Here is a 141,691-nt window from a genome sequence, read left to right on the forward strand (position 1 = left end):
CATCGATGGGTCCCAACTAAGGCAGGAACACACTACAGCATCTACAATGCAACTCAGCTGTAGGAGACCCCTTACACACTTTATCATTCTTTTCTACACGTTATCTTATTTAAGATTCTAAATCAACCTACATGGAAAGCATTATTTCCCCCTTTTTACAAGTAAGGAAATTGAGACTCCAAAAGACAATAACGCAAAAAATATTTAATTATCCCCTTATATGTGCAAGGAATGTGCTAGAAGGTAAATTTCATACTAATAGCCAAAGGCCCATGATCTCAGAAACAGATTGTTGGCTTCCTTTACTAGGAGTACTTGAAAAAGCTCATATTTTGAAAAAGAAATTAGAATATGAGTTTGCTCTGGTACAAAGAAAATTTGAAATTCACTCACAGTTTCTTTCACGATACTTATTTTCCATGAAAATGTTGAAGATCCATCCTGCTATTTCAGAGAGGATATGACTTGTTGGAATGGAATGGGATGATGGGAGTAAAAGGGGAATGAAGTTGAAAGCAGGAAAACCAGACAGGGTTAGAGTTGGTGGGTCATGTGGAATGTTCTAGAAGGTGTTCAGGTGAAGGTGGAGGTTGCTTGGAGATTGGAGGAAGGGAGAGGGCTGCAGTGTCATTTCTAGTTTTATGCATCAGATTCTGCTAAGAGCCGCTGAGGTGTCCTTTACCCAGGCAGAGTCCCATGAGGGTAGGATCCCATCGGGTTGAGTCCCATGTCCTTTGCTCCAGACCCAGATTCTGGTACACAAGGAATGCTCACCAAACAGTAAAAGGCCCAACAGAAATTTAGTGAAAAAAACAGTAAAAGGCCCAATACATAAGTTGTAAAAAGCCGGTGGTATTTATGATTCCAGCAAACTCTTTCCCTAAAAGGACAAATCCATCAGACAGTTCTTACAAAAATTTTCTGGAGGACTCCAATTGCAGACAGAGGGTCTATTTCAAGAAAGTATACGCTGAGTTTGTTGTGAGAGAACAGAGACAGGTGTGTACCTAAGACTGGAAACTCTTAGAGATGAATCCAAGGACGACCCTTGTTCCTGGTGGCAGGGGTGAGGGTGGCGTCTCTTGGACAGGAGCATCCAACAGGTGGCTGGGACCATGGCTGAGTTGAATATAGAGTGCCTTCTCCAGCACCTGATGACAGCCAGGGTCCACACTCTTTGCTGGGTTCACAGGTTTCCAAATGCAATCAATGCTAATAAAGTCCAGAGGACCAAGAGCAGGAAGTCCAAGGATTAGCAGAAAGTTTGCCAGGGCTTGGAGTAGGACTCACCTCTGAGAACAAGGCAGTTTTCCTTCTCCGGCCAGCCATGGGAAGGCAGCCTGCTGTGGGCTGTCTTTTATTGCAATTTCTCACCCATGTGGCTCTCTACGATTGGTGCTGAGGTATGATTGCAGTTAGTCTGCCAGGCATCCACAGGGTTTGTTGAGTAGAGGTGAGATAAGTGATTTACCACAAGGGATGGCGAAAGGGCCCTTTGCCCTACCTGTGCCCAACGTAACCCTTGCAGCAATCTCATCTTCATGCAAATACTTCTCTGTATACCACAGCAATACGCACTGAAAACAATGGGCATTGTTGAGTGCTTTGCAGACACTATTCCTCACATATAATCCGCACAATAAACCAATGAAGCCATATTTATTACCAGAAAGCAAACACTAATCAAAAGGAAGCTTAATACTCCAAGAAAAGTGGAGAGAAATTAAACATACACTTGTTTGCACAATGGATTTGCATTGTACCTGTGTTCTTAGCTAATCACCGTTGAGCACTTACACTCTGGATTCATCAACGAGGGGTCCACAAAAGCAGAGATACATAAATGAGGGCCAGAATCTATCCAATTTCAGACACTGAGTGTGGAGGAGCTGGGAATGGCTGCATTGGTGATGGAATGGCAATGTACAAACAAAACTCCTTTCTTCCAAATCTGTTGACAGGAGAGCTACCCTAGAGACTGGAAGATATGGAACCATGAAGAGGATATGGATGCTCTTGGACTTGTACACTCTAGTCTGGGCTTTGCTTTCAAGGCAGACATGATGGAAATCACAGGATCAATAAAAGAGTCAAGACTTCCACAAAACCAGTGGCTACTGCCTCTTCTCGATTGTACAGGATTTCGAGAGAAGCCCCAACCGCTGAAGGCACCAAACACAGGGGCCTTCACATTGGTAACACGTGCTAGTGAATATTCAAAGAAAAAGCATCACAAACCATCTTTCTAGTCCCAATGCTATTGGAGGAAAATTCCAAGAATGTGGAAGTTGGGCAATTGGTGCCACAAAATAGCCCACTGATCCATTCAGTTAGGTCAAAGACTTCTCTGCCTTTGTCTCCAGGGGCCACTCTTTATCCATCCTCTGAACTGGTCTTTGCTCTGGCCCTCACCTGTATTTCCCACCTACGTCATCCTACTCCATCATGCTCAACATATGTCCTGTGTCCAAACCTCAAGAAACGTAAGGAACTTGATCTTGTCCCTGCATTACAAAACATTCACCTCCATCCTCTGCATCTCCCACCCCAACTATTGATGAGATCACTCTCCTCTTTTTTTTTTTGCAAAAATTTATTTATTTTATTGGAAAGACAGATATACAAAGTGGAAGAGAGACAGAGAGGAAGATCTTCTGTCCAATGATTCACTTCCCAAGTGGCAGCAATGGCAAGAGCTGCGTCGATCCGAAGCCAGGAACCAGGAGCTTCTTCCAGGTCTCCCACGCGGGTGCAGGGTCCCATGTCTTTGGGCCATCCTCAACTGCTTTCCAAGGCCACAAGCAGGGAGCTGGATGGGAAATAGGGCTGCTGGGATTAGAACCAGTGCCCATATGCAATCCCGGCACGATTAAGAAGAGGACTTTAGCTGCTAGTCTACCACACCGGGCCCTCATCCTCCTCTTTTTGTTATTTCAAAACATTTTCAATATGCATTTGTTTTTAGTCTTCTAAAAGTTGACAGATAACACTGTATGTTTTATGTTGTGTACAACATGTTTTCAGTGTACATATATTGTGAAAGATTAATTCTAGTTAGTTAACAAATGTGTGATCTCAGAGTTAGTTCATAGTAAAAGCACATATTGGCCATTTTGTTTACCTTTTTCCAAGACTACAAAATATTGATATTAACTGTAGTCACTTTTACATACTCTCTCTCTATATATATATATATAGTTTAAATATATTTATTTAAAAGATTTAATTATTTTAATTGAAAAGTCAGATATACAGAGAGAAGAGACAGAGAGGAAGATCTTCTGTCCACTGATTCACTCCCTACCAGAGCTGAGCTGAGCTGAAGCAGGAGCCAGAAGCTTCTTCCAGGTCTCCCATACAGGTGCAGGGTGTTAAGGCCTTGGACAATCCTCTACTGCTTTCCCAGACTACAGGCAGGGAACTGGATGGAAAGTGGGGCCACCGGGCTATGAACCGGCACCCATATGGAATCCCAGCATGTGCAAAGCAAGGCCTTTAGCCACTAGGCTACTGTGCTAGGCCCAATAGATACATTAAAATGTATTGCTCTTATTAACTGCAATTATGCATTTTTTTTTATCACCAGTGGACTGTTAGCTCCTTAAAATGGCCACAATCAAAAAATTTACAAAGTGTTGATGAGGATGCAGAGAAAAGGAAACACTGCCACACGATTGGTAGGAGTAGAAAATAGCAGTACTTTGGAAGAATCTGAGTTAGTGCAGCTCTTGATCAACAATGAGGTATGACTCACCTCAATTAGCATGTCTACTCTAAATATTTTGGGGGGATATGGATAAAAAGTGAAACCCTTGCACGCTAAGGAAAATACAAATTAGTATGGTTAATATGGAAAATGGGATGAATGCTCCTCAAAGCAAATACAGATAAAAATGTATACATATATATATATACATAGAAATATTGTTCTAGATCTCTGTCCAAAGAAAATGACATCGCCATGTTGAAGAGATACCCATGCTCCTGGGTTTATTGCAGCATTAGTCACGATAACCTGGATGTGGATTCAGCCTGGATGTCCCTCCATGGAGGGCTGGATAAAGAGGGATATCAATACACAATGGAATTTTTATTTTACTTCCAAAGGAAGAAACCCCTGTCCTTTTAGAGAGCACAGCTGAACCTGGGAGACTAGTTAGGTGAAAAAAAAAAAAACAGGGAAAGAAAACAAATACCACATTATCTTAATCATATGTAGATTCCAAAAGCATTGAGTTCATAGGAACAGAAAGTAGAGTGGGACTTTCCAGGGGCCAGGATAGAATGGGGAAGGAGATATGAAGATGCTAGTCAAAGCTTCCTCCTTTTCAGAGCCAGCTCCTTCGGCCCCTTCCGACCATTTGCATGTAAACCTCGTGGCCCAAATGTTCCAGCCAGGGTCATCTCATGGCAAAGTCAACTGGGCATATTCTCCTGCCCTATTCTCCGGGTACCCTCCTTTTCTTAGCTCCCTGTAATAATATCTGGTACCTATTTGGATCCACCTGTTGTGTTACAAGATCCTCTTCCTTCTGCAGTTTCTAAGAAGGGTCAAGGATCCCATTTTTCATGTCACTCCACATACAACTCACCTGTTGGTTTCAAGGACCATCCCCAGCCCCAGCTCAGATTCTCCACCTGCACTTCAGACCTCTCTCCCCTATTGCCTCCTGCAAGGTAACAGGTGGCAAATCTGAAACCATCCATTCCCTGAGGCTTCTCTTCACTGTATGGCCATCCATTACCAAGGTGAACACTTGGTGCCTGCATTTCTGAAGTCTTCCTTTTCCCCTTAACCCTCACTGCATTAATGATCACCAAATCTTGCCTTTCAACTTTCAGCTATTTCCCGTCTCTACCCTCCTTCACCAATCCTAATTCAGGCCTCTAACAGCTGTTTATAGGTCTCCTTGCTTCCATTCTTTGGTGAAAAATATTTATTTATTGGGTCTGGCATGTCAGCTCAATGACTGAATCCTTACCTTGCAAGAGTCGAGATCCCATATGGCCACCGGCTTGTGTCCAGGCTGCTCAACTTCCCATCCCCCTCTCTGCTTATGGCCCGGGAAAGCGATAGAGAATCTTGTACCCATGTGAAGGCCCCCCCAAAAAGCTTCTGGTTCCTGGCTTCAGATCGGCTCAGCTCTAGCTGTTGAGCCACTTGGGGAGTGAACCAGCAAATGGAAGATCTTTCTCTATATATCTCCTTCTCTCTATAAAATCTGATCTGCCTTTTCAATAAAAATCAATAACTCTTTTTTAAAAAAAGATTACTTATTAATTTATTTGAGATAAAGCTCTTCCATCTACTCTCCCAAATACCTATACAGCCAGGGTTAGGCTGGGATTGCAGTTGACAGCCAGAAATGCAATCCAGGTTCCCCATGTGGGCAGCAAGAGCAGTCACTGCTGCCCTAAAGGGTTTACATTAGCAGGAAGCTGGTGCCAGGAATTAGAGCTGGGAATCAAACTAGATACCCTGGTGTGGGTCACAGGCCTCCTCACTGCTAGGCTCAATGTCATCCCACTTACTGCCTTCTTTGTGTCCTCTACCCTGTGCTCAGATGCCACAGTGCCATCTCCCAGTGTTACCCCATCACCCTCAGGCTAAGCTCCCAGGTCCCTGGCCCCTGAGAAGTTTCCACCTTGACTGAGATTTCTCCAGGACACACTCCATGCTGCAGACCATCTATGCTGTCTGAACTCTTAATCTCATCCAAACCTGAGCGTACACTCTTGTCTCTGCCTAGATCATTGCACGTGTGGTCTCTTCCTGCTCTTCACCTTTCACAGGACTCCCTTCTCAATGCTGTCAACTGCCTTGTGTTTCACATCTCAACTCCCGGGTCTCCGGGGGCTGATCCAAATCCCCTTCAGTTACCCACTCAGTTCTTGGCTGCCCTCTGAGTGCTGTAAGGTGCTTGTGCACAGAGCTCTCATCCCTGCAGTGCTAACCAGCATCTGGTGACTACTTGTTGGGGGAAACAATCAGACAGGATCACCATAAGCATGCTCCAGACCCTACCCTGAGAGTCAGGCCTTAAGCCTTATAGCAAAACGCAAGATTGCACTCAGAGCCTTTGTACTATCGCTCTGTCTGCTTGTACTGTTCTTCATATAGCCCTCTTTATTTCTCAGTCTTTGTTTACCAGAGACCATACCTCATCATCCTACCAAAAATAGCATTCTCTGCTCTATTCCTTTTCTTGTGTTATTTTTTTCTCCATTGAACTTGCCACCATCCACCATCGTTGACATTGCTATTATTGTTTAACCATTTCCTCCTTTCCCATGTACTTCCCTCATGAGCCAGGGCCCTGTTTTGCTTACTTGCTATTTGCTTGCTTTCCAGACAAGTGCCCGGTTTTGAATTTGTGGCCAAAATATCTGTTGAGTGTATGGAAGTGAACAAGGAACTGGCAGACAGCAAGAAAGGAATGGACAAAGCAAAGAATGCAGCAAAACCAAGGCCTTGTTCTGATGCCATTTCTCTCTCCTCCTCCTCCCCAGCTCTTGTCTTTGGCCTTGGTTTTATTTTTATTGGCCCAGACTTTACCTTAATGTTTTGTTGTACCTGAGTTGAAGAACAGACAAGGTCAGCCGAGCCCCCTTGAATACGGACTGATCAAAGACCTGGCTGGGAGCAGCCTACTACGTCAGGCTGTAATGCACAAGTAAGAGGTGATTGTATCCAGTGCGGTCTGCGGGTGATAAGATGTCCTTTGCCAACAGCTACCTTGTCCTCACGCCCCCTGTTTGCTGATAGACACTTGTGATTTTCCCTGGGATCATATGGCCCTAATAGCATGAGGCCTTGGCCTCCCCTGCAGGAAAGTCGCAGCTGCAACTCCCGAAGGCAGCTGGCAGTCAGGCAGAGAGTTCCCATCAGCACTGGCGTCCTCTGACTCACTTGGCAAAGCAGTCCAACAGGCTTGCGGAAGCCTGGGATCCGGTGTCCAGCAATCCCTGGTGGACTGTGTGCACCAACCCCCACCCCCGACTGGCAAGCCTGGTGAACCTTCTATAACCATGGCGAGAGTCTGCTCCCCACTGTTGGTGTGGTCTTTAGGACTGAGAGAGAAACGTTCAGCCAGTGAAGGGCGTATCAGGGTATACCTGGGACCTGCCATTGCCTGGCTTAGTCCTCATTAATCTAGGGACACATGGAGTCATGCTTATCATACCCACTGGGGTTGCCCCACAACCTAGCATAGCACCTGCTGCACAGAATGCTTGTGAAAAGCAGAATGACATTCATGGAGGCCTCATGGTCACATCCACGACACAGATGCGGCAGATGTCCATCTAACAGCACCTACATCCAAAGCACCTGACCTGCTTGGAAGCCGTCTGCATACATTCTCTCATTGACCAGGCCCAGGCAGGTGAGACTGTGTCCAACTTTTCACCTGCTCCCTGCCCTGTTCCTAGCATCTCACACTCAGTAGTGCTTAGCCATTATTTCTGAGGAAGAATGAATGCATGAATGGATGGAGGGTATGAAGCACAGAAATTTTGTGTATCTTGTCCAAGTTCACACAGCAGAACCTGGGCTGAACCCAGTCTCAGAGCAGACTGTGAACTCCTTGAAGATATGGGTAGGGTCTGAACTCCTTTGAAGACACGGGTGGGGTCTGCTTTCTCCCATCACAGGATCCCTCGTGCACAGACAGTGCCTGCAGCTAGTAGGCGCTCAGTCAGTACTTGTTGAATGAATACATGAATGACTTCCAACACCGACCTTTTCAAATGTTTATTTTGCCACACTTGATGGGGGTCTCATGAGCAGATTTGTCACAAGTTCCACTTGGCGAGCAGGCAGTGCTAACAGACTTGGACAAGTTGCAAGAGCAGGGACTGAAGGGTAGGATCTAGGAGTTGGCTGGCTGAAGCATGAGCTCCGTTCCTGTGGCTGGAGCAGCAGCCAGAATCGCCCTCCTGGCCAGCAGAAGGGGGTCCTGGTAGCGCAGCACACAGGCTTTCTTGCCATTTCCTCATCACTGAACTGCCAGGGTCAAGATGGACGTGAGAAGAAGAGGCAGCCAGACTTTGAAGAGCCCTGAAAGAGAAAGCCATCACGGCCTCACTGCCAGCACTTGGTGTTTGCGTGCAAATGAATGGACATTACCGCTGAGGCACCAATGGGAAAGGGACACCCTCTCCAGACCGTCGCTCAGAACAAAAAGGAAGCCTCTGCGGCTGGCGTGTGGTGCAGCCGATTAAACCTCTGCTTCCAATTCAGACATCTCACCCCAATTTGAGAACTGGCTGCTCTGTGCTTTTGCTCCAGCTCCCTGCTAACGTGCCTGGGTAGGCAGCAGAAGATGGCCCAAGTGTTGGGGCCCAGTCACCCACATGGAGACCCAGGCGCGTTCCTGGCTTTGGCCTGGCCTGTCTCTGAAAATGGGAAACAAACCTGTAGATGGAAAATCTCTTACTCCCTCTGTCTCTCCCCTTCTCTCTGTCCCCCTGCCTTTCAAATAAATCAGCTTTAAAGAAAGATTTTTCTTTCTCTAATCAGAAAAGAGTGCTCACCATCCATGGAAAAAGAAATAAACAGGTGCCCTCCCAGATAGATGAATTTCATCTTTCTTCTAATTAAAGCTTAAGACCCTCCACAACAGGACACTCTAGGGCAGTGCTGGTCCTATCCAACCATCCCTAGAGACCACGGCAGGCTGGGCATTCACAGGAACACCTGACTCTCCCATCCTGAGCCCAAGACCCAGACTGAGCTAGCTCAGGTTGCACACCAGCTGATGTAATACCACCACGCGTCCAGGTGCCGGGAGGCAAGAAGGGCAACTATTGCCTGAGCGGACTTCTCATTTTTGATTTTCAGACAGTTCAGCCACCGTAGAAAACCTAGAGCCATAGAAACACCCCCCGCTCCAGCTCCTGGCCTTCCTGTTCAGTGGGGGGGGGCAAAGAAACAAACAAATGGAGGCTCTTGATTTTTCCGTTGTGTTCAGCCCAGCGTTACGTGTGGGTCTTGGCACACAGTAGCACTCAACACTTCTTAGTCACCTGCTAGTGAACTCTAAAATGGGGGCTGGAGATGGCATTGTGGCACCCCCAAAAATGCCCAGATGCAGATGAGAGGATGTGACTTCCTTTTGGGGTACAGGCTCATAGGGTGTGTGTGTGTGTGTGTGTGTGTGTGTGTGAGTGCAGGCATGCAGGCAACCACATCTGCGTGCGCAGAGAAGAGCAAACACACGTGACCTCCCATATGTGCCCAAATGTGCCTGACTCACAGTCTCGTGAACCCGTGTCCCTATGCAACAGGAGCCACTGTAAGACGCCCCAGGCCCAAATGTCTCCATAGACATGGTCGCCTCTGTAGAGCTCAAGCCAAGCACACCCTGGGACTCACAGAGAGAAGCTCTGTGGCATTCTGGAGCAGAGCCCTGGGCAGAGAGCAGCTATACTTACCCATGCTGCTGGAAGCAGCCCCCGAGACTACAGCCTGGAGATCTTTGGGAAGGAAACAGAAGGCATCATTAGAACAAGAAGGCAGGCAGGTGAGGAGGAGCGAGGGGAGGCCCCCGGAACCTGCTCATCTACTTGAAGCCAAAGTGTGCTTTCTGAACCCTGAATCTGGTTTAGTGAACGCCTCTGTTCCACTTTCTTCAGTGTCTCCCCACTGCTTTCCAGAGAAAGACACAAAACTTCAGTCAGAATGATAATGTTCTACCTTCATCTCAAGCTTTGCCTGCACCTGATCATCCCTCATCAATTTCAGGCTTCCAGGCCTCCTTGCAGTTCCTCCAGCAGCTGGGCCCCTCTTCCCCCAGGACCTTGGCCCATGCTGCACCCCTACCTGGGAGTCACTGCCTCTATCTACTCTCCTCTTCCCCTCTTGGCTCACTCCATCATAGTTTCTAAATGTCAGCCTCATTCTTCCCAATCCCCTAGATGGAATCTGCTTCCCTCTATTGTAAAAGCTCTTTTCCCTCATTTCCCTGAAGGTTATGGCTTTGAATAAATCCAACCGAGTTTGAACAAAATTTCTTGCAAGGATCCACCTGCTCCACATGAGTAATGCTACATCTGTTTCTGCTCACAAGATCCCCAACCTCTCACCCCGGGGCCTGGCATACAGTGAACTAATGAATGCATTATTCATGGGAACTGAATATTCATCAAAGAGAGACAGTTTATGTTCCAAGTGCCCCCCACCCCCAAGGATCCACTAGCTCCCCACCAGTCCTTTAGATCCCAGGAAGATCCCAAGGGGAACCAGGTTTTGGGTGCACACACTCTCTCCCCCAACTGCAATCATTCCCACCCAGTCAGAAACCGTTCTTACTTTGCCGTGTGATGGGACCCAAGTTCAGGACCCGGGACTGGTCAATGGAACCCCCACTTCGAACTCTGGTTCCAGTACAGGTCTGCAGGGAAGAGAGTGACCAAGAAAATCTGTCATGAGAGAGACCACACATGACCCTGGCAGGTGACATGAGTTGAGGTAGGAGAGGCAAGATCAGGACACATGGGGACACATGGAGGATAGAGGTAATGTCACTTAGCTCTACAATTTATCATGACCTTGGGCCATTACTTAAGCTCTCTGAGCCTCTCTTGGCCTAGAAAATGAGGCAAGTACTACCTACCTTGAAGAGCTGCTGCAGAGCCTTAGAAAGCTCAGATAGAACCCAAGCCCAAAGCTTTCTCACCCAACTTTCCAGGAGCTCAGGTTTCCCCTGTAGCCACACTCATCCCATCTCCCTTGTCCTCCTCTCCCAGTTTTAACAGGGGAGTGCTGGGATGCAGCTGTAGCTGGTTGCCTTGGCTATGGGGGCTGGGGGAGGGAGAGGGTGAGTTCTGCAGGCCGAGGGCACAGAGGGCACTCACAGGCGTGCACTCCTCCTCGATGATGTCGCAGAGATACACCTCACAGTGCAGGTAGACCAGGTCGAAGTTTCCTGCAAACCGGAACATCTGCACGGAAAATCGGGCCTGCGGAGACATCCCGTTCTCCACCACTTGGATGGTTGAGTCCCTAGAGTGTGGGCATCTGGGCGATGGAGGATAGAGTGATGTCACATACTGTCCAAAGCAAGATAGTGCTCGACCACCTGTATTAGCCCTGTTACTGCGGCAACTTTCTTCATCTCCCTATGCTCCAATTTTCCCACCTACACATAAAGAATGCAGGGGTGGTTATCACTGCCCACATCCTAAGATGGTTTTAGGGATTAAATCAGCTAAATTTTCACAGAGCTTATAACAGAAGGGGATGCACGGCAAGCACTGACCATTTGACACGAAAGCAAGAATGTCATAAGCGTATGTGGTGTTAAAACCATCCACACATCAGCAGTTTCTGATTTCTCAGGAAATGGCATTAAAGCCTCATCAATTACAAGTTTACACTGATAGGCCTGGACTAATTCTAACAAGGGAACAGGGGCTAGTGACCACGTGGCGGCAGGTGCACCCATCTTCAGACGCACACGACCGTACCCAACCAAACATGCTAAGAGAAAGACAAAATGAAAAAGCCACAGCCCAAGGACTTGCACATGGCTGCCAGGGTGAGAAACCCGGAGTTTCGGGGCTAGCCAGTTGGGTGCCCTCTCTGCTGTTTCCTGTTCAACATTGATTCAGGAGAAAGGTTGAATGCTGACTCTGAGAACCGAGAAGGGAACTTTTCAGGGCGCATTTCCCCTCCATTGTGTGCTCCCCATGATTCAGAGCTGATCACCCAAGTGCAAACTCCACTTGGCAGAGTAAAAACATTGAGGTAAAGTGGACCCACCTGTCAAGAAGCAGACAGGGTGGCGTCTGGCCGGACCACAGGCAGCCCCGTGCATCAACCCAAGCCAGACATCCAAGGGTCCCCTCATCCAACTTCAGCATTCTCCCGACTCGTCCCCTTCTTGTTTGCATCTTGTAATGTTCTTGGCTTCTCTCCAAGACCATGATACTCAACCCAGCCCCTCTTGCACGCACAAACCCACAGCCGGACCAAAACACACAGACACACCCCAGTGTTCTTCCTTCTTCTTTCTCAAAATTTCCCAAGCTTTCTACAATGTACCTGCTGTACTTTTATCTGAAGAAAAACAAACTTTAAAAACCCCAGGAATTTTTCAAGAGGTATTACTTATCCCCATTTTGCAGGTTGGAAAAAGACAAATATCCTAAGAGATGAGCTAACTTGCATCTCAGAACTAAGAATGCCAAAGCCAGGATTTGAACTCAAATCTCCAGGAAACCTCCAGCAGGGCCATGCCTGTGTTTTCCAAATTACCACTATGTTTGGTCGTATCCAGATGCCATCTTCCTGATTTTTCTCCTGCATATCCCAACATCTGTGTTGCTATTATTACCTGAACTCCTTCAAGTTCATTTACAACTTTCATTGAAATAGTTATTTTCTAGAAGTACTTCAAGGTTGTAATGATACATAGCAAATTGGTTATCACGCAGCATAAGTAAAACAGCCATTCTATAAGCACAAGGTAAACTGAAGAGTGTTAGTAAATCTTGGGCACTATTACTTGTCAATGGCCCTAAACCACACTTCCACTTTGTTTTTATTGCAGAGGGAGATTCCAGCTAACAGAAAGGCAAGTGCTTCAGACTCAACTGCAACTGCCCCTTGATCCCAGGAGGTCTGGCGAGGACTCCTCTCCTGCCTCCCCTTCATTTATTCTATAGCCTCCTTGTCATTCACATCCTGTATATTCCTTTAGTGTTTCATTGCTAGGGAGGACAGGGGTTCACCTCCCTAACTCCCTGTGGCATCCCTAGAGCCTGATTCCCAACAAACTCCCTAAGCACCTGTTCAGCTGCTGGGTGGGAACACAAGCTCCTTCTTCCCTAATATGGTATTCAGGCACCTGTGTCCTCTCAGTTTCACCTGGCCTCTGGCTAACCATGCTCATCCCTCTCCCAACTAGGTGCCAGGCAACCTGGTGCCCTTACGATCTTCTGAGTCATGGACCCCTCTGCCCTCTGGTGAGCACTGTCTGTTCTTCCTCCTCAACAACAATATTTTAGGAGGAAGGCATTGGGTTGCTGTGCGATAAGCTGCTATTTTGGGTGCCTACATGTCACACCACAGTACCCAGTTCCAATTTTGGCTGCTCCATTTCTGATCCAGCTCCCTACTAAGGTGCCTGGGAAGGAAGCAGATGATGGTTTAAGTGTTTTGATCCCCTGCCACAGCTGTGGATGGAGTTACTGGCTCCTGGCTTCAGCCCAGCCTGGCCCCAGCTACTGCAGCCATTTGGCAATAAACTAGTTGATGGATGAATGGATAAATGAAGGGTCTCTTTCTCTCTCTCACTCCTTCAAATACATAAGTTTTTCCAAAAAATAACACTTTCAGTACATAAAATATGCAAAGGATTTTAAAGGAAAGTGACTAAAATTGAAGAACACTTCTCAAATGGTTAAACATTTGATATATCCATATGTGTATGCAAATACTCACACTTATATGTTCTACATAAATTCATGTTTACAAATACATATATATGCATATACATGCATTAGATAATAAGGACTGATGCAAATCCTCACACATGGCCACTAGAAAGTACCAGTGAACGTTTCCACGTATTAACACTTACATTGTTGACACCTATATTCACAGTGGACAGCAGTGTCAGTTAAAAAAAACAGTAAGAACATACTTTTCCCTGCTTCAGACCCAAAGACCTCCACTGAAGGGCTGGAATCTTTGCCTCACCTGTCCTGGATGATGAAGTACTTTATGGGGTCTGTGGCATTGCTGCTGGGTGTAGCATAGCAGTTAGTCATCACGAGTGCAAAGCGCGACACATCACCCCCATCCAGGATGGTGCCCACGTAGAGAAAGGCTTCTGTGGACAGGGTCACCGAGGAGCCTTGGTAGGGCTGCGTGTAGGTAGCATCCTGGAAGAGCGCCATCTGCACGGTGAACATGCCTGTCCCTCCCATGCTGATGTTCAAGGAACTGCAGGGGAAGAGGAGTTGGTGGAGAAGTGGCAGGGGACATTCAGATCGGGGCCACCCTTTCTTGTCAGCGTTCTTGGGCAGTGCCTTACCATTATGTGCATTTGGGTGCAAAAAACAGGAGTGGGTCCCACCAACCACCACTTGGCACACTGCAGTGTGCACACTTGGGTCACCTCAGGATTTGGTGGAAATGCAGGCTCTGGCTCAGCGGGCTTGGGATGGGGCCAAAGCACTAAATTTCCAACAAGCTCCTTGGTGATAATGCTAGCAACCTTCCCTGGGTGGTCATCACTACCCATGTAACCTTCAAGATGGAGCAAACAGCTCCTTGAAAAAATTACGCAATCTCCTTCTTTACGCTCAACCTGGAACAGGTGAAGAGGAATGAGCAGTTATGAACCTCCCAGGTCTGTGTCCTGGCTGTCTCATGAGAGATTGGGCTCATAAAGGGTCATCTCTAACACCACTAAACACAGCCACACCAATATGGATTTCACCAGATGAACTCACACAGGACATTGTCCAACTGACACTGCACAAAATAGGGTCCAGCCAGATGGCTATTAGCTTACAGGTGAGGCTGGATTTTGCTGGGACAAAATCTCCAAGTCAATCTAGATCTAGTGTTGTACCCATGAGTTGCCCCTAGAGCATAGCCCCTAGTGATGCTCCAGCCAAGGCCTACACTGAGCAAGCTTCTTCACCCCAACCCCAGCCAGCCTGGTGCTACACTGCCCTTCCCTGAGTCTGATGGGTGCAGAGAACATAAAAACACAGGCAAGTTTCAAATGGAAGGCCATGGTAGGCTCAAGGACTGGTTGTGAATCCTAGCTCTGCTCCCATCTTGGGACAGCCTTCTCTTAGCTTCAGTGCCACACCAGAACTGCAGGAATTCCACCACCAATCATGCCTGCACTTCCCAGGGTTGCTGCAAGATTGTAGTAAATGTGCTGTGGGGAGTACCAGGCTTAAGGCTGACATACAGCAGCACTCAGCAAATGCCATGGATTATGGCAATTAGGTTTTTTTTTTTTCCAGCCATGGCTTCTGATTCATCATCCTGAAAGACAACTTTATTTACCAAAGAGGGTATTCTTTAAGAAAGAGAGAAAGATATCAAGCCTCCCACACTTGCTGTGGGTGGAACCTCTCTTCTTCATCCCCCAAGTCTGCGCCTAACAAGGCACCTCAAAAGAACAGGATTTGCAAACACCTCTTTAATCAAGCTGCTTCAATCGACAGAGAAAGAGGAACCTGAGGTCCACACATGAGGTTGCAAATTATCCAAAACCCCTTAGCAGGTGGAACTGAGAGCTAACTGCTTCCCTCCCCTCTGAAAAGCCAGAGACACTACAATCTGATTTGTATCTATAGATGGCTTCTTGTTATCCTAGGAAAAGTAGAATTGAGAATCAATAAACCCATTTCACAAATGAAAGGACTGACAGCCAGAACAAAAAGAACTTTTCAGAGCCATCTGGTTAGCACATGACCCAGCCTGCACCAGGCTCTAGGAGGGGCAGCTGGGCTCCTACACTGGGCAACCCTGACACCAAGCCCTGACCACCAGCATCCTAAGGGCGGCAGTTGTCAGGGTTGTGAAAGACCTCATTGGTAAGGGAGTATTGAACAGAGCCATCCAGGGGCCCTGGGAACTCTGTCCTGCCACACCTGACCACAGGATGTAAGGTTGTCTTTAGGCTGACTTTCATGTCCAGGGGGTAGGAGCAGGTAAAGTTGATTTTGATGTTGTAGTCACGGATGATGATCTCATCGGACAAGTAGAGTATGTTGCTGTAGGTGGCATGGGTGGCATTCCTCTGTGCAGAAGGAACAGGGGTAGGAGAGAAGTGTGTGAGAACTGGAGTCGGATTGCTAAGACAAGCAGTCTGTCTCTCTCACCTGTCAGCTGCCCTCCCAGTCTTGGTGATAAAAAAAATGACAACAGTGACCACATGGGAACACATATCCCACTTTAAATTCTGAACTTGATGTTCCTTCTGCAGCAAGGCTTGGACCCTTTGAGGACCCTGAGAAGCCAAGTCACCTCACTCCTACATCATGGGGCATCTCATGCGCCTGGGCTCTTTCCATTGCTGCATGCTTCCTCTCTCCAGGACTGAAGAGCCTGATTGTCACGGATGGAACTGCAAACACCATCCTCAGCAGGTGCAGATGAGTCATTTCTGTCTTCCTCCCTTTGTTTTCCCTCTTTTTTCTTGCAAGGCATTTAAGATGCAAGAGGAAACAGCCCTTCACTCATGCAAACCTTTAAAAAGGTCCATGGACGAGAGGACCTGGTTCTCCAAATGCTAATGACAACAGATCCTGCCTCCCCTGACCACCAAAAACACGCAGACCTGCTTCTGAACCTGGCATTGATACGTACTTGCTGGGAACCACACTGCCATCCAAGCTTGACTTTCCCCATCTGTAAAATGGGTGCCTACCACCACAGCTTGCTCTCTCTGTCCTTTTCTGAGACCTCTGCCCCAGTTCTGTCCTGATCACCGTAAACACAGGAACCCATGTGATTTTCTCAACACCCTTACAGTGTAGGTCTTACTAGTTTCCCTTTATATAGTTGAGAAAATTGAGATGCAGTCAAGCTAAATGACTCCCCCAGCTCCTACCACCCTAAGAGGAGGAGCTGGGATTCGAACCAGGCTGTGTACCCCCTGGTCTGGACATACCGTCATCACAGTCCCGCAGGGGCCTTCCTGGGTTGGAGTCACGATGGACATCCAGTCCCGGACGCCTCTCTCCTCGAAGCCAGAGCACTTGCTGTCACGTAGGTACATGAAGATCTTCTGGAACCCCAGGCTCCTCAGCTGGCACTTGCTCAGTGACACCTTGATGTTACTGACTCCACACTCCACCTTGTGCTCCAGCTGTCTAAGATCTGGAATAGTCAGGGAGCATGGTTGAGGGATTGGTGGGGGGAAGCTGTGGCTGGAGCTCAAGGGTCTAGCCCACACTCCCAGGAGCCTGGCAGAGCTGGCTGGGCTGGCGGGCCAGCTGGGGTGCTCTAAGCATCTTGGCTTGCAGGTATCAAGACAAAAGACTGAACTCTGAGCATGTCTGGGTGAGACCAACCAGCCAGCCCCAACTTCCCTATGCACCGTACCAGTGTCACAGAATGCTGAATCTCAGCTTTTTCCATAAAAAGGAAAAGTCCCATCACTCCTTGCTTGTTGTGAATTCTTTTATGCCACTTACTGGTTGATTTTCCTTTTAGATAGTAAACCTCAGATTCAGAGTGTGGGAGAGACTACAACATCCAACTAAAATTGTTTAAGGTATCTTTAAATGGAAGTCTTTCATCTTCAATATTTATTTTTAATCATTTTATTAAGGTATTGTACTGCTGCTAGAAAGGATAATTCTGCTTTCTTATCCTACTTATTTTATACTTTTTCCTGCTTTCTAAAAACGTATTTTATTTATATACACTGAACAATTCCATGTATTTCACCACACATAGCAGAGTGATGCTTTACTTTTTAGCTAACCTCCCATCTAGCACCATAGAGAGCATTTTAAACTTACTTTGAAGAAGAAAAGATTCCATTTGAAGACAGCCAAGTGTACACCCCACATCACCGTGCAGATAGGTGGGGCTTGGACAGTGCACAGTTGTAAAGGTGGCGTTTGCACCTGGCCAAAATGGGGACTGCCACGTGGGAAATATTAGTCACCTTCAACAATCAGACATGTGAGGGAACTGAGACAGGGTGCCAAGTGGCCAGCGGTCCCGTGTTATGGTGCTGTGGGAATGTGACTCGGGCAGCGTCCCAGGCTCCCCTGGTTCCCTGCTGGCGTTGCCAGCTGTCCGTTGCCAGCCAGACTTGTGGCGGTGCGTGCAAGCATAGAGACTCAGTGAATTGGAGACCTACCCCCTAGGCCTCACCCTCGCGACCCCCATCTCACACACACATTGTGGTTTCGCCCAGTCGGACTGCGCCCTTCCTCCCCACCCCAACACAATGGCCTCACTTGTGATGTTGTCCTGTTTGCACTGGCAGTGCCACCTGCCGTTGTCAGACTTGCAGTCCTCGTCAATACCGCATTCCTCACACGTTCCCTCCACGGAGGTGGGGTCTGCGGGGTCACAGGGACAGACGGGCAATCAGCAAGGGTGCGCCCAGCCCCCACGCCATGCCCATGTGGGGTGAGGAGGGGTGGGGAGGGGTAGGGGATGGTGGGGAACCGCCTGATTCACCTGTGCAGTATGCCAGGTGGCACTCAGGGGCTGGTGTCAGGTTGTAGACGTAGTAGCCGCCAGTACAGGCCTTCACCTGGATCTGGGTGTGCCACAGACAGCAGTTGCCACTCCAGTGCGCGCAGGCCAAGCGGGTCACAATGCCCTCGTTGCTGGACGGGTGAGAGCCGTTGAGCCACATGGGTGCAGCTGTATTGCAGCGCAGCGAGGGCACGCAGGTCTCTGCCAGGCGCACGCCACCGTGGCCCACAAAGCGGTACCAGCCATTCAGATCGGTGTCGCAAGAATAACCGGTCCCGTAATGGGAGCTGCGCCAGTACTGATCCAGGGTGCTGTACGCCTGGCATGGATCAACGCAAACATGCTGGGTGCCCTGGAGCAAGCATTCCAGCCCATGGCCGCAGGAGCCTGGCGAGCATTCACAGTTGAATCCGTCCCCAAGGTAGCCCTCTGGACACACGCAGGAGTAGTTGCCCTCGCTGTTGACACAGGTGGCCAAGGCGTGGCAGCGGTTAAGACCTGGCTCCTTACACTCATCTATATCTGTGCAGCCTTGCCCGGGCGTCTCGCGGAAGCCGTCGAGGCAGACACATGTGTAGGAGCCCTGCGTGTTGACGCAGCTGCTGTTGGCGGAGCAGTTGTGTGCTCCTGGGCTGGCGCATTCATCCAGATCCGAGCACTGGAGGCCATTGCCGGTGAAGCCCGCCAAGCAGGTGCAGGTGGTGACCACCCCGTCCTCCAGGCAGGTGGCATTGCTGTGACATTCAAAGCATTCTCCTGGGGACAGAAGAGATGGCAGGCTCAGAGCTCTGGCAGCCAGTAGCTACCCAGAGAGTCCTGCCTCGCTCACCACCCCCCCCCCCCAGGAACTCACACTCTAAAAATTGTAAAGTTTGGGGCCCAGTGGTAGCCTAGTGGCTAAACCCTAGCCTTGCATATGCCAGATCCCATATGGGTGCTGGTTTGTGTCCCAGTTGCTCCACTTCCCATCCAGCACCCTGCTCATGGCCTGGGAAAGCAGTGGAAGATGGCCCAAAGCCATGGGTCCCTGCATCCACATGGGAGACCAGGAAGAAGCTCCTGGTTCCTGGTTTCAGTTCAGCTCTGGCTAATGCAACCCCTTGAGGAGTGAGTCAGCAAATAGAAGATCTTTCTCTCTGCTTCTCCTCTCTGTAAATCTGACTTTCCAATAAAAATAAATAAATCTTTTTTTAATTGTAAAGTTTGTTTTCATTCTGTTTCAAAGTTAGTAAAAGGCAGAGAAATTTCTATACCACTGGTTTAATCCCTAAAAGGCCCACAACCTCCATAAAACCAAGAGCCAAGTATATAATTTGGGTGTCCCTGCCACACATACTGCAGGTGACAGGACCCAGCCATTTGAGTGCTCACCAGCTGCTTCCCCGCCAGATGCACTTTACCAAGCAACAGGTTGGGAAGCAGAGGAACCAGGAGACAAACAAGGCACTTGGACACAGAATGCACATGTCCCAAGCCATGTTTGAACTATCGTTCCATTGTCTGTCTTCGTGCTCTTTAAAATTTATTTCTGGGACCAGTGCCATGGTGTAGTGGATTCAGCCTCCACCTCCAGTGCTGGCATCCCATGCAGGAGCCAGTTCGATCCTGGCTGCTCTGCTTCCAATTCAGTTCCCTGATAATGTGCCTGGGTGGGCAGTGAAAAATGGCCCAAGTCCTTGGGCCCCTACACCCACGTGGAACACCCAGAGGAGGCTCTAGACTCTTGACTTAAAATACACCTCAGCTCCAGCTACTGTGTAGCCATTTGGGGGAAATGAGCCAACAGATGGAAAGTCCCTCTCCCTCTGTCTCTTGTTCTCTTCCTGTAAATCTGCCTTTCAAATAAAAATAATCTTTTTAAAAGACTTCTTAGCTGATTCTCTTGATAACAAATAACTCTCCCCACTTCACCCCACCTGATGATGTCCACACTCCTGGCATTCATTCCTTAGTGCTAAATGCTATTTTCAAGTTGAATCTTGTAAAACAGCCACAGTCCCACATGCACAGGGAAAAAGCACAGGATTCCTGCACTTGGGCAGGATCGATGGTGAGCTTGCTGCCCTTTCCAGCTGCAACATTGTGCTGGTGTCTGCTCAGCTCCCTTCTTTGGGGGGGATTTAGGAAGCTGCTGGCCTTTGGGTGAAGAGCCAGCAAGCCCGAGATGTGATCCAACCCCTTTGTCTCCCTCATTAGGGAGCCCCGAGACCTCAACATCTGCATCCCCTGGAAGCTGGTCAGAAATGTAGGGTCAGGCCCCACGCTGAGCCTCTACTGAACCAGAATCCACATTCTGGCAGCATTTCCAGGTGAGTCCTGCACACAGTACTAAGTCTGAGAAGTAGACTTGGAACCAAGGCTATGCAAATCACAAATGAGACAGGAGAGGAGCTGGGGCTATTTTTGCAGAGGGCAGCAGTGTTTGCTGTATGTTTACACACACACACACACACACACACACACACACACACACACACACACACTTACTTGCTTCCGAGCTGTCCGCCATAGCAGTAATGAACCAAGAAACCACCATCACCATCTTCGGTATCCGGGACAGGGTAAGCAGCCGCCCCATCCTTTCTGGTTTTTTTTTTTTTTTGTTTTTTTGTTTGTTTGTTTGTTTGTTTGTTTGTTTTTTGCAGCTACTTCTTTCTGGAATGGCTTTGCCCAGTCTCTGACTCCTGGAGCCCTGGAATCAGAGATGGATGGCACCCATGCATGAGTAAGCTCTCCTCCCACAGTTGGGAGGGACTCTCCATTTTGAGACCACCCACCCCAAGATGCCAGTTTTGTGGATCACAGAAACTGTGCAGTAATGCAGCTTTGATGGGGCATCCCACGCTGTAGCCCCTCCTTACTTTCAACCATCACCTGGCATGGCTTCCCAATTCTTAGCACATTGAGATTTTGAAGTGTGGAGTCAGTTGAAGCAAGAATAGCAAAATAAGGGTAACATTATTCAAGGGAGCCTGCTTGAATTTTAACAGTCAGCTCTTAATGTCCTACCTGGAAGAGCTCAACTACCTCAATTCTCTTGTCTACCCAACACTCACTTGCTGATAAGCTACTGTTTTTAAAACAAGGGGCTGGGCCACAAAGTTCCAGCTTTCATGTAATTCACATACTGTAAAACATTGGCTTGCAATGAGCAACTACAGAAGTAATTCACTTCCACAGTGTATGTTGGTTCTAATGGTATTTTACCCCACTAGCAATCCTAAGTAAATGTTAGTTTTGCCCCAATTTTTATAGCAGCAAAAATAAATTCATATAGTGGATGAAAGTGTAGGAACTGGAGTCTATAACAAGGATTCTAATTTCCATTTTCCTAATCATTAACAGTGTGACATTTGGCAAGATAGTGTAGTTCTGAATTATGGCTCAGTTTTCCCATCTATGAATTAGAGACCAACTCAAAGAGACTTCTGGGCTAAAGAACTTGTGTTCTAGAGCGCTATTTTCAAGATCTTTGTAACCACAATGAACCAGAAGGAAAATATTTGGTGTCATGATCCAGTGCTATCTCTCTGGCACATGTGCTCATGCGCACATACATGTGAAATACAAGTCTTCTAAAATAATACATCCTTAGTGTGAACTTGCTTGTTGCCCCACAGTCTATTCCATTAAAAGCAAAATTCTAAATATAACCCACAAATGGAATGACTTCCTGAACCACCATTGAGGTGTGATGATAGTTTTTAAAATCATAGTAGTAACTGAATATATATTGTTGTCCCTAGATTCACTAAAACAATATCTGTGACAAAAGGCCTAGCACATTCCAAGTACTTCACCAGGCCCTGTACCTGCTACATACTAGGTCCTTCATAATGTTCATTGACTGCATAGAAAATAGTAATCATTGCGATTAGGAAAGTTTAGGCTCACTGACAGGGAGGAAGGCTGACCTACCAAAGACCATAAAGACAATGACCAGCAAAGTAATGACCTAGTGCAGTCCCGACTCCAATCTGTAAACTCTTAATTTCCTCTCTCCCTCCCCCTTCTCAAATAGAGTGGAAACCAACAAAAGATTAGAGGGAGAAGCAGCTAGGCTAGGAGAAGACAGCTACAGGCACTTACCTGGAGCCAGGAGGATCGAAGTGGCCTATTCACAAGTGCAGGTCTGTTATATATACGTACCTGTGCCCTTGGTGAGCATTTTTTCCTCCCGTGATTCTCCAGTTCTGTTTCTTGAGACTATTTCCTTGGGGGTGGGATATTTGTTTGCCTTTGGCATAATGTTTGCCTTTTTAGACTAAGGTTGTTGTTCTTTCTCCTAATAGCTAAAGACCCCAGATGATTGACATGATGAGGGGGGGTCACACCTGTGCCTGGAATTTCAAGACCTTTGTTTTGCCCCCTTTGGCAGCAAGAGATTCCATAGTTAGAAATTAACTGGCGAAGCAGTGCCAAGGTGTTGGGCTTTTTCTTGGTCACTGACAAGGGCAGGGTAGGCCCAAGGAGATTTGGGGTCTGAAGCACTGGAATGAAAGAGGTACTCATTGCGTCTGTTGAGTTGTGCACACACTGCCTCCCTTCTTAAGGGCCCAGGCATGAATGAGAGAGGATCTGAGAATGGCTCAACATCGAAGCCAGATCATTCAGACACCATTAGACTTGATACACTTTGTGAGATAAGAGATCTGAGTTCCATCAAGGAACTAAACACATCGTTACTTAGTCTGAATCCTGGAGACTCCTGTATTGTGTGACAAAAGGTTTATTTCTTAGTCTCCTGAAGTCATTTTCCTCATCTGTAAGTTGAGACTACCCAGCTCCCAAAGTTCTCATGGTTAACAGGAGCTGATGTAAGTAAAGACAAACAGTGATGAGTCTATGGGTTGACGCCTTTCAAATGCTGCCTTGCTGATGAATAGTCACTTGGGCAAATGGTGACAATGTTTGATTAAGGTCCACATGGGCGGCAATCAAAATTCAATGCAAGAGTGGATGTCATCCTGCTTACAAAAAAAATCAAGTGTGTTGCACTTGGGCTAAGTAGTAATTAGAGTCGTGACCATGGCCTTGACATTTTCAGGACTTCAACTGCCTCATCTACTGCTGGGATAACCGCCGGCACTAGTGCAAGTGATTTTACCCCAGAAGGATTTTTCCTTAAATCAGATCACACTCCCACCTACAGCACTCACCAACCCTGAGCATTGTTTATCTTTGCCAAGCTCTGTCTCTTCCTGCCAAATTCTCTTTGTCTGCTCAGACTTACTTTCTTTTCCAGAAGCATATGTCAGAACCCCCTTGCTCACTTTTGCAGTTGTTGAAAACGACATAATCGTACCCTTGTTTGTGAAGGATGCATTCTTCTTTTCTGAGCCAGATGTTTAGATACCTTTATGGGTAACAGGGCCTGTTAAAACCCAGGCTGGACATCCCTAAAGGATGGCAAGGTGGGGCCTCCAAAGGGTTTCTGAAATTCCTTGCCAAGGAAAAAGGAAGTTAGAGCTTGTTCACAAGTAGATTAATTATGCTTTCTAGTTTCTGCACTTAATGCTTTCACATCTTTCACCTCATTGACCCTGGAGAGAATGCCCCTTTTAGAGCTCACTATTCCTTGCAGATGACCTACAATTTACTTGCAATTATGCAAAGCAACCAATGGGAGCCCACCAACCAACTGCCCAGTGAGGATTATGAAACTTTCTCTCTCTAAGCCACTACTGCTCTAATCACCTCTCTGGGTCAGCACCATGACCTAAAGCCCACAAAATTGGAACTGCCCTATCCTAACCCCACCTCTCCCAGCCCTCCACTGCAAAACACAATGGCCTTCACTCCCTTTTCTCTCCATGCCGAGTGCCTTTTCAACCTCTATGGTACAAGTGGCATGCTCCATTCTCTCAGGATTTGTGAGTATAGCAACTATCTTTTCCCTGGTGTTGTCTCCTCTCTTGCTCTTGCTGTCATACTTACATAGCAATAAAATCTACCTTTTCAAACAATAAGCACAGAGGTGGGGTTGTGCCGCAGTGGATTCAGTTGAGCCCCAGTTTGAGTCCTACCTACTCTGCTTCAATCCAGTTTCTTGATAATGTTCCTGGGCAGGCAATAAAAGACAGCCCGGGTGCTTGGGTCCCTGCCACCTTTGTGGGAGATCAGCATGGAGTACCAAGCTCCTGATTTCAGCCCAACCCATCCTGGGCTGTTGTGGCCACTTGGGAAATTAACCAGCAGAAGGAAGATCTCTCTCATTCTCCTCTACCTCCTCCTTTTCCTCTCTTCTCCCTTGGTCATTCTGCCTCCTAAAACAACACCTTTTAAAATAAGTAATCAAACACCACATTCCTTCAGCATAGCTGGATCACCCTGTGACATTTCTCTAGTTGGCCACTTCCTCTTTTTCTTTTCTGACTTCCCCAACCCTCTGGCCGGCCCCACATACTGAATCCTCATGGTGCATTTCCCTGGTGCCACTAAGTAATGCCTCTCTCCTATTCTTGGTCGGCCTGCATCTAGAGGCATCTTCCACATGCCCTCTTTCTTTGGGGTGGGGCAGAGTCCTTTCCCTGTGTGCTCTGGTGACATTTCCTTCTCACCTTCACTCTTTCCTTAGCCCTGGCTATTCTCTTCCATCAATCATTCTACAGAGACCCTTGTTGATCTGCCCCACTGTTTCGTTTTCTCTTTTCATAGCCAAATATCTCAAGAGTTGTGCACACTACAACTCATGCCAGTATGCTGCCTGCATTGCTTATCAAGACCACCAAGGAAGGAGTCTCCATGCCAAGTTTAATCAACTGTGCTCTAACATACTTCCAGAGCAGTAAATATGTGCTTTTAAACAAATCCGACTCAATCTCTCCACAGCTTCTGCATTCTTGATTTAAAGTTTGGAGATTTGGCCCTAATAATCTTGGCAGTTGGGCCCAGGATGATAGCATAGCGGTTAAGGGCCTCGTCTTGAATGCCCCAGGATCCCATATGGATGCCGATTCTAATCCCGGCATCCCTGCTTCCCATCCAGCTCCCTGCCTGTGGCCTGGGAAAGCAGTTGAGGACAGCCCAAGACTTTGGGACCCTGCACCTGTGTGGGAAACCTAGAGGAGGCTCCTGGCTTCAGATTGGCTCAGCTCCAGCTGTTGTGCTCACTTGGGGAATGAACCATCAGGTGGAAGATCTTCCTCTCTGTCTCACCTCTCTGTCTCTCCTCTCTGTATATCCACCTTTCCAATAAAAAATCTTTTTTAAAAAAATAATCTTGACAGTTATTTTTGAGCATCCCTGTTGTATCAGACACCTCTCAGTGCTTTAACATTGTCTCCAGCAATGAAACCCATAGTACAGTGAAGAAAAATTTAGAGATGTTGAAAAACTTCCACGAGATTACACAGCTAGCCAGAGTAACTTCAAACTAAAATCCAATTATTATTCCTGTTTACCTCTATAATATCCTGCTTTCCTATGGAGGCAAAGAACATTCCATGTTGAACCATGAGAAGCATTCAGCGTGACATGTGGTTTTATGTCTTTTTCCAAAGAGGGAAGCAAAAGGATGCAGAATTTTGGAAAATCCATTGATGTATACACCAACAATCAAAATAAGAGCTTGGGTTGTGGTGGGAACGGACAGGAAATGAGCACAGAGAGAAGATGCTCCCCATACAGGGGTATTGCCAGGTCTACCTACCCACCTGGACTACTCTCCCCTATGTAAGCCCCAACTTTCCCGAGGCTCCTGTTCAAGAAGGGGACCTGCAGGAGACACACATGTCCTCTGACTCATAGGCAGCCTGTTGGGGGCTCTGTTTCATGTGATTTAGTCTCAACAGCACCTCTGGACCTCTCCTTCAACTGGCAACCACGTGGCCTGAACAGGTGAGGCTTGCACCGTGTCCTGAATACTAACACCTGCTCCTGTTGGGGCATTTGGCTCTGGCAAGTTCCAGGGCCCCAGGCTGTTCCTTGCTTCATCTGGCTGTGGACAGTCCAAGTTGGGGGTGGGGGTGGGAAAGGGCATGGTGCGTGGGAGCTGGCTCCAGAGATTTGAAGACAGCACAAACACCTTTGTTGAACATGACGAGTGGGAAATGGAAAGGCCAAGTTGGTTTGTGAGACCCCTATGCCTGCTCTCAAGTGGCCTTATTGACTGGCTGACAAAGAGCACAAACTGGTGGGGTGAGTGTGGGGCAGGTTGAACAAAGTCCTATGAGGATCTCTACATCCAAGTTCCTAGAACCTGTGAATGTTTCCTTCCACAGCAAAGGGGACTCTGGAAGTCTTGTCCAGATGAGGAGATGGAGAGGTAGCCTGGGCAAGATGGGTGCATTCACCAGGGTGCTTCTAGGAGAGCTTCTGGAGTACGCACAGCCACAGGAAGTGGGAAACGAGAGGATGAGACCAAAGGAGTGACTCCGTGGCAGAACCTCAAGCCGAGGAGTTCAGGAAGCCCCTGGAGACCAGTTTTTCCAGATGGGAGCAAACCTGGCAACACCTTGACTTCACCCCCAGTGCAAAGGTCTTCTGATTTCTTCCCTTAAAAACACTAAGAAAATCAGTATATATATATTTTAGTCATTTGTGTTTATTTATCAAAGCAACAACAGGAAATGAACAGAAAATCCTGTGTGTGTCAGGGGACGTTATCTGCACTCCCCCATTTTGGAATGACTGTGAAATCATGAATCTTGGAGGGCTAGAGTGCTGCCTGGTATGAAACAGTCTACTTGATCCACTTACATTAACTGAGCATCCAATATGTACAAAGAAGTAGGTTATATATTGGGAATTCAGCAAGAAATAAAAGATAAATGATTATCCTTGTGGGCTCCCATCTGTGGGAATGTAAGCAACATATCATAGCACAGTGAAATAGTAAGATCCTTCCAGACACTACTATCCAGAAACTGTTTCCAAGATAAGCTGGGATTTAAACAATGCAAAGCACACAGCTTCATGGAGATCTCAGGGAGGTATTTGGATGTAGGGGAAAAACAAGGGATTGGGGAAAAAGTTGATTGTTCAAACAGAAGACAAGAATGGGGAGGCTGGAGTCCAGGCAGCGATGGTGAGAGAAGAAAACGATATCCTCAGGGCTGGACTTCTCCATACCTTGAAGGCATGGTAAGCTGACTGGATTTTATTCTGAAAACAGGAAAAGGCCATTACAGGATCAAAGCAAGGTAGCCCTCGCAGGTACAGTTTTATAAGATCATCTTAGCAGTTTTGCCAATAGAATATGGGGGTGGAGGGAGTATAGAGAGGTAGCAAAGACCAATTACGAGATGTGTTCTGAGCTGAGGAATGGCAGGTCATTCAGTAAAGATGGCATAGAATGGCTGGAGTCATCTGAAGTGAAGTGGGTGGAGTCCCATGGACAGGTCAGTTGTCTCCATGGTAGTAAAAAAGAAAGGAAGAGGAGTCATTTCTCAGATGTGCCTGGAAATGGGTGTGGGTGGATATATTTTGTGTGTGTGTGCCAAAATTCAGCATCAGCAAGTCAACCTGCCTTACCGCAAAGGTTTAGCCAAACTGTCATCCCCACTCTGGTGATAGCACAATGGTTAAGAGCACAGATTCTGGGGATAGAGTGTTCCTGGGATCTATGCAGTGGGGAATCTACACAAGGGGCTCCAGCAACACAGTGAGATGCATGCCCAGCATGCTGTGGACAAGAGTATTTGTTGCTATTGTGATTTCCCATAGGAACATACAACTCTCCTAAGGCACCACCAATTATGGTGACTCAACAAGGTCCAAAGACATTTAAGGGTTTTTATTATCCAGCCCCCTCCCATCCCACCACAATGACAAATACTTTTCGCTGGAGTCGATCCACTCTGGGCACCTGCCCTCATAGCTTTGGAGATATTAAAGTTCTTCCTTGATTGATGGTTTCTTCTCCTGGCTTGGTGGTTCCTCAGGCATGGCCACTTCCTTCTCTGCCTCACTTGTTTCCTTCTGTCCAGCTGGCTCTTCCAATGTGATCATATTCTGCAGTTCAAGTTGCTCAGGTAACTCTGTCTCCACCAAAGGTACCTCCACATCCTCGACCAACACCTCATCTTCTATCACTCTATTTTGATCAACTGACAAGATCTATCACGGAGAATGTGGAAAGAGGAGGAGAGGGGCAGAAATAATAAATTCCACTATATAATCATAAAGGAGGTCAAATATGTGACAACTGTAACCATCAAGACTCCTTGATGTGCCTAGAGAAAATGTCTTTGTCCTGGAAAGTTCTTGTAGATACAAACAAAGCTCTGACTTTCTTTCAAATAAGTCAACATTCTAAAATCCCACCCAGCATGAGCAGTAAAGTGCTGAAGGGTGATTTGACCTTCTAAGAGAAAGAAGCTACCCTTCTATTCCAAACTGGCACATTTTATCGCTGGTAGTCCTATCTGGGACACAATCATCCAGGGAGCTGCTGCTGGATCTTACCTCCTCTTCCCCTTCTTTCTCCATCCTGATTTTGATGTGGCTTTCCAGGAAGCCAGAGAAGCCTTTCACGGTGTGCTCGCCATCGTACTTAACAGCCTAAGAAAAAAGTGGAGCATGGTCAGGATGGGAGCCCCTCTGGCCAGATACTCAAGAATGGCCACATAGGCAAACCGAGCATCAACTTCCTAGCCATCTGGGTTTGTTGAGCAGATTGCTTAACCTCCCTGAGCCTGTCCTGATATGGCTTTACGTTAAGATACTAAACATTCTTTCTTCGTACAGTTGCAGGGTAGTGAGCCAATGCAAGGACTCTATGGAGTCACATCATCAAGCCCTTATCCTTGGCTGCATGACCTAGTCTTGTGGTCCAGTCGCCTAACTTGCTTGGCATGGTTTCCTCATGTGTGATATGTAGACACCAGCCTCTCACTGTTCTTCAAGGACTGAGTGACTGAATAAAGGTAAAGCATTTATCTCTGCTTGTGACCTGGGAAAGCAGTGGAAGACAGTCCAAGGCTTTGGGACCCTACACCCACACTCAGCAGTGGGGACTTGGTTCACACTTCTTTGACTGACACCCTTCTTCATGTGGCAAAATGGCATGGAGAGTGTGTTCCATCAACACACATGATGGATTGATGACTTCAGTCCCAGCACATGAAAGATATCCTTTGTCTGTCTTAGACATTCCCCTTCCATCTAAAGTGCCCAACCAACACCGCACATGTGGAGATTCCCCCAGTCATATTCCATAGGGTCCCCACGCTTTATCCCCTTGGGACAGAGCTTAGCACTGCTCCTAGAGTGAACTATGCATCCCAGTCCTAACCAATCAAAACACCCACATGCACTTGGCACACAATTGACATAAGTTATACTCAATAGTGGTGAATCCTGGAACTTTGGTGGATACTGCTGGAAAAATATTCTTTAGACTTGAACATAGAGGTTAAAAGGGGCTAGAGCTGAGAATGAACCCAGTTCATTTGATTGAAGGTGGGTAGAAACTGTTTCCCTGATGATAACACAACAACCCATTCAAGTATGTGTCCCCCATAAGAGCCCCTCACTTGTTCAGAGTCAGTGGGGAAAAGCCTGAAGAAGGGATAGCGGTCCTTGAACACTGGCTCAATGTCATTGGCTGTAATGTCAATCTTGGCAATGGTGATGGTAGAGTGATTTTGATATTTGATGCCCAGCTCCTCCAACAGCGGAAACAGCACCTGGCACTTCTCCGACCAAGGGGCATCTGCAAGAAAAAGACCACTGCTCAGGACCATGCAAATGCACACTGTGAAGGCTGGCACCACCACCACGTGCTACTCACGGTCCTGCTGCTTTACAAGTGGTACTCCATCTTTCTCTTAATCCCACAATAATGATTTTTACTTTTCAGTCATTGTACCTGACCATTATTATTAAGAACTTGTTTAACTTGGCCTGGTTGCCCTTATATATGGATACAAAATCTTTTAGGATAGTAACATTTTCTTCCACTCATTGTGGGTCTCACTCTTTTAACATAATGTTCTACTCTGGTTAAAGAAAACCACTAAAAAAAATGTGTGATAGGTGATTCTTCAGGTTCTGCCAAAAACTGTACATGTGTATGCATGTGTGTTACTCACATGAGTGTTCTGATAGAGGTTAAAGCTACTTGCCCAAGGACACCTAGTAATTAAACAGAGGAAGTATGATTTGCTTTGGGTAGTAACCATTGGACAACTGATATAATAACTTCAAGAAGCTCATGAAAAACAGAACCACAAAACAGATTTGTCCTGGTGTAAAGTGATTGACAGACACACGTCAGACTACTGGGTTTCATGCTTAGCTCTGCTTCATGACTCCAGCTTCTTACTGGGTTGTTGGCTCCTGCCATCCACATGAGCTGCCTGGATTGAGTTCCCAGCTCCTACTTCAACACCCAACGCCACTGTGAGCATTTGGGGTATTGGCCAGCAGATGGAGCTCGCTCACCCTCTCTCTCTGCTATTTCTCCCTCTCTCAAATAAACACTTTTTTTTTAATGTTTAAGTTCATTTTGATGATAAAGAATTTTTGAAATCCATGCAAATGAGAGTTCTTTAAAAATGTTATGAAAAAAATGCATCTTATGAAAAACCATATCAACTTCAGGAGGGTTTGTATCAAAATAGTTATCTTTTAATGCTGTGAACTTTGAAGTTCCATCATACAATATACTATGACATAATATTAATAGAATATAACTTCAATGCAGTGGAGGAGAACATGCCCAAAAGAGAACAAGCAAGCTCAAGAAATGTGACAAGTTCAAGCACCCCTGAAAAGGGGATGCCTGACTTTCTTGCAGATATTTCGTTCTCATTTGAATCTGTCCCAGGCTCCTGGCCCTCTGGAGAGAAGTCAGAGACAAACTTCAAATCAAATTTTGCTGGCTCATCCTCGCGCTAAGGCTCAGAGCTTCACATTTCCACCTCTGCGGGAGGAGTGACCCTCAGCACTCTGCCTTTTGATGATCATGCCCCACTTACAGACCAAGGGCCTCCATGGCCCTACCTCCTGCTGGCAGCACCCTTGGCAGCCCTCTAAGGGCCTCACAGACCTGGATAAGAACAGGAGGGGGTCTGATGGCAGCAGCCCCAGGGGGCCAGTCTGACAGCCCTGCTTCCAAGAAAATGAGGCTGCATTTGCCTTTCATCAGAACCTAATGGGCCTTCTGAGAACTCTGGGTGTCAGAGCAGTACAGAAAGGCCACCCCAGCCTGTCATTTAGAGTCAGCAGATGGCAATGATTCAGCCAAACCAACTTGAAATACCTTGTTCTGTGGACAAAAGTTCATCCATGTAGGATTTTCAAAGAGCTTCATGATGTAATGCAGTGATAGCACAGAGTTCGCCTTAAACTTTTTGCCTTGCATATGCTGTGTGACCCAGGGTGAAGCAACAGACTTCTGTGAGGCTGAGTTATCTCATACGTATCCAGGGAAATGCCAGCACACCTTCCTCACAGGCTTGTTGCACAACTCCTGTCAGCAGGTACATCAACAGCAAATTCCTGACTGGCTCCTTTAAAGCACTCAAGAAAGGGTAGCCATGCCTGATCAATACAGGAGGTATCTAAAGCCACTTTAGTGAGAATGTCTTTGACTTTGGGAAATCTGATGATAACTATAATGTAAGTAATAATAACTGCAATAAGAAGTGTCATTTATCAAGTGCTTCCAATATACAAGACGTTGTGCTAAGTCCTGGACATGAAGACTATGGGCTATGAGTAAGTCACAAAAGCCAGAAGAATGGCAATGCTATGCAGTAGGTACAACTGATGGAGGTACAGAGTCACACTGCCTAAGTCCAAACCCAAGTTCAGGAACCTAAGAGCTGTATGATCCTGGGACAGTTTATTCAACTCCTTTAGACTCCATTTACTTACTGATAAAGTGGGAACAAGGATAGTAAATACTTCCAAAAGAATGCTGTGACAATTAAGTAAAATATACAGCGGCTCAATGGGAGGCCTAACATGATGCAGCATCCACTTAAACAATATTAGTCATTAGCACAATTATTGTTAGAAATAGACACAAGCCCTTGTTGTAAGGAAAGGTACTCGATACAGCTCAAGAATTCAGTTTTTAGAGCTACAGTTCAAGGTAGCTAAGAGCATCTCAATCCAATCTTTTTGGGGGTGTGAAGATCGGTTTTGTGCCTCCACAAGATACTTACAGAACATCACAAATACGTCCCTTTCTTTGTCAAAGACAACTAAGTTGAAGTTCTTCCCCACCAGTTGCTTAACCGGCCCTTGGTCCCAGTATTTTGGAATCTCTTCACTGGGTTGATGCCTCTATGGAGAAAATTAGATTCTTAGTGGGGCTCATGACATTAGCATCTGTTAAAAAAAAAATGCTTCCCCCAATTACTCTGGGAATCAAGACCAAGGTTATTCCTATGTCCTATAAAATCCCCATCACATGCTGGTTCCTGACAGCCTCCCCATATTCATCACTATCCTTCGTTTTACTTTCTTTAGGCACTTACAGTCTTCAGTTTATCCAAAGAGCTGATATCCCTCTCACCTTGGAGCTTTGTTTATGCAGTCCTCTCTGCCTGGCACGCCTCCTCAGTCCTGATTCCTACTCTCCCTTCCTTGTCTAGTGTCCTTCACTAGAGAGAGAGAAAGCTAGAGTCTGCAGAGGCTGCCAGGGATAGATACCATGTCCCTGGGAAAGGGCACCCGGCAATGGAGGCACGTGGAGATAAGGTGATCCCAGGCTGTAGCTTGCCTGGAGAGTCTCTATCTACTTCCGTTCTCTGGGAATATTTTTAAAGAATGTACCCTTTCCCCTCCAAAGTGTCTTAGTTCAGAAGATAAATACTATGGTCAACTTACTCATCTGGCTAATTGAGACTATAGCAGGTGCTGCACAGTGTGTGATGTGCTGGGTATGGTTCTTTCTTGAGCCTCTCCTCCTCAGGAACCCCATTTGACCAGAAGTTCCCAAAGCCTTTGAGGCTGAATCCTGTTTGTGCCCTACCATTCCTCCTCCCTGATCCAAGTGTTTATCTACCCTTGAACCAATAGATAAACACATTATAGAGGTGTCAAAGATTCTCCTTTACAAGAATAAATTAGCTCTTCTAAGAGCCTGCATTTTAATTGGAAATTCTTGCAAATAAGTACTTACATTTTTAACTGAAAAATTAATGGTGAATTAATGTGTCACAAATTGGATTGATTCAAGGTGAGGAGATGGAGAGACTCTCCCAACTCATTCTGCCTCCCCATTCAGGTGACCAGAGCCAAGAATTCCAAGAAAGAGTGACTTTCAGGTATAGATCCAATCTCATCCAAGAACAAACTCACCTTGGCATTTTTGCTCAGGAAGTTGCGTCCAAATTTCTTGAGGTTTTGGTAGGTTATATCATCTGAAGGCATTTTGTATCTAACATCTGAGGTTAAGTTGAGGATTTGCACACACGGGAGGTGGCCTTCTAAGACTTGGAAGTAGTCTAGTACACGTCTGTTTCTAGGTTCATCAGAATCCACAAGGATGAACAGGATCTGCCAGATCAAACAAAACATTCATGGCTCTGGATTATTTACCAAACTGGAGAAACTGGTGGAAAAGTGTGGACTGACAGAAGGCAAAGGATGAATCTATAGAGCACTTCTGAAAGAAAATGGAGCAAGGCTTCCCTTCCTTCAGGCAGGCGTGCACCAGTTCCCAAATGCACAACCAGGCTCTAGCCATCAGTCAGGTTTGTGCATCTTTGTGACATGCACCATTGGTACAACTTCAGGACCTCAGGACCCCAATTTCCTTACCTGTAAAAGAGTGATTATAATAGTACTACCTACTATACCTTGTGGGATTGCTGTGAGAATTAACTAAGACAGGGCATATGAGGGCTTAGAGTTCCATTTCTGACTGGCAGGAATCATTCAATACCTGCTAACTCTTACTAGGCTCCACACACAACACTACTCATTCAGCCAACAACTATCCATGGAGTACTTACAACATGCTGGGCATGTTGTGTTACTAAGCACTGGCGATACCACACTGCCCAGAGCAAACAAAAACCCATGCCACATAGTGGAAAGGACAGGCAACAAACACGTAAACAAATTAATCAATGTATGTATCAATGGGTGCCTGTTAAACAATAAAATGAGGCAATGTAACAGAGAAGGTGAGGGAGGAGGAGGAGAGGGGCTCCATGAGAGAGAGATCAGGAGGAGAACATGAGGAGGTGACCTTTTACTGGGATGTAGGTAATGAGTCATAAGTCCAACAACAGTGATTCTGGAAGTAAAACTCATCTATCCAAAAGGCCTAGGGAGGAAACAAACAAAAATGAGCCCAGAATGTCCTAGGAATCAAGGCCAGAGGAATGGGAGCCTAGAGACCTCCACACGGAGGTCAGAAGTCCAGCAAGAAGCTCGGGATTGGTGGGAAATCACTGGGAAGAAAGCGAGTCAAAGAAGCAGCTGATGCTGACTTTGAAAAGGTCAATGTGATGGCAACGAGAGCAGAGGCAGAAAGAGCGGGTAGGGATTGCTGAAGACACCTGGTCTGACACTTGCCGGTCATTCTTCCATCGGAAGTTACAGGGCCCCACAGGTGCTTGCAGGTGCTAAGGAGACTGTGAAAAGCAAAGCAGTCCTATTAAACCATCTTTGTATGATTTTGAGAAACATCAGCTACTTCTCACCTGTTGGGACCTGGAGTATAGAATGAACATGAAAGGTATGGGGCACGTCCTACTGGAACATTAGTGCAGCTGTTTATCTTTGGCTCTAACATGGATTACAATCAACAAAGGGCCTCTGAGAAGCTCACACCTTAGGAGCAACAGAATTTTGAACCTCACCTCTCAATCATTGACAGAATAAACTCCAGCTAGAGTAAAGCATTAAAAAGAAACACCTGGAAGAAAATGTGGTTTGCATTGACCATAGTAATAGGAGGGATGGAGGGATGGCAGCCAGATTGCCATCAATATAATTACATCCAAAATCTGAAAGTGCATATTTGGAAAAAAGAAAAAAAGGACAGTATATTTACAAGAGGTATTTCTGTGGTTGGAATCATCCTTCTTGGAAAATAATGTGATTGGAATGAAGTACAGACATGAAGTAGATTCATTCTTGAGTGGCTTCACTCTGTGTTGATTTGGGGGCTCAAGATTTTTAACTTTTAATTTCAGAATAATTTTCTTCAAAAAAATCCCTGCCATTATTATATTCCTTTAAAAAGAGAGATAAAAATAGCTATGTAGTTCCTATGGCCCAGTTGGTGGCAATCACATTAAAGATAAGGAGAAAGCTTAAGAGAAACTGGTTTGTTTCTAATGATAGCAATGACTTCAATAAGCAGCAGCCCAGTTAACTGCATTTTGCCAACAGTGTAGACTCTCTCTTTCTGCAACTTTGTTTCATACATGAAGAGATGTGATTAGAGATTAATAAGTTCGCCAAGATAACATGTTTAAGTGGAACAGAATTCAAACTCATGTCTCTGCAATAGTAAAACCTAGACCTAGGGCAGGTGTCTGGCACAGCGGTTAAGAAGCCTGCTTGTCTTCCACATTGGAACACCTCGGTCCCCAGGCTCAGCCCTGACTCATGACTCCATATTCCTATTGATGCACATCCTGAGATAGCTCACATTGACTAGGTTCTTGCTACCCACGAGGGAGATTCAGAATCAGTTCCTAGTTCCTACCTTTGACCCCAGCCTATCTCCAGCTGTCCCAGGCATTCGAGGAGTTCATCAACAGGTGGGAGTGCTCTCCCTATCTCTCTCTTCCTCCCATATCCCCTGTCTCTAATACCGCTTCTTAAAACTTAACTTTCTCCAAAAAGCCAACATTTCATCAACTGCTTACCAGGCCATCTGTGTTGCTTCATGCTTTGAGGTTCCTCCCTGACCTCAGGCTAAGGTGATCTTTCTCCACTCACCCTCCAAGCCAAGGTGAAGACCACACTGCATTTACTCACTGTTGAGTGGAGCAAGAGCCATGAGAAAAAGCAGCCAAACTATCAAGATCCAACAGTAGACATAAATAAGAAGATGAGAAAGGAAGGATCACGGGTGTGGGAGTAGGGGAGAAAGAGCCACTGTTCAGAAAGAATAGAGGAGGCTGGTTTAAAATTAAACAGTCAATTGCTCCCAAAGAGCAATGGCACATTCTGCAAACCTTGTTCTGGAATTCCTTCGACGTATGCCTATAATGCTGCATTATGACACCAAATGACTCAGAGCTTCTGGAGGCAAACAGCAACATGTGATTCAAGACATGCAGCTCGTAGATCAAGTCCTTATTCTGAAATGGCAAGGAAAATTTGTCACTTTAGGAACACACAGCTGTCCTGGCTACCCATCTTCAAGGGGGTTCCTTTGCTCACTGACCTCGGTATTATATTCAATGACCAGATCTGTAATTTGCTGCTTAATGACTTGATTGAGGTCAAATTTGTTGGTATTGTCATTAATAAGCTCTTGGCGTTTCACAATTTTCCCCTTGGACACAAGAAGAAAAACATTGGAAGGAGCTACTGTCCATCGTAAAGGCTCTTACCATATATACATAGCACCATTTTTCCTTAAATAAAAGAAACACACTGAGGAATGGTGACAGGTATAACCCAGCTACTTAATACAGACATCTGGACAGAGGAGCCTGTGGGCAGGATGCAGGTATGAGACTCTAGGTCTACAATGACATGGAGTACAAGTGCCTGACAACCTGAGCTATGGTGCTCCAAAATTCTTCAAACTATCTGTGCCAAGGCTGAGATGTCAATGGCTGAGGGCAGTATGAAGGGAAACCCACACTTTCCAGAACTTCACTGCCATCAAAGCCGCTTCCACTAAACCTACCTTCCTTCTACAGAGTCTGATCTTCGCTAGGCTGTGTAGGCTCTCTGGGTCTCCCCTAGATTTCTGCTTTCCTTCTGAGGCATTTTTCTTAATAACTTGCATTTCTAATGTTGCTTACGGCCTCTCAAGAGGAACTGAACTAATACAAGGAATGATATAATTCTCTATAACTCAGGATCAAAGTCTGTGGGTGGAGGAAAAAGGAGGTAACCGTCTTCTGTTTTCCATCTCCTCTTCATTTTCACCAATCCCACCCTGACACAACATGTACTCCCGAAGGAGCCTTCTGCCAGTCTTCAGCTTCTTCCCTTGCTTTCTTCTGACCTACTGTATCACTTCAGAGTGACAGTGTCAGAACACAAATATGGCTATGTTTTTATAATCTTGCTTAAACACTTCATAGCCTCAGCTGTTTTCTGGATAATGTCGACCCATTAATGATCCAGTGAGCTTTTTAGTTCTTGAGTCTTAGTTCTAGGCAGGTCATATGGACTAGTTCATTTATTCCTCATCATATTTCAATAAACTATATACTATTACTTGCTCCATTTTGAAGATGAATAAACTTATATGTAAGAAATTTATCTTAGAAAAGGGAAGTAATGTGCTCAAGATTCTGAGTGACTGAAGAGATTTAAGCCAGGATTGCCATCCAGGCAACCTGACTCTAGCACTACCACTGAAATACAAAAATCTCAAAAATGATTTTTTTCCCAATATTATATCTAGCTTTTGATTTTTCCATGGTGTTTATTCAGTAGACTGGCTAAAGCTTCACATGGAATTTAATTTGGTATAAGGAAAGATAAATGGAGCTGGTAACAAAACAAGCTATTTGCTCAATAACAACATATTTTCCCTACTCATCCACACTGCCGCCTTCCTCATCTACTAAATTTCCATTTATGTTTGAATGTGCTTCTGCACTCAATGCTGTTCCACTTTAAAGCACAAATCAGATCATTTCATTGCTTAAGACCTTTCAATGGTCTCTGTGGGTCCAAGAAAAACAAAAAAGTGGCTCAGAACCTTTGTTGAAAGTCGGGCACACCGTAGGGTCATTCCACCTGCCTCACATGTGGCCATGGCCGAGCAGCCTCACCTCTCGGTGGTCTCTGTAAGTAGCACAGCTATGAGAAATACTCAGCTTTGTGTGGGGAAGAAAGAACGCATGTTCTACGAGCCAGACCATTGTATCCCAAGTAGCAGTCATCAATAGAATATTCTGAGATAGGAAATACTCTACAAATCTGTGATTTCCAATAGAATAGTCCTTAGCTATGTGTGGCTATGGAGCAGTTGACGTATGTCTAGTCAATTGTGTTTAAATCGTCACATGTGACTAGTGAGTACCACCTTGAACAGCTCAGGTCTGGATCCCAGAGAGGGAAAGGAAGAAGGGACTTCATAAACTGAGACACAAATGGCTCTGTGAACCTCTCTAAGGAGTTGAGTGTTTAGGAAGACTTTGGAGAGATTTGGAGGGTTACATAAGAGTTTCAGGGAGGCTTGTTTTGCTTTGTTTTGTTGTTGTTGTTGTTGTTGCTTGTTTGCTTGTTTGCTTGTTTGTAGAGGACTAGATCAGGCCATTGGGATCACCATCGGAGATGACCCAGAATGTAGCAAGCAGATATAAGAAGTAGATACATCTATACAATACTTTGAATATAAAATCAGTTAGAGTGGTATGACTGGTTGTTTATGACAGATATAGAAGAATTAGACGTTAGATTGTTGCCTGAGGTTTTTTTGCTTATCTAATTAGATAATTAGAGACAGAGAAAACACAGAAGGAGACTTGGGAAGGAGATTATGACCTTGGCCCCAGGTACGCTGAGGCACTGCAAGGTCTGGAGAATGGAGATGCCTGCTGGAGGTGGGCATCTGTCAGTCATGGTGCAGAGATTTCTGGTGGTGGGTAGGATGAGGAAGCATGGGCCAAAGCAGAAGTAGCACCTGGGGCTGAGTGACATTTACTGGTCAAGGGTAAGAGAAGGAACTTAAAATGAAGACCAGAGAAGCACCAAGAGGCTGTGACTTCATGGACGCCAACCAGTTCAGGCCACTGAGTTCACAGAACTTGAATTCGCCACCCCTCCCGGAAGTCCTACATTTCCTGCTACATTGAACCAGTTACCACCTAGACTCAAAATCTTACCTTTTTGGTGGAGGAATCCATCATGAGGGGAGGGCACAGGGAGGGGATGGAGGAATCCCAGAGTCTATGAAACTGTGTCACATAATGCAACATCATAATTTTTTAAAAAAAATCCTACCTTTTTGAATACCAAGACACTGTCCAGGACGACATGGAAGCGGCCCATGGTGTTTTTGATTGTTATCACACCAAATGTTATCTCTGGGTAGTTTTTGATCACGTCATAGAACAGATCTGCCACTTCCTCTTCCAAATCCTGTTTGGAAAAAGACCAAAAAAATGCTGACTTATTTAAAAGAAAGATGGAAATAGTGACCAGTTGGTTACTTTACTTTCCCAAGTTTGGAGGATGTGCAAAGTAAACTAAGTAAACTAAATCTCCTCTCATGGAAATGTCACACCCAAAACACTTCTCTGACTAGAACTAAAGCCATAATAGCAATGCAGAAAGTTGATAAGCTTAACTTTTTCTAATGATCAGAATATAGGCTATTCTAACTTGGAGATGGAAAGCTTTTAGTATTTATTCCTTACCTGTCTTGAAAAGAAGTGATTGATTTGATCACATGAAACACTGAATGTGAACTTTATATATATTAAGATACAGCTATAGCGCCTGGCATGGTAGCCTAGAGACTGAAGTCCTTGCCTTGCACATGCTGGGATCCCATATGGGTGCCAGTTCGTATTCCAGTGGCCCCGTTTCCCACCGAGCTCCCTGCTTGTGCCTTGGGAAAGCAACTGAGGATGACCCAAAGAAGCTCCTGGCTCCAGCCTCATATAAGCTCAGCTCCAGCCATTGCAGCCACTTGGGAAGTGAATCAGCGGATGGAAGATCTTCCCTCCTCTCTCTCCTCCTCTCTGTATATCTGACTTTCCAATAAAAATAAATGAATCTTAAAAAAAACAGATATGTAAGAAATTTTCTAAAAGCCAGAAACAATCACAAAGAGACAAAAGGGAATCAATAAAAAGTTATCATGACACATTTTATAAATTATTTATATCCTTCTCCAAGCATATTGCCTTGTTGGTATATTCTCAAATGAGTACATGTTTATCAAGGTTTATTGGTGGAATGCTCAAGAAGACATTAGGACAAGAATCTGGCCTGGCCAAAGTGTGGCTGGCTGTTGTCAGAATCATACAAAGCAGTGACAATGACTCTTGAAACAAAAGAAAGACATAATTTATTCTGTGATGTCCTAAACTGACCCTCAAAAAGACTAGTCATACTATTAAAATCAATTAAATGAATACATCAATCACCTTTGTCTTCACTTTTTACTTATTTGAAAGACAGGAGAAGGAGAAAGAGACTTGAGAGAGAGAGGTGGAGAGAGAAACAGAGAGAGAGAATGAAGCTTTCATCCATTGATTCATTCCCCTACAACAACTAGAGCTGGAACAAACCACAGCTAGGAGTGTAGCACCCAGTGTGTTTCTCCCCTGAGTCTGAAAGAGACCCAAGTACTTGAGGCACTATCCCTTCTGTCTCCAAGGCATGATTTAGCAGGGATTGGCCAGAACTCAAACCCAGACGGTCTGAGACAAAACAGAGGAGTTCTAAGACATCTTAACAGTTAAGACATCTTAACTGCCACCCCAAACATCCTACATCTTTCTCTATTTCTGTCCATCTTCCTAGACACTTTTTCTATTCTCTTCACTTTCCACTGAAACCGTGGAGCTCTCTAAGATAACCAGATTATTGAGTGGAGAAAACTTGGTATGAGACAACCTAGATGGATAAGTCTCTTTCCCACCACCTCCTCCTAACCCCAGCACTTCTCACCAGCCAAAAAGCCTCCTCCCACCTCTTGACCCCAGTACCTGAAAGAAGCCAATGATGACCAAAGGTCTGGAAGTCACAAATTCTGCCACCTGTTGGCTGTTGTTGAACAGAAATGCTTTCTGACTAATCTGTCTTCTCAACCAAACGACCAAGGCAGTAGATTCAACCACTCCTGGAAACAAAGACAGTGAAAAGAACCCCAAAGAGGTTTCTTGTTGATCAGTAACCAAGTCTGTGTTGCCCAAGTTTCATGAGCAGAAGTGTAAAAGCAGCTTGTCTTGGGTTCCTACTGCTCGAAGGTCAAGTTCAGTTCTTCCATTTCCCTCAAGTTCAAGGCCTGAATGTTAACAGCAGCTGACAGAGTTTAACAAAAGCCAGATTATTTGCTGAGTGTTTTGGGTGTGTTGAAATCTTCACAACAACTCTGTAGGACAAAGACTTCTCCTCTCCCCATTTTGCAGCTAAGGAAATCAAAATTGAACTTACAGTCAACTAGTCAACCTAGAGGTCAAATCTCATGGATAGTATGCCAGCCTCCTTTTCTTACGCACACACTCCAAGGTGATGGAAAGACCATTTTTAGATACATAAATTCAAGTACTTGAAAGTCTTTACCTCTAAAATGAGGACACATACCCCATGTCTGGAAAGAGATAACACTACACTGCAGTGTACACAGGGCTATAAACACATGAATGTGTGCTTCCTAAGATGGCAGCAAGTCATATGAAATATTGTTTCTGTGAAGCTCTGTTATAGGATAGAATGGAGCATCTCAAGTAAGGTTTTCATAAAAAGTAATGTTTGTTGTAAAGAACCATAGTCTTCATCCATAGACCTTTTCATTCACTCACCCTTTTTCCTTCACTCATTCATTGGACAAATCCTGAGTACCATATGCCCATGGTGTTAGCTACATATTGTCTTGGGGTTATGGTGGTGAAGGGAATCAAATGCACGCCTACTGTTTTGAAGCTCTGCAGGACAGACTCAACCAATAACTGCACACACCAGTCTGTAATCCCACCCAGAAGAGAAGTGTTCAAAGGCAAGCTTTAAAAGCCTATAGCAGAAACATCTGACCTAGACTGTGAAGTCAGAGAGATCTTCCTGGAGGAAATCTTGTGTGATCTGAAAACTTCAGGATGCTTAGAATCAGCCAGGGGCAGAGGAGCAAAATAAGAGGCTCTACAATAGAGTGGGCAGCTTGTGCAAAAGCCCTAGCATGGCACACACTGCCTCCTGGACTTGAGGAATGCACTCTGAAAGGCAAAGCACTTGACTTTCGGTAGCTTCATTTCCACAAGCATTAGGTCTTTTAGAAAAACGTATAACCAAGTACATTTCCATGTGCACATAACAACGAATACTTTGATGATTTTCACTTGTGTATGACTGCACTGAGATCAAGATACAGAATATCAGCAGCCATGGAAGAATCCTTACTGTGCCCCCAATCCCCATTCCTTCACTCTCTACCACATGGCTCATCATGATCCTAGCTTTAGATCATGTGCATGAGTCTGCCTGTGCATGAATTTCATGCAAATGGAATCACATAGTGTGTGTTGTCAGGACCGGCCTTGCTATTTTTCAGTTTTCATCCCCATTGCCCATATACCTGCAGTCTCATCTCCACTCCTCTGTAGTAACCTATCATGTGTACACCCACAATTCCTCTATCTGTTCTCCAGTGATGGGCATGGCTTTGTCTCCAGTCTGGAGCTACTGTGAATGAACTTCGGTGCATGTCTCCAGGACACATGGCACGTGCTTCTGTCAGGTATAAGTCCAGCTGCCATGCTCAGCTTCAGTAGATACAGATCACGCTATTTAAAGAGTCATAGTTGAGTCAGGTTGATGGAAGCTCCCCATGAGGATGATGCATTTACTCGAAGAGACAGGGGAATGGGGGGCTTGATGCTTCCCTCAGCTATTTGGAAGCACCCCACTATTGTCACCCTCTACTAAGATTTCAGCCCCTGAGTTGAGCTTCTATTCTCACAGTGTTCCTGAGTCATCTTTCAGGAAAATGGGTACACATTGGAGGGGCAGGAAAGCCTCCAAAGGAAATTCTCTGGTTAAAATTATAAGTACTCTATAAAGAATCAATTTGAAAATTCTGAAAAGACAAAAAAAAAAAAAAGATGAGCAAACAGCCTCCAAAGGAGTTTAAATCTCAGATCATCTGAGCCTCATTTTGGCCTCACTCCCCAGCCCCTCTTGGGTCACCAGCCAGCATATCAGGCTTTGGCACAGACTGGCCCCTCCACATGGCTTTCTTTTGCCTTAGCTCTCCAAGTGCCATGCCTCATCCACATCTCGGGGTGGGCTCCACAGCCCCCACCCCCTGCAACAGCCCAACCATTCTTGGTCTTGTGACATGTTCTGCTTTCTTTCCTACATTCATTACTTTCTGAGATTGCTGATGCATGCCATGTGTGCCCCCAGTATGGCACCTAGGATTCCTGCCACACTCTAGGATGAATGAATGATGTGCATGGCTTGAGGGAATTTGATCTTGGGATATGTGAGCCCCCTTGGTACTCATGCACTCTACTGGACTAAGGGAGTCATGAACTTGGCGAACAGTTTATTCTGGGCACCTGCAGTTCAGGTACTGCCCTCTTTGGGCACTGTGCCTCTTCTGGCGCTTGGCTGTGAGCCAGAGGACACAGTGACAATTGAGGTGTGAACGCTTTGTCAATGATTGACCGGACCTAGCACTCAGCTGAATATTTCCAGGCACAAGCTGTGAATGCATCATTAATAGAGGGCCTGGAGGCAACATGAGCCTCCTCCCTCCAGGAAAGTGGTCAAGGCCGAGTCTCCCACCATCAATCCTCAGAGATTAGAGGTGAACGGACTGGAGCTGTGACCCAGCAAGGGTAAATCTCACCTGCCTTTCCGTAACAGTCACATCGCAAATGTGACTCCCCCTCTTACTTCAGACTCGTGCTTAGAAAACAGAAAAGTTTATTCAAATTCTCATAGCTAGAGCTCACTGTAGTCCCTGCCCAGTTTCCATTCTGGCATCCCAGCACCTCACTAAGGAAGCAGGAATTGGCTCCTTGGTATGCCTGCCTGCCATACACCCTCACAATTCTATTCCACTTAAACTCCGAAACTAAGAACTTGCTTGTTCCAAGTAGTGGATTAGAGTCGGGGAACAAATGATATGATACTAATGATAAAGACATCTGCCGCTCCCTTAGCATCATGTAGAGCAGAGTTCAACAAACTGTAGCCAGTAGGCCGAATCTGGTGGCCCTAGGACTTTATGAATAAAGTTTTATCAAACACTACCTTGGCCATGTGTTGGCATTCTGTCTGCTTTCACATTGCTTCAACAGAATTGAATGTGACAGACATTTGGCCTTTAGGACAAAATGTTTATCAGCTGTCTGCAGAAAATGCTTACTAACTCTTATTAGCTGGGGACTTTGAGGAAGCCAGTCCAGTTTTCTGTGGTACAGTTTCCGCATCTGTAGAAAAACTGACTACACTGAATTATGAACACATTTTAAAAGTCCAACATGCAGCACCTGGAACAGTCAGTGCTGCAGCTATGGCTCAGGCCCCGCACCTCCCAAACGCCCCTGCATCTTCCTAGCAACCCCAGGAGGTACCTATGCCCACCATTCCCAATCCACAGATGACAAGAGGAAGTATCTGTTCCTTAGGCAGTAACTAAGGATTTGGATCCGGAAAATGTGTTGCCAATTCCCATAGACTCTTCAGGAGGCCCAGGAATGGAAGTGAGGTCAGACCCTGTCCCTGACCTTCAGCCATCTCTGATTTGCTCTTGGGACAGATCTGAGATCTGGCATCAGAGTTGCTCCCTTGAAGACAGGGTCATTGGTGAAATGACTTTGGCATTGTCAGTCTTCGCTTTCCTCCCCAACACCAGCACATCCCAAAGCAAGGGATCATTGATTGGATCCAAAGGGTTCACAGAAAGTAACAGCCTCTGCTCCTTCCCTCTCTGTCCCTGCCCTCCTTCCTCTCTCCCCCTGCACCTTATGCCTTCCAGCAGCCTGCCTGGAGCCACAGCCCTCCTCTGTCTCTTTTGTAACTGCTGATTCTTCCCCCCCCCTCCCCCCAGCATGTCCTTCCACAAGCCTAGCCTGCATCTCCCATGCCCTCTTGTGTCCATTTTGAAAACCACAAGGCATACCCTGTCACTGCTGCTTGTGTGGGCATTCCCCAGCCCACCTGTCCCTACCACATCATCCCATCTGGCTTGTTAGAAGTCAGCTATATGCCAGACCCTACGATCCACAGTCTCAATGTCCTGAAAATCATTCAGCACATATAATGGGAACATTCTCACATAGGAGAGGCTATGCTGCTCCCGTCTGTGTTCATCAGTGTTATCCATCCATCACGATACAGCCAAATACATAAGTTTAAAAAAAAAAAAACAGTACTTTCCATATGTCACACTGAAGTGTATAATTCTCCAAATCTCAATATTTAGACAGGGCTTGACACATTGGGGGGGGGGGGGTTCAATAAATGCGTGTTAACTAAATGATTGATATAAATTCAAGCGTTTGCTAGATGCCCCCACCACAAACCAGCCTTCCTTTTGGCTAGTTGGCACATTTCTACCCTGGGACTCAGTCAAAATCACTATAAAGTAGCAGAGTGCATGAGGGCAGGTGGAATTAGAAGCCCAGTGAACCCAGCCTCCCGTCTCAGCCCCATTCACCAAGATGCAAGATGTGGTAGAAGCAGCGACATAGGCACCCATATGTTCCTAGGGCCACAAAGCAGAATCATGTTGCTCAGCCCTTCTTGTGTTTTGGAGAATCCATGTGACAGAGTTCTGGCCAGTTCAACAGGAACAGAGGTGATAGTCACCACTTCAGGTCTGGTCAGGGTCACGGCTGTCACCTGTGGCAAGCTTCTGCCTTCTTATCCTAGCTACCCAATCAGAGACCAAAAGAAGAGCAAGTTGTTCACAAACTCGTCCTAGAGAAAGAAGGGCGTGGCCACAAGCCAGAAGGAGCCTGAGTCCCTGAGGGGCCATGTGGAGCAGAGCCTCCCACCTTCACCCTCTGGCAACCAAGTGGGCTTTACACGGGCACGGGGTAAACTTGACACACAAGCCCCCTCACCTTTGCAAGTGATGGGCTCTGATCTGTTGCCCTCAAAAAACAGCTTCAGCGACGGCGCCTTCTTCACACCAAACTCCTGCTGAAGCTCCTTCTCCACGGTGATGTCCACTTTGCCAAAGCCAACCCCGTTCTTGCCTTTGCCCATGACATCGACAGCTTTGCCCAGCTCCTCAGCCAAGTTCCTGGACTGCTTTGAGGATGCGTTATCTGAAAGACGTAGCATGGAGAGAGCTCATCAGAGCCTCTCCCTACCACTTGCCACTGCTCACCACCACTCCCCACCACCTGAGGTCACTTCTTTATTTGACCTATTTTGTTCTCAGCCCTTTCTTGGGCCCAGTTGCTACTGGATACATGACATGGAGTGATCCAATGAAAGTTTGTACAAGTGGACAATTTGGGAAAGGTACATAAGAGTTTGTAGGGCTCGCTGATATTGGAAGCCCAAACTGTGATCAATGCTGGACAACATCCTCAGTGTCTCTAAGCTTCATTTTTTTATGGGAAAAATCAAAGCAGCTACTTTATGGAGCTGCCAGAATGAAATGAGAGATTCTAATATTTTTGATTTATTTATTTGAAGGGTGGGAGGGAGAGAGAGAGAGAGAGAGAGAGAGAGAGAGAGAGAGAGAATGCCCCTATCTGTTGATTCACCCTCACTATGGCTCCAACAACCAGGATGGGATCAGGTCAGAGTCAGGAGCTGGGAACTCACGTGGGTGGCAGGGACCCACGTGCTGCTTCCCAGAGAACCAGGAGTAGATCTGGGGCCTGAATCCAGATGCTGAAATATGGAATGTAGGTGTCTCAAGCAGCATCTTAGCTGCTGTACCAAACACCTACCCACAAAATGATATTTACTGAATCATCCATTGCCTAGTGCTTATTAATTTCTAAGAGCTTTATGTGTTTCAAGTCATGCACATCTCCCCATACCCCCACGGAGTAGGTACTATTATTACCATCTCAGTTTTATGGGTGGGTAAATTGAGGCACAACAAGAGTATCTATTTGCCCAGGGCCCTGTGGCAGTGGGTGCTTAGGTTGGGATCTGAACCCGTTCCTTGTGGATGCAGAGTTCCCATCCACTGACCAGCACTGTGCATGTGAAACTCATCAGCCAGTACTTTCACTCCTGGCTACTGGGATGAAATTTGTGTGGACAAGATCTTGGGCGCGAGGGGGGGCGGAGTGAAAGGGAAAGGCAGAGATTGAGAGAGGTTTCATGAGTGCCATCTAGTGGAATGTCCTGGAGCTAGCAGGCCAATGTGGGCCCCTGCAACTGCAGGGGGAGATTCTGGCACATAAAGAAAGCCAGGTGTGAGGAGAGGGCAGGAGGGTGGCTTGATGTTCTCTGATTCCTTCTCAGCATCCACCTTGGAGAAGCAGTCACAAAAAACGATGAGCTACTCTGAGGAAAGAGACCGAATACAGAGCTCTGGCCTCCTAGGTTTTTTCCATGGGTGGTGTGGAAATAGCCTGAAATAACAAACTGGTCTGTGATCTTGGCAGGAATGGGGCCCCTGGGAAGCAGCCCAGTGGGCCTTTCATCGCTCTAAGAACACTCTGAGACTCCAGGCCCAGGCCCAAGGCAGATGGCCCAGCCAGGGAGGCGGGCATTGAGTCTCTGTTACACAGGAACACTCTGTCTTTCTCACACTTCCTGCATCTTGTAAAACACAGCCCAGGGAGCCAGACACTGGGATGGCTGTGCACATGTAAACCCAATGTACCAGCAATCTCTCCTGCTCCTATAACAGAATCCAGGCATAAGCAATCAATGGGTGCCTCCCTCAGAGACAGCAGCTTCTCCACTTCCTACTCCATCGCCATCACTGCCTTGATAACCCCCATCCACCACCACCAGCAGGCTTGGCCTATTGGGTACTGCCCTGGATCCACTGTCCTGTGGGGTCAGCCATGCTGGGCCCATGGTTGCTGGCTGACAATCGCCCATATATGACCCACTTTCATCATTACAGCCAGAAATAATTCGCTGTTGTATAACTAAGGAACCTAATGACAATCATGGGTGGGTGGAGGGCACATCTTCAACTCTCCGTGCACCTGTCACTGTGCTTAGCACATTTTCACATGGTCTCCCCAGTAACCCTAGTTATGAAATAATGTCATTAAATTCTTCAATTTGGCCTAGTGATTCGGATGTTGGTGCAGGTGCCCCACATCTCATGTTGGAGTGCCTGGACTCAATTCCTAGCTGCAGCTCCTGATTCCAGTTCCCACCCAATGCACACCCAGAGACTCCACATCCGGGGTCCCTGCCACCCACATGGAAGGCCTGGACTGAGAACCTAACTCCTCCTGGCTTTGGCCTCCCAGCTACAACAGCTGTTTAAGGAGGAAACAGGAAATTTGTCTCCCTGGCACTCTTCTTTCAGTCTCTCAAATAAATAAGCAAATAAATAAGCAAATAAATATGTTTTTAAATGTTAGGTTTCCCACTTGGCAGCCAAGTAAAGAGGTTCAGAGTGTTCAAGGTCATTTGTTCAAGGTTGCCATGCTGGGAGGTGGTGGAGCAGGGTATTTGAATGGAGGACTACAACACTCCAAGGCCGACCTTCACCTCCTTACACTGCACTGGCCGGACAGAAATAATAGGGTTCTGGAAGGTTGTGTTAGAGGGGGACAAGCCGAGAGGGGACAAAGGTCACCCTGAAGCAGCATCCAAGAGCGGACAGGAAGGAGAATCTGCATGGAGCGGCTGCTTGGAATGCAGGCAGAAACCAAGGAGGAGGAGGGACCCTGCCCTGCCTGGCTGGCTCCTTTAGGTCCCTCCGGTTTTGTCTCAGCTGGCCAGGCCTGGCCCGTCCCAGATGCAAGCCTTGGCCCTTGCCTGGAGCCAGCTGGCCATGCTATATGCTTCTAAATCCATGGCTCACAGCTGCCTTTCGCATTCTCCAGATCCCTCCATGTGGAAAGTGTTACAGCACAGCAGAGATCCACGGTTCTCCACTTGGGCTGTGTGACATTGGGTAATACTCTTTGCCTCTCTGAACATTTTTTCTTAACTGTAGGCAGGTCATGATGCTTACCACACTGGGCTGTGTGGACCCATTGACCTAACTTCACGAAGTGCTCAGAACAGAGCCCAAGGCAGAATGGGGCAGCCCTCCTGCCCAGACCCTAGGGAGTGTTCTCTAGGAAGAAACCTGTCCCCACTCCTGCAAGGTCTATTGGGGCAGCAGAGAACAACAAGTCCCAAGGCATACCTGCCATCACTCAGGACCCTCTGCAAGTTACAGGAACTCATCGCAACTCAGTGTGGTTGCCACGTTCACACCCATTTTTACAGGAGAGAAAACTGATACCTGGAATGTCAATGATACGTGATGGTCAAGCCTGACTCCTAGCCTTGAATGGGACAGAGCAGCCGCACACAAACCCAAGGCCAAAGTAACATCCTGGTCCATGCTGTGATTTGTTTAAGCTCTTTTTCAGCCTCAGCATTCTTAGCTGGAACCTGAGGGCCATCTTATGTGTTCACACAGCTACAAAGCATCAGGCCTCCACCTGACCATCATTCACCACCTGAGAGGGACAAACTCACGGAAGAGCACCATGAGGAAGCGGGTCTCTTTCAACATCTGGTCCAGGCCTGCAGGTGTGAGCACCATCAGATTGCCTTCCTCCACGATGCGCAAGGGCTGGGTTATGTTGATACTGGAAACTTCGTCGTCGTTCTCCAGCAAGCTATGGTCAGCAGAAACGCAAGAAGCCACCAACAGGAGGGGCACCCAGAGCAGCCCCATGGCTGTGCTGCAGGAATAGAACCCTCAGTCAGCACAGGTGGTAGGGCCCATGTCAGCCCTTCCCGGCAATGCCCACAGCTGGGCAGCATAATCAGACATCAGGTCAACCTCAGGCCCAGGCCTGCTAGTCAGAGAGCCCGGAGCTGCAGGACACAGAATCCCACAGGCTGCAGGAGCGCTTCAGAGAGGCAATCTTGCTCCCAAGTCCTAGGGTGAGCCCTGGATTCCAGGGGTGACTAGCCCCCTCCCCGCTCACAGCCTCCCAGGAGTCCCTCTGTCAGCACTGCTATCCCACACACTGTGCTCCGCCAGCTCCTGCAAGAATGCCCCTGAGACGGGAAGCTTACCACCTGGCTGTGTACCTCATTTGATTTTCTTGGGTGTAAATATTCTTTTTTTTATAATTTGTGATGAGGTACACTTGAGAAAAAGTTCCAGGCACCATAATAAAAACACATTCACTTGAAAATTAGAATCTCTGACATGAATCCCACGTGGAGAAAATCACAGTTTGCAATGAAAAAGTTGCACATTTTGAAAATTCTGAGTGCGTACTTTCCAGTGCATGTCCTAAAGCATGAATGATATCCAGATTAGTGCTTGATTCATCCTGAACCGTGGATATGCATGTCCCACCCCTGCCTTAGGGGAATTTTGAGTGAATACCACCAGTCTGTCTCTCCGAGGAGCAGCTAACTTGGAAGGACTCGGATAAAAATATTACAAAGAATTTCTTGAGGAATGTCAAAAAATACTAATTCTCAGGCCAAACCACTAGGTTGTGATTTGTTTGGGGTAGGGGGATGAATCAGGACACTAATTTTTTAAATGTCCCCCCACCATCAAGTCAATTCTATTGGGTAGCCATTTGTACCCAAGTTCATGGTTCAAACCATGGCCCCTGGCAGAGGGAAGACTACCAGGGCAGGGCTAGTAGTCAGATTTTCCACTCTCATAGACACTCATACCTGTGGGAAGCTGGCTCGCTCTTAAGTGAGCTGGGGTTGGGAGGCTGCACAGGACAGTCCTGGCCTGAAGAGTAGGCTCCTGGCTCCCCTTTGTGACTAGAAGGTGGCACACAGGCAGCTGGGTGCTCCAAGGAAACCCAGAGACAGAGGTTAAGTGCCCCTCCTGGGCAGTCTGGCAGCAGTGTTCTGAGTTCTGAGGTTGCAGAGAGACAGGGTCGCCCTGGAGATTGGGCCATTGTTGAGTAAGAGGCAGCCCTGCCCATAACCAGCAGGAGCTGGGCTTGGTTGGGGGGTGGGGTGCAGGAACAAGGCCGACAGAAAGCAGAAGGGTTCTGGGCTCAGTCGCTGCCAACTGTGTGGGCTGGAACATGTCCCTCTCCCCGTTTCAGGTCCAACATCCAGTCCTGTAAGATAGCGTACCCCTCACAGGGGTGCAGGGCATCAACAAGGAGACACATGCAGCATGAGCCCTAGAGTTATTCCCAGAGGGCAGCAGTCCCCTCATCCATCACCACCCCAGCTTCCCCACACCATCTACTCACTGCTCCAACCACAATGGCTCCTTGCTAGTCCCCAGAAACAACTCTGTTCCTGCTTCAGGGGTCTTCTTGCACTTATGTTTTATCTGATGGAGAAGACCACCCTACATGGGGCCACTCAAGGAGCAATCTCTTGTCACCTTCAATTCTTCACTCAAGTGTTATCTTCACAGTTAAGCCTTTACTGACCCCTTGGTTGAAAAACTTAACACTGGGCCCAGCTCAATAGCCTAGTGGCTAAATCCCTGCTAGTATCCACCGGGATCCCATATGAGTGCTGGTTCATGTCCCAACTGCTCCACTTCCCATCCAGCTCCCTGCCTGCGGTCTGGGAAAGCAGTTTAGGATGGCCCAAAGCCTTGGGACCCTGAACCCATATGGAATACCTGAAGGAAATTCCTGGCTCCTGGTTTTGAATCATCTGAACTCTGACCATGAAATCATTTGGGGAGCGAATCAGTGGATGGAAGATCTTTCTCTCTGTATCTCCTTTTTGTATATCTGCCTTTCCAATAAAAATAAATCATGAAACAATAAAACTGTAACACTCATTTTCCCAATGCTGTGACATATATCCTGTACCCCTTATGACTTTTATGGGTTTGTCATAACATCAATCACCTACTAGATTTCAGTTTATTTGACTTAGCAGTAAATTATTGGTGCTTAGCATGTTTTGGATGATACATGGCCACAGACATCAGAACAACAGCCAGGAGCCCCTGGTAGTTCTCAGAGATAGAAGAATTAAAAATTTCTTTCTGGACTCAGGAGAGGAACTTTCTCTGGCCCTTACTTAGTTCCAGCTTTGGCTCCTGATCCTCTCTTGCACTGACCACCAGGGTCGCTCAGGAGCCCCAAAATTAGCTCAGATAGACACAGAGAGACTAATATAGAAAAAGTCAGCTGGCCTATAATTGCTCAGCCTGTACTTCACTGGTCAGGTTCCCGATTTAGCTTTTCCTAGACCTCATTAGGTGGGATGTAGAGTTCAGTTGTTCTTCACTTGCTAATCCCCACTTATTGGGGATTTCTCTGCTCACCTGCCTAAGACTTTTCTACTCTTCAACTGTGAATATATGGCTTGTTAGAGTCATAACACTGTTTTGATTACCCTAAAATGCACGAAGTTCTGCAAAATCTTGCTTGTGTACTATAAACTGCTGAGTTTAAATTTTTAAAAAAATCACGTCGATGGTGACCTGAAATCCCAGGGAACACATCCACCCATACGGAAGCAGCCACTAGCTGCTACAGTGGGAGTCTCCCCTCCCATTGACCGTGGCGAGAAAAACCTGGCAGCGGCCCCTTGCCCTGGTTCAATGTGCTTCAAAACCATTGGCAGCTAACACAGGCTCCAGGTCCGCCCTCTGGCAGTGTCCAGGCCAAAGTTCCTCCCGTGGGAGGTTTTGTCAACTGTTGGCTTTCCCCAGTGGCACAGGCTGCAACAGAACGCGGGTTCCTTCTGCATCGTCTGAGACCCTAGTAAGGTAATTCAACAGGTGTCTCCTGTACCATTCCCCAACCTCCTGCCGGGCTTTGCTGATGACCCATGAAGGAAATGCCTTGGGAACTTGGAAAGGGGGCCTGAGCTCTGTGGAGAGGCCAGAGGAACCTAGTGGTAGGCCAGGAGCACAGTCTGGGGGAGGCAAGGGGGTAGGCAGGGCAATCAGGAGGAGTGGAGGAGGGGGCCTCTGGGGCCACAGCTGCAGGCCTGGCAGTTATAGCAACAACACTCAGGTTTCTCTGGGAGGTGAAATCTGGAACTCACTTTTCCCCCTCTTTAGTGTCAGTGGTAGCTCTGTAAAAATGGAGGAAATAACCCTGTAGGCCTTGGGCCCTTCTTAAGGACTCACAATCACACTGAGGAAGCTTTGCAGCATGCTCAGTCCCCAAAGGTAAGCTTAGCCTGGATTCCTTGCTGTTGTCACAGGTCATTGCTGCTGGGCGGAGTGCTCATCTTCTGGTGTTAGGAGCACCCAGGAGAGCTAGAACAGAAGCAGGAAGTAGCCTAACACAGCCCCAACTTCCACATGCAAGGGGGACACATCTGGGGATGCTGCATAACAGATTCTAAACCACAGGTGACCAGAAGAGGTTGAGGTGGAGCAGTTGAAACTGATGCTCATATGTGGCAGCTGCCGCTGGTGCTGTTGCTGTTCCAAAGACCACACTGGGAAGTAGCAAGATGGCGCCATACAATACAGGACCTTGGGATGCTAGAGCTGTTGGGTGCCTGAAACACAGCTTTGAGGTGCTTGCATATATAAGACACACTGTAGACTTAGAGGACTTTTAGTGTAAGACAGCAATGTAAAGCATTTCATAATTCTCTTTCACTTGGATTCCATGCTGAACCCACACTTTGTTATCTGATTAACTCAGGTGCCTGACTGATTCATTCCACCTATTAACTTTCACTTTTCTTCACAAGCATGCCAGAACATTATAAATGGTTTGTGCAGCTTATGGGCAGTTTAAAAAATTATGGAAAGTGTGTGTTACGGAAAAACCAAATGGATTTTTATATTTTTCGCACCAAAAAAAAAATCTTGTTTTTATTATTTCGTTTGGAACTGCCCTCATGTTTCTGCCAGCTAGGTCTGGGCTACAGCTTTGTCTTGCTTTGCCTGGCCAGGTTGGGACTGGCAGAGGTTGTTGGAAGGATCTCTGGGCGGGCCTGGGCAGTGATCCTGAATGAACTCTGAACTCCTGACCGCAGATTGGCAGACAACCACAGGTCAGGGGAGGGCACCACTGGGGCAAAGAGGGAATCTCAGGTTTCGAAAACAGAAACACACTCGAGTTGAGACTGAAGTCCAAAGTGTGCTCTGCATAGTGTGGGGAGAGTGCAGGCTCCTCCCACAGCTGGGATTCAGCACAATGCTCTCTCTGCTCTTGTAGGTGACAGACAAGAGGCGACCAGCCACAACGAGAACATGGGGCTCTGGCTGAGAGGTGCGGTCCTGCGGGCACTTAGGGGTTCCCGGGGATTTTGCAGATCTCCTGGGCAGCCATCACCTCTCCCTGCTCCCCAGAAGGTGGTGGCCACTTGGGAAGCCATCAATCAGGGACGGCAGCCAGTGCCCGAGTATTTCAACTTTGCCCATGATGTGCTGGACACGTGGAGTCAGATGGAAAAGGTGAGGCCCATCCTGCCCTCTGTCCACTGTGGGTACCCCAGGTTGCCATGGATATCCTTGCCTACTCCAAGTTCCTCAAGATCACAGGCGAGCACAGAGTGGAATACACTAACTTTTTTATACATCTCCTTCTTTATTTTCCCTTCTTTGTGTGCCTGTTGTGTCTCTGTATTTTATGGTTACCTTTTATTTATGCTAATGGCCATCAACTGATAAAACAAAATGTTGGGGTGGCTGTTGTGCTACTACACGTCTAAGTCTCATGTTGGGGTGCCAACAAGTGGCATGCAAATAGTATTTCAATTTTAAAAAGGAGGATTATGTAAAACAGTATGAACTGTATGCTACCTTTTGCATTTTGCATTCAAAAGATGGTATAAGAGATAGACATTTGGCACAGCAATTAAAATTTCTCTAGGGATGCCAGTTTCCCAGACTGGAGTGTCTAGGTTCGACTTGGTTCTGTTCCCACTTTCTATTTCCTGCTAATGAGCACCATATGAGGCAGTAGGGGGTAGCTCAAGTAGTTGGGTCCCTGTCACCAAATATGGGAGACTCAAATTAAGCTCCCCAGCTCCCGGATATGATCTGGCCCTGGCCCTGCTATTGTGGACATTTGGGGAATGAAATGATAGATAGAAGAGCCCTCTCTCTCTCTTGCTCCCACCCTCTCCCCTCATTTTCATATAACAAAATATTGAACAGTAAAATGCTATTCGTTTTCAAAAGGTTTTGTGCTTACATTTACCTAAAAAAATACTGAAAGAATATGTGAGACAGAATAAAATTGATGGCTCATTAAGACAGGTGAAGTGAGAACAAGGTAGTTAGAAAGAATGGAGCAAGTCCCTGAATGAATCTTACTCCACATTGTTTTGATTTTTGAGCACTGTGAATATACTCAATGTAATGTGAGAACTAGTAAAAAAAAAAAATAGTTTTAAATAAAAGCCAAAGTCCTTGGCAACTGGCTTCTGCTTTCTTTCCTGCCTGTGCCACTGTCTAGGTTGGGCATCGGCCCCCAAATCCTGCCTTCTGGTGGGTAGGTGACTCAGGAGAAGAGGTCAAGTGGAGCTTCGAGGAACTGGCCAAACAGTCCAGCAAGGCAGCCAACGTCCTGGAGGATGCGTGTGGCCTGCGGCCTGGGGACAGGGTGATTTTGGTGCTCCCGCGGCTCCCGGAGTGGTGGCTGATCAGCGTGGCTTGCATGCGAACAGGTTCGTAGCCAGGCTAACAACACACCTGAGCCTTGCAGTGGCCACAAGACCTAGGAGGTGTAACAAAATGAGCTCTGTGTGGAGTTTGGTTTACTTTCTCTTTGCCCAGTGATTATAATCTTAATTGTACAAAGGGACCAGATTGTGTTGTCCTTGATCAAAGCAGAACCGCTTAAAGAAGGCCAACGTACAAAAAGTCTCTGTTCTTTTTTGAACACCTGCTATGGACTAGGTACTGTGCTAAGCACTTCGCATGATCAAAACTTCTCTTGGAAGCATTAGGCTTTTTCATAGGATCTAAATTTCCCCAGTACCCCTAGTTCTACAGTTTCCCTAGTTTCCTTCATGTCCAAATCAAATCACTCAAAACCAGCATCCCACATTTTCAAGTCAACTTTGACATTTCTCCAATATTCTAGAAAGTATCCAAGCTGGATGTCCCTGCATCCACTCATCCTCACATTTTCCAGATGCATACATGTCAGTTCTCTTCCAAACTCCATGTGGGAAAGGCCTCCCCTGGAAATAACTAATCCACAGAGATGGGAGAACAACCACAACCACAGGATGTCGGCTCAGGGAGGGTATACGCTGAGGTGCTGCAGTCCCTCAAGAGTTGGAGATAGTAGTGAAGGGCAATGAGAACTTGGAGTCAACCCTATCTGGAAGGTGATGGGATGATGGGTTCTTTGGGGAGCTCCTCCTTCTCCTCTGTGAAGTGAGTGTTGCCCTGCACAGGGTGCTCACAACCTGCATTCATTACAACTCAGTCTCTCAAGTGCTCCGTGAAAACTTGCTCCAATCTGTGCTGACTCATTCCTTCCCTGCCAAGTGAGAAAGGTCAGCTATTTTCAGATAAACTTTGGTTCAAGCTCTGGATCCCTACTCCCTGATCCACCTTCCCATACTCACAAGAGACTCACAACCAACACTAGGATCCATTGTAGCATTGCATTTGAAAAGCTTGTCAACTGACTGGACTGAATCATCTCTAAGTCAATAGAATACCATGGTCAAGATCGTGGTCTCAAGTTGCGCACTGCCTGGCTTCACAATTCCAGCTCAGCAACTTACTTTTCATGTGATCTGGGGCACATTGTTTCATTGATTTAAGGCAAAAGTCTTAGTTGTTGTTAATAATCATACCCACTTCCCTAAGTTGTGAGAAGTGGAACAATGCCAAGTTCTTAGCACATGTGAACACTCCCCAAATACCTTCCAGATTTCATTATCATTGTTACCTCTTCCAGCTCCTTCTTTGCAGTCCCTGTCCCCTCTCTCTGACCTCTACCCAATGGGGCTAGGTCCTCCCCTATGCTCTGTCAACAAGCCCTCTCTGTGTGCTGTCAGGGGTCGTCATGATTCCAGGCATCTGTCAACTCACGGAGAAGGACCTCAAGTACCGGCTGCAGGCGTCCAGGGCCAAGTGCATTATCACCAGCGACTCTCTAGCTGCACGGGTGGATGCCATTAGCGCTGACTGCCCCTCCCTCCAGACCAAGCTGCTCGTGTCAGACAGTAACCGGCCAGGCTGGACAAACTTCAGGGCACACCTCCGGTGAGTTGTGGCTTCCAGGAAGTTAATACTCAAGTGAAGTCAAGGTGCTTCTGTTCTAAGTCACAAGAGTTGGAAGGCATTGCCAACTGCACAGGAAGGGAGTGAATGAGAGACTCATGCTCCCTTTGGAAGCCAGACTGATCATCTTCATAATCAAGTTCACTCACTCGATCAATGCTTGGCTTATTACTAGCTTTAAAAAAAATGTGTATTTTTATTGCAAAGGCAGATTTACAGAGAGATGGAGAGATAGAGAGAAAGATCTTTCATCTTCTGGTTCACACCCCAAGTGGCCACAACAGCCAGAGCCAAGCTGATCCAAAGCCAGGAGCTTCCTCTGAGTCTCCCACACAGGTGCAGAGTCCCAAGACTTTTGCCTTCCCAGGCTGCAAGCAAGGAGCTAGAAGGGAAGTGGAGCATCCAGGTCACTAACTGGTGTCCATATGGGTCCTGGAGGATGCAAGGCGAGCATTAAGCCACTAGGCTATCATGCTAGGCCTTTTCATTAGCTTTTGTCTGTCCACAGAGCTATTAGATCCAGAATATGCAAAATAACCAAAAATGTACAATTTGTGCATAGAGGGTGGCCAAAGGATGATAAAATAACTGTTATGTATCCAGTGCTTTGTGTATACCTGACACTGTGTTAAATAGCCATTTGCATACAATTATTCATGCACCAGAGATTTAATGACCATCTGTTTTGTGGCAAGCATTATGTTTAGTGTTTAGAACATGTATATGACACCAGTTCATTTAATCTCTGAAAAGAACCTTCTAAAGTGTACTGTCTCCATTTCACTGGTAAGGAAATGAAGACTTGCCCAACATGCTAAAAACGAGTCAGAAAAAGTCAAAGCCCCAATTGCCCTGGATAGAGAACTTGCTGGAAGCCCATCTAAGACTCTGAGACAATGTTCTGCTCTAAAGCCAGAAACTAGAAAGGGCCCCTGGGGGATCTGCACACTCAATCCCAAGGGCCCATCTCACAAACCAAGTGCATCTGGCTCGCCTAGCTGCTGCTTCAAATTCCAATCCCGAAACCCTACACCTGACCTGCTTAACCAGCAGCTCTGCAGCAGCTCTGAGCAAGGCTCCAAGAGTCTGGGTTTAATCAACTCCACCCAATGGACTTTGTTAAGCTGCAGATTGTCCTAAGTCAGCAGTATTCCATTTTGAGGTTGTCACTGGAATTACTTGAGCTTAAAATATTTAATTTTCTGATTTAATTTGGCCGAGGGGTAGGGCCTTGCAATGATACTTCTTTTAGAAACTTACCAGGAGGTCTCAAGGTGCCGGTAGGATTCTCAGAACTGTTGTCCAGATCTCAAAGTCCCCAGTTAGGGAACCCTTTAAAAAAGCAGTTCTGAATCCTGGGGAATTGGGGTGGGGCAGGAATACACAGGATTATGGACATTGATTGTGTGTTACCACAGGGTCATCATGTCCTGGTCAGAGAGCATGGGCTCTCCTGTATCAGACAATTAACTGTTTTGAAGCCTTAATTTCCTTACTTGCCAACAAGTTCAAGTTTCTACCTATGGCACGGCTATAGGAGATGCAGACTGAAGCGCTCAGCACTGTCTGTCACACTTGGTATTCACTGAAATATTGGCTAGGCATATTGTTAGTACCATTCACCTCGTCTGCTACTCTGCGTACCATCTGGTGTTTTTACATTGTCCAGAGAGGCTTCAGCCAAGCATGACTGCGTGAAAACCCGGAGTCAAGACTCCTTGGCTATCTATTTCACCAGTGGAACTACCGGAGCCCCCAAGATGGTCGAGCACTCTCAGAGCAGCTACGGACTGGGCTTCGTGACCTGTGGCAGGTACTGGGGATGGCTCATCTGGAAGATCTAAGAACAGAGTGGGCACATGAGTGGGACTAGGCAAGTGACGGGCAACTAGCAGGAGCTGAGAGCAGAGATCAACAAGAAGCAAATCAGATAGGAACTGAAGGCTTTTGGCTTTATTCTGAGTGAGGTGAGAACCCATCAGAGGATTGAACTGTTTGGGAGGAAAAGAGAACATAAACTTCATCTTTTTGTGTGTCATTCTTAAATTTGCAGTCCCATGTTGATCATCATCTCCAGAAACTGTCTTCATTCTTCTCTCATGGAAACTCCACACACCCCTCACCCCTCACACATTAACCCCCATTTTCCTCTCCCTGGTTCCTGGGCACCTCTCTCTTGGTTCCTGTCTCTGTGAATGTGATTATTCTCAGTATCTTGAAAATACAAGTCTTACACAATCTGTCCATTTTCTTGTACTAAGCATAATATCCCCAGGGTTCATCTATCTTGGAGTGTGTGTCAAAAATTCCTTCTATTTTAAGGCAAGAAACACACTAGAGTCTATGTATGCTACTTTTGCTAGGCCATCCACCTGTGGATTGCCACTTGGACTGTTTCCACGTGTAGGTTATAATCAACAGCACTGCTATGAACACTGGTGCACAAATGACTGTTCAAGTCCCTACTCTTAATTCCTCAGGGGTTACAAACAGCAATGAAATTGCAGGACCACATGATGATTCTACGTTTTAGTATGATACTTCAGAATATGTGTGGCAAGGTAGAATTAAGAGATGTGTTCATTTTGATGCTAAATGTCTTCAACAAGTTCATAGGAATGTGTGTTAATGAAAATACCACACCTGAGGATTATGGATGTATTTTGAACATAGGACTGGTAAGTCTAATGAGAGTAGAGTCAAGGATGAGTCCAGATTGCATAGCCTGGATGGGATGGGGAATGGAGGGATACGAAAAGTGCATTTTATACACTGAAAATGCAAATTCTCCACACCCCTACGTAAAAGTGATGATGTCCAATAGGCTCTTGGGTGTGTTTGTTGAGAATTAATGAGAAAAATGCCTGTTGGAATCCTGAGTACAAGGATGGTTTAATAAGAGGAAGACCAAAACAACAGATGGAGTGCCTGAGGCTTTTATACATGGAAGGGGTGACTGGTATGACTCAGCAGAGGCAAGGAAAGACAGACAAGGAGGAGAAGAGAGGGGGAGACCAGGAGACCAAGCGCAGGACACAATTGCTCTTCCATCTTCCCTGCTCACAAGGTTTCTCTTCCTGGAGCACACCTCCTTTTCCCTCCCCTTTGTCTAACCCAAGTACCACCTTCTCTTCAGGAGCACACCCAGCCCCCATCTCCTCCCTTGCTCTAAGAATTCAAGCAGCTCTTCCGTCATTTCACAAGGGTTTGCGTCAAACTCTAGTTGAGCATTTTCTCCAAGGGCTTCCTATATGCTTGTATTTACTAAATGATAAACTTCTATAAGACTAAGCATTCATTTCCATATCCTTAAGACTGAACATCGAATAATATGGCTGAATAAATTGTATTTACGGAGATTAGTTACTCCCTTGTATATCATTCCTGCTAGACCGTGAATTCCTTGAAAACATGAGTTCTGCCTTTTTAATTCTAAGCCTTAGGGCATAGCTACCTTGAAGATCCTCAGTAGGTGCTTATTGAAACAGTGGTTTACTTGATTATTCTTGTACAGTTTTGACAAACACAAGTGAGGATCCACTCTGTACAGGGATCCAAATAAGGTGATAAGCACAGCCATTTTAAAGTAGAAGTATTGTGGAGGGTGCTGACTTTTTCTCATTTTTGACAGGCAGTGGATGGCCTTGACTGAGTCAGACATCTTCTGGAATACAACTGACACTGGCTGGGTGAAGGCAGCCTGGACGCTCTTCTCTGCCTGGGCCAATGGAGCTTGCATTTTTGTGCATGAGCTACCCCGAGTTGATGCCAAGACCATCCTGAATGTGAGAGACAAAAAATGTGTCTCATATGTGTAGAATAACTGAAATGGGTGGTAGAATTTAGCAGACTCAGTTCCATCAGCTCAGGTGTGTTCACAGCTTGGTGGCTTACTTGTACAGCATAGGGTGTGATTGGAAGGGCATCCAAGACAGAAGTGATAGCCTTTGTATAGCCTAATCTCAGAAGTGACATCTGCTACCTCAGTGCTGTGCTGGCCATACAAACCAACCATGGGACAATGTGGAAGGGGATCCTATAAGGGCACAAACCCCAAGTTATGGTCCCTGGGAACCATCCTGGAGTGTGGGTACCGTACATGGCTTTCAACTTTTCTGTTTCAGTAACAAGCTTTGAAAGAGCCAGCTTGCCCACTCCAATTCCAGAGTCTGCCCTTCTGACTCTAAAAAGTTCTATCACCTTCTGTTTGTGTCTAGACTCTCTCCCTGTTCCCGATCACCAACCTCTGCTGTGTTCCAACCCTCTTTCGGCTGCTTGTGCAGGAAGATCTGACCAGGTACAGCACACCTGTTTGGTGCATTGAGGGCCAAACAAGGAGAAAAGAGTGTACAGGAACCCACATGAACACCCCACTCTCATTCCCACATTCTGTCTTACTCTATATATCCATATTTGTTTACTTCTCGCTGGCATGAACACCTGTACCCTTTGCAGGTCCTCCCAGAAACATGTCCAAATTGAACATGGAATGGAATAGAGCTAAGTTGATCTGCAGTTTCAATGTTCAGGGACATGGGCTTTTTCTCACCTGTACCTGTAAGCTGTTCCTTCATTAGAGTATCTGTTGTGTCTGTGAGAATAGAGAAATTATTGGGTAAAAGCCTCTTAAGGGAAGGAATTGGGTGTTAGAACCCTTTGGTATGGGTGATATCCATAGGCCCACCATTGTGGTTGCTGTTTTGTCCAATTCTAGACTTACTTCATTTAGCCGCTCTGGGTACCTGGTATTGGGCACTCACAAGATTCTGTGGCTTGTCCAGTGAGTGCACAGCAACATCTGCTGGCAAGACAGCGCCAATGGCTACACAGAGTGGACAGTTCAAGATGTCTATGTAAGATGTCTTCATCTGGCCAACATGTGTCTGAAAAAAGAGTGTTTTTCCTTAGTTGTCAGGCAAAATCCTCTGTAATGTCAGACTCTCACCCCCTTGGCTGGTCTGCTGCCTATATCTTCATATTAAGATTTTGGCTGAGAAAAACCATCTATTCAAGGATAATTTACTTGATTGTCAAATGCATTAGACCCAAAGGAAACGTTGATTGAAAATACATTCACAAGCCCTGATATTTTAATATTTTAGGTAAGTTGCTGAACCAAGATGTGGTTTAGCAACTGATTTAGTGGCTTTAGGAATTTTGGGCCCATCTGTCAAAATTCTGTGATTTTTTTTAGTTTTGTGATTCTTATGGAGGTGAATTTCTATCTTACCAATTTTTAATTGAGTAATCATCGTCAATTAGATAGTTGTCAGCATTTATTATTAAATAGAGCCTACCGAGTTCTGCCAAAACTACTAGAGGTGATTCTGATTTTATCCCTATCTCAGTTAGCATTGATTATTTATGGCTTGAAATTCAGAGACACAGACACAGGAGCAACAGCTCCCATTCACTGGCTCACTCCCCGGATGCCCGCTGTAACCAGGACTCAGCCTAGCCCATGTCAGGAGCCTGGATCTCAGGTTTCCCACACAGGTAGCCAAGACCCAAACACTTGAGTCTCTGCTATGCCTCCCCCCCAGAGTACACATCAGCAGGAGGCTGGAATGCACAGCAAAGCCAGGACTGAGACCCAGATACTCTGATGTGGGATATGGATAGCCCAAGTGGCAGTTCAACTGCAGCATCAAACACCTACAAATCCAGAGGGTAGAAGCACTTAGAACAGATCACCAATCCAGGGAGTTCAGCCTCTAATGCCTTTGAGGGTCTGGACCCAGACAACATGCCTGAACACTGTATGGGGATGATGTGCCAATCTCTGTGGTCTTCTCCCTTGAACAAGGTACAAGTTTCCGAGCCTGAGGCACTGCTCAACAGGAGGCGAGGCCCTCAACCCTGATGTGAGAGAGAAGTGGAAGCTACACACTGGCTTGGAACTGTTTGAAGGCTATGGACAGTCAGAAACAGTGAGTACTGTGGCCTGACTCCCTGCCCTGGCCTCTCCACCCATCCCCATCTGTGCCCTCAGCCCAGAGGGGAGTCTTCTGCCCTTGCAACTATTCTCTCCTTGACCTGTCTCCCCTTAACCCCCACCGCCTCCCATGGAAGAAGCTGGTGACAAAACTCCATCGGTTTTTATTTCCTTTGGGAGTTAAAGATAAGTTAAAGTAATTTCACAATTACACCATAACCAGCAAGCAAACTCTCGTGGTCAAGGGTGATGTTAACCTCCGCCAGGGCAGCCTACACCTGCTCTATTCAGAGCCCAGGACCTTGAGCCGTGCTTGTACAGCCATTAGGACAAACTGCCCATTAACTCTCATCTGACTTACGATGTGTTCTTTATGTGGGAGTGTTCTTTGGACAGCTCCAGAAATGTTTGTTGACTATGAAAAGCAAGAGAGAGAGAGAGAATAAGAATAAAAATAAGAAGAGGAGTAGTAAAGAGGGAAGGAGGGGAAAGAAAGGGCAAAAGAGAAGGGAAGAGAGAGAAGACAGAGAAAAAGGAGAAAGTGAAGAAGGGAGAAAGCTGAGTGGAAGAAAGGCGAAGTCCAGGAAAGAAGCTAAGGCAATAAAACCAATGAATTTCTTTCTAGGTATTAATTTGTGGCAATCTAAAAGACGCACTCATCAAGTCCGGATCCATGGGCAAAGCAATCCCACCTTATGATACACAGGTAGGATGTGCTACCAACTCACTCTTGTGGCTGGGACATGAACAAGGTGGGTGCACTGGGTTAGCCAGGCCTGTCTGGCTGCTCAGCCTCGTCACATGATCTCTCTGCCAGATTGTGGATGATGAAGGCAACGTTCTGCCTCCAGGAAAAGAGGGGAACATTGGCATCCGTGTCAGACCGAACAGACCCTTCTGTTTCTTCAAACACTATTTGGTAAGTGGCAGAGAATGGCCATTCTCCTACCAACTGCTGTCTGCAAGCATGAAGCCCAACTCTTTTTGTAAAGATCAATTTAATTTTATTGGAAAGTCAGATATACAGAGAGAAGGAGAGACAGAGAGGAAGATCTTCCACCTGATGATTCACACTCCAAGTGGCCACAATGGCTTGAGCTGCATCAAACCGAAGCCAGGAGCCAGAAGCCTCTTCTGAGTCTCCCACGCAGGTGTAGGGTCCCAAGGCTTTGGGTCATCCTTGACTGCTTTCCCAGGCCACAAAAAGGGAGCTGGATGGGAAGCGGGGCTGCCAGGATTAGAACCAGAGCCCATATGGGATCCCGATGTGTACAAGGTGAGAATTTTAGCCGCCAGACTACTGTGCCGTAAGCCCAACTCTTGATACACATCTTGAAATCAATGCATGAAACAGCTCAGCATTGTAAGAAATAAGGTGCTGGGAAGGGTGAGCACACCTGTCATTGGGAAGGAAGCTCAAAGTGGGGAGCCACTCACCCAATGGGCTTTGCAAATTGTGGGATCGAATCATGTGACACAGGGGACAACCCCTTCACTGTCGTGATGAGAAAATCGAGGTTTGGGGAAGGAAAAGCATGAAGCGAAGGTCAAACTTGAATTTTATGTTTGAGCTGAGTTTTCAGGATTCTTTTTTGGGGGGTGCTGGCAGGGTGTGTGCCTAAAATTGGAGATGATCCAATACAATTGTTCAATGCAGAATGACGTGTCAATCAATAAGGGATGACATAGGATTCCATAAAATTAAAATGGAACTGAAACATTCCAAGGGCCTAGTGAGACATCAAGGCTGTGGTGATATCATGACATCATGCAGTATGTTAGCTGTATGTGTGCATGTGTGTAGGTGTGGGTATGGATGTGGGTGTGTTTGTTGGGGTAAACTTGCTGCACTGCCAGGCGCATAAACGTATGGCACACGTGTGGCAGGCATTTGGCACAGCAGTTAAGATGATGCTTGTGACATCTGCATCTCAGATGGAAGGACCTGGGTTTAAGGCGCTATTCCATTTCCTATCCCAGTGTCTTGTCACCCTGGGAGGCAGCAGGTAATGATTCACAGCAGTTGGTTCCCTGCCACCCACACAGGAGACCTGGATTAAATTCCCACCTCCCAACTTCACCCTGCCTCTGCCTTTGCTATGGCAGGCATTTAGGGGATGAACCAGTAGTTATGTGAATTCTGTCTATCTCTTCTCTCTTGAATAAATCGCAAAAGCATTGTACACACAAGTATTCACAATGTGTAAAACTTGGTAAGAAGTGACCATCTTAAGACTTACATGCTTACCGTACTTTTTATCATTATTTCACAACCTGTTCCTTCTACTTATGAAGAAACTTACTGTAAACATTCCATGTGTCACGCAGGCAACAGCCTCTTGCATCTTGTGTTTACTGGTTCTCAAGATGGAGGTGGGGCACATTGGGTGTTTGAGATATTCTGTCATGGTTTGTGTACATCCCCTTTGGACCATGATCATGAGGAGTTTTCCCTCTCCCAACTCTTCTCTGTAAAACCTGGACAGTAGGCTGTGCGTTGGGAGCACCTGGAAAACCTCTGTCACTCCTGCAGCCTGAGCCACACCTTGGGCTCATTCAATCAAAATTGCCAGTGGTCAGTGGAGGTCAGCTCCTACGGGAAGCCAAGATTGAGAACCACGCTTTCCAGCAATTCCATCTCCAGCTCTTAATCAGGCGCAGTATGGCAAGAAGCAGTCACAGGAATCAAGCCTTTTGCTTTGAGAATGTTGTGTTTTAGAAGTTGTCCTGTGATTCTAAGAGCAACAATCTTTACCTGTGTTAATTCAAGAGTCATAGAAACATCTACAAAAAAAGAAGAAGAACTTTGTGATCAGGCCAAGCGACAATCACAATGAAATTCTAATGTGCTTCCTTCTGATCGCTTTTGTAAACAACAGCAAATCCTTGACACTTCTGACGAACAAACTCAGTTGTGATTTATTCATTGCCTGTCCCATGCCCCCAGAGGCAGACAAGGCACTCATGGAGTTCACACACGTTTCCTCTATGGGTCACATCACTTCCCAAAGTACTTTGTAAAATCATTTACTAGAAAAGAGGCTCCCTTTCTCTGACGCTTTATTTCCATTGCCAGTACCAGCAAATACTTCTTTAGAACTTGGAGTACCCGAGTTTGACTTTTTTTCTCTGTCCTTTAGCCTTACCCTCCCCCACTGCCCCCAAGCAGTATGCCTTTTGGCCAGAACCTCTCATCTATATCCAGTGATTTTGGAAAACAAAGAGAATGAATGTGTTTTCTCATCCTTTAAAAAAAAATCAGTTTAGAAAATCAAGGCAATGTCCTGTGCCCACCTTCCTACATTCACCTAAGTTTCCCAGGATCTTTCTCTTTGTGGCACTAGGTGACTGCCCCGAGCCACTTCCTGCCCCCAACCATGTGGAGCTAACCAAGCAGTTGCTGGCCCAGATGATCCCAAATGGACTGTTTGACTTTCAGGAAAATCCTGAGAAGACGGCAGCATCAGAGAAAGGGGACTTCTACATCACGGGGGACCGAGCCCACATGGATGAGGATGGCTACTTCTGGTTCGTCGGGAGGAGTGACGATGTGATCAACTCTTCAAGGTCCCATTGTCCGCTCATTGCCTCCCTCAGATGTATCAAGGCAGGATTGGAGAGAGGCTGTGTGCATGAGCGTTTGCTGTTTTTTTCTCTTTCAGCTACCGGATCGGGCCCGTGGAGGTGGAAAGTGCCCTGGCTGAGCACCCAGCTGTCCTGGAGTCTGCCGTGGTCAGCAGCCCAGACCCCATCAGGGGGGAGGTAATACCTGGGAACATCTCCTCCTGCTTCTGTACCCACGACATCCAATAGAGCCAGCAGGGAACACAGTGCTAGCAGGTGGACACATTGCCCAGTCCACTCCCTATGTTTCAGCATTAACCAGCTACCAGCATGAGACACACATTCCCTCTAGTCTACCATCACCCCGGCCTTCAGAGATATCACTCCTCTCCAGCAGCATGGGGGTGTCTAGCCCTGCCAAGGCAACTTCAGGCAGAAGAACCCATCATTCAATAACTCCACAGTCAGCTGTTTTTGAAGTTGATCATTTTGTCTTGCCTACAGATAATGTTATAAACAACCAAATGATCCTTGGGGGGGGGGGGCGTCGGGAGGGAGTGAAACCCCATCCCTGCTAGAGGGACACGATGGGAAAACACACTGGTGGCAAAAGATAGAGACCTGATCCCAGCGGCAGACTGTGGGACAAATGTTGGTAGCAGGTGCAGCACATCCATTCTACCCAACACAAAATTCTTTTCTGTTTGCAGCTGAGGCTATCACAAACACACTAGACCTGACTGTGATGCATCTGGCCTGGAGGGAGTGCCAGGCACTAGGCTTCTAAGATGCATGGAACAGAAGCAGTGCCTCTTAGTGTTTGCTGGTTGCAAGCGTTCCTACATATATAACTCCTGGAGAAGTGGATGCACTTTCCTCAATCCTGGCCAGTACCCATGCCAGATTAGGGAAATCTGAAAGTCAAGGCCCAGTGGAACCCTGCAGAAGCTCCTTTCTCCAAAGTATTTTTATCTTAAGAGAAGCGACATTGGCACCTGCTGGGGTCAGTTCAGGTTGGGGAGTGAACAAGGCTCTGCAATGCTGACTCCCCCAGCAGCAGGCATGAAAAAGTGAGCAATGGAAAAAATTATCTGGTACGCTGGATAAATCCAAGGAACTGGTAAAACTGTCATGATAGGAGAAAGGGGTCGCTGTACAAAGTGTTACCCTGGGGTCTGCTTTTCCCCTCCAGGTGGTGAAGGCATTTGTCGTCCTTTCCCCAGAGTACTCCTCTCACGACCCAGAGGTGCTGACCCGGGAACTCCAGGAGCATGTGAAGAGAGTGACTGCCCCATACAAATACCCCAGGAAGGTGAATGCTGGGAAGACAAACACGGGATGATCAGGAAATCCCACGGGCACATATACACCCTGGGTTCCTGAAGGTAGAGCTGTGCTCTGGGCCAGGCTCAGTGGTAGCGAGGACTCGTAGAAGTCCAGTCGCTGCCTAAGCAGTGTTCTGCGAGCCCTAGCCAGAGCTCACTGTGTTACTCTAACAAGTGTGTGACTCTGGAAAGGAGGTCTGTCCCATGTTCCAGCACTTGGGTCTGATGCCCAACTCAAGCTTCAGTCTGCAGCCTGTTGCTGACGCACACCCTGAGAGGCAGTGGCGACCACCCCAGCACTTAGATTCGCATCACCCACATGGGAGACCGAGATGGACCCAGCCCTAGCTGCTGCAGGAATGTAGAGCTAGAGGAATTCAGACCAGAGCTAGAAGTTCTCTGTTTTTTCTCCCTCTCTTTCCTCTCTCTTGTGCCACTCGGTGAAAGTGAAAGTCTCCCTGAGCCATGATAATTTCTAAGTTTTTTTTTCTTATTTCCATCACTAGGTGGCTTTTGTTTCTGAACTGCCTAAGACAGTTTCTGGAAAGATCCAAAGGGCCAAACTGAGAAGCCAAGAGTGGGGTAAATGAGGTCTGCACAAATGCCCTGCAGACCTCCAACCTGCCCACAGACACCAGAGATGTTTGGCTTCCACTAGACCCCTCCAGAGTCACCACATGATCTCAGGAGAGCGAAGAGCTCTGATCAGCTCATGGCCAACACCCAGTCCAGCAGGTACTCTAGGACTCCATGGAACCCTCTAGTTGGAAGCATCTTAGCGACCTTCTCACTAGCCTAACTAGGCCACCCTTGGAAAGGCCAGGTCATAGCAGTCACAGGGTACCTGCCATCTCCCTCTCTGCCAGTAGGAGCATGGAAGCTTAGTTTAAGCCTTTGAATGGTACCATTTGATAATAGCAATCAGGGACATGTCCTTTAGCATGGAAATTTCATCTTTGGGACTCACCTAAAAGAAAGGGCTCAAAATGCAGAAATTATTTGTTGCATAAGTGAAAACTGGGGAAAAAAATCAATGTCCAAATGACAGGGAAACGTAGTAAATTAACCCAATAAAATAATTACCTGGCCATTTAAAGATCTAAGGACTGTTTATTGTGTCTTGGGGAAAAGATAAGCCATTTCAATTTTAAAAAGCAGAATAAAATAATGTATGTGTGCTGAAGGATCACAACTCAGAAAGGTAAACAGCAAATTGTAGCTGGGAAGATGAAGCACCGATACACTAAGATGGGAATTTTCCGAGGGATGGAGGAGGGAGAAAAAATGCACGGCTATCATTGTTTTCTTTCCTCTTTATATTGTATCTATAGTTTGCCAAGTTTTCCTAATAGGTAGTATAGCCATTTTAGTAAGATGCCATTTTACAGAAATGACCTCAAAGCCACGATGCTTTATGTCTGGTTCTCCTTCCACATACACATCACTCTGAGATGTTGGTGAGTTATGTGTTATCCAGGAAGGACATGGCAGTCCCTGACATTGACAGGTGTGGCCCTGAATCACAGAGAACAAGCTTGTGGACAGGCAGTTGATGGCTACCCAGCATGCTCCTCATGCCCCATACTTAATACCCTACATTCCCAATCACACAGGAGGGAGTGTTGCTCAGTGCTGGCAGCTGAAAACAGGATAAGCAAGACCAACCCAGTCAGTCAGCATGAGTTTGCTTGGATTGTACAATCAAGTGCCACAGCCTGGAGAACTTAAACCGCAAGGACGTATTTATTTCCTCATGGGCCAAGAGAAGAGGGTCCCAGATCCAAGGGTTGGCAGGTCAGGTCTAACCTAAGGTTTCCTGCAACATGTGTGGGTGGGTCTCTGGGTCTCCAACATGATCTCCACACACATACATATATGCCTATTCTTTTCTTAGAAAGACACTGGCTGTGTCACACTCTCATGAGACCCCACCTCAGCTCAAGCAACTCTTTAAAGACCTTGTCTCTAGATGTTGTCACACAGTGGCACCCTCAAGGTTAACATGGATTTGCAGAAGGAATAAGAGAGCCCAATTACAATACCCTTGTGGAGTTGAGTCTCATGGAGTGGGTGATATTATTCACCACAGAATACTGGACATAAACGCATTTCTCCGATACATACCGCGGAGGAGACACAGATCAGTGAGAGACAGAAGGAACAGGGAGCGGAGAAGATGTTTGCATGAGAAGCTCCTGGTGTTCTGAGACCTAAGAGTGGAAGGTAGCACACAGGGTCAAGCCCAGGTGATCCAGCTCTGGCACACACAAGTTCCTGAATCAAGACAGCTCAGCCCCGGGGATTTTGTCTTTCCATTAACTGAAGGATTACACGGTAATCCTTCTTTGCTCTTCCAAAGCAAGAAAAAACACACGGGCCTCTCCCAACACTCGGGCTAGGGGGTGGAGTCAGAGATATACCTGGGATCCCGACTCTCCAACACCACCACCACCACTCCCTCCCCGCAGTGTCAGGGAGCCAGAACTTTCCCCTCTTTGATTCTTTGACCATTCAGAGGGGCTTGGATGGAAATGACATTTACAGGAAGTGGCCCTGGGCCAGCACTGGACCACTCTAATGACATCACTGAGAGTGTTTGGGCCACAGCCACCTGTTTTTCTCAGATCTGCAGCCAGGAGCCTCGCTTACACCTGAATCGATACAAGCCAGGAAGGGTGAGGCCTAGCTCCAAGTCCTGCAAACTATATTGAGCCACCTGCCTTCCCTGCCTCCCCATGCAGTGACCTCAGCCCAGTTCAACTCCAGAAGGAAAAAGGCCAAGGTCCCAACCATTCTTCCCTGTCAGCTGTGCAGTCCCTGAAGTGACTGATAATAAAAAGCCACAGTGACCCTCAACAGTGAGAACTTACCTAAACCATGCGTTGTCCTCAATGCATGGCTGAAATCCTCCACTTCAATTGTCTCCAGCTTTTGTGGTTTCCACTAAACCTTCCTGATTCTAACTTGCCCCACACTGACTTATAAGAGACAAATCTTTATCCTACACACTATGATGGTTAGAGGAGAACACAGGATAGGGAGGAGTGCCATTCAGTGTTTACTTACACATATCACAATAACTACAAAAGTGAAAAAGAATGCTCACTTAAAAGTCAACTTGCAAAATCCATTTTGGGGAAAACTGTTGAGATCTGGCCCAGTCAAAGCCATAGAAAGCATTTGGGAGGGTTGAAGGAATCAGCAGATGAGCTCATCTCAAAAAAATGTATAATTTCTTTACATTGGGAACATCCCAAGTCCTTTCTTTCGCTATTTTAAAATATGCAATAACTGTGGTTAACTTTAGGCACTAGCTGTACTGTGCAGGACACCAGAACTTGCTCTTCCTGGCTAACCATGATTTCTGTCATGCAGCTGTTAGTTCCTGTGCCCTGGGGACTAGCCGGGGAACAGCCAGTTAGCCAGGTGGCCTTCTGAACAATCTAGAGAAGGCCCTGGGACTGTGGTTTCAGGATAAGGAGACCACCAGGCACTCACACTGGGGGAGACCAGGGTGGGAAAGGGAAGGGAGGGGGTCACTAAATGTGAGCCCCTTCGGTACAGTGCCAGGAATTGGCACTGTCTTTATCCTTTTTTGTCTTTACTCTTGATCGGCACAGTCCTTATTCTTCTCTGCCTGCTGCTTCCCACAGGGCCTCACCTGCAGAGTTTCCAGCACCATGAAAATCAAGCCCAGCTCTTCCTCATTACGATGTGCAGGAGTACCAGGGGCACCGCTGCGATAACACTAACGTTTTAGAATCAATTCACTGCATTGCTCACTGAGTTGAAATTAGAGCATGCAAACAAAGTGATGCTTTTTTAAAGGAAGAATGGAAGAATATAGAGAAAGAAAGAGAAAGGGAAGTAGGGAGAGAGGAAGGTGGAGAGAGAAGGTGGGAGGGAGAGAGAGAGGAAGAAATGAAAGAAGGAAATGGAGAAATAACTTGCATTCTCACCATCCAGAAAGAACCACTCTGAATATACAGCCACAGAGCTGGATATGTAGTTACTCACACAGAGACTTAAAACACCAACAGTAAATCTTTACATTGCATTTTACCATCTGCTTTTATCATGTAATGATCCTGAGCAATCGTTTTCCCAGGTCAGTTAATAGTCACCATGCATGGTTTTTAATGCCTAAATAACAGAAGATAACCTGGTCCTACCACACGCCCTCTATTATCCCAAGGGAGGGCATCTGCATTTTTACTACTAAACACAACACAGTGCGACAATGAATACGTTGCAGCTGAAGTTGTGTTCTTTTGCCTTGACTCCTTGGGCTGAAGAAATTAGAATGTGTGTGGTGAATGCATATAGCTGTATGGATCTAAAATGTAATTATTTACACTAGCATTACATGCCATCACCTGCCAGCGTGCACACTGTGAGAACTATTTACTGAACAGCTTTTGTCCTATTTTATTTGTATCAAACTCTCGCAGTATTAACTGTCAGCTGAGGCTTAGAGCTTAAGTAGCTCGGTCAGCATCCAAAGTGTCACAGCCGTAAGCAAAGCTTGCATCTGTCTGGTTTCCAAGGCCCCTAGGAAGTGAGTCTCAAAGATAGTGGGAGACTCTTGTTTCTCCTGAGCTCCTACAACCAGAAACTCATCATGTACAGTCTTAACAAGAAACCTCACCAAAATTATCCCAAGTCAGAGATACAGGATTAAAACTCATGGCTCCTCTTGGTTTCTGGTTCTTGTCTCCTGTCTCTGCCTGAGTCAAGCTGTTTCTACCAGATGCATCTCTTTCCACAATCTCATATGGAAGAGTTCCTAAATCCGCTTGACAAAAGGCTCCTCCCACTTTCCCCTGCTTCCAGCAGCCACACCTCCTCTACCCTCTTCTTCATAATAAGCAGAATTCCTGCCTTCCAAGCCTTAAACCCAAGTCTTCTCTGTAGCTTCCTCACCCTGTCTCTTCCCCCAGCGCAGGAGCCACTTATTTAAACATTTTAGGCCACAAAGTCTTTGGTGCGACTGTTCGGCTTTGGCCTTGTGAGCCAAAAGCAGCAAGAAATGATACCCCAGTAATTGCCTGAGACTTCAGCCCACACTGATTCCCCGCATGCATAGTCATGCCTCATAGGATATATTCCAAGCACTGTGCTGTTAGGTGATTTCGTCATTGTGCCAACTTCAGGGTGTCCTTAGGCAACTTGAGTGGTTAGATAGTATTGGCCAGTTGCTTGCCATGGTCTCTCAGGGTAATGAAAATGTGTGAGGCTTCTTCACCATCTTAGAGTGAGTACGTCCACTCTCAAATCAGAAGGGCAAATACAGATATCCATAACAGTTATTGATTATCACTAGATCAAATATTGTGCACTGTACATGCATGTGTCATTCTTTTGTTTCAGAGGTAGAGGCAGAAAGAACAAGAAAGAGAAGGAATAGCCCCTACTTCAATGCTCATGACAGCTAGGACTGACCATGACTGAAGCCAGGATGCAGGAGTTCCACCCAGGTCTCTCCTGCCAGTGGCAGGAATGCAGGAGTTCAGCCACATGACAACTCATGTTGGAGGCAGGTGTCTTACTCTTTGGGTCATCATCATTGCCTCTCAGCATCTGCATTAGCAGGAACCTGGAGTCAGGATCCAGAGCCAGCACAGAAGTTAGCATCTACAGCATGGAATGTGGATGTCTTGATGGTTAGGTTCAGTGCCCACCATGTGTGTTGATCTTCTATCTGCTGATAGTGCTAAAGATTTGTCTATGCCAGCATCATCACAAATATATGAATCATGTCTCATGCTGGATTGTATGATAGTTACAGCATCACTAGGTGATGGGAGTTTTTCAACTCTGTTACTCTTCTAGACTCGGGACCACCATCATGTGTGTGATCTATTATTGACCAAAATGTCATTATGTGAGACGTGACTTGCCATGTGTTTTTCCATACATGTGCATCTAGGATTAAGTTTAATTTATAAATTACATGCAGTGATACATTAACAACAATAACATAAATAGGAGAATTGTAACACTACACTGTAGTAAAAGTTTTTTAAACTTAACAAATTATTTCTTTCTGGAATTTTCCACTTAATGTGCTTGGGCCAAGGTTGGCCATTGTCAACTGAAATGATGCACATCAAATCCTAAGCCAATGAAACTGCAGATAAAGAGGGATGAGTTGCCTAAGCACAAGGGTGTCAGTGTGCTTCAGGGAAGCTTCCTGACAAAAACAGGAGGCTGCATTGTGCCCTCAGACTGACCCTTGCTCCAACCTGTATTTGAATAAATTTCTTTCACAACAAAGCCACCTTTGCCTTATGATAGAATTCTTGTGTCAGTTCCTAAGCAGATACGTTATCCTTATCAACATCCCTGTTAATGTTTGAATTAACACCAAGGCCCTCTGATTCCCAAGTCAAGGTCATAGCAAGCTGAGCCATACAAGGAAACCCTGAATAGATCGGATTTATCATCCTTATTCTACGATTAGATTCATTAACTAAGTGATAAGAGCTTTGCTTGCATCATCTCATGTTTAACCTCTCAACAATTCAATCTTCTCCCAGTTTACTCAGTGAGGAAACTAAATCTCAGAAAATGCAAGGGACCTGTACAAAGCCAGGTGGCTCCCGTAGAGGGGCAGACAGAGGGCTAGAGTCACAGGTACACCTGGAGCTCAGGAAAAAATGAGAGAGCTTGGCACCCTATTTTGCCACTGGACAAGACTTCCATAGAGTGGCTTGTGAGAGGATAGTCCTTAGGATCATCTCCAAGTCCCCCAAACTCCAGGGTTATCATGATCAGAGACAGGGAGCCAGCATTAACGGAGCATTTACCAGGTGCTGTGCTCCGTCTTGACCTCTTGTGGCTATGACCCTGCTTCCTCTCTGGATGGCAGCTGCAGATCTGAGATCAGAGCTGTGAGGATGATGAAAGCACCCCAAAGGTGTCAGTTTCCCAGGGCTCGTATTTTTGATGCTGTTTACCCTTTTGAAAAATGATGTAATAAAATCATTTTTAAATCAAGTCTCTAAGTTCAGTCCTTGGGGGAAATATAAAAGCAGAGATAAGGTGAGAAGATGCCTCCAAGAGCTTAGGGGTTGGAGGACCCAGGCAACAGCCTGGGCAGGTGGTGCTGGGCAAGGATAAGCCACAGGATCAGTTTCCCGTGCTGCTGGGGCACCAGATCTAGGAAAGGGGTAAGTGAGGACCCTGGAAGTTTCACCTGCACCCGGAGTTGAGATGAAAGGTGAAGCTTCCTAGCAGATTGGAGTGAACAGGAGAAAGCTAATGCTCCCTGGGGGAGTCTAGGGCTCTTCTTAAGAATACTTAGTGAACCAAACAGTACTAACAGCACAGTCACTCACCAAGCCCTTTCCAAGAGTCAGGGCGGCTGTGCATTGTTTTGTTGTCTTCTGATGAAACAAGTGCCTGATGGGGCTACTCTGTAAAGGATGGAGTTTTCTTACACTCATCATTGCAGGCTGAACTTCTCAAACACCTGGTGACCCCATCTGTTGGACCTCCATCTGTCTGCATCACAACCTAACAGGGAGAGAAAGAGAAATAGTCAGGTGCAGAAGGAACAATGTCGGAGGATGACCATGCTATCTAACAACCCACTGCCATGAGAACTAACACAAGACCAGCATTGTTGCCTTCAGAGGGCGATGCTGTCAAACTTCCAAGGAAGGCACCAAGTCTTAGAGGCTACAGCACCTGTCAACATCGCCACACTGGGACCATACCCGCAGCACATGAACTTTGAGGTACAGACCACAGCCAGATTTTAGCATTGCACCCCAACAGGCTACAGTTTGTCTCACAATGCAAATATAATCATTCCATCCTCAATAGTCCCCTGCTATTAACACATTCAGGAACCCAAATCAACTCTCTCATTTGAATCTCTAATCCTTCTAACTCTGAGCTCCTGTAAAATCAAAACAAATTGTCAACTTCCAAAATGCCACGGTAAGAAAGGAATGGTAGAAACATTCCCATTCCAGAAAGGAGAACCAGAGAATTAGAAAGGAATGACCAGAGTCCAAAAGCCAACAAGGCAGAGTTTGAAATTGCAAGTCTGACATCAGTGCACATTGTGGTGAAGAATGATCCTCCAAAGCTTTGGGCAGCCCAGGTGTCCAGGCTGAGGGGCAGGTGCAGGTTGCTGTGCCCAGCATTCTTTCAAGATTTCCAGGCACGGTGGACCAAGACAGACACAAAAAGCCACCAACCAAGGTTCAGCTGCACGAGGACCATGGCTGCTCTCTCCACCAGGTGGCGCCCAGAGCCTTGCTTGCATTTGTTCAACTAGCCAATGATGACTGCTGGGAGGTAGGTCCCAGCCTTGAGGATGCATCCTAGAAAGAAATGTTCCTCCGGCAAAGACTCCGATGTTAATTGTTGATAGATTGGCCAGGGACTGGGGTGTGGATAGCAGCAGACAACAATTAAGATACATGGGAGATAGACTAGGAGAGGTAGCCATGAATACCCGGTGTGGAGGAAAGAACTTGCAAATGATTGTGAATGCTTTTGAGTGTTTCTCAAAGAAACAGCCACATCCCACCACCATTCCTATCCCCCACCCCTTTGGAACCATTCAGTAGGCCATTGGGGTGTTGTGTTGGGTCACAGTGGAGTACAGAAGTGGACCCTGTTCCTTTTCCTTGCTTTTCCCTTAACTTACAGAAGGGATATTTCCTTTAGGATTCCTCTCTGATTCCTTTATTTTTGCCCAAACCCACTAGTAATCCAGAGGACACCTGGCACTCATGATCACTATTCAACATTACAATTTCTCCTTCTTTTAATTGACCTGTTATTTTTTTTAATATATATATATATATAGCAGGTGTCACCAAGCTTTTACACATCATAGCCACAGAGGGAATGCTGTAAGGGCTGGCCATGATCTTGCTTTCCAAATGGGATTTAATTTTTTCCGTTGAGGTTGGAATTTGACTTGGCCAAGACGGTGGGGAGTCAGTCCCTGAACTGAATCCATCTGTAACTCGGTGAGTTGTGTACTTTCTTTGTTTGGATTCCTCAAAGTGTACTTTTCGACAGGGCAGATGAGATAGTCATGATAGTGACTCAAGAATACTTTGGGAGAAATCATAGAATGCATAGTACTTCTGAACTGGGGAGACACTTCTTGAAAAATGGGCACACATTCATTCGACATGCATGGAGAACTGACTAGGCACCCATCACTCGGCTGCAGGTGGAAGGCCAAGAACAAGAGCCTTAGTGTCTACAGGAGACCCCTGTTATGCCCTACCAGTCTCCTGCACTAGGCCATTTGGTGTGCAGAGCTCAAGGATGCCCAACACATATGACAGCACCCACTTCCCATATTAAAGGACCTGAAGCGTGACAAGTGGCAATACCAGCAAACTCTGGTCCAGCCCCATCATTTAACACATGAGTCATTGTGCGAGTTCTTCACCAGAGCTACAGACAGAGCAGGGATCGGCCCGCTGTCTTCTTACCATCATTCCTTTTTATCCAGGGAGACAGTTCTCACTGAGGGAGTGAACCAATGAAGGACAAAGCTCGCTCTTTCTGCGTGTGTGTGTGTGTGTTCCTCTTTCTTCTTCCCTTTAAAATTATATATATAAACAGCCAGGTGATTTAAGACAGCTGGTTTCTCCATAATCCGGGGTACTGCTCAAGTTGGGAGTGGAAGAAAGTCTGTGCAGGCAATGGTGTGGCTACAGCATGGGATTGCAGGAGGTGAAGAATGGTGAGACAGGAGTTGGGGCTATGGAGACTGTGGGGGAAGCCTAACACAAGAGCCCAGGGCTTAAACTCGCTGGAGGGAGTGACACAAGGACTACAAATGAAGAACTGGCTACCAAACGCAATCAGTAAACTCTATCTGTAGACCTGCAGGTAACACAGCTTAGAAAACAGCCCTCAGGAGAATCTGCTAACCAGAAGTGCAATGACCAAGAGCAAAAGAAGAGATAGAGGCACAATAAATATTACTGAAGACTATACTGCAAAGGAGCAAAATCCCTTGTCAATCTCGGAGTTAACTGAGAAATACATTGAAGAAATGGTGTATAAAGAATTTTTAAAACCTGTTATAAAGCTTCTTAGCAACAACAAGCAGCACATACAGGAGGTTAAAGAATTTAAGGAATGTGTCACACAGGAAATAGCAACACTGAAAAAAATCGAGCTGAAATATTAAAATGAAGGACACAATGGAGCAAGTTAAAAATTCAGTGGAAAAATCTCGATAATAGAATGAGTGAATGCCATGAAGCGTTGCTCCTTGGTTTCTGCAAGTTGTTTTTGTCTCAGGTCTCACCTTTACATCAGTAGTCCGTTTTGAGTTGATGTTGATATTTGGCCTGAGTGGTCTAATTTCATTCTTCTCTTGTGGCTATCAACTTCTTGTATTGTATCAACCTTGTATTGAAGAAATGATCCTTTCCTCCATTGTATGTACTAGACAACTGGGTCAAAAACCAGTTGACTATTCCATTGGTTTATGTGTGTGTGTTATACCACGTTGGCTTTGCTACTTAAGGCATCGCAGTCTAATTTAAAATCAGGTGGTGACATACCTCCAGCTTTGCTCTGCCTGCTCTAGGTTGTTTCAGCTATTCAGGTTCTTTTATGTGGTTGTATATTAATTGCACAATAGTTCTACTACTACCACAAGAAACATCATTGGAATGTTGATAAAGATTTCATTAGGTGCTTTAGGTGATATGGACATTTTAATAATATTAATCTTCCAATCTGTAAAAATGAGATATATCTTTCTATTAGTGTCTTCTTCCACTTCCTTCATCAGTGTTTTAGGGTTTACAGTGTCGCTCGTGTCCATGGCTAATTGTATTCCTAAATGATTATTTTATTTTGTCCTCTTAGTGATGTTAAATGGGATTGTTACCTTTAAATCTTTTCAAGATAATTCCTTGTAAATGTATAAAAATACTATTGGTTTTTTGTATAATGATTTTTGTCATCCTACAACTTTACTCCATGTGTGTATTTATGTGTTCCCCCTCCACCCTCCGTGGAGTCTTTAAGATTTACTACAAATATGATCATGGTATCTGCAAACAAAGCTCGGAGCTAGTTTTACTTCCTCATTCCTAAGTTGCAGGGCTTTTCATTTCTTTTTTGGTTTTTTTTGTTTTGTTTTGTTTTGCTTTTTGCTTTTTTGTTTTGTTTGCTGTTGTTTTGAGGGGTTTTATTTCTTTTTTTCTTGGCTAACTGCTCTGTCAAGGACTTCTGTATCTGAGAAGTGTATCCTCGTCTAGCTCCTGATCTTACAGCCAAAGCTTTCACACATTTTTTTTTTTAATTTCATTTAGTTGCTGATTTTTTTTTTCTCACATTCCATTGAGCATTTTTTTAAGATGATTGTTTTCCATTCTTTCAGGTAATCTGCACAACTCCAAGTCTTTGTGGCTAAGGCTTCGTAAGTCTTGTCCACTAGTGTCCGGTTGGCCTGACTCTGCTGCTCTTGTAGCCTCACGGTGGTATCTGTGCATGTGGAGGAGCAACATTGCTACCAGTCCTTAGGAACCTGTTTTGACCAGATGAATTATTCAGCTAAGATCCCTGGGGAGACTCCAGAACCTGAGTCCAAAGGGCTCATGCCTCGGAACACACAGCCAACAGGCCTATTATCCACTGTGCAGATCGGTGCAGTGTCTCCCTTCTTCCTCCGGGAAGGCTCTTGTTGGCTCAATGAACACGTTCCTGGGCAGGCATCCCTGATCTAGTCTGAGGTTGAGAGGACTGGGACCACAACTCTAGGCGGATTACAGCAGATTCTGAAATGTTCAGGCCTGATGCTGGTGTGCTTGATTCCTGCCAGGACCAAATATGGAGAGAGTCTCAGCCAGGCCCACAGCGTGATGGGGTCATTTCTAGACCAAGTGTCTGCCCACAGTTTTCCTGAGCACCCCTCTAGGAGCCTGAGCTCTCCTGTCAAATGCTAAGTTCCCACAAAGGCACCTTCGTTTGTCAGTGGCTGAGAAATTCTATTGCTGTGGAAGTCTATGGCAGAGGATGGCCCCAACTGCTGTGTTGTTGAGGTCATTCCCCAACTTCCGTTGTGTTCATGGAGATCTGAAACCTCTGTCCTCTCCGAGTGTTGCATCTTCTTCTGTCTGCTTTCACACTCTTTTTTGTTGTTTTGGTTTTGGTTCTTGGTTTTTGATTTTAAGGAGGTTATTCCAAAGTACATTTCTTCTCTAAAGCTTACCAAGACACCGACCATTCACCTTTTTCAGCACTTTCCCCTCTGCTCTTCAGGTGGATAGATCATTTTTTTTACCCAATTTCAAGTTCATTGACTTGCTTTGATCTTCTTCCATCCGCAGGAGAGGTCACTCAGTTAATTTTTAATTTAAGGTCATGGATTTTCTCAGTTAAATAGTCTCAGTTTAAAAATCACTTCTATCTCTCTGTTAAATCTTTTTTTATTTACTTGTTGTGAGCACATTTTCTCTGGCTCCTCAAGCATGATCATCATATCTATGGCATGATTATTAAAATCCTCATCTAAGAATTCTAACATCTGGGTTATTAACCTATTTTTTCTGGAAAATGGGTGCTATTCCTGATTTTACACCGAGCATTGCCTTGATTTGTTGAGAAGAGATTGGATTTTGCTTTGTTTTTTTTTCCAAAGTTGCTGTTTAGTGAATGTTTAACCATACTCAGATTATTCATTCTTGTTACTCTGCAGGATCTACTCACAAAAAACTTGGTTCTGTCTTTTCTGCCCTCAGCTGCATGAATTCTGAATATTTCAGGGATCAATTAGAGATTTATAAATACAACTTAGAGTTTCCCTGATTTGATTGTTTTTCCTGGATTTTCTGCTTTAAAATACAAAACTCACATACTGCCGTTCATTTCCTGTGAGTGTAGACTTCTTCCATTTCTCTCCAGTGCACTCTCATATTGTTTCTAGTGTTTTGCCTGGAGTCCGGAGTTGGTACTGTCAGAAGCTTGGTTCTATGGATGATACACCTCCATTACGTGAAGTAAAAGTTCTGTAATTGTATTTCTGCTCATTGATTTTTATTAATCTCTGCCACCCACCCACACTCACTGTGAACATGCAACATGTAACTCCAGGAAAATTGTGTTGTCTTATCATAAGTTCCCTTAAGTGTTTGCAAGACAGTTGAAGAGGGAATCGCAGGTTGTAATCAATACTCAAGCTTTGGGCTGTGTTCTCTGCCTCAGAACACATGCATCTGCTGGAAAACAACTACAGTGACTCCAGAAATCAACACAGAAGATGTTTTTCAAGAGGTTGTGTCTCCTTTCAGTTGGGAGTTATTCTCCCAATTGACTTGTGCTGGTCATTAAATAGGGTGATTTTTTTTATTATTATTAAGATTTATTTGTATTAAAAAGACAAATTTACACAGAGAAACAAACAGAGAGAAGGATCTTCCATCTGCTGGCTCACTTCCCAAGTGGCCACAACAGCCAAAGCTGAGCCAGGAGCTTCTTCTGGGTCTCCCTTGTGGGTGCTGGCTTTTGGGCCATCCTCAACTACTTTCCCACTGGAAGGGAAGTGGAACAGCCACGACATGAACCAGTGCTCATATGGAATTCAGGCACATGCAAGGCAAGGATTTAGCCACTAGTCTATTGTGCTGCGCCCAAATAAGGTGATTCTTGGAGAATTTAGGACCTAGTGGACATTAGTTCCAAAGTGTTCAAATGTTCTTTCTATCCTTTTCTGACTATGTGGGTTTGGGCTTAAAATAATTTAAATTCTTGGGCATTGATGTTCTCATTGTGAAAGTGGTATAACTAATAGTCTCTTCCAGAAGGGATATATCCAATACATGTGAGTTCAAGTTATGTAGCTTTGTCAGCCTTCTGAGTGCTAATTTCTGCATCTCTAGAGAAGCAAATGCCCATATCTCTCTCCTCATCTCTCTCAGTCTCTCTCTCCCTCTCTCTCTCTCTCTTTTGCTCTACCTTTCAAATATACAAAGGATTTTGAAAAAAGTAATCACTTCTTCTGTCTTTCCATCCTCCTCGCCTAATAAATAATGATCATCTTTACTGTGCATCAGACACTGTTCTAAACAGCCTGTGTGTATTATCTCTTAATTATCACAATGGTCTTGTGAGGTCAGCATGCCATTCCCACTTTCAGGTGAAGAAATAGAAGCAGTGTGCCACAATAATTTGTCAGGATTTGTGTGCCTTGGTAACTGATAGAACAAACAGCCCAGCCTGCCCTGTCCACCTGAGCCTGAAGCCTCTCTTTAGAAACAATACCAGCTGCCATTTGAGAAGCACTTGCTCCGTGAAGTGGCTCCCAAGCTATTTCAAGTAGTTCCACCCCCAGGACACACACTCATGCAACACTGGTTCTGAGACTAGTGGAAAAGCCACGGGTGAACTCTTACGACTTGGCCAAGCCAAGATGAAACCACACTGAGATTGTATAGGGATCTCAGTTACAGACACAAATATTTTTTTTTCTCCTAGAGCCGGAGGAAAAGGTTGACCAGGTAACATAAAAATAGTGAGTTCCTCCCATCTTCTATCCAGTCTATCCAGTTCCTCAGGACCAAAGGGAGCTCATCTAATCAACCCAGGTTTATTCTCTCCATGGAAGAAGCCTCTGTCAAGCTCACTCGCTGACAGAGAGGCAAGGTAAGCAGTACGAAGAAAAAGTGTTAGGAGACTTGATCTGGGAGAACCAGCCTCCTGAAAACCAGGTACCATCCATGTTTCTTTGGCCTCAACAACTTTAGGTATGTTGCAGTATTTTTTCATATGTAAAGCATGATCCTACTGTATATATCATGGCAGAAGCCAAATGCTGAGATTCATTCTTGGGTCTTTCTTTATTCTCCATCAGAACCATTAGTGAGTTCTTCCCATAATAGCTCAAGAATCTATCCTGTGTCTATTCATTTCTCATCTTCCCCAGAGCTACCCCCCTCACCTGAACCACCACCATGGCATAGCTATGACTTCAATAGTGGCCCTCCTAACTGCCCATGTTCATGCATGCTTCATTGAAGGCCTTAGAACAATCAAAGGAAGCTCTCTAACATGCAGACAATAAATCAATAAAATTTATTTATTTATTTTAATGTACTTACTGAGACTTCTACCAGGAATTCCTTCCCCACATCTGGCTTTTTCTTCTTCAGATCTCAATAGTCACCTCTTAAGACAAGGCATCCTTGGCCATGGTTACACCATCTTGTTACCCTGTTTTACTATTTTTATTGACATATGTCACCAGTTGGAATTCTTTAATCTATTTAACTGACTTTTTTTTACTTATCTTCTGCTTAACATGGGCACATGAACTTCCTGAAATCAGTAACCTTGTCTGAAACCTTCAAAGCTGCATCTGTACTTACAAGACGGTTATTGACTATACATTGAATGAATGAATGGATGAATGAATGAATGCAGGTTTGTTATATGATAAGGAGGCTACCAGGTTGAAACAGTGTGGATTAGCAGGAGATGGAGTTCTGCAAAACCATTCAGAGAATGAGACTAAAGTCATGATGAAACACATGATTTCCAGGGATATTGGATGAGAGGAAACAAGTGCATTTAAATAGACTCTTGCAGGCTATTGACCAGAAGGAATTCATGTCACCTTGCCTGCTGTTCACAGTCCAGAAGTGGGGTTTGATGTCTTTACACTAACTATAGGACAGGGTGCGAACTGAAGGAAGAGCTTACCTAGAGTCTACAGCACTCTGATACATATACACTGTATGCCCATGATTAGAAATGAGAAAACTGAGGTATAAAGGGTAAGAACCCCACTTGATATTGCAGACTTGGGGAATGGGAAAAAGCTAGACTGAAAGCCAGAAGTCCTGGCCCAAGAACCTGTCTTCCTAGTCAGGGCTCCGCACGGGAGGGAGATAACCAGAGATCCACAGAGAGCCTCATGAGCTCTTCCCTTTATGCCCCATCCCCAGTCTCCTCTCAAAGCTGATGGGTCCTTGGCTCCAGTAGCAGCATTTGCTTGTACTTTGGTATCTAGAGTGTTTAATGTGTAGCCTACAGTGACAAATCAACCAGCCCTGTCCCCATACCTTCTCTTTAACCATAAAACTAATGCCTATTCTGAGCTGAAATGTTCAACTTTAATTCCTTGGCCAGCAAGGGCAAGATTCACTTCTCATGGGCCAGGTTTGCCCTTCGGCCCAGTAACACTTGGGAGGCAAAAAGCATAGGGAAATCATCCATTCTCCCTGTCAAGAACACCCTCAGAATGACTCCCTTACAAAACCAATGGTACAGACCACTGCCCAGAACCACCTGCTTTATTCAGTGCTTCATCGTTTAATACATGCCATGGCTGGATTGAGGGTTCTCCATCTCTCACGTCATTAAACCCTCTCAAAGATCCCATAAAATAAACATGTTAGCACCTCTCCTGTCCTCTATAGTGAGAAGACCAAGCTTCACTTGGGCCAATAGCTTTCCCAAGGAGCTTTCTTAGAAGCATTTGAGTCACTCTTTACATTTTGAGATTCCAGACTGTTTTCTCTTACAACCCCCAATTTAACCATTTTAAAAAAAAAAGCCAGCATTGATTATATCCAGTCTTGTGCTGTTCATGATTAATTTCATCCAAACCTAACAACCACACAAAAACCCTGGCAGACAGGGCTTACTGGTAACATTTCCATTCACAAAATCCAAGGCAGGATCACACAGGTGTTAAGGAGCAGACCCAGGTCCCCTGCCTCCCTTGCTATTAGGCCCTTCTTCCCCTCAGCTGTCATTTGAATGAAAACATAGGGGCACAGGGCTAGGAAAAGGGAGCAGACTCGCCACCCCATGCAAGTGAAAGTGCTACCTCTGACTTTGTTCTCTTCCCTCCAATCATTTTCTAAGGATTGGGGGGGCGGGGTCACTTTCTAGAATCAGTTTGTTTTTCTGGCTGATTTGTCTCTTCTGGAGGCCAGCAAATTTTTTTCTGCCCTGTTCTATTCCAGATTCTCCTCCCCCTGCAGAATCATCCAATTCCTGATAAGTTCTCTGCTCAAGGTTCCCCTGAGCTATGGCCAGGAGCCAAGTTCTGATGCTTGTACACTCCTGGTCAGACAGAACGGGGCACACAAATCTTTCCTTTTCTATATATATCTGTATATCCAAGACCTAGCCCAGTTGTGTCCTAAGCAGCACCAGGTAAGACAAAAGTTAATGACAGCTTCTTTTCTCTCTCTCTCTCTCTTTCTCTCTCTCTCCCTCTGTGTGTGTGTGTGTGTGTGTGTGTGTGTGTGTGTGTGTGTGTGTGTAGTAAATTAAATGCAGTGTCTAGAACATAAAATTCAATTTCAAGTTCTGACAAGTTGGGCAGTCTTGAGTAGATGGCTTTAACTTCTTGGATGCTTCATTTCCTTCCTGGAAGAGTGAGGGTGTCGAAGCTGGCTGAGAGGAGTACATGAGATTAAGCATATGACACATGGAGCACATCATGGTTGGGATGCAGATAGGCACGGTAGCATGCCAGGCAGCGTAGTTTGTGGTGGCACACGGGAGGAAGGCATGAGAGCTCTGCTAGGCAGAGTCGGTTTGCTCCCTATCAAATGAATGCCTTTCATTTTTTAATTGCTAACAGCAAGGGGATTGGTTTTAGAATTTGCCATCAGGGCATGTCGCATGTATTAAGTCTCGCTGCACATCAGATAGAGTGCCAGCCGCATAGTTCGTGTGAATCATCTCACCAATCCTCACTGGGAAGCCAGAAAATGGCATTATTATCACCAGGATCTCAAGTTCAGAGACAAGTTCAGGACTGCTCAGCTGGGAGGGCTGGAGGACTGGCTCTGTGACCCCAGGGTCTGTGAGCAGTGCTGCACACTGAGTATGTTGCTCAGTAAGTTACCCTTTTTTTTTTTTTCAGTCCAACGGCTTATGAAGCCTGAGTTTGATCTCAGGAGCTCTTCAAGGTGCTGACACCTGAGCATAGAAGGAAAAAGTAGAGCCACCTTGCAGAGCCACTAGACCCAACTGCAACCAGAAGACACTCGAGCACACTTCTAAAGATCGGGCTTTAAAGCGATTCCATAGAATGTTCTTGAACTATAAACTCTGAGAGGGTAGCAGCTTTTTCAGTCTAATATGTGATAGTATCAAAATCATACATGACACAACCACAATAGATAGAAAAATATGACATTCAGACATTTTGTGGGCAATGTTCTTTTTTTTTTTTCATTTTCTTAATTAGACCAAAAAGGAGGAGTTCAACAGGTTGTCCAGTTTACTTATGTATGTCATGGCCTGTGAGAAATAGACATGGGTTTAAAGGTAAATATCAGACGGACATAGTCATGGGAACAGATGTGATTATAGCTACAGAGAGTTCCTGATGGTTCATCCTCTCAACACTGAAAGCAAGTGTTTCCAATTCTGTATAAATCATGGCAAAAGTTGGACCCTGCACTGTTCAAATACAAGAATTCACCCCCATGCCTTGCCTTTGGACTCTTCCTCTGGAGGCCGTTTGTTTTTGTCAAGCTGTATTACCTCATGAGAACCTCCTGAGAAATGTTAACCAACAGGATCTCAGATTTCCAGCATACTTCTGGGTTGGGTCTGAGCTAAGTGTTTTATGTGGTTGGCATTCATTCGTCCGCCATGACTCTGGACAGCAGCTGTTGCCAAATGCCCATGTTTGAGAGAAAGGAGTTAAGTAAATTTCCCAAAGTTGCATAGGTGGTGAGTGAAGGGCTGGAATTTGAACTTTTGCTATTTGATTCCTAAGGCCACACTCTCGATTAAGACAGTCCTGCACTGCTCAGCACTGGGTTTCTTACTGTCATGTGCCAGAGATTAAATTAGAGTTGCAAAGATGTTTAGAAGATCAATTCTTCCTTGCCAAACTAAGGAAGGTATGTTAATTGAGCTAGGGTCTCCATGGCAAATGATCACAGACTGTTCTCTAGTTGGGATCATTTTTTTTTTTTGCAGATGGTAGAATTTCATTCTATTTAATGGCTGAGTAATATTCCATGGAGCAGATGTACCAGTTATCCATTCCTCTTTCAATGAGCGTCTGGGTTGCTTCCATGTCTTGCCATTATAGATTGTGCTGCTGTAAATCCAGGTTTACACAGGTCACTTTCTCACATTCAGATTTCATTTCCTTTAGATATATTCCCAAAAGTGAGATAGCTCAATCATATGGTAGATCAATTTTCAATTCTCTTAGCACTCTCCGTACTGGCTTCGATAGTGACTGTACTAGCCTACACATCCACTAACAGTGAAATAGGGTGACTTTCCCCCCACAGCCATGCCAGCAAGTGTTATTAGTAGAGTTCTGAATGTGGGTCAATCTCACTGATGTTACATGGAACCTCCGTGTGGTGCCACATTTTGTTTATGCATCATCAGTGCATGGAAACTTGGGTTGTTTCTTAGCTATTATGAACACTGCTGCAATTTTAGGTAATTATTTTTCCAAGTATCTTTTCTTTCCTACAATCCCATTTTGGACTACTGGGGGGTTATGGTATGCAAGTTTGAAGAGACACAACTTGTCCCATCATAAAGGGTTCATACGTTTTCTCATCACACTGATTCCCCTTTTTGTGGGAGGAGTCTTCAGCTACTTACTACACGGTTGCTTGCACCACTTTGGGGTCTGCATTTTAAGGTAGACCTTCAGGTCATATACAAACCTGAATAGAGAACAGCAACTGAGTCTAGCATCCTCATTGTAAATCAGTCCAAACCTGTGGAGAGAGGTGTGTGTGTTGAAAAAAAAAAGTTTTTTTTAAAGCAAGGGGATAGGTTTCAAGAACCAACTTTGTTGTTAAACTTGCCATGCTACCTCAAGGAAATCCCTGTCCCTCCTGGGGTTTTGACCTAGGTCAGAAATTTGAAGCTCTAATGTCAATAGAGCCTGGCCGGTTCCAGCGAGTGGAGAAGGAAGCAGGCATGATCAAAACAGGGAGTGGAGAGGTCACATCACATTGGAGAACGTCACACTTAAATGAAGCAACAATTTTTAGCTGCAGCTGGTTGGTGTCAGGTGAAAATAAAGGCCCAGTGTTCTTGGTGATGATCAGTTTGATTGATCTGTTCTATTGGTCAAACAATATTCTACTATTGGTGAGACTGGGGGGAAGGGAAGCTATATGTCAGGGATGTTATAAATGGCTTGAACCTCAAAGTTGTTGGCCAAGTGGCTTTCTTTAGTCAGGCTTTTGTGGATAAAATGAAATAGTTTGACTTAAGAGTTCTCGTGGAACCAACAATCCGGTTATTGTCATCCCTTAAGATACTTTGATTCAGTTTGTAAACTCAAACTTCCAAATGCCTCATCTATCAAGTAAAGGATTATCATCTCACAATGAAAGCGACAAGCAGATTTTCATGGATGTAGAGGTTCTAGCTCACTCCAATTTCCTCAATTGAGCTTCAAGAAAGCCCTTAGCCAAGTGTGGTTGTGCTTCCACGTTGGGGACAGTGGTCAGGAGCTGCATGGGTAGAGAGGTTTTGCTTCCTATGTCAGCTCTGACAGATCAATAGTGACTGCCTGGTGCACTGCCCTTGGCAAGCCCTGGAAACCAGATTTACTCTGAGAGGGAAAGTACCGTGATACAGGCAGTGGCCACCCCAAGAACTTTGAGTGTATGTATCGAAGTGCATGGAGTCTTAAGTAACAGAAACCCAATCTTAAGCAATGACGAAACTGTTGACTTACAAAAATGCGGAAAAGGATATTAACAAGAAGGGGCCGGAGATGTAGCGGGGTCTCAGGAACAATTGGAATCAGACTTAACTGTCCCCCAGGACCCTTGCTGTCCCTCATCTTCCTCTCTGGACATCAAACTCCTGCTTTCATGTAGTAGTGCTCTCTCCAGGGACTATGAATCAAACCACCCACAGTCGCCTGAAGGTGTACTTTGTGACTTCTGCCACAGAGAGAGTCAGCCTTCCCTACTCCTTGCTACAAAACATGCAGGAAAATCCAGAGAGATTCTAATTGGCCTTGCTTAAGTTAAAAACCACAGGGAGTTGTGGGTGAGCGAGTGCCCGGATGGGTCTCTGTCCACCTAGCCTATGCAAAGGGCAGCAGGACTATGGCCTCAGCACACGCCTTAGAGATCCCTCTTATTTCAACACACGCCTAAGAGACTCTCTCCTGTCTTGGAAGCCTAAGCAGTTGGCAGGGGGTCTAGGTCCTCCAGGTACCTCCTTCCCCATCTACCTCTTCTGGTAATTGGATATTTTCTGGTAATTTGGGTACTTTCTAGTAAGTGGGTCACCTCCTCCCCGCACCTGCCCTTACCAAAAAACCCATTTCATTATAAACAACTTCAGGATGTGGTGGGCTACACAGTACCACTCAGTCTTGTACATGACCTTTAAACTGGCTAGGCTGTAATATGTAAAATATGTGTGTGTGTATACCCCCTATAGAAATACTATTACTACCCCAAAACTTGTCTTCCCTGCCTCACCCTATATAAGCTTGCGCTTAATTGCCAATAAACGAGCACACATCCATCTGACCTGTCTTTGGTGATTCGCTACTAAGTGCACCACCACATCGCTGCCTACTCGCTTGGTGATCTACTGGCCAGAGACCCCTGAGACCCGCCCCTACAGAGAGTGAAGGTTCAAGTCAGATCTCGTTGGAAGATGACAACACTTGACATTATCTTTAAGGATATCTGAGTTCTATGCCCAGCTCTTGCATCTGACTCCAGCTTCCTGCTAGTACATTTCCACAGGCAGTGGTAATCGCTCAGGTCATTGGGTTCCTGCCTCTTATTAGGGAAAACTAGAATGAAGTCCCAGTTCCTGCCTCCTGTTCTGACCCAGCCCCAGCCATAGCAGACATGAAAGGAATGAGTCAGAGGCTGGGAGCACTTGTACTCTCCTCTCTCTTTCTCTATCCCCCTTTTAAGTATTTTTTTTTAATTAAGAAGGCAGTTTCTGTGGGAGTCATATGACTGAGTTTAGCAAGAACAGAGACGTCCAGGGTAAGGATCGAATGGGACACAGAAATGGCAAAATGGAGATAGTCACATGGCTGCTGCTTTGGGCTAAAGTCCCAAGATGTGGAACAAGAAGAGGCGTCAGGTACGTGCTGCAACCTCTTGGTTAGCTAGACACCCACCACAGAACATCCTCCCTTGTGGCTCCTTCACTGGGAGGCTGAATCCCTCCCTCAATCAGGAAGTTGTGCCTTCCCAGTTGTTCCACCTGCACAGCCAGCCTATGAATTGTCTCTTCCCCATGCAGGAGGTAACCTGGGATTTCTGAGTCTGGTTCCTGACCGCAGTCCCACCATGCAGTGGCTGATGAGATTGCGGGCTCTCCGGGGAATCCGAAAATCCTTCCGCGGTTTCCAGGCTGCCCCTTGGCATCTGCACTGCCGCCCGGTCACAGGAGTTGGAGTCCCCAAATGGAACGACTTCGATAGGCCCGAGGAATTTAACTTTGCAAGCGATGTGCTCGACTACTGGGCTCAAATGGAGCAGGTGAGGGGTCACCATCAATATGAGGGCCGATTTCTCTTGCTCCTGCTAGGCACAGGGGCTGCGAAGGGCAGCTTCTGCCTTAATTCCAGGACCAGGGAAATGTTCTCCTTTGGTAAATTTAGTTATAGTCAGGGATCAATCAATTAGCTCTTGTATGGAAACAGGCTCCTTGATCATAGCTCACAGTTTGACGTATAGAACTATACAAGTGTCAATCATCTGGCGGGCCTATCAGGCACACATCTATTCTGAATGAATGACAATCTACAAAAGGAATAGCATCCCATGTATGGTTTATATTTTAATTGTTTTCTTTATAAGCCATAACTGACATCTAAAAATGCTTGATCATTGTCAAATTTTTAAAAAGTCATCATCGACTTTCTCCAAAGCCTGACATTTAGGTTCAGTTTGATTCTGAAAATCTTTATCATTCCTCATCCTTTTCTGCCAAATCACTAATTCAACAAGCATTTATTAAATGCATACTATTTACTAAATATTTAAGTATTTACTATAAATATTAAGTATTTACTAAATATGTATCTCAGAACTTCCAGAGAGAATTTAAAGGTTGTCACTATTTTCTGAATAAAACTCAAAGTCTTACCATGTGCTACACATATCAAAAATCTTAGATCTAAAATAAAGAGTTTAAACTATAGGACTATGTTTAACAATGGATTTTAGTTCTTCCATAAAAACAAGATATGAATACTTATGGTTCATCTAGATTTTTTTACAAATTGTTTATTTAAACAATTTTTCATTTCATCCAAATTATTCACAATTGTGTCACTCCTTTTTAATATTCATATTAAGTGCAGCAGTAATTTCTTGGGCTTAGTCAACATTATGTAAATAATAGAAACAGTGTGAATTATGTCATGTCACTAATTACATTGATTTATCACTATTGGGTGGATTTTCCTGTGTGTGTGAATTAAGACTCAACTTCTATTCATCCATTATGCTCAGTCATAATCTTGCAGAAATTATCCAATCTGAATCTCAAATCAAAACTGAAATTGCATTTCCTAATGCCAAGCCAAATTCCTTTCTAGACAATCAACTCTTAGTAATCTTAATAAACTCTTAATAATCGGTTCACTGTCGATTCACCTCAGTAACTGTTAAATGTCCCATCTTCAAAAAAAGGAATATGTTTTATTTAGAGATCAGCCAGAAGTAGTTCCGTGGTTTTTATTTACTTCAATCAATAATATTGAGAGTTACTTCACCTGGAATGAACTGCGCACATTTTTTGGAATATTTCTGCTTCTTTTTAGCCTTTCCCAAGCAGCCCTCATGCACTCTCACCCTGGAGTCATGCCGGCTTGCTGTCCCTCGTAATTAGCCTTCTCTCATCCGGGGTGCATAGAACCAGAATCCCTGTGTGTCAGTGGCTTTTCCTAGGCACGCTGTGAGGTTCATCCATGCCGCTTCGTCTACTGGCTGTTCATTGCTTTTCATAGCTGAGTTAATTACTCGGCATTTTCTCTTTCAAAGCTATTTCCCAAGCTTCCTTGGCTTCAGTCATCACTGTGTAAAACTTCAAATCTTGAACTGAAGTTAAGGGTTATGTTTTATCTTGTTGAAAGCAGCCTTGCCTCCATACCACATCATCAGCTGCTTATCCATAGCACAACGGTTTAAACAACATCTCCTTCAAATCAGAAGAGCTTATCAAAAATACTGTCTGGTTTCTGAGCAACAGCAATCTCCTACCTTCACACACCCATTTTTTTTTCCCATCAGTTTGCAAACTCCCATAGGATGACGGCATATTCTGCTCATCTTATATAAGCAGTACACAGCTGATAATGAATGTCTTTTAACTGTTGGGCAAGAATTTTTCATAACAATTTTATACTTCAGGATACATTTACTATGTATATGAAAAAAGTTTGATCCTATCTCAGATGAGACACAGCTTTGTTCCAATCAGCTGAGGAAAAAGTGCCAGAAGAAAAATATGCCCTGTGATTTATTATCTGAAAGTGTTCACTTTCAGAAAACAAAAATGAGATGAGGGATTTGAAGAAGTTTGTCTGTTTATATCAGCAAAGTTTCTGCGTTGCCTGCATGTTTAGTCTGGATGCATTTTTACTTTGAGGAATGAAAAAAAAAATTGAATCTGGTTTTTATTAAATGTTCATTAGGGAAATTTTAAAGAAAATAAGAAAACAGATTTAAACAACAAAGTGAACATTGGCCTTAAAAAACCATCTGTGTGTGAGCTTGCGGTCATCTTGATCCGTTTAATCTCAGTGACTAAAACGAAGTAGAACTTACTAAATGTGTATTGAACGACTGCATATTACTCTGTACATGCAAATTACAATGTAAATACGGTTTGTGTTTTTGAAATTAGTATTATGACATAGACATTTCACTGTGAAAACAACTCGAAACATTTCTTTAATTGATTGTGTCCTATTCTATCACACATTATCTATCTTAATTTTTATGGACCGAATGTAGTCGGGTGCTGGTCTTCTGTCTCTCAACCAGGTTATGCCTTTGGATTGCTAAGTCCACTTGCATTTCAAGTGGTTACGTAAAGGGAAGATTGACTGTTGCCTTTTGCTAATTCTTTTCTCCGTGCTTTATAAATTTTTGTTTCTCCTTTTCCTTTTTTGCTGCTTCCTTTGTATTTGGTTGATATTGTATTTCTACTCTCCTTTCATTTCCTTTGTGCATACTCGGTAGATATTTTCTCTGTGGTTAACATGAGGATTTTGTATAGCATCCTGTATTTCTAGAGATTTTTAAATAGTAATAACTTCAGTGACATGCAAAATCCCTACTCTTCATGTCGTTGATGTCACAAGTTACATCTTTATGTAATATGTGCCCATTAGTATCAATTGATGAGAATCTTTATGCTTTATAGTTAAAATAGTACAAAAATGATTTGAAATGTAATCACAAACCACAATGATACTGATTCTTATATTTGCACGTGTATCTACTTTTATAAGAGAAATGTCAGATTCGTATCTGAGTTGTTCTTCCACTCAGACTTTTTGAGTTCACCTTCTGAACTCCTCCCAGCACTCCTGTGCTTGCGATAATGAATGCCTTCAACTGCTGTTCATCTAGGCCTATTCTAATATCTTCTGTCTCTGGAGAACAGTTTTACTGGCTACAGAATTGTTGACTGAAAGAGTTTCACATCCATCCCTTTAAACACGCCATCACTCTGCCTGCACGGTTTCTGCTGAGAAATCCACTGACAGTCTAATAAACAAATCCACAGAGTCTAATAAAGAAACCTGTGTTTCCTCAGGATCGATTTTCTGGACACTTACTTTGTACTGTGGATGCACCACGTTTCCCTGTTTTTCATACGCCTCCTGGCCTTTGGTTGAGCGGTGGCACTGGAGAAGGCAGCAGCAAGTCTCAGCCTTGAAGAGTGGCTCCAGGCAGGGGGCAGATCTGCACCCATCTGCCCAGCTTGAAGACAGGGTCTTCTCAGGCCCTGTCACCCCTCTCCATTCCCACCCAGGCATACACAGACCCACCCAGACCATCTCCTGCTGCTTGCAAAGACCTCAGACATGATACTCCCACCATGCAAGACAGAAATCAGCTCCTTGGAGAGCCCCCGGACCAGCCAGAATGCTGCAAACAGATTCTGTTCCTTTTCTTCTCTCTGGCTGCATGCATCAGTGATGGGCTCAGAAACAGCAGGGAAACAAGGAGGAATCACCATTTTCCTACAGTTTTGCTCATGACATTTTCTTGTTGCCATTTGCTTAATTGCTACAGATTCCCAATTGGTTTCTAGAACTTCCCAGGAAGCAATTCTAATCTACTGTTGCTTGCTCGCTGTTTATAGGAGGGAAGGAGCCCACATCTTCCAAGCCTGCTCTCTTATGGTCCCAACCTCTGAAACTACCTTGATTTTTTTCAAATTTTTCCAAATATTTACAATCTTTATTGAGCACCTAGTTTGTGCCAGGTGCTGTTCAATGTGGTTTATTCATTAAACAACTTACTTTATCTTTACTACCTGCTAGGTGGTATTACTGTTCCTATTTCACAGATCAGAAAACTGAGGCACAGAGGGAAACCCAGTATCCCTATGGGCCACAGACTCATGGAATGAAGCTTTCAGTCTTCAGTAGGAGGCCACCTACAATCTTCTGTGGCTGGAAACGAGTGGCTACAGCAGACCAAAGGACATTGGCTGGGTCTCGCCCCTCCAACCCCCACTTCCCAACTTGTCTTGCTGTGTAAATGCCTTGAAATAGGATTTCAATCCTTGGATTATGCTCACTCTAGACGAACAATGTTGGGGAATGGGTTGGCCAAATAGGCATCCTTTTCCTTTGAAGCAGGGAGTAACATGCGATGTATGATCTTGCCTAGGAGGGCAAGAGAGAGGCAAACCCGGCCCTGTGGTGGGTGAATGGCGAAGGAGACGAGGTGAAGTGGAGCTTCACAGAAATGACCAGCCTAACCCGCCAAGTAGCCAATGTCTTCACTCAAACCTGTGGCCTGCGCAAGGGAGATTTTCTGGCTTTGATTCTACCTCGGGTGCCGGAGTGGTACCTGGTGGCTGTAGGCTGCATCCGAGCAGGTCAGTGACACAGTGGCCCTCTGGACTGGCTCAGGTCTATGGGAGAGGAGTTGCTGGGCACCCAGCCCAGGTCAGACCCAGCTGCAACTGGATGCATATCCCTTACTCTGAGTCTTTCACACTGCAGCTTGAACATCTATCGATAATTCCTTGACTGTGTTAAATATTACTTTCAGGATTTTTAGTGGGAGCTTTCTATTTCTGTCACTCCCTCAATAGCTATGATTTGAATTCCTCTACAGTGATCTGTGTAATTTAGAATTGGTTCGGCACTCATGGATTCCTTTTTGAATCACCTCTCTCATTCTACCGCGCATGCTCTATAATGCTGTCATGATCTTGTTTATCTGTTTTCTACCTCTTCTCTTCCATCACAAATAGCTGATCCATTCTGAAATGGCCATGGGGAATCCAGAATTAACAGCTATGGCAACAAGAATGCAGGGAAGAAAAGCCATGTCCTCCACAGAGCTAAGAGATGCTCTACAAGGCCCCCCGAGACATGAACCAAGCCCTCTGAGTAGAATGAAAGAGGATTAGAAACATGGGAAGGGCATTCCACACGTGGGAAGACTTGAAGCAGAGGAAGAGTGCTGAGCAGCCACGTGAAGAAGGGCCAGTTTGAAAGACAGAGCAGAGCTGTGGGAGAGAAGGCAAAGTGTGGGAGGCACCTTCAGTGCCAAGAGGGCAGTGCTGCGTTTTCCTGGAGAGCAGGTATGGGTGTTTATGCAGAGAAGGACTAGGGAGAGAGAATGTTAGTGTTTTTGGCCCTTGCACAGATCATGTGGAAGGTAGGTGTTGGAAAGATTCAGAAAAGGGTGTCTAGTAGAGGATGAAAGGCTTGAAGTCATCGTTGAAAACAAGGATGGGAGAAAAGGGAAGATACTTCCAAGGACAGGTGTCTGGATTTGGAATGAAGGGGAAAATGGAGACAAGATGACATCAGGGGATGGGCAGAGTAGGAAGTAGGGCAAGGTGGGGTGTGCAGGCAGCAACACAATCCTGATGTCAAGGACACAGTTCGGGACCATCTATGTTCCCAGACCACATGTAGAATTGCACCACTCAGGACCCACCTGTCTCCTGGTGGGCATGGCAGAGATTTCAAGTTGTAATGTGCATAGGAGTCACTTGGTGATCATGTTGCTATACAAATATGATTCTGACTCCTGGCTGGTGCTGATGCTGCTGTCTTCTGTCCTTGCTTCACATAGAGGTAGTTAGAGGGCTTCCCCACAGCCAGGCCAATCTCTGAAGCCCACAATCATGACACACAAACCAGGATGCACAGCTCCTTTCTCACTTCAGGCATTGTCTTCATGCCCGGGACTACCCAGCTGAAGGCCAAGGATATCCTCTACCGACTACAATCGTCAAAAGCCAAGGCCATCGTGACCATAGATGCCCTTGCCCCAGAGGTGGACTCGGTGGCTTCCGAGTGTCCTACTTTGAAAACCAAGCTCCTGGTTTCCAACCACAGCAGAGATGGGTGGCTGGACTTGCGGTCACTGATGCGGTGAGTTCCCATATAGTCTCTCTATTTGGGATAGAGGGGAGAAGGCCACCCACTCTCAAGGTCTAGGTGACTAACTGCTTCTCAGCTCTCAGTAACAAGCTCACCAGGTCAGAGGCCAGAATCTTCTCTTCCTTCTATGCCACTGGTTTGCTGTGAGATCCCAGGCTGCTTCCTCACCCCTCCTGGCCTCAACAGCTTTGTCCATAAAATAAAGATGACTACCCGTGCTCCTCTCATGAGAGTGTACCCCATGATCATGCTGGAAGAGGCATGAAGTCAGGAGTGGGCTGTGTGGCATCCTCTTTGTAGGTGGCAATCCAAAGTCTTATTTTCACATCAAAATTAAAGAGGTGAATGAAAAAATGAAAAATTAGGGTGATGTTTTAGACTTCTAGAAAAGCTCACTTGCTGGTAATGGCTGCTAGGCAGCTTTGAGCATGAACCCTGTGCTTCTCCTGGGGCTGGTGCCTGCAGGGACACCTTCCAGGCTCATCAGGGAAGTGTCAGAGGCAGGGAAGACCACTCCCACCTCCCAAACCCTGAGCCTGTAGGCCTCAGGGCTCATCTCATATCATGCCACAAACACACACACACAGAGAAAGAGAGAGGTTGTGCTGGGTTTGTGTACCACAAGGAACACTTCCATTTTTAAAACTCCTCATTCCCACCAAAAAAAAAAAGGCAAAATTTGCAGTGAAGTCATATCTCACACTAGTTCCTGAAGTCAGACAAGTCAATGAAAGTAGTTCAAAATAAAGAATACTCTTGAAAAAATGGCGTAGACTCAATATGACACCATCGCTTAGCAAGATCACCAAAGCCACTGCTTTCTTGAGGGTTCATTTCTTTTTCAAAGAGAGAGAGGAAATCCAGTGCATTTTCCCATTTTTCAATTGAAAAACCAAGCCAGTCCCCTTATCCAAATGCCATATAAATCAGTGTGACGCCCAGTCCTGGGAGAGCTTGGCTTTCCTCCCACTGTAAACTCCCATGTCCTGACTCCACACCTGGTGCTGTTTCCTCCTGGCTTCCTCAGGGGATGGACAAACAGCAGATATGACTTTCCTCCTTGTGTTTGAATCCCTTCTGCAGGTCTGCTTCCCCAGATCACACCTGTATCAAGTCCAAGACCACAGACTCCATGACCATCTTCTTCACCAGCGGCACCACAGGCCTTCCCAAGATGGCAAAGCATAGCCACTCATTGGCCTTACGCTCTTACCTCCCTACATGGTAGGAGAGCGGTCCCCACTGAAGAGGCTGGGGGTGGGCTGAGGGTGTGTTGGGAAAGGAGTTCCAAGCAGATACCCTCTGACTTGGGTTCAGACTTCCGTGGGCCGAGACTTGGGAACCTGGAATGTTTCCTGAGGGAATCTCAGAACTACCGAGAAGCCACCTGTGGGTCCTGCCTATGCCCCTTTCCAGGTGTTGTGGAGGATATGTGGGTGAAGGTGGCAGGCTTGCTTTAAGCCATATAGACCACCAGCCATTGTGCCTCTATGGTGGCTCCACTGTTTAGTTGGGAAAGACAGAATGTTCTAGCAATGTGAAATGAGTTGAAAGGGCACCTCTACTCCCTTCTGATGGGCACAACACACTTGTAATTTCCCAATCATAAGACATCAGGGAGGAAAACCCTTGGAACCAGGCTACATCAAACCACTGCCTCTAGAACAAATAACAGAAGCTGCAGTTCAGGTCTTGGTTTAATCATTGAATCAACTTTAAACTGACACTCTCCTCTTCTCCCCCTCCTCCTCTCTAATGAATATTCAGACACAACCAAATTCTACTTTCTCATTCATTGACCAGAAAGAGGGCAGAGAAGGTTGCCTGTGGGCAGCATGTATTTGCACTAACAATTTGGCAAAAGCCCTGCAGAAATGGAGATGAGACAAGGCTTTCTGTGCAGGTGGGGAAATGTGTGCCAAGGCACAAAGACAGAAAAAATCAACATTCACGGAACTGCAAAAAAATAAATAAATAAATAAAAACTTGGAAACAGCTGCAGGCTACAGAGGGAAGGACCCATGGGAGGAGCCAGGAAGGACAACAAGACTTTGGATCTGATTAGGAAACATGGAAGGCATGGAAAGCTTTTAGAGGAGGAGACACCTAGCAGGTTTTGTGTTTTGAAATGATCACTGTGCCTAGAATCTTAGTTCTTCAGGAACAAAAAAAAAAAAAAAAGCAGTGATCCAGACAGGTGCCGCCTGACAGAGGTGACGACAGTTAACACACTTGGGGTTCCAAGAGAGAAGATGAACAGAGTAGTCGGGCTGGGGAGTGGGAACAAAGAAGGGGGTGAGGGTAAGGTCGACTCCCAGCCAAGGGACTTAGACAATTCCACAGATGGAGATAACATCCCCTGAAATACAAACAGCCCTAGAAGAGAAGAAGATCTGAGGGCAGCTGGGGGAATTGGGCTGTGGAAGAGATGTAGAGCAGGGAGTGGAGGCAGAGGTTGGCCGGAGAGGCCTCCAAAGCTGATGATTCCTGCGAGTGTGCTACAGTCCTAAAATGGGTGGCACGAGGGCGCACACACAGCTCTCCCCATATGAAAGCCCCTCCAAGCCACGGCCCGATCATGACAGAGACGTGGTTTCTCAAGGAATAATGTACACAGAGATCTCTCAGAAGCAGAATAGCCCCCCAACACCTTCCAGTAACCCCCCTATGGCTTAGAGTTTGTTTCCAATTCCTTGCCAAGATGGGGATATTCAACAGCTCACTCATTCTGTTTCTTCTCTTTTGCAACTGACACAAAGCCTAGCCCAACCTCTCCCAGTCAAACAATGAACCCAGGAATTTATTTTAGTTCATGACCAGAGCAGCAGCCTAGGACCTGCCCTTCAGATAACCTCACCATCTTTCTCCCTCTCTCAGCTCTTGTTCTGCTGCGTTGATGCTCGCTGTCCCCAGTTGCCTGTCAACACACCCCAGGACTACATCAGGCAAACATTTAAGCTTAGTCAAAGAGCAGACTTAGTCCCAGCATGCCTAGCATAGCGCTTCGGGATTGCTGTGGCTAAACCAGGCTCAGCTGCACAGGATCAGGAACTATGATTGTTCAGGACCACTCTGGGGCCCGGCTTGGGGTGGGCAAGGAGTCGGGAGAGGGGCGGCGGGGGATCCCTTGATGAAAATCAGCATCGTGCAGCACGACATCCCCGTGATCACAGAGCTGAGGCCACTGCATTTTGGAGTTAGCAGGGCAGTGCATCATCTGAAGCCATCCGATATCTCCTGGTGCGTATCAGACCCCGGCTGGATTCTGGCCACTGTGGGCTCCTTGCTGGAACCCTGGACAGCAGGGTCCACCATCTTCATCCATCTTCTGACCCAGTTTAACACCAAGGTCGTGGTAGAGGTAAGAAGCCCATCCTCCCAGGATAGCAAGCCGGCAGAGGAAATCCCACATTCCAGAACCACGCTGAGACACCCGTAGGAAGCAGAGAAACCCCATAAGCACATGATAACCCTGGTTCTGGGCTTCTCCAAGTCTCCAGCCCTGAATCGGATTCAATGTGTCAAAAGTTAACCTAGAGGAAAATGCCTGTGGTGGACTCATTTGGCCAACATGTAGATCGGGTTGTGTAGACAAGGGGCCCAGAATAGGCACTGCATTAAAATTAAGGCATCCACAACAAGCCCAAATCTGCAGGACCCTGGCTCTGCAGGCACTCACTAGGTAACAAGTGTGTATGAATGTGTGTGTGCCTGTATCTGTCTCTGTGTTACTCATTATATTGAAATTTTTAAAACATGGGCCTTTGGAATATGACAGATACAGACACTTACCCCTCCCCCTTGACATTAATTAGCCGATTGCTTACCACTCAGAGCCTCAGTTTCCTTATCTGTTAAATGGGGCCACCCCATAGAATCTTTGTGAATATTAATGGAGTATGTCAAGTGCTCAGCCCAGAAGCTGGCCAGAGGACATAGTCCATTCATGGTGGGCATCTCTGTTATTTGACTTCTTGTGCCATCAACCATTGGTGGCCATTGATATCAAAGTCCTTCCGTGGTCATTTCTTCATGCGCTATCCTCATTGCGTTTCTACTCATATTCTGGGTTCCATCTCGGACGTGCACCTGACCCTCTCTCGCCCGGTCATTGCACCTGACACTCCAGCTGCATGAACAGCACCAACTGCACCCTTGCCCAGACCTAGTTTTCCTTTACTCTTTGGACTTTAGTACTTCCATTGAAAGCTTGAATAGTTACTTTTTAAAATATTAATATTAATCTTACACATATATCTTCTACAGACTGCCAGCATTTGAAGGTTTAACTGCTTTGCTTTCTTTTCTATACATTCCTTGTGTGAAATGTTAATATCAAAAATGTTAATGTATTATTATTTTAGCCCCCATGAATGAAGATGGGAGATAGGGACCAAACTTCAAAAAAGATGAACTTACTCTTCAAACTCACCCAACGAAACATCCCGCCCCATTTCCTCTCTGCCCACCGCCATCAACTAAGCCCTCCTTGGCAGATCTGGTGAAGAAATGCCTGCTCCCTGATCTCATCCTATGTAATGCTGCAAGCATCCAAATGATTATAACAACCAGAGCTCATGTTTGGGGAGTACCCCCTAAGTGCCAACCTCTAGAACAAGCCCGGCACACAGACGATCTGGAACACTTGCCTCCTTGGCAGTGTTCCTTCCGCTGCTGGTAACAGAAACTTCTGGAGAAGTGGCTTAAGGGAACAAGGAATGTGGATTGCTGTTTGACTGACAAAGGGGTGGTGTTCTGAGAAGCCCACTGTACACTGACAATGTTGTGAGTCAAAAATATCCTGAACACACCTGGTCTACAGAACACCTTAGCTTAGCAACTCAGAACACACATGGTTCAGCCCCATGACCTGGGAGTCTCAAGAGACAGGATTATATATGGCTAGCTTGGGAAAGCAGCAGCATTCACTACTCAGCTTACAATTTCTACTGAATGCATTTTGCATTTGTTTCATCCTAGCAGCCTATGTCAAACTCTAAGTCAAGGGTCAGCTGTGTAAGGAAGTGGATTGTGGGTAGTCCATGGCTCTGGAGCAGGAAAGCAACTGAGCTGGCCAAGAGGCTAGAACAGGAAGCAGGAAGACATCAGGAGGCAAGGCAGCTCTGGCTCTGTGCACCTGCTTCCTTCTTCCTGTTTGAGTCTTCACATGCACAGAGCAGAGCAGGACCACCACAGCATCCCCCGATGGATGTTCCTCAGTTCCAGATGACCAGCACAGACCCATTAGCTGCTGGGTGGCCCATCCAAGGCACATGTGGCTCACCAAGCAGTGGAGGCCTCCTCTGGGATGCTGGCATATGCACTAGCATGGCTGGTGTGGAGTGGCATGATGTGTTTTAGATGGGAGCAATGGACTGGGGGTGAAGTTCATACCAAAATCTCTAAAAAGAATGTGAATGCGAGATTTTGCCAAGGTAGAATTCACAGATGGAAAGCTGATTGTGTCCAAGAAGAGAGGGACAAAAGAATGTAGGCAGATTTCCCCCAAAGCACCCAGGGCACTTCATCAGGGCTTGACATAGAATCTGTGAATATTCCCACTTCACAGATGAGAAAGAGAATTGCAAACACACTTAGCAGCATTTGAAGTCAGACCAGATAGACCCAAGTCTTACTTATTCTTCACTGTTCCTCACTTCCCTACCAATATCTCCGCTTCAAACTAAACAAGTCTGAGTTCCAGACACGAAATACCCCGAGTTATCCAGTTTCCACTAACCTCAGCCTTTCTAAACTGACATCTAAATAAATCCTGTTACTCAACCAGGGATAAAGTGCTCCACTCCTGGTGACCTTGTCTCTGGCTCAACGTTCTGTCTCAGCGGCTTTTCCATTTCTCTGCCTGCAGGCCCCCTGTCCACTTGCTAACATCCCTACCAAATGCCAACTCACCCATCCAGCACCCGGGTCAGCCAGCCAGAAGGAATATTTCTCCCTTACAGAACTTTCTAGAAACCTTTTATGACCTCCATAAACTTTTGCCTTAGCCTTCACTCCTCCTGCCCATGACAGTTACAATTGAAACATCATTGTAATCTTTTTGCATTCCCCACACAGCACCAGACACATCGTGTTTGATACACTTATAATGAAAGAACTAACAAACAAATGGACTCTCCTGAAACAAAACATTAGTAACTGGCTCTTGTTTTGTTTAAAGATTTATTCCATTTTTATTGGAAAGTCAGATATACAGAGAGGAGGAAAGACAGAGAGGAAGATCTTCCATCTGATGATTCACTCCCTAATTGGCCACAACAGCGAGAGCTGAGCTGATTCCGAAGCCAAGAGACTGCGGTCTCTTACGGGTTTCCCGTGCAGGTGCAGGGTCCCAAGGCTTTGGTCCAACCTCGACTGCTTTCCCAGACCACAAGCAGGGAGCTGGATGGGAAGTGGAGCAGCTGGGATACAAAGCAGCACCCATATGGGATCCTGGTAGATGCAAGGTGTGGATTTTAGCCACTAGGCTACCACGCCGGGCTCTGGCTGATATTTTTAACCTTAACTGTAAAAGATAAAATTCTTTGTCTCCCCAACTTTCAGACATTATTCAAATACCCCATCACCCACCTTATCGCTGCGCCAGCCGTGTTCCGAATGATTCTGCAGCAGCAATTTACCAGGTATGTAAACATGGCTGTGAGGGCAACCATTGGGAGGATTGGGAAAGGTTTCATGCAACAGGATCTAACTTCTTGGGTTCTTTGAGTGTGTGTCTGTGTGTGTGTGTGTGTGTGTGTGTGTGTGACAGAGAGACAGACAGACAGACAGAGAGAGCGAGCAAGCGAGCTAGGGGTGATCATTAGCAATCAGTCTGTGAGTTAAAAGCAAAACCCAGAAACCTAAGAAAAACATATAGATTTACTCTTTTTAGATGGGTTTGGTTGAGAAATCACAACCATGCAAAAAAAAAAAACCTGCAAGAAGACATAAATGTATACAGATGAATGAATGTTTGAAAAGAAAAATCTGTGTACCCACCCGCTAAGTCACAGCACCCCCAGGACCTGGACAGCACCCCAGGGTCACCCTCGCTCTCCAGCCCCTCGAAGGACATTGCCGTCTTGATTTCCGTGGCGCTCATGTCCGTGGTTAGTTTCCCTCCTAAGGAAATAGCCCTGAGCAAATCACCGCATTGCACATACCCTTCAACTTCATAGATGAAACCACATTGCAGATGCCCCTCAGTGTCTGGGAAAGTCGTGACCTGCTAATGCCAACACTGCAGGTGGACTGGAAGAGGCCAGCCTCTTCCAGTTTTATTTAAGGTGAAAAAGTGTGAGGTGACACTGCACTGTGTCCTAAGGTATTCAATTAATTCATATTCCTACAAGGGTAGCACTTCCATTGTCCCATGTCCTTGCCAGCCTTTTTGTTGTCAGAGTAATTATCTTTTGCCCATCTGGTGGCTATCCTACTGCAGTTTTTATTTCTGCATTTCCCGTGTGTGAGGGTTTTAACTAATCTGCCCTTTGGACCTGATGAGCATTGATGTATCTTTTAGAGATCTCTGACATTGAATTGGCTACTGAAAGAATCAGAGCCAACAATTATGAATATGGGAATGAAGATGTCAGAGAGTTCTTGACCAGCCTTGTAAAGCCATCTGACTCAGAACTTACAGCCTCTTCATGAAGCCTCTGTCATTTCTGCTTCCGCGTGTTTCTAAGCTCGCATTACAGCCACTTTCTGCAAGGTCCCTCCCATGGTGATGGCCTTGGTCCAAACCCAGTGGTGATCTCACCAAGGCAGAACTAATGGGTCCATCTGACACTCTCCCCACTTTGTGTACCTTGGGCGAGAAGAATGAGGAAGACACCCTTGATGGGACTCACCCTCCTGTCTGCCTCTCTTGACGTCTGCGTGTGCCAGGAGAGCTGAGGATGGAAATGTGGTCCAGATGTTGCTTTCTCTTGCATCTCCTACAACTTGGCTGGACTCAGCTCCAGGACCTCTGGATCCAGCCATCTCCTGGACCTCCGTCCCTTCATCCCCATCTTCTTCAAGGCATCCAGTTGTTATTTGGGATATTTATTCCTATTATTAGTTAAGGTAACACCAGGGGAAAACAGAGAATTGGGTTTATCTCACTTGGTGCACTAGCACCAACTACATTTTTCTATCCTCTGAAATCCATGCTCTCAAGAATGTTTCCCATACCTAATTTTCAGTCTCCTCTAAAAACACAAAAGCTCTTCAGTTAACCTAATCCAGTCCCACACTGAAGTACAGGTCACTCTAGCATGCCTCTTGGGGTCTGTCCCTAGCCGCCATAGAGTTTATAAAAATATCCCTCTTAACTACAGACAAACACATGTTTTTCTCCCTCTTGTTACATCAACATTTAATTTAATTCAAGTTGCCCTGATTTAACCCAATAGTCTCACCCATTCCCTACCAGGAGAGTGAGCAGGGGACAGACAGGCAGGAAATCCCATCCGTCCACTTGGCCATGACCTTCTGTGAAATGACCAGCAAGGTCAGTAAGAAAAAGGAAGGAGAAGGATCCACTTCCCAACCCCAAGGCCATGAGCTCTACACACCCCGGACCCTGAGCACAGCATCCAGAGCCTGACACATTGTCTTTCCCCCGAAGTCTCAGGTTCCCCACGCTGACACACTGCTCTGCTGGCGGGGAGTTCCTGCTGCCCGAGGAGCAGGAGAAGTGGACGAAACAGACGGGCATCCCAATTTACGAGATCTATGGCCAGTCAGAAATAGTAAGTGGACAGCTTCCTTGTGGGATGGGGCAGGCTTGGCTCAACCACCAAGCCCCGCAGGTGTGCTGGGTCATGCCAGTGTGCCATAGCTGCACTGGGCGCACAGTATTGCTTGGAGCCAGTGGCATGTTCCAGAGCCCTGAGCCAATCTGTCCTGATTCAATTTGCACCTGATGAACTCAGCCAGAGACCAAATTGCTAAAAACTCTTGGGGGGGGGGGGTAAGCTTAAATGCAAGTTTAAGGGCATTCGCCATCTTGTGGGAAATGTACTACAAAAAAAGAATCATCGAAATGACTTTTCTTGAGACCTAAGTAGTAGGAACCAGTGCTCATTCATTGAACACTGAGTGTGTACTTTGCACTATGAGAAGGGTCCTTCACACCCTTTAAGCACTTGGGAAGTTAAATGTCATAGCAATACCCTTTAGAGGAAGGTGAAAATCAAGGACAGTTCATTGGCACCCAGTGGGTAGTGTAGCTGCAAGGCCTGTTCCGTGTGACTGTAGAAGGGATGATATTTGAGAGACCTGCAAAAGGGTCAGGTGCATCAGGAAGACAAACAGAGGCGGGGCCACGCTAGCAGTGCGGGCATGGTGAGAGCAACCTCTACACAGCGCTGAGAAGGAAGTGAGTTGAGCTTCCATCATTAGGCCACAGCCCCCAGGAAGTGCCTGGCCAAGATGGATGCAGGAACTCCCGGCAAAAGAGTTGGGTCCATACCTTGAGCCTGAGAGCCGGGCTCTCTGGCTTCCTCACCAGGGCGTTTCGCACAGCATGGCTGGCACGTGTGAGCAGCAGTGCCTGTGTAAGACGCCTGCTACTCTGTGGTCATGCTGAGCCTTTGGCCAACACCTCATCCTCTTTCTTCTCTGAGCAGGGATTGTGCTGCGCTGTCCCCCGGGGAACGAAGATCAAGGCAGGATCCATGGGGAAGGCCATCGCACCCTTCGACGTCCAGGTCTGGTCCTAAACACACTGAGGAGGAAACAGCTATGTCTGAGCTGGAGTGGATCCTTGGGTGACACCACGTGGCTGTGTCGGGCAGCTCCTCTGTGCCAGGCAGCCCTCAACTTCCCACCCTGTCTCCCCTGTGATTTCCTTTGCATCCTTTATTTGGGAACAGCATTATCACGGACACTCATGCAGCTAACCCTGGGTATGACACACAGCTAACACAGGTACCCCCTGAGGGTGGCACTGGCTGACCTCCCTGGTGCCTTCAGCGTTGCTCATTCGGTGTTTTCTATCCAGCTTGAAGACTTCTCAATGATGTGTTCACGCCCATGACTTAGGACTCACATTTGCCAATTTCAAAGAAACTGGGTTCCTCCATCACAAGCCCCAGTGGAGCCCGACCACGTGTGGGTGGGACAGGAGAGCTGGAGCAAGGTGGCATGTGCCCATTTCTCACTCCAGATCATCGACAACGATGGCAACATCCTGCCGCCCAACACTGAAGGGAGCATCGGTGTCAGAATCAAGCCCTTCCGGCCTGCGGGCGTCTTTGTCTGTTACGAGGTGAGAGCACCCGTCCCTAAGCTGGCCACAGGAATCTTTAAATCTCCAACTAAGTCCTGGTTAGGTGTGTCCTCACACAAGGCCTGAGGCTGCCTTGGAATCCCCAGAGCTGTTCAAAGCAGGTAGACACCAAACCAAGAGCACTTGGAAGTGAATTCAAAAAGAGAACTGATTCAATATTTTTAGCTTTTTTTGTCCCCCTGGGGGTATGCTGAGAGGCTGTTGAGCAGGTTGCAGAGCAAAACTCAAATGAAAGACCTGACCCTCCCTGAGTAGCCAGGATTCTGCAAGCAGGGTCTCTCTGGGCATCAGTTTCCTGTTACATAAAATGGGCAAGAGCTAAACTACCAGCTGTAGCACTTTAGACTTCCATGAAAACACTGGTGTCTAAGATTTGAGTCCTTGGGTTCAATTTTGGGCTCTGGGTTCTGACTGCAGCTTTCCTGCTAACGCAAACCCTAGTAGGTAGTGGAGCTGGCACAAGTAATTGGCTTTCTGACATGCAGGTAGGAGACTGGCATTGAGTTCCCGGCTCCCAGCTCTGGCCTGGCGCAGCCCCCCACCATCGTGGATATTTGGGGAGTGAACCAGTGGATGAGAACATTTCTCTCTCTGCAGAACAACCCGGAGAAAACAGCCAAAGTGGAATGCGGGGACTTCTACAACACCGGGGACAGAGCCAGGATGGACGAGGAGGGCTACTTCTGGTTTCTGGGGCGGGACGATGACGTCATCAACGCCTCCGGGTAGGTGGGCACGTGGCCTGGACTGCCTGCGGGGGGGAGGGGGTCCTCCCAGGCCCACCTGGCCCAGGCCGCGGTACCCTGATGGCTGAGATAGGGCATCCACCAAGTGCTGTGTCCACCACAATCCACCGCACTGAAGGGGACCGTTTCAAGGGGAGGAGAGTGGGGGCGGGCAGGACCGTGGGGGAAGACTTGGCTCCACTCCCCGTTTTCTGCTTGGGCTCCTTTAACGTGTTATAGGGTGTTATGTTAACTGTTATTATTGCGACCCCGTGGGGCATTCAGCAGGAGACACGCTCCCTCCTGCTCTATACCACCTCTGAGTGTTGCTACAAAGGAGGTGCAGTCGGGACACCAAGAAACGGAGCGCTGACCAGTGACCAACTTTTTAAATTATTTGTTTATGTATTTATTGCTTGAAAGAGTTGCAGAGAGAGGCGAGGAGGAGTGGGGAGCAGAGGCAGACCTTCCACCCACTGGTTCACTCCCCAAATGGCCACAACGGCCAAAGCTGAGCCACTCTGAAGCCAGGAGGCGACAGCCAGAAATTTCTTCCAGGCCTCCTACATGGGTCCATGGAGGACTTAGGCTGTTCTCCACTGCTTTCGCAGGCCATAAGCAGGGAGCTGGACGGGGAGTGGAGCAGCCAGGACTAGAACCCGTGCCCATCTGGGATGCCAGCACTACATCGCAGAGGTTTAGCCGATTGAGCCATCGTGCTGGCTCCAACCAGAAATGAGATTTTCTCAAAAGTCCAAGGTGGAGACCACACTTAAAGTCATTCACTCTGGGGACTCCGGTCCCTAACGCCCCTACTTAGGCAGGGTTGAAAAATGAAGACATAGGACACAGCAGTAACAACTTCTCTTGAATATTTCAACCATGTCAAGGGTGCCTTCATTTTTTTTTTTTTTAAGAACTGACACAGGGTCATTGAACATCTGTATGAGACGACTGGATGCTTGCATGCGCACTGATGAAGTCGGGCATCGTATCACACATTTCTTACCCTTTGTAGGGAGAGCATTCAAACACATCCAGACATCCTAGTCATTTAGAGATGGACAGTAGATCACCATGGAATTTTTGTAGTTCTTTTACTTATTTGAAAGGCAAGGGAGAGAGAGACAGAGAGAAAGAGAAAGATGCGCCCTCTGCTGGTCCATTCCCCGCATGGCTGCAACGACCAGGGTTGTGCCAAGCGAGGCCAGGAGCTTCCTCTGGGTCTCCCCGCTGGGTACAAGGTCGCCCAGGGACTTGGGCCATCTCCCACAGCATTCCCAAGCTCACTAGCAGGGAGTAGATCAGAAGAGGAGCAGCTGGGACATGAACTGACGCCCACATGGGAAGCTGGCATGGCAGGCAGCAGCTGAAGGCCACAGTGCCGGTCCACAACCCATCACTGCTCAGCACACTCGCCCTGCTGCACACACACCATGGGCACCTACTCCTCCTTCGACTTGCCAGTTACCCAAGCATGCTGATGCCTGGATGTGCGCCGTATACTGAAAGTGGCCAAGAGTGGCTTTTTAGGATGCGTTAGCGCGCGCGCACACACACGCCTCTGCACACGCGGTGTTTGAGATGAAGAGCATGCCTTTTTGCCTGGCTGCAGTAACCACTGCACTGTGGGTATGCATATCTAAACATCCCATTGTGTACTCCACAACAAAAGCCACCAAAAATAATAGTAATAAGACGTGGAATGAGGACCAGGAGGTACGGTTTGCGTGGATATCGGGAACAGCTCAAGGCTTTCAAGGGATTAAGACAGAGGCAGGGGAAAGCTGCTAGGGCCGAGCACCCAGGATTCAGGGGACAAAGCTGCCCCTTACCTCCCCAGGGCATGAGTCCAGAAGCCCTGGCGGGGAGCAGGGGAGGAGCCCAAGGTTTGGCCACTACCAGCGCAGAGAGCCCAGGCAGTTAGTGGGTATGGGACCCGTGGCACAGGCATGCCACGCGGAGATGGGCATCTCCCAAACCGGAGACTACCTGGCATCTGTCCCAAGAACAATGGGTCCTGCAGGTACCGCATCGGGCCGACCGAGGTGGAGAACGCCCTGGCGGAGCACCCAGCCGTGGCGGAGTCGGCCGTGGTGAGCAGCCCGGACCCGGCTCGAGGGGAGGTAAGGAAGACACGGAAGGTGTCAGATTGGCTTGGGGTCCCTGGAAAGGCAGATGGCAAAGGAAACCTCATCTCCCCTGGACGTCGCACTTGCGCCATGCGGTCACCAGAGGGCGCTGTGGGCCTGTCTCCCGCTCGGTCTGGTGCAGCCGGTCATTCAATGACTCCAGGGCTGCTGTTCCATTTTTACAGCTGAGGCAACAATGTCTTAAAGAGGTGAATTAACTTGTCGGCATCACACAGCCATTAGGAATGACGCCTGGATTGTGGGCCACGTGGCTCCAAGATTCAACAGGTAGTGCCTAGACAGCTAACGGGAACACCAAAGTCCGAGTAATGAACGGCCAATGGTTAACAGCTCACTGAGTTCCAGACACAGCACCGTGGGCTTAAAAGTTATAAACGTGATGATGGTGGGGATAGTAATAAATCAGGCCAGATGTTTTGTATGTACGAATGCATCTGGAAGGCAGACTGATAGTCATAGATTTTGTATCTGGTAGTTGACTGCCCACTTGGCCACTACGGCTGGAGCTGAGCCGGGAGCTGCCTCTGGGTGTCCCGCATGGATTCAGGGGCCCAAGCGCTTGAGCCATCCTCCGCTGCTCCCAAGCACCTTGGCAGGGAGCAGGGGCTGAAGGGGAGCAGCCTGGATGCCAGTGCTGCAGGCAGAAACTTAACTTACTACGCCGCCGCGCCAGCCCCGTTTGTTAATGTCATCTTGTGGATTCTTTAACCCTATGGGGAAAGAAATGTTTTTCCCCCTTTTCCTAGGAAAAGAAATTGAGGTCCAGAGAAATCCAGTCATGTCCCCGGGGTATGGGATGGGAATTGGGAGTCCCGGGGTTTGAACCTTCGTCCCGTGCACGGTTAGCCTCGTGCACCAAGCCTCCAGTCGCTGCTCGTGCCTCTGACCCCGTCCTGCAGGTGGTGAAGGCGTTCATCGTCCTACACCCGCAGTTCCAGTCCCATGACAAGCAGCAGCTCATCAAGCAGCTGCAAGAACACGTGAAGGCCGTGACGGCGCCCTACAAGTACCCACGAAAGGTGAGCAGGGCCCAGCGTGGGGGCGTGGGCAGCCTGGAGTCGGGCCAGGTGTCTTGCCATTCCACATCTCAGATGTGGCGTGGGAAAGCGAGGACTTTAGCCACTAGGCTACCGCACCAGACCCAAAGACCTAAATTTTAAATGCTGAGTGCAACCCACAGAAATTCTTAACTATAGAGCAAGAATATTATCCTGAGATTTTAAATGGTGGTACTTATTTTTGTTTGTGATCAACAAATGGCTCAATAATATGAGATACAAAGGGAAAAAAGCAGGCTATGAAGCAATACATGTGGTGTCTCCTACGTTTAGGACACAGCGTGAAGCGTGTCCACCACTAGCGTTTCCTGCTTTTGTCCTGCGCACGGGGTCGTCTCAGTGCGTGTGGTTCCTGCATGTTACAAACCCACCTGGCTCCTGCTGCTCTCCCCTGTACATCTCTCTACGACCCGAGCTAGCACACCGCCAGCCCATTTCACAGACTCACAAAACTGAGCCTTCAAGATGCAGAACAAATTGCCTAAGCCATCAGTCAGTACAGGACAGGGCTAGAACTGCAACCACGTCGCATCTGACCACAGAGTTTGTGCTTCTCCCTTGAGGGGGAGGCTGTCACAAAGAGTGTAGACTGGATGAACTACAGGCCGTGTGCCCCCGTGGCTCTGCTGAAACCTGTGCGTGTCATGACTGCTCATCCTGGGACAATGGCCGAATAAAACCTGCCTGCTGGGTGCTGGATGGAGGAGAGGGAGGCCGGTGCAGTGGCCCCGACTCTACTGCCTGGCGGTGACCCGGTTCACCTGCACCCACACTTCATTGATCAGAACAAGTTACACGGCAGCGTCCGGCCTCGCCACCTGCACAGAAGCAGAGCTGCAGGAAGAAGGGGGTGGGACAAGGGCAGGACTGAGTGCGATTCCCTTTCTCTCCACCAGGTGGAGTTCGTCTCAGAGCTGCCCAAAACCATCACGGGCAAGATTAAGAGGGACACTCTTCGCAAGCGGGAGTACGGTCAGCTGTGATGGGGACAGAGGCGGAACCCACCCACACCGTGTGACCTCGGACCCATCCCCGGCTGCCTCAGTGTCCCCCATGTGGTCGGGATGAAGATGAGGGGTTGAATGGCATGTCAGGACTGCCAAGAATTTTCGCTCTTTTGTGTTAGTCCTCTTTGGGGTTTGGACAGCCCACATGGGTGCAGGAGCCAGGGCTGCGGATCATAAAATACAATCATTGACTTCAACAGCGCCTGTGTGACACCCTTGTTTTGTGAATGGGTCTGTGCCAAACACCTTCCAGAATCCCCCAGTCCCGCACTCACCCCCACGCCTCCACAGCCCTGAGCACCCATCCAACAGCCCGAATACAGAGACCCAGGAAGGACATTCTAGGTGGCCCTGAGGACCCATCCCTGCTGGCCTCAGCCCACACCCTGCAGAAGGGGAAGAATCTGCCCTCCCTGCTTCCCCACCCCGGTGGTCACTATCGGGCACACAGAGGTCACGTTCAAGAGGAATCATAGACCCCACAAGCTCTGAGGGCTGTGGGCGTGCAGACACGGGCAGCCTCACCCAAGCACTCGCCTGTGTGGTTCACGGTCAGACACGTGTAGGCCCACACAGGTGCACACACAGCCCCACAGGGCAGAACCTCCTACAGAGAGGATGCACACACAACACCAAGATCCTGCCCATGGGTCAGCCAGGCAACCCTCCTACTGCTGTGGGCACTGCCATGGGCAAAGAGGGAGAGAGGAGACCCTGGCCCAACCTGCCCCAGCTCAGCTCTCATGGTGATGGGGGCAGGGGTATTTGCTAGATTCCAAACCCAACGCTGGGCAACTATCCCTCTCAGGTCTCCCAAGGTGGTACTCAGACCCTTGAATGCGTGGCGACTGAGGAGGGGACGGGAGGAGTGGGGGAGGCAAATGAAAGAGGCTGGGCCCCTGCCTGAGTGCCGTGAGAAGCCGGGTGTCACAGAGGCTCAGCAGGTCTAGAGGCTGCGAGAGGAGAGTCGTGTCCAATCCGGACCCTGCCCCGCCTCACCAAAGCACATAAACAGGAGCATCGGTGACTGTTAGAGCAGGAGCTGGGGGGGAGGGGAGGGGTGGGGCGGCGCGGGAGCTTGGCCCCTTGGCTTTGCCCCTTCTCAGTAGGGAGGCCCACCTCTCCAAGCCTGGCAGGTAGCTTCTCTCTGGCCCCTTCTGCTTGGGGACCCCTAGACCCCAGCTTCTCGCTGCTGTCTGAGCCCCAAGTCCCCACTCGTTTCTGCTCTGCCTAGGCGCAGCCCGTTCCCCGGCTGCTCTACTCTGTGAGCTGTGCAAAGCAGACTAGCAGTGGATAGTGCCTGAGGCTCCCGGGAAGATTTACAGAGAGGAGAGAATGAGAGGAAGATCTTTCATCCACTGATTCACTCCCAAGTGGTGGCAATGGCTGGAGCTGAGCGGACCCAAAGCCAGGTCTCCAGGTGTCATGTGACTTCGGCTGTCACGTGACTTCGGATGTCATGTGACTTTGGGTGTCACGTGACTTTGGGTGTCATGCGACTTCGGGTGTCATGTGACTTCAGGTGCCACGGGACTACAGGGCCCCAAGGCTTCCCCGCTTTGGCTGCGCCTTCAGAGTTTAAAGTGGACCGGTGAGTTTGTTTCTTCCTTGGGATTTCACACAATTCTTTCAAGGCTGCCGTAGCCCGGAATGAGTTTGGGACACTGGGCAGTCAGGCAGGAAGGATCTGGAGGGATTTGAGCAAAGAGCAGAGAGTCCCAGGAAAGACCACTCATGCTGGGAGTTTGGTCTGGTCCTCTGGGTTCCCAGGACCCTGCCCAGCTGCTTGGAACTCACCATCCATCACTCCTTGTGCTATCTGACATCCTGGGTCTTTAAGATGCACGCCTGTCTTTGGAGATCAGCCATGGGAGTCAGCAAGGCACCTGCTCTCTCTGGCTGCAAAACTTACAGCGAAGAGGCAGTGGAGCGGCTTGGGTCAGAGATGTTCCTCCTGCTAGTTCAGATGTCTCACTCAGCTTGGATCTGACAGCATGCAACGCAAAAGATGGGAGAGGGGAACTGTATCCTCATGTTACCATGATCATAGCATTATTGTGGTCACATGGTCATAGCGTTAGCATGATATAGTTCAGATATAATCTTCCCCCTTTGTTGCTCATCTCCCTGCTTCTACTCAGAGGACTTCCAACCGCCTAGCAATTTCTAGAGAGCTTTTTCTCATTGGCTCCTAGCACAATTACAGTGTTGGACACATACTTTGAGGTTTCATTCCTCAGAAAATGCTGAGACTTACTGTGCAGGCAAAATCAATAGGGCTAATGTTGATAAATGTGCAATATGCACTTGAACTCCACGTGTTTCCTTAAAAGCTGGTCTCGACACGATTGCGTTAGAAAAGATCGGCCATGAAAGCCTTCTACAATTCACTGGTGCTTCGGCTACTCTTGCGTACATTCCAAAGAGATGGATGTGACTCGCCGGTTTGTTTTCAGTTACTTAACACGTGTCGCAGTTAAGACCAACTCTCGTATCTGTCTTTGCAGATATTAGGATCTGGATCTTTTAAAACCATGGAGCGCACAGGAAGAATCTGCCCAGAAGGGGGCGCAGGCGAGCTGAGTCGGGCAGCACCAGAACTAGAAGCTGTGAGAAGTTTACAGTGGGGTCCTGTTCTTAGCTCAGCTCCTGGCACTCTGTCCGCCAGGGGCATTCTAAGAACAGGGTGGGGTTGCATACAGGTGGGGCCTCCACTGTGCCAGGCCAAAGGGAAAGGCAGCGGATTGGTCGAGAGAGTATAAAATGTCAGAGTTGGTAAGGTGACCACCAAACAGGAGAAGATTTGGAGGAACGAAGGTCCCTGTCCAAGACCCTCCACCTTCTGAGAATCCCACACATGCTGTGTGTGCTGGTTCTGCAGACCAAGTACTGCTGACCTATTGTTGCCGGAATCTGCTCCTTGCAGATGATGCCAAATGAGAATAATGAGAACAAAATTTGAGAGGAAAGAACACAGACACTCGAATCTATTGACAAGTGAGGGTGGCGGAGGTTGAGGGTCTAAGGACTGCTGTCCTGCCACGTGGGGACTGTGTGAGGCCTGCGAGGAGAGCTAAAGGGAAGTTAAGCTGCTGCAGAAGTGACCTGTGGCGAGTTAGGGGTGCAGAGACAGGTGCCGCAGCCTGCATGGGGGGCCCCTAACAGGGACCTGCTTGAGAATCTTGCTCAGTGGCTTGTCTCCATCGTGTTGGGTGAGCGGAGGTAGCCGGTTGTTCTGCACAGCTCAACAGCCCCACAGTGTTCTGTGGCTGAGATCTAAGCAAGGTAAGAGAGTCCAGGGTCTCCTACTCAGGACGAAGTCCACTCAACCTAGAGCCCAAGCGTACTGAGCCTTAGAAACTCGTCCCCCTTACACTCTGCCACAATAAGCTGGATCCCCTGGTGAGCCAGATGACATTGCAACTTCCTGTGTCACACATTTTACCTTCTCCTTTTACCGTTGACCCCTGGAACACCGGTCTCCAGTTTATGACATTCTATTAAAGGGAATCAGATATAATTGGGGTTTTCTTCGTTGCTGTTAGGTCATAACAACCAAATATTGATCCATATGCTTTTCCGTATTAGTAGCTTGATCCTCTTCATGAAAGTAGAATTCCTTCATCTTGAAGGTAATGCAACTTGCTTCTCTGTTACTTTGGAAAGCAGTGTGGAAATTATTTTCTCATTAATCTTTCCCCTTCAAGCAACTGCCCAGTCACTGGCTCTTGGGTGAACCCTCACAGTGGAGCACAATCCCACAATGAATTGACTGGAGAAAAATCCAGCTGGAATTGTACCAGCAGCACATACAATGTCCATCGCTTGGGGACTCTCAGTCACAAGAAAGCTCCCTGACACGAGACATCTTGACTTTGCTAATTGCCACCACTGTTTTCTCGCAAACATGTGCACATGCATAGCACTGCTTGATTATTTTAACCAACATGCTAAGAGTGACTGCTCACACTGAAAAATATACACTTGCAGCTGAACTATATCAAGCCCTGAAATGTGATTGTCACCCCCCAGGAAGTGCCCTGACTTCATCCCAGACAGACAGTCCCTGCCCTCCTCTGATTAATTTGGCTTTTCCTAGAATTTGATACAAGCAGAGGCATGCATGCTATGTTTGCTCTCCTGTCTGCCTTCATTTGCGCAGCCCCGTGTGTCTGGAATCACCCAGCTTATCCCATGAATCAGGAATTAATTTTCTGCCAGAAACTCAACAGACATTCTCATGACTGTCTCCACTCCATTCTTGGTCTTGAAGGAAACACTGTGTTTTCCGAAACCTGCACAATTATCCAGAAATTCTGCACTGCCCCACAAAAATGCACAGGAAAGCTGGAGAAGTGATGAGAAATGAGCCAAGCTATCAGGCGAGGCGGAGTACTGCCACTGCCCCTCAAGGCTGAACCACAGCATGGGCTGTGTGAACCACGGGACGTTTGGCTTTGAATTCCTTTACTCTCTAGACCAAGGACAAAAGTCATGGGATTCATTTGATTTGAAGTTTTCTATCTTCTTTGCTTTGCCCTCATTGCTCACCCAGATGCAATCCCAATAACGCCCAGTGGAAATGGTATAGATGCTGCAAAGCATTTCATGCCTCCAAATGCTTTTCTTTTTCTCATTTCTGTATATGCTTGACATAGGCCTTGGCCCTTGTCTGGACCAACCGCTTTCCATCAACGGTAGATGGAGCTGGAGCGTAGATTTGGTTGACTTTTCATCCTTTCAGCTGATCGCCCGCTGATGAGTGGGAATCATGCTTCAGAGTTTGTCTCCATCCTTCGTGCACATATAGGAAAATGAAACACGTGCAGAGAACATGAACAATGTGCTATGCCAACAAATGCCTCAGGAATATCAGTGTGACACAGGGTTCCCCTTACACAACTTACACCTTTGATGCGGGACAAGTAGTTCGTGTCTTAGGAGATCAAACGTGGATAATCACTCACAAGGAATTGGGTTCTTGGGAATGAAGTCATGACCAAGTGTGCTTGCCTCAGGTTAAAATTTCCACTGACAAATCCTTGCTCAAGGAAGCGATGCTGAGGAGTGAAGACCAAGAAGTAGGAAAGAAACTGCTCACAATCTACAATAGCAGTTTGCCTACTGAGCCCGCTCTCATTTCAGAATCTTGCACTCTGTAGGTAGCCTTCAGTCCAGCTTGACAGGATTTGCCCTGAGTCTCAGCACTTGCCAGCTGATGCTGTGGCAAAGCCCAACCAGCCTGCACTTATCTGGCTCATGCATGCACCAGTGGAAAGAGTTGGTTAGCCCAGCCTGGCTCTCCTCCTAATGCAATTTATGCACAGGCCAACAGGTGTTGTAACCTTGCCCAGCCTGGTCTTCCTCCAATCCTAGTCTCATGCTTGTTAGTGGGAGCAGTGGCCCAGCAGGGTAGCCCATGCACCCCCCCCCCCACCAGACACATCCATCTCTCTGGGTCTCACGTGTACTGATGGGTGCTGCAGCCCAGTCTGGCATGACCCGACTCATCTTGACATTCACCAGCGGGTGCTGTCACCTAGCCCGGCCCAATCTGTGCCTGATTCCAGCTCATGCTGATGGGTACTGCAACCTAACCCAGTCCAGCTAGCCCCAGTCCCGGCCCTGATGTGAAGTGGCTGGTACTGTGGCTTGGCCCAGCCTGTCCTGCATCCCATCCTCATCTCCGATCTGCCAGTGGGTGTTACAAACTGGCCCAGCCTGGTCAACCCCCAGACTTGACCCATACATATGCTGGTGAGTACTGTAACATGGCCTGGTTTAGGCTGCTCCTTGCCTTGGTCCTTGCACTCACGTGTAGGGACTGCGTCCTGATAAAGGAGTTCCCCAAGCTCCTCTATCAGATATCTTACCAGTGGCAAATCTCGTGCACACCAATGGGTTCTGGGCCGAGGCTGACTTAGTCCACCTCCTGTTCTGGCAGGAACTATGCCCTTGCCCAACTGGCCCACACCTATTCCAGTTCTTATTGTATCTCAATCCCTTCTGTGTGTACAAACCTGCAATAACAGTGCCTTCATAGCATCATGCAGGCACACCTGTAACCATCTTGTCTCCCATTTGTCTTAAGGTCTTGAGACATAAGTCAAAGACCTGGGCAGCAGAGTTGAAAGTCTTGAGGTCTAACATGCATGGATGGGAAGGTATATAGATTGCTGAGTGGGAAATCCCATAGAGCGGAAAGCATGTAGGCCGGGAAGGTGAAGAATGACTCCTAGCCAGCAAAGCCACAGACCCCCACCCCAGCACACACACAGAATTCCTTTATCTTTCATAGAATGTAGCAAGAGCCTGCAACACACTGTAATGTGTTGTCATCAGTGAAAGTAAAAACAGATTCTGAGTTTGAGACTCTGCTGATGCCCCTGGACAATCTTCATCAGATTTACAAAAATCTACAGAGAGCTGGAGAGGAGTAAGATGTTCATGTGTTCATTTTGACACACTGTTCTGTCAACATGTGTAGACAAATGGTTCATACATTTTAGTATAATTCCTGCGCTGTTATTATTGTCATGTTCACTCAGTACACAAGTGTGATTATCCTTTTTGCCTCAATTTCTAGAGCCTGCTTTTTTTTTTTTTTCCTTTTCACTCTGGCTAGTGTCAGAAATTCCAATCACCTATTTGAGGTCAGTGGGGTTACCGGCTGAAGCATTGACAGTTTGGTCATGCGGATTCCCTCTGGGTCCGTGGACTACGCCCTTTACATTTTAACACAGTGGTCTTGACTTGCTGTTGTTTAGTCAGATGTTGGGACAAAAAGCACTGAAGTCTGGTGTGATTGATGTAGCAGCAGACAGGTGGTCTGGGTACTGTCAGGACTGGATGCTTGAATCCAGCCTGCAACTGAGATCACAGCACGTCTGTGTCTCAGCCAGCCCATGGAATTCGGTGAGCTCCTTTCTGTAGCAGCCACTAAAGCCCACCGTCTCCCTTCTCATGCCAAGGCTGCCCACCTGCCTTGTTTCTCAGTAGTCTCTTCTGAAACTCACTGATGGGGCACCAGGAACTTAGCCCCAAGCACCAAGCTGACCTTAGGTCTTGGTGTCCTTCTCCAGCATGGCTCATGTTTCCTACCTGGTTTGGTACCAGTTTGATGCATTCAATCACCTGTTGTTCTCAGGAGAGATCAGGAACTTGAGACCTACCTGTCCAGGTTCAAGGACGGAAATCTTCCTTATGATTCCCCCAAGACTCGGGTTTCGTGTTCTTCCTTCTCAAGCTGTGTCCTCGCTGACATCTTCTTGCATGACAATGGTGAGGTCACTCAGGTTGAGGAGGACAGCACTGTGCCTTCTGTCCCCAATACTTTATATCATACCCGCTTCATTAGAGTCGCTTTAGAAAGCATGGCTCAAGGATGGCTTGGGTGGCCAGAAACAAATGCACAAAGCTTCTATTAAGTGTTTTTGTCCCCTGTATGTACAGCTCTCTCATCTTCCAAAGGCGATCAGGAGAAGCAATGGAGGACGGTCCCAAGTGCTTGGGCCCCTGCAGCCACGTGGGAGACCCAGAAAATACTCCTGGCTACCCCCTGATCCAGTCCATTGCAGCCATTTGGGGAGTGAACCAGCAGATGGAAGATCTCTTTCTCTGTCTCTCCTTCCCTATTTGTAACTCTCTAAAATAAGTTAAACATTTTTTTTAAGTGTTCAATTTAGCACCATCCCTTGCCCACGTCTTTTGCTCCTTTCAGGTGAGCAGGCGGGGTGGGGGGAGAGGGGGCGGGAGCTGCAGGTGCTAACAGCACAGCACCTGTTTTTGCTCCTTTGTTCCGCCAAAACTTCCAAGTCCACCAACTCGGTCCTACAGACCCTGCCGCTCAGCGCGGGGCCAAGGTGCCCGCCTCTGCCTGGCTCCGCCCAGCGCGGGAAGGTGAGGCCATGGGGGGCGGGGCCACGCTCTGCGGCCCGGGGTGGGGGTCGGCCCCTGGCTGGGTAACTACATCATCCCGGCGGGCTAGTCCCACACCTGCCGCCATCCACGCACGGGTCCGCTACCTCTGTGCCTGCCAATGCTGCTGCTGCTGCTGTTGCTGCTGCTGCTGCCGCTGGGACCCGAGCCGGGATGCACAGCGGGTGAGTTGGGGGAATCGCGTTCCTGGGAATCCCCCGGGACTCCCTAGGGACCCCAAGAGTCCTCCAGCCCCCAGCCCTCTTTTCTGATGCCTACTCACACTGCCTTCCCAGGAACCGTGTCCCTCAGCCCTCTGCAGGGGCGCCCCCAGCCCACTCACTCCTGGCAGGGGTTGGAAGCCTCCCCAAATCTCCTCTCCTCCCCCTGAGCCTCTGCAGCCATGGAGCCCTCCTCACCTTCTTCCTGGTCTGTGGTCCTACCCACAGACCTCTCATCTTCACGAGGGTCTCAGGTGGGCTCACCAGATGGGCACCAGAGGGTAGGAAAAGAACTTCTTGTCCCTTTCTCACTCAACCCTGAGGGGCTCACCCAAAGGAGCTCGCTCGGTGACCCATGGGAAAAGCATACGGACACGGACAGCAGCCCCCAGACTCACCTGGACACTCAGGTGTGCAGTGGCTGGTCAGGTTCACCTACAGAGCCCAGCAGCAAACTGACGGGAGCCGATGCTCATGTGACTCCAGGACGCCCGAAAACAGCTCCAGGACACATGTGGGTGCCCGATGAGTGCGTACGCACACTTAAACACACACATACTCCTAGTGCTGGGGGTATCAGATGCCCACAGCAGCACTGGCACTCCCCAGGGAGGCTGCCGCATGCAGACAGAGCAAACAGACCACAGTGTGACCTGCCCCACCTATGTTGGCACAGAGGGAGTTTTCCTTGGTTTCAAACCCAGTGCCACAGGCCCGCCCCATGCCCGGGCCCTGCAGAGATACCAGAAGGCAATTAAGCCAAGTGGGAGGACAGCTGGGGACACTGGGGACTGGGAACTTGTGGGAAGAAGCTGAGAGTGTAAGAGGGTTCCACGGTCACTGCAGAGGCTCTGCTCTGACAGGTGCTGCCTCAGTGCCAGGGAGCCAGTCCCTAAGATGTCCAGGCTGCAGCCCCCTTTCCTCTCAACCAGCCAACAGCAGCCCAAGTAGCAAGGGTACACCCCCGGGGGGGAAGGGGAGGCAGCCAGGAGCTGTCTGAGAACAGAGTGAGAGAGTGAGCTGAACTGAGCCCAGGTGTGACATGTGTCTCTGCCCAGGTGGGAGGGAGGAGTGACCCCTGCAGGGCGGAGACGTGACCCCTCAGGGCATCAGAGGGCAAACTTTCTCCACACTCAGTGAGAGCCACGGAAGGGTTAGAGGCAGAGGCCGGGCGTCCGGGAGAGTGAAGGCAAGGTGAGGCTTGGAGCCTCGAGCTCAGGTTCACATCTTCTGCCAGTGCAGTTCATCTGCATCCTCTCTCGTGTGACTCTGCCACTTTGGTCTCAGCCCGTCATGGAGGTCTGTGTGGGGAACGCAGGTTCTAGAATGCCTCACCCTCTGCCAGGCCTCGGTCCAGGAGCGGTGGAGAGCGATCTCCCCACACACAGGCCACCCTGGGCACAAGATGCCCCTCTGTTGCCAATGCCCCTGGGCTCGGCAGTCTGGCAGGCCTCCCTCCCCTGCAGTTACTGGGTCAGGAGGAAGGAACACTACTTGGGGAGGCCAAAGCCAAGGTTGGCATCTGAGGTCAGACCCTTGCTGGCTGTGTGGCTGTACGAGTCCCCTGATTCCTGCCGGCCTCTTCCTCCACATATGGCAGGTGCAGGGTCCCAGTGACATTGGTCACTCTGGCTGTGTACCCCAGATAAATAGACACATCTCAAAGAACTTCCTGCCTGGGCAGGGAAGGCAAAAAGGAGATTCAGGGGCCCGGCGCGGTGGCGCAAGTGGCTAAGTCCTCGCCTAGCACGCCCGGGATCCCATATGGGCGCCGGTTCTAATCCCGGCAGCCCCGCTTCCCTTCCAGCTCCCTGCCTGTGGCCCGGGAAAGCAGTCGAGGACGGCCCAAAGCTTTGGGACCCTGCACCCGCGCGGGAGACCCGGAAGAGGCTCCTGGCTTCGGATCGGCATAGTATCGGCCCGTTGCGCTCACTTGGGGAGTGAATCATCGGACGGAAGATCTTCCTCTCTGTCTCTCCTCTCTGTATATCCGCCTTTCCAATGAAAAAATAATAAAAATAAATCTTTAAAAAAAAAAAAAAAAAAAAAAGGAGATTCAGGAGGTTCCAGACCAGTGCCCAGTGGGGGAGGAGAGGACAAGGTGCCCAGGGAGCCCTCCTTGACAACAGGGATGCCAGCTAGCTTTCTCTGATGTCCCATGCCAGCACAAGCAGTTGCACAAACACTTGACACATGGCTCGCAATCAGATTGCACTTGAAGTCAGCAGGGATGGGGGCTGGCTCTCAGGGTCTTCCAGGGGAAGACAGCAGCCCATGCAAAGGTCTAGTGGTAGGTCCTCCGACACCTGCAATGGTCTCTCTCTCTCTTTTTTTCCTTTCCCTGCTGTTTTGATGATATAGATTACAACATAATAGTTGGGTACCAAGTATTTGACTATGCCCTAAGATAGCTTCATCGCCCATCTCACAGGTCAGGAAACTGAGTCCCAGAAAAGATAAGTGAGGTATGCACAATCACACACAGCTGGGTAGGAAGATTTGAACCCAGGAGTAAGGCTGCAATGTTCAGGAGGCCCTTCTCAGGGCTCTTAGGGCTGGGGAAACCCTGACCTTTGACCTCTGACCTCTGTTTGTCATGCCCACTCCACTTGCTACCCCCAGCCTCCAGGTCACATGTGCAACGGCGTGGGATTCTGGATCTGGCAGGGACCGTGAACTGTGTCGGCACCCGAAACCCCATGGCCTATGTCGACTACGGCTGCTTCTGTGGCCTGGGTGGCCACGGCCAGCCCCGCGATGCCATTGACTGGTGAGTTTGGGTTTGGGGCACAGGCTGGAAGGTCCTCCCCACTAGTCGAGACCTGGAGGACTCTCAGGGACAGCTGGGTTCTGATGCAGCCCTCATCTGTAGTTGGAAGCTGTGATCGTTGCCCAGAGCTCCTGATTTTTCCCCTTAGATGCTCTGGGCTCCCGGAGTCCCCTGTGCCCTGGCCTTTGCTATGCTCATATCTGGTTACCTGTCTGCCCTACCTCACAGAGGACAGGGCCAGAGCTAGCTGACTTCTCTGCACCAGACTTCCCTGAGGGTTCTGAAAGGTGAGGCTGGCAGGTGGATGGAGAGAATGCCAGGAATGTACAGGAGGACACATGGCTGATTGACAGGTGTAGGGACCTTGGTGCAAGCTCCTCAGGGAACTGTCCAAAGGTCCAAGTTTATACCGAGTCCGACCATGTGTCAGAGCTTGGGTTGGGCCTGGGATGCAAACATCAGCTGGAATTTTAAGGAATGCAATGAAGAGAAGGAGGTTGATTTTACAAGAGGGTGTAACAAACCCAGAGAGACAGGAAGAGGCTCAGGGTAGCAGCCCGGCTGGAGGCTGGTGGTTGGGCTAGTCTGGAAAAATGACAAGTGGGCATGGGATCGTCCCAGGCACAGGGTAATGTCAGGGCTAAGTGAGGGTAGAGCTTGGCTCTCCCTGAGAACGGAGAGGTGGCCCAAGGGTGAGAGCCCAGGCATTTGGAGAAGGAACAGACAGGGGTCAGGCCCAAGGAATTCCGCAGTGGGGCGGGATCAGGGCAGCCCAAGCTGGGGCCAGTGGTAGTACAGGGATCCTGAAGATGCTAGCTCCTTGGGGCAGGGGGAAGGGAGTGGTCAGAAAAAGGGGTGGCTAGGAGAGCTCCCTGCACACACTCACTTGTGTGTCCACCTGCAGGTGTTGCCATCGCCATGACTGCTGTTACAGCCGCGCGGAGGAGGCTGGCTGCAGCCCCAAGTTGGAGCAATACCCCTGGCAGTGTGTCAATAAGCAGGTCCAGTGTGGTAAGTCCTCAGCACTACACACATGAGCTGTCGCCCGGCACTCTAGCACTGCCCAGGGTGTGTACGACCCCCATGGGAATCACGTTCTCTAGCTGTCCGTTCTCCACGGGCCACCCCTGGATTTGTCTTGTGGAAGATGCTGAGTACTTGGAAAGCAAAGAAGCTGTTTCTTTGCTGTTTGGACAAAAAGGAAAACTAGAGAAATGACAGCTGATCAAAGCAGCCATGCCCATCAGAATAGGCCTGGGTAAATTATCCCTGCCCAGCCTTGGTCAGGACAGGTATTGGAAATCAACAGATGGAAACCCTCTATATATGTCTTTCTTTGCCTGTCTATGTCTCATATAAATAAGCTAACAGTCATCATCTTAACATGTGAAACTCGGGGGCTGCAACAGCACCAGCAGAGCCCATTGGCTGGAGATTAAGGAACTACCACTCACAGGTATGGCCTCTGTCTTTCTTCTGCCACAGTTTCCACTATGCCGCATTGTCCGGCTGACAGTGAAGTGTCAATAACCACGTTTCAGTTCCCTGATGGAAATAGTGTTTTATTTAAATGTAGGAAAGCAGAAGATTGCCCAGAAGCTTGAATGTTTCAAAAAGTAGGAGAGATGTGAGTTGAGTTCATTGCAAATTTTGATGCACTGCCTGTGTGTCTCATGTTAACCCCAGCTGCTCTGGTGGGCACCTGAGTTTGCAACCCCTGGCCTCATGGCCAACAGCTCAGTCACTGGTTCAGATTCCTTTCCAGTGCAAGACTTCAAGCAGGTTTCCTCATCAGGAAACTGGGAGCAGAGATCAAGGCTGTTACAGAAATGAAGCGACAGTAACATGGGGCTTTATACATAGCAGGTGTCACTGCAAAAATGACCCAACATAGAACCTCCAGGGAGGATGACCAGGGGGAGGAACAAGGGGCAGGAGAGGGGAGGCCACCAGGACTTGGGGCAGTGCATGGATGCAGCTCTAACTAACCCTGAGCCTGGGTATGTCACACACAGAGAATCAGAGACCATTTGTGGTCCCTTGAGTCTGGCTTCTTCCTGCGGTTCATTCAACTCCGGCCCTGGCTCTGGCCCTCTTATAGGCAAATATATTCCATTTTATGGATGTGCTACTTTAAAAAGGTTTATTTTATTTTTATTTTTATTTCAAAAGTAGATTACAGGGGCCCAGCATGGTAGCTCCATATGAGCACCGGTCCATATGCCGGCTGCTCCATTTTCCATCCAGCTCCCTGTTTGTGGCCTGGAAAAGCAGTGGAGGATGACCCAACGCCTTGGGACCCTGTACCTGCATGGGAGACCTGGAGGAAGCTCCTGTCTCCTGGCTTCAGATCAGCTTGGCTCCAGCCATTGCAGCTGCTTGGGGAGTGAACTAGCACTCCTCCTCTCTGTATATCTGACTTTCCAATAAAAAATAAATATTCAATTTTTAAAAAGAAAAGTAGATTACAGAGAAAAGGAGAGTCAGAGAGAGGTGTTCCATCCGCTACCTCACTCTTTAAGTGGCCATAATGGCCGCTGCTGAGTCAATCTGAAGCCAGGAGCTTCTTCTGGGTCTCCCTTGAGGGTGCAGTGTCCCAAGGCTTTGGGTCATCCTTTGTTGCTTTCCCAGGCCGTAAGCAGAGAGCTGGATGGGAAGTGGAGCCAGGACACAGGCCTGACCCCATATGAGATGCTGGTGCCACAGATCCAAGCTCCTGGACCAGGAATAAAAACCCAGGTGCTTTCCAATGTGGAATATGCACATCTCAACTCTGAGGCCAAGTGCCTGCTCCCGCTTTGCCCATTTTTAATTGAGTTTTTCATCCTTTTGTGAGTGACTTGTAAGTAGTCTTGGAACTGGAGTTTTATTTGATTTGTGATTTGCAAATGTTTTCTTGAATGATGTAGCTGTCTTATTTTTATTGCTGATATCCTTAGTGCACAAGTATTTGCAATTTTGATGAAGCCCAACCTATCTGTTTCGCCTTTTGTGGTTCAAGTTTTGGTACCCTAAGACCCCGTTGCAAAATCCAAGGCCATGACAGTTTTTCCCTTTGTTTTCTGTTTTTTTTTTTTTTTTCCTAATGCATTTAGATGATTGGTCCATTTTAACTGATTTTTTAAAAATATGCATTCATTTTTATTGTAAAGGCAGATTTACAGAGAGAAGGAGATAAAGAGAGAAAGAATTTCTATTTGCTGGTTCACTTGGAGCTGAGCTGATTCAAAGCCAGAAGATCAGAGCTTCTTCTGGGTCTCCCACACAGGTGCAGGGTCCCAAGGCTTTGGGCCATCCTCGACTGTTTTCCCAGGCCATAAGCAGGGAGCTGGATGGGAAGTGGAGTAGCCGGGACATGAACTGGTACCCATGAGGGATTCCGGTGCATGTAAGGCGAGGTCTTTAGCCATTGGGCTACCGTGTGGGGTCCCCAAGCAGCATCTTAACCCTGGGTGTCAAATGCCTGCCTCCTATGAAGACATGGATTCTCGGTCATACTCCCGTACTGGAGATGAGGAATTGGCACAGATGCAAAGCTGAGTTACCATGAGCACATCTATTTTGAGGAAATGCCCCCAGACATTATCTCATTCAAATGTGTCGTTTTTAATTGGGGAAACTGAGGTCCAGAAAGAGGACATCACAGACCCATCTCGGTGTGGGAAGAGAGGCGGAAGCAAGATGAAGCTTGACTGGGAACTCTGCTAACGGTCTGTGTTTGCCGCGCAGCTGGCAACGTTCTGCTGGCTCTTCCACGCGTGCAGATGGTGTTTGTAGAATGCTCATGCCGTGTTTGCTGGTGGAGTCCAAGCCTGTTTACAGAACCGTCCTTCCTGAACCAAATAAAAAGAACCAAAATATCTTATTATGCAGGGCTGTTTTTCGCCAAAAATATTCTCTTATTCTGTATGGGGATATTCTGAACTGAGTCGTTTATTTTCAGGCTTGGCCCATTTTCCATTTATGGTCCTGACAAGTACATTAACATTTGCTGAGCCTATAATAATATTTACTGGCAGGCCTTCATTGTGAGCTTAACCCGTGGCAGCTATTTTTTTTTCTTTCACATTTTTATTCATATTTTTTCAATGTGTATTTATTTATTTTTATACACTTAAGAGGCAGAGAGCAACAGAGAGAGAGAGAAAGAAAGAAAAAAGAGAAAGATGAATCTTCCATCTGCTGGTTTATTCCCCAAGTGCCTACAACAGCCAGAGCTGGGACAGGCCAAAGCCAGGAGTGAGTCAGGGGCCCAAGTACTCAAACCACTGCCTCCCAGGATACATTAGCAGGGAGTTGGATTGAAAGTGGGTAGCTGGGACCCAACTGGCCCTGTGATGTGGGGATGAGGGATGGATGAGGGCATCCCAAGTGGCTGCGTGTCCTGCTGTGCCAGACGACCCATCCAGACACCTTAAGGCTGTGCAGGCAAGTCTTGCTTATGAAAGAATCTTTTTCTTTAACCTCCTTAAAAAAATTTTTTTTTAATTGAGCCTGGTGTGATAGCCTAGTAGCTAAATCCTCACCTTTTATCCGCTAGGATCCCATATGGGCACTGGTTCATATCCTGGCAGCCCCAATTTCCAGCTCCCTGTTTGTGGTCTGGGAAGGCAGTAGAGGACAGCCCAAAGCCTTGGGACCCTGCACCCGGGGGGGAGACCCAGAGGAGGCTCCTGGCTTCAGATCAGCTCAGCTCTGGCCGTTGTAGACACCTGGGGAGTGAACAAGTGGATGGAAGATCTTTCTCTCTGTATCTCCTCTGTGTATCTGCCATTCCATTGAGATAAATAAATCTTTACTATATATCTATGTATCAAAATAAAAAACAGAGAGAGAGAGAGAGAGAGAGAGAGAGAGAGAGTGCTCCTGGGCTAGGGCTGAGGCTTAAGCCAGGAGCTGGGTTGGGACCTGATTCCAGATTTTCCACCTTGGTGTTGGAGACCCAACTACTTAATCCAGCATCTCCTGCCTCCCAGGTGTGCATTAGCAAGAAGCTGTAATGTGGAGTGGAGGGTGTAGGGGTGGGGTTGGGGTGTAGGGGCGGGGCTGGGGGGGACGGTTCTTAACAGGCCAGCTGTCCACCCTCAAAGACACTCTTCTTGCTCAGAGAAAAGGAAGAGAAGTACAGCTTTATGACTTGGAGTGAGTCACCGAATCCTTCTGAGCCTCACTTTCCTCATCTGTGAAATGGGAATCATAAAACATAGTTGCAGTGTTTGTGTCAGCTCAGAAACAATCCGTGGCTTTTAAATATTTTCATGCACAAATATTTTTGAGAATCTACTGTGTGCCAGGTTTCATGCTAGGTTTTGGGCAAGACAGAGCAACAAGGCACTATAAAAAGAAGGAGAAGGGGAATCGTATGTGTGTGCTGGAAAATAAAGCAGACGGGCGGCCCTTTGAAATACAGTACTGAGTGGCCGCAAATTGGAAGAGTCCACTGATGTGCCGTGCCTGGCACAGACAAATCCATGCAGACAGAACTCCCACTAGTGGGAATGGATTTAGTAGCATAGAGTTAGGCCACCCCTTGAGACGCCCGCATCCCATGTCCGAGCGCCTGGGACGGAGTTCCTGCTCTGCTTCTGATCCAGCTCCTGCTAGCACCGACCCTGGGGGCAGCAGGTGCTGAGCCAAGTACTTGGCTTCCTGCAAGAGCATGGAGACCTGGATTGGATTCCTGGATGCTGGATTAGCCCTGACCCGGCTTTGGCTGTTGGAAGCATTTGAGGAATGAATCTGGGGATGGAAGATTTCTTTCACTCCCTGCATCTCTTTCTCTCTTTCCTTTTTAAAAATAAAAATTAAAAACTAAAGGATAACAATTATTAGATTTAACACCCAGGGATGCAATAATCAGGCTCATGTCATGAAGAGATTTGTTTAACTCACAAGGCTTTTTGTTTTTCCCCAAAGGAGAAGTATTTTTCATCTGTCGATCCATTCCCTAATTGCCCACCACAGCTAGGGCTGGGGGTCGTGCTGAAACCTGGAGCCTGGCACTTTACTCAAATCGCCTGCAGGAGCGGCAGGAACGTTAGCCACTGCATGCAGCTTTTCTGAGTGGACAATAGCAGGAAGCTGGGATTGGAAAGGAAGCTGGGACTTGATCCCAGGCCACCTGAAGCGGGGTGCAGGTCCCGATTACCCTCCCCCAACCACAGCGTGCACCCTGGCTCACAGCTTTGCAGGCTGGTCGTCCCAATAGCACAGCACTAGCTCTAGTGAGCATCCTTAGTGGATGGTGGCAGCAAGGCAGGAAGCATCTCCAGAGGGATGCAGGTGCAGGGTTCAGGCTGAGGCTTCTGGAACAACCGCCTCTGGGGAGAACTTCCAGGATTCCTTTCACAAGGACCTTCCACGAGGCTTGGCTTTTAAAGGGTCTGCCAACTGCCACTGCTGGCACCCTGGAGACCAAGCTGCAACCCAGGGTCCTCTGGGGGACCAGCATCAAAGCATAGCTGATGTCAAGCCACAAGACGTTAGCAGAGGAAGTAGAGGCTCTGTGGAGCCGGCTGGCGGGCCTGGTGGTCTGGGGGTGGGGGTTGGAGGCGGCTTGGGCCCAAGGTAGTAGGGAGGTGGCGAAAGGCGCTGACTTCTGGACCAACCTGGCGGGAAGGTGGGTCTACAGGACGTGCCAGTGGATGGGTGAGGGTATGAGGGGCAGAGGAGCTGGTTGGGGTATTTGTGACTGACCTCTTCCCAAGTCCACAGCTTACTTGGTTTCCTTAGATGTTTACCTGCAAGTCTGCAGGTCTCTGATCTGTTCCACTTCTTTTTCCAGGACCAGCAGAGAACAAATGCCAGGAACTGGTGTGCAAATGTGACCAGGAGATTGCCAACTGTCTTGCCCAAAATGAGTACAACTTAAAGTACCTCTTCTACCCTCAGTTTTTATGTGAGGAGGACTCGCCCAAGTGTGACTGACTAACCAGACTTGAAGCGTTCATTTGCACAAGGAAATAAAGGGCCTTTTCACTCATGAACAACAGCGTGCAGTTCTTTATTGGAGCCTGAGTCTGAGAGATAAAGCTATGGCCTTTCTGTTTGCTTTCTCTCCTCATCCTGGAACATGGGGCAGGGCTGGAGTGATTGGTGGAAGTCAAAACTGCTGTGCCTATCTTAACAAAACCACGACCATTTCTAACAACTGCGTTGGGGTTGGTACCGTTTTTCAGGCTTGGTCTTTATGAGAAGGTGGGTCTTGTCTCCTACTTCTGATGACCAGTGGTCAAATATGGATAAGAATCTACCAGGTGGGCCTAGTGGCTAAATCCTCGCCTTTTATCCACTGGGATCCCATATGGACGCTGGTTCATGTACCAGCTGCTCCACTTCCTATTCAGCTCCCTGCTTGTGACCTGGGAAAGCAGTAGAGGATGGCCCGAAGTCTTGGGACCCTGCACCTGTGTGGGAGACCCAGAAGAAGCTCCTGACTCCTGGCTTTGGATCAGCTCAGCTCTAGCCGTTGTGGTCACTTGGGGAGTAAACCAGCAGATGGAAGATCTGTGTCTCTCCTTCTCTCTGTACATCTGCCTTTCCAATAAAAACAAATAAATCTTACACCATGCCCACCCATGTGAAATTGTGGCCAATCATCGCCCCTGGGTCTCTGACTGCTATCTGGTGGACGTGGCTGTTTACCTGCCCATGACCTGAACAGAAGGTCAAGGGAAACGGACATGCCTTCTGGCCAATTACAGTGTCATGGTAGGGTGGGAGCCCTGTCAGAAGAACAGGGCTTCTTCTTGTGGCTGAAGAACACCATCGCCTCACCCCCCAGTGGCCTTGGGGCCTGCTGGTCAGGAAACCCCCAGAAAAATGAAGTTCAAGTCTAGTCGTGGTTAGCGAAGAAAGCCCTCCACACCTTGCCTGGATTTTAGGCCGCAGAGGTGCAAGCTAAGCTGATGGGAGATGCCTTCCCTCTCACTGCTTTTCTATACAGAAATACAGAACAAAATGAAGCAGGAAAAAAGAAATCACTCTGAATTCCTGGAATCTGAAATATTCAATGCTAGCATCTGAATTTTTTCCAGTTTAATGAAAGGGTCATAGCGATCATACCAAATGGTTTTCAAACACTTTTCTCAGTGTCACAAAAAAAAAAGCATATTAAAAAATCATTCTGAAAGAGCTTCATCATGCACTGTGAACACTGCTAACCTGAGGAAATGGATGGCCCTCCTTGCGTTTAGCAATGGCTTCAGTGAACACCCTAACAAGCCAATCTTGGCTGTCCCCTTTGTACTCCTAAACTTTCTCCTATGTCTTGGCTCAGGTTTTCAGAAATGCTGCTTTTGGATCAGAGGATCTGAATACATGAGGCACCCTCTGGATGCATGGCACCCAAGCGTGCTGAGATGGGCGGAGAAAGGCTGTGCAGGTGAGAAGTCCCTTAGCTCTCAGTGTGCTCACCTTGCCTGCTGCCGAGCAAGAGCCAGGGCCCTGCTTGTTTGCCAAGCCTCCCTACAGCACACGTGGGTTGTTACTCACTGTGGAAGCAGGATGTGGAAGCAGGCGGGGCCAGTCCATTGGGCCTGGCATGGGGGAGGGGACACACGAGTTTCAGAGTCTGACTGTCCTGCAGGGTGGCCTGGGGCCCAGCTCCACAACCTTTGCCAGCCAGTTCTAGTTCTGTATCTGAAAAGAATACTGGTAGGCCACCGGGCGGGAGGGCCAGGATGCACAAACAGTGCAGGGTCCCCAGGCCCACAAGGATTACAGAGGGCAAGTCAGGTAGCACTGGGCCCTCCCACAGGGAACCTCTGGCCAGCTGCCTGTCTCAATACCGCAGCATGCCAGGGCACCAACGCCTAGCTCCTAAGCACACCTTGCTGGGCCATACAGACTTTTCCTTTACGTTTTCCATAAAAATTAGTTTGTATCTATGTGGAGGTTTTATCTGTATAAAAATCTTTATTTCTTAAATTTCAAGTCATTTTTTCAAACTTCCAGATGCAGAGTCTGAGTAAAATCTTCATAAACATGAGGGGTTAATGAATAGAGTCACAAAGAAAATTTTGGACACAGGCTTATCTCTGGGAGGCCAGTCTTCAGAGCAATCACATTTCACACTGGAAGGAACAGGCCATCAGTCAGCTCATTCCGTATCTACAATCGCTGCACCTGCTAAAATGACACGTGCTGCTTTTTACACACCAGGACACGACAGGAAGAATTATACATTATACAGTGTGAGGTCCACTTACAAAAACTCTTCCTTGAACAAAAGGGTGAGCCTGTAATTGATTTTTTACACATTCTTAAGCAAAACCACCAAGTTGGAAACAATGATTTTAGGCCACGGATGTGCAGCCTGGGCTGATGGGAGGTGCTCTCCGGGAACTGCCCAAGAGGGACCCAAACTTTCAGTGACCATACACAAGGGGAGACCAACTGCAAGCCTGACCACCACACTAGTCTCAAACTGGATGTTTCTGCAGGTTTTTATTCTGAAGCCTGGAGACTCTAAGACTCCATCACTGATTGCATTTTCAATTGTCTTTTTCACGTGTGTTGGTCTGTGCCTATGCCTGTTTTCCTAAAAAGGACTTACAGCACGGGCTCGGCCCCCACAAGCCTGAACTGGAGTGCCAGGAGTCTGTCAGTCACCAAGGTCGTGGCGAGGGGGATTGTCAGTGTGGGGTCCTCCTGACAGCACCTGCACCCCATTTTCCGAGGACCCCGGGGCCTGCCAGCCAATGAGGGCTGAGCTTCCTAAGCACCTGCAGTGAGGGACGTGGCCCATGGGAGGAGGCTGACACCCAAAGCAGCACCTTGCCTTCTGAGGACAGAGATGGCAGTTCTGTCGTCTTCCTCCTCCCCCGCCCCCAGCATCTGCTGGGCTAGCAGTGACCCCTGCTGCGTCCCGCAGGGCCCGGGCAGCGCTGGTCACAGCACTTGGGTTTCTAGCCGGCGGACCTCCTTGACCACGAGGTCAATGTTAATAATCGGGTTGAAGTACAGGGCCCAGTAGAACAGACAGTTGCACACAAACTGAGGGATGAGGGGCCAGAACATGGCCACAAAAAGTCCCTGAGTGGACACTTTCCAAAAATGGCTCCACATCCTCTGAGGGACCGTCCTGGAAAAAAGAAAAAACGACAATGGGTGGTTGTGAGTGCCGGTGGTGTTGCTAGCTGGGACCGCTCCCCAGTGCCTCACCGCCCAGACTCCCGGGCTGCCAGCTACTCGCCTCTGTCCCCAGTGCCTGGGACCTTTCTTCGCCAGACCCTCCCGACACCAACGCGGACACGGCCCAGAGGGGCCTCATGTGGCAAGGCTTCCCCTCCGAGTGCAGCCTTACCACTGTGACGGCTCTGTTATACTTTGTACGCAGTTCACGTGTGTTTGTGTGTGTAAACACACATATATGCATATACATTCATACATACAATACATACAAATTTACTTGAGAGGAAAGCTCTGGTCACTGATTCACTCCCCAGATGTAAACCCCAATGGGGGCTGGGCCTGGGGTCCAGGACTCTGTCACTACTTATGCCACCTCTTGCTGCCTACCAGGGCCAGGAGCTGTGGCCAGGCCTCCCAACTGTTAGGCCACATTGCTAGCCCTTAATGTGCTGTCTGAACATGCGTATTTTCTTGGCCAGGTCACAGGCCCTCCGAATGCAAGCTGTCTCTATCACTGGGGACAGCAGGGCTGTGGATACGCAGTGACTCAGCTCAGTGCAACACAAAGCAATGAGGTAGTCAGCTGCCAGGTTCTCAGAAGGTAGGTAGGGAAGTGGTGCAGGCACAGCACGGCTTGATCAAAGGCGAGTGTCACGGACGCATCACTCCTCTCTTTGGGAAACAGCCTCCGAGTTTTCCTTTTGGGAATCTGCCTCTCCCGCCTTTGCCACATAGTCTGATTGAGGCTGAGCCAGCCACAGTTACTGAAAAACAAGGAGAGCTGAATCCGATCCCCAGGGCTGTTGTGGGCACTGAAAGAGTGAAGGAGGGAGCCAGGGGGTGGAAGAGCTCTCTTTCTGCCTTTTCAAAACAAAAAAACAAACACACACCCAAAATCTCAGATTGAGATTTAAGAAAATTAAGCTCAAATCCTCATTAACAGCAGGGCCCAGCGTGGTAGCCTAGAGGCTAAAGTCCTCACCTTGCATGCACCAGGAACCCATATGGGCACGGATTCTAACCCTGGTGGCCCCATTTCCCATCCAGCTCCCTGCTTGTGGCCTGGAAAAGCAGTAGAGGACAGCCCAAAGCCTTGGGACCCTCTACCTGCATGGGAGACCGAAGAAGCTCCTGGATCTTGGCTTCGGATTGGCTCAGCTCCATTGCAATTACTAGGGGAGTGAACCAGTGGATGGAAAATCTTTCTCTCTCGCCTTCTCTCTATCAATCTGACTTTCCAAATAAAAAAATACATAAACCTTCAAAAAAAAAAAAAGGTAATAACAAATAGGTGTTAGAGTTGTGGCATAGCAAGTAAAGCTACCGCCTGCAACTGCAGCCTCTCATGTGGACACTGCTTTGAGTCCTGACTGCTTGACGTCTGGTCCATCTCCCTGCCAGTGGCCTGGGAAAAGCAGTGGGAGATGGACCAAATGTTTGGGTCCGTGCCAGCCACATGGGAGCCCTGATTGAGGCTCCGGCTTCCTGGCTCCAGGCTGACCCAGTGTTGGCCGCTGTGGCCATCTGGGGAGTGAACAAGTAGATGGAAGATTTTTCTCTCGGCCCCCACCTCTCTTGCCCCTGCAATTATCCAGTATATTATTACACGTAGACAGACACACAGGGAAGCACTGGAGCTGAAGCCCTGGCCCCGCACACAAGGCAGCAGCCCACATGCTCGAGCAGCCGCATCTGGGCCCCACACCCAAGTCTGAGTGTTGCAGGGAAGGGGTGTTTGGCTCTCCCAGGCGGAGTAGTGTGGCAAAGGGCAGCTTGGCTCCACTCACAATTTCTCTCCCAGGCCTCGTGCTCCACCCATCTTCTGCACGGGACCACACTTACTTCAGCTCACTTCGTGACCAGATCCTCCAAAAGGAAAACAGTTCCAGCACCGAGAGGAGCATGGCGTTGACGATGAGAAACCGTGACGTCCAGTAGTGCACCTCCAGCCAGTCCCAGGCAAACTCGGCGATCAGCTGGTACGGAAGGAAGGAGTATTTGACGAGGAATTCTCGCCACTGCTTCCACGTGGGGTCTCTCAGATCCTTGAAGAAGGAACACAGGGACATGGCAGTCATATATGCAGCACACCTAACTATCCCTGTGGGTTCTGTGTAACACACACGCAATCTAAAAGGAAACTTCCTTCCCTCTTCTCTAGCAAGAATTAATCTTAAATTTGACCCAAAGAGGGTGAACTAAGATGCTTGGTTCAGAACTGTGGAAGTTCAGGAATGATGGCACTGACGGACTGTGATGCTCAACCAATGTTTTACTCCATCATCGCCTCATGGGTCATCTAAACCATCACCCAAATCCAACAGCTTGGTTGTGGGAAAGTGACGACAGTTGCTGGGAGAACTAAAACCACATCCCAGGAAAGGAATTTTGGGGGGGGCAGAGAAGCTTTTCAATCAGAGCAGATAAAAAAGTCAGCCCAGGATTAGGGACTGTGGGATGATTACAAAGATGACTTTTTACAGTGTTCTCTGCTCCCACTGCGGTGAGTCAAGGTACAGGGGCAATTGGGCATTCAAAGGAACTGGCTGTACAAGAGTCACGAGCAGACCTAAAGCAATGTTCAAGTGGAAAGTCAGTTAGGTAGGAGCCTGACCCTGGTGCTTAAAGCAGGTGCTGGAAGATTCAGATAACTGATTCCATGTTTACACGTGTGTCCTACACCCAAGTCACTTTCTGACACAAACAGAGGAGAAGGACTGGCCTCAAGAGTAGCACAGCAAAGGACACTGCCTTCCTGTGACCAGCCAGACTCAGAGAAAGCATCTGCTGGGGACCCATCACAGTTCTCAAGCTCTGTGGGGTAAGCTGGGCAGGCATCCCCATGGGGAAGCTGTGCCATGGCTTAACAGTTCTGAGGCCAAGGGCACCCACACTGACCTTGCCCTGTGGCAGGGCCAACAGTCATCCTTGAGGGGACCTTGAAAGGGATGGACCTTCACACTGGAAGGCCCAGAAATCTGTCCCTCTGGGGCAGTTGGGACCTAAGCTGGCTTCCAACAAAAGCAAGGGCAGCCCCTCTGGAAGTATGAGAGAAGAAACAGAATGAGTTCCCAGCATGGGAAAGGCCCTGCTTCATTCGCTTTTGCAGGCGGCTCTGCCTGCAGGACTCGTGTGAAGTCTGGCTGCTGCTTGCTCCTCCTATCAGGCCACATCTGCATATCTGACTTCCTTCCACACCATGGGGCACTGGTGCCAGTCCACTCCAGGCCCTCTGCAGACCTACCAGGAACTTGGTGATGATGTCTTCGCCGGGGCCATCTTCTTGCAGGGGGCAGATGGTGTGGATGAAGGGGAGGAAGCTGTCTGTGTAGTCGAACAGGTACAGGTAGAGCAGACTGAGCCTGGGGGAGCTCTTGAGGGCGTAGAGCAGGAACAGGGACCTGCCCGGGTTCACGGCCTGCAGGGAACAGGGCAAGCACCGCTCACACCTAGCCCAGCCTCCCACTGTGCCCCTGACACTCTCATGCCCCTTGCCCTCGGTTGTTTTTGCATGGTGTGCACAATGAATGGCAAGAAGGAGCCTAGTAGTTCATACTTCAGGGAGTTCATGGAAAATGGAATTAAAAAGTAAATTTATTCTGGTGCAACAAAATGTAGCAGCCACTTAACTAGAAAGGGGATGGTTAGGAAGACTGCTTTAAGGGGACAGGGTGAAATTTCTGGAGGTAAATATGTTTATGCTCAAACTCCAGTGGTGTTTCCATGGTGTCTCCATGTCAAAGTTTAACAAAGGATGCATGTCAATTATACCTCAATAAAACCGTTAAAACATGCTCAACTGACATAATGCTATTAATGATTTACTACTAAATTATTTTCAGTATAATTTCAGTGTAAATTTTCAGATAAAATTTGAAAAGTACAGCATAAGTTTATTTGCATAAGCTATTTGTGTTTATTTTTCTTCACAATATCTTTTTTACTCATAAAATTGTGTGTATTAGATGTTCTGTAACTAATAAAAACAGAATATTCACTAAATAGGACAATGTCCACCTGCTACTGTCATGATGAAGATCAATTTCTCCTTACCCAGGAAGGCTGAAGACAGGCATCCCTTGTGCTCTGGATAATCCAGTGCACTCCTCGGTCTAACCCTTACACACGAGTGCGGGAAGTTCGTAACAAAAGTTACGAAGTTCATAGCACTTACAGAAATCCTGTGTGTGTCCCTCCCTTTTGCAGCACAGCACTGCCCCAGAGGAGGGAGGAGGAGGCAGAGGAGGAGGACTGAAGAGCAGCCACAGAGGCAAACGCTCTGAAAAAGGCCTTTCAAACACTGCGCCCATGGCTTGTGTACAATTCTGAACGCACAATTAGGAAAGCAGGCACGTGCTGCGGGGACCCGGAGCAGGAGGAACACCCTGGGACAGTGGGGGGCTTCGGGCACATCTGTGAGGTTTTCTTCCTTTAGCTAAGCAGGGGGCAGGCAGCTGACTGCAGTAAGATGGAGTTACCTTGTATTCCCAGAGGTTCTGGGGGGGCTTCACGCCCAGGGCTTTGACACGCTCCAGCTCCAGGAGGATGGCTCTTCGGTGGCTGCTGTTTTCTATGGTGTACGGCGCCCGGGAAAATTCCTCCTCTGTCAAGGTTAAAAGCAATCTGTGTGCAGAGCGAGGATGAGAGTGTGTGAGAACACGCAGCGAGGCCGACCTGAGGTGTGTCTTCCCGACGCACGTACCTTACAGGCTCGAGGCAAGGTGAGATGTTTCAGACAGGAAATACTATTAATAATAAAACATAACTCAGTGCTTATCATTTGCCAGTGATTGTTACAAATCACTGACCCATGTAGCAACTGTGCACATATTTTTCTACGCTTTAAATAGAGTAATATGTCAGAAATCAGAGTAAATAACAGATACCAACGGCCAGCAGATGGAAGACCTCTCTCCCCATTACTGTGCCTTTGAAACAAACAAATCAAACATCACTATATCTTGCCAAAAAAATAAAAAAAGAAAAGAATATGAGTTGTTTTGGCAAAGTGATTTAATTGAACAAAGACTATAGAATCCTTTTTTCCTTTTCTCATCAGAAAACATGAATGTCTCTCCACATTGATTCATCATTCAAAATACTCCTGGCAGAAGATGGGAGCCGGGTGACATTCACGCACTTTGCTCCCTCTGGCCCAGAAAGCTCAGGGCTACAGGCCAACCCCGAGACGGCGCAGAGCTCTGCAACAGTCCATTACCACAGCTAGGGAGAGAATTTTTATTTTAACTGTAATTTTGAAAGACGCAAATTCTCACAAAAAGTAAATTGTGAACTTCCTCGAAGGAGAGTACAGGAACTCAGTGGAGAGGGAGAGTGACTGGCAGGGAAGGGGGCACAGGCCAGCAGCCTGACCTCTCGGACAAATGAACAGAAGATAGCGGCCATTCCCTCCTCCCTGCATGGTGCTGTAACGCACTTACAGGTGTGTACACTCAGGCATACATGACAGGCTACTTAGGACATTAGTATCTTCAGTTTAAACACATTGATATCAGTATAAACACTAAAAAAAAAGTCTGGGAAGGCATCCAGCAAAAGTGCTCTGAGGATGGGCATTATAAGGGAGTTTCATTTCCAATATCACAGAGCTTGAGGTTACATTCTTAAATAATAAATACATGCTACGTTTATGACCAGGAAGGCACACACACAGAACGAGGCTGACACTGACAACGTTGCCTACTGTGCAGCAGCTACGGGAGACAGATCCTCAGGAAGCGGAGCAGTTACTATGTGACCCGGCCAACGCACCAGAGTGTTAACTTACGATCTCACAAAGACCTGTATGTGAATGAACCAGCATCATTTGTTACAGCCAAAAATAGAATCACCCAAATGTCCATCAGCTGATGAACAAAGAAAGTCTGGTCTGATCGCATGTACCCCGTGAAGGGAATGAGTGTGGGTACTTGCTGCATCACGGGGAAGCCTTGAAAACACTCCAGGACAAAGCCACACACAGAACAGGCCACGTACTGCATGATTCCATTCCTATGACATGTCCGAAACAGGACAGGCTGCAGGGTCAGACAGCAGCACGGTACCTATGTGTGCTTGGGGTGGGGGAGACGTGGAAGGGCAAGAGCTTTCTTTTCAGGGTGCTGGAAATGTTCAAAACTTATTCTGGTGATGGTGGCACACATCTGCAGATATTCCACAGGTGGCTGAGTCTATGCTTCGGATGGGTAGATTTTATTGGGTCTGAGTCATGCCTCAAAATGGCCTTGCTGTGTCAGAAGACCTAGCTCCTCACCTTCCATTGACTCTTTCCGACAGAAACCTGTCCCTGTAGAGAGAGGCCCAGGGGCCCAGCTGCTCCAGCCAGAGGATGACTTCTTCCGCTGTCCATTTGGCCACAGCCTTGTGGACCAGGAGGTCGTGCTCGGATTCCCTGCTGCTCCAGTGATACACAAGCAGGACCACCTGGGGAAGGGTGACAGGGACCCTGAGACGTAAGGAGGCCACAGGGAAGGGAGGAGGCTGAGCCGGAAGGAATGACGAGGCCAAGCCTGCACAGGGGCAGCGGGGTGATGCTACTGTCACAGAGAACCGGGAGCATGTCTCTCCTGGGCTCGTCTCTCTGCTGAATGACAGGCAGGGAGGGCACAGAGACCAGAACAGCAGGGGGCTCGGGGCACCTGGGGGTAGCTGCCTGCTTGAGCTTGGTGAACAAGACCGACTCTGGGCCTTGCCTATCGGCGTACATTTAATTTTTGCAGCCTAGAACTGATGAAGAAAAGAATCTTTACACTGGAGGTGGTATACGTAAAGTACACCATGCCATCTGTCTGCACTTCCTTCCTCAGCTTTGAAATGGGAATGACCCCCAACAGGACCTGCTGCCTCTCTAGGTTACAAAGAGGCTTAAATATGATCAAGCTGACAATGGCTGAGTGCCAACCATTCTGTGGTCGACTGGACTAAGCAACATTCCTGAAGAAATCATACAACCCCAGCAGATTCCGATGGATGTGGTGAATTACCCGCTGTCCGACATCCATTGTTTCCATGATTTCAACAGCATGGACCACAGTGGATGCCAGGGGTAGGGGAGCAGGGGGGCAGGGGCAGGAGGGCACAGATAAACGCAGGGATGGACTTACTGCCACACCAGTGAGAGCCGTGAGCACTCCGGAAAAGAAGCCCCCTCCTCTCTGCTGATGGCCACGGCCTGTGCTGGGAACTAAAGGAATCTGATCATTTCCATATTTCTGAAAGGCTCTGAGGCTTTGGGCTATGTCGGAATTCTGCTGAATGTCTTCTGATCTCATTCTAATGGCATCGGGAAATAACTTTTCAATAGCATCTCTGGGGAGAATAGAAAAAAAGAAAAGATATATCACAACACAGTTGTTTGTCTGACGTAACAATTTACAGGCCAAAATAAAAGTACCGGTCAACAATAATCTATGGGGACCTGGGACCAGGGACAAGAGCATCTCCAAAGCTCTGCTGACAAAGGCAAAAAATTAGCAACAATCTGCATTTCCACTGTTACGGAAACCACTAGATGAAATAGAGTCTGTCATGCAGTGGAGTACTGTGTGGTACATGTTGATTGCATTATTACATCAAGATGGATTAATTAAAGATAGATGAATGGCTCTGTGAAAACAGTACACTGCATGTGAACATTTTCAATCGGTGCAAGTAAATATAAAAGCACTATCACTCCAGGGAAAAAGAAGAAAATAATCTAAAATAAAGGAGGGGGGAGTCCCAGGAGGTAGGAGGTTCCATCAATATCTTCCAGTATCTAAAGAGAATATAAACAACAAATTCACATTTGCATTGCTTATGTCATTGCTAGGGTTCCTGTACCTGTTCCCTTAAACTCATATAAAAGTGCAGTCCCCAAGGTCTTACATTAATGGTACTAAGTGCATGAGAACCTAATCCAAGTGTGATGTTAAGAATGGGTTTCAGAGCTAATTGGACTGGATTAGGCCATCAGGATGGAAACCTTGGGAACTTTCTAAGTGGAGATCAGGCAGACACAAGTTCCTTGCCTCTTACCATGATGTGCTTCTGTGGGCCAAAAATAAACCTCTTTTCTTTATAAAAGAAGCTTGCCTCGGGCAAAGGCCAGTAGTAAGAAAAGAGTTGGCTGCTAGACTATACCGTAAGGCTCTTTACCTTTTCAATAATACACAGTCAGACAACTCTACGATCTTCCTATAATGCAAACCTGAGAAGAATGAAGCATAAATAAATAACATTTCTTGTGATTACCAGAATGTGGGGTTAAAGTTTTCATGGTACTTGCTGGTACTCAGTACATATCCAAGAAAGCTGAACACATGGCTAAGGCCTCTGAGCCCTCCTAGGTGCATGACGACAACAGGGAAGCAGGAAAGAGCAGGCCCTCTGAAAGCTCTTGCTATTAGCTGTGTGATGCTGTGACAAACTGTGCAAATGTGACACTGGAACAGAGTTCATGTAAAAATTACAAAAGCTAATTATGAAAATCAGCATGAAGCCAGGTACTACAGACTGTACAGTTCTATCATTTGCTCTAGCACACCCGGGCATTCTCAGTCAACACGGATCAATCAGAGGCATGTCATGACCACAGGGTTATCTGTAGGGGTCTCATAACCAGAATCTATTTTTACCTTCACTTACAGTTGGTAAAAAGCAAACGACAGCCACCTGTGAGACAGGGCACCTGTACTTTCAGACCCCCGAGCTCCCGCACTCACATTCCAGCAGATGCAGGTGA

General features: G+C 47.2%; 6 protein-coding genes across 8 annotated transcripts in view; 3 read left to right on the forward strand and 3 right to left on the reverse strand.

Annotated features, from left to right (window-relative positions):
- Nucleotides 1-7,997: 7,997 nt before the first annotated feature.
- On the reverse strand, nucleotides 7,998-20,774 carry UMOD (uromodulin). The gene is made up of 10 exons (XM_040973931.1): nucleotides 20,684-20,774; nucleotides 18,176-18,952; nucleotides 17,950-18,054; nucleotides 16,647-16,855; nucleotides 15,625-15,773; nucleotides 13,706-13,951; nucleotides 10,858-11,020; nucleotides 10,313-10,394; nucleotides 9,436-9,477; nucleotides 7,998-8,059 (listed from the first exon to the last, which is right to left on the reverse strand). The coding sequence occupies exons 1-10, from the start codon at nucleotides 20,772-20,774 to the stop codon at nucleotides 7,998-8,000; spliced, it is 1,926 nt and encodes a 641-aa protein (XP_040829865.1).
- Nucleotides 20,775-27,917: 7,143 nt separating this feature from the next.
- On the reverse strand, nucleotides 27,918-49,823 carry PDILT (protein disulfide isomerase like, testis expressed). Its single transcript, XM_040973932.1, has 11 exons — nucleotides 49,622-49,823; nucleotides 46,054-46,260; nucleotides 40,969-41,102; nucleotides 39,254-39,391; nucleotides 36,507-36,617; nucleotides 36,295-36,420; nucleotides 33,455-33,652; nucleotides 32,314-32,434; nucleotides 29,674-29,852; nucleotides 28,604-28,699; nucleotides 27,918-28,255 (listed from the first exon to the last, which is right to left on the reverse strand). Exons 1-11 carry the CDS (start codon nucleotides 49,821-49,823, stop codon nucleotides 28,028-28,030), a joined length of 1,740 nt encoding a protein of 579 aa, XP_040829866.1. The 3' UTR covers nucleotides 27,918-28,027.
- Nucleotides 49,824-54,269: 4,446 nt separating this feature from the next.
- LOC121152026 (acyl-coenzyme A synthetase ACSM5, mitochondrial-like) lies at nucleotides 54,270-68,680 on the forward strand. 2 transcript variants are annotated; one of them, XM_040973933.1, is made up of 13 exons: nucleotides 54,270-54,473; nucleotides 55,480-55,690; nucleotides 57,041-57,248; nucleotides 58,936-59,079; nucleotides 60,898-61,051; nucleotides 61,484-61,563; nucleotides 63,073-63,196; nucleotides 63,827-63,907; nucleotides 64,019-64,120; nucleotides 66,641-66,768; nucleotides 66,864-66,963; nucleotides 67,958-68,077; nucleotides 68,597-68,680. In XM_040973933.1, exons 1-13 carry the CDS (start codon nucleotides 54,270-54,272, stop codon nucleotides 68,678-68,680), a joined length of 1,740 nt encoding a protein of 579 aa, XP_040829867.1. The 2 variants fall into 2 exon arrangements, with proteins under 2 accessions (XP_040829867.1, XP_040829868.1); XM_040973934.1 differs by having other exon boundaries at nucleotides 67,958-68,076; nucleotides 68,612-68,657.
- Nucleotides 68,681-90,376: 21,696 nt separating this feature from the next.
- On the forward strand, nucleotides 90,377-112,104 carry LOC121152028 (acyl-coenzyme A synthetase ACSM1, mitochondrial-like). The gene is made up of 13 exons (XM_040973935.1): nucleotides 90,377-90,568; nucleotides 94,946-95,156; nucleotides 96,465-96,672; nucleotides 97,765-97,905; nucleotides 99,883-100,042; nucleotides 103,246-103,325; nucleotides 105,299-105,422; nucleotides 106,302-106,382; nucleotides 106,841-106,942; nucleotides 107,561-107,688; nucleotides 109,715-109,814; nucleotides 110,741-110,860; nucleotides 111,796-112,104. Exons 1-13 carry the CDS (start codon nucleotides 90,377-90,379, stop codon nucleotides 111,880-111,882), a joined length of 1,734 nt encoding a protein of 577 aa, XP_040829869.1. The 3' UTR covers nucleotides 111,883-112,104.
- A 3,373-nt stretch (nucleotides 112,105-115,477) lies between these two features.
- PLA2G10 (phospholipase A2 group X) lies at nucleotides 115,478-129,741 on the forward strand. Its single transcript, XM_040973728.1, has 6 exons — nucleotides 115,478-115,538; nucleotides 119,627-119,805; nucleotides 119,894-120,008; nucleotides 122,667-122,814; nucleotides 123,719-123,825; nucleotides 129,599-129,741. The coding sequence occupies exons 1-6, from the start codon at nucleotides 115,478-115,480 to the stop codon at nucleotides 129,739-129,741; spliced, it is 753 nt and encodes a 250-aa protein (XP_040829662.1).
- Nucleotides 129,742-131,710: 1,969 nt separating this feature from the next.
- BFAR (bifunctional apoptosis regulator) overlaps nucleotides 131,711-141,691 on the reverse strand; it is a 20,019-nt gene continuing 10,038 nt past the window's right edge. For both annotated transcript variants that reach the window (XM_040973297.1, XM_040973298.1), the window contains 6 exons: nucleotides 140,073-140,277; nucleotides 139,223-139,392; nucleotides 137,427-137,571; nucleotides 136,193-136,366; nucleotides 134,791-134,993; nucleotides 131,711-132,898 (listed from right to left, as the gene is read on the reverse strand). In XM_040973297.1, coding sequence (XP_040829231.1) covers nucleotides 132,706-132,898; nucleotides 134,791-134,993; nucleotides 136,193-136,366; nucleotides 137,427-137,571; nucleotides 139,223-139,392; nucleotides 140,073-140,277 — 1,090 coding nt within the window. In that variant the 3' untranslated portion in view covers nucleotides 131,711-132,705. The remainder of the gene's footprint in view (nucleotides 132,899-134,790; nucleotides 134,994-136,192; nucleotides 136,367-137,426; nucleotides 137,572-139,222; nucleotides 139,393-140,072; nucleotides 140,278-141,691) is intronic.

Source organism: Ochotona curzoniae, unplaced genomic scaffold, assembly GCF_017591425.1.
Source record: "Ochotona curzoniae isolate NIBS_2020 unplaced genomic scaffold, NIBS_Ocur_1.0 contig_2321, whole genome shotgun sequence".
Classification (NCBI taxonomy): Eukaryota; Metazoa; Chordata; class Mammalia; order Lagomorpha; family Ochotonidae; genus Ochotona; species Ochotona curzoniae.

Excerpts from the sequence above, each read along its gene's own strand:
- UMOD (XM_040973931.1), bottom strand. The coding sequence starts at position 20,774 with ATGGGGCGGCTGCTTACCCTGTCCCGGATACCGAAGATGGTGATGGTG. Across the intron at positions 15,774-16,646 it reads CCTGCGGGACTGTGATGACG|AGGAATGCCACCCATGCCAC; the intron begins GTATGTCCAGAC and ends CCTTCTGCACAG. Across the intron at positions 10,395-10,857 it reads TCGAGGAGGAGTGCACGCCT|ACCTGTACTGGAACCAGAGT; the intron begins GTGAGTGCCCTC and ends TCTTCCCTGCAG.
- PDILT (XM_040973932.1), bottom strand. The coding sequence starts at position 49,823 with ATGGGGCTGCTCTGGGTGCCCCTCCTGTTGGTGGCTTCTTGCGTTTCT. Across the intron at positions 41,103-46,053 it reads AGAGCCCATCACTTGCAAAG|GAGTGGTTGAATCTACTGCC; the intron begins GTGAGGGGGCTT and ends CTTTGTTTCCAG. Across the intron at positions 39,392-40,968 it reads TCATCATTGGCTTCTTTCAG|GATTTGGAAGAGGAAGTGGC; the intron begins GTACTGGGGTCA and ends TTTTCCAAACAG.
- LOC121152026 (XM_040973933.1), top strand. The coding sequence starts at position 54,270 with ATGGGGCTCTGGCTGAGAGGTGCGGTCCTGCGGGCACTTAGGGGTTCC. Across the intron at positions 57,249-58,935 it reads AACTTCAGGGCACACCTCCG|AGAGGCTTCAGCCAAGCATG; the intron begins GTGAGTTGTGGC and ends TACATTGTCCAG. Across the intron at positions 63,908-64,018 it reads TCCCACCTTATGATACACAG|ATTGTGGATGATGAAGGCAA; the intron begins GTAGGATGTGCT and ends TCTCTCTGCCAG.
- LOC121152028 (XM_040973935.1), top strand. The coding sequence starts at position 90,377 with ATGCAGTGGCTGATGAGATTGCGGGCTCTCCGGGGAATCCGAAAATCC. Across the intron at positions 96,673-97,764 it reads GACTTGCGGTCACTGATGCG|GTCTGCTTCCCCAGATCACA; the intron begins GTGAGTTCCCAT and ends TCCCTTCTGCAG. Across the intron at positions 106,943-107,560 it reads GCGTCTTTGTCTGTTACGAG|AACAACCCGGAGAAAACAGC; the intron begins GTGAGAGCACCC and ends CTCTCTCTGCAG.
- PLA2G10 (XM_040973728.1), top strand. The coding sequence starts at position 115,478 with ATGCTTTTCCGTATTAGTAGCTTGATCCTCTTCATGAAAGTAGAATTC. Across the intron at positions 119,806-119,893 it reads GCTCCGCCCAGCGCGGGAAG|TCCCACACCTGCCGCCATCC; the intron begins GTGAGGCCATGG and ends CCGGCGGGCTAG. Across the intron at positions 120,009-122,666 it reads CGAGCCGGGATGCACAGCGG|CCTCCAGGTCACATGTGCAA; the intron begins GTGAGTTGGGGG and ends TGCTACCCCCAG.